Below are 144,179 nucleotides of genomic sequence, written 5' to 3'. Positions count from 1 at the left end.
TTCTGCAGCATGAGCTTGCTGTGCCATTTGATATGATCATAGCTGATTGCATCTTAGCCTTACCTGCCCTTTCACCAAACTGAAGTACTGAATTCCACAGATTCGTGAACCTTTGAGAAGTAATTTCTCCCCATCAATGGGAGTAGGGCCTTATGGAGTGTAGTGGAACAAAGGGACCTTGGAGTTCAGATGCATGATTCTCCAGAAGTGGAGCGACAAGTAGACCAGGCAGTGAAGAAGGCTTTTGGCACACTGGCCTTCATCAGTCAGGGCACTGAATATCGAAGTTGGGAAGTTATGTTGTGATTGTACACGACGTTGGTGAGGCCGCACTTGGAGTATTGTGTTCAGTTTTGGTCACCTTGCTATAGGAAGGAGGTTATTAAACTGGAAAGAGTGCAGAAGAAATTTACCAGGATGTTGCCAGGATTCAACATTCTAAGTTATCGGGAGAAGTTGGACACGCTAGGACATTTTTCTTTAAAATGTAGGAAACTGAGGGAGGACCTTTATAGAAGTGTATAGGATCATGAGAGGCATGGATTGGATGAATCCACTCTTTTTCCAAGGATTGGGGAATTGAGTACTTGAGGGCATCAGTTTAAGGTTAGAGGGGAAAGAGTAAAAGGAAACCTGAGGGGCAGCTTTTTTATACAGAGTGTGATACACATATGGAATGAGCTGCCAGCAGAAGTGGTTGAGACAGGTACATTAACAACAGTTAAAAGGTATTTGGGTAAGGACACGGACAGGGACGGATTAGAAGGATATGGGCCAAGCACAGGGAAATGGGGTTAGTGATGATGGACATTTTGGTCAGCATGGACCAGTTTGGGCCAAAGGGCCTGTCTCCGTGCTGTGGGACTCTATGATTGTTTTAAATCTGACCTTCTATTCTAGATTGCCCTGTAAGAGAAAATATCCTTTCAGTCTACTTTGTCAATTCCCTTTAGCATCTTATCTCCCTCAATGAGATCTCCTCTCATCTTGTAAAATCCAGAGAGTATAAGCCTAAACTGCTCAATCTCACTTCATAAAACAAGTCTATCATCTCTGGAATCAATCCAATGAACATCCTCTGAACTACCTTCACAATAACTACATCCTTCCTCAGGTGAGGTGACCCATACACTTCGCAATACTCCAGGTATGGGCTCACCAATGTTTTGTACATTTGGAGGAACAATTCCTTACTTGTATATTCTGTTACTTTCACAATAAATGCTAAAATTCCATTTGCCTTCCTTTTACCTGCTGGACCTGCAAACTGGTTTGCTGTGATTCATTTACCAGGACACCCATATCCCTCTGCAGTAAAGCACTCTGAAGTTTCTCTCCATTTAGATAATAAGTTGCCTTTTTTTTGCTCTTATTAAAATGAATAACCTCACATATATCCGTGTTAAACTTCATCTGCCCAATTTTGGCCCATTCCCTGTAACCGATCCACATCCATTTTGTAAATTTCTGATTTCTGCATTGTGACTTACTTTGCCACCTATTTTAGTGCCATCTGCAAAATTACCTATAGTATACTCTATCCCCGTAACTATGTCGTTAATATAGATTCTAAATAGTTGGGGGTGAAAAATGTGTTGCTGGAAAAGCACAGCAGGTCAGGCAGCATCCAAGGAGCAGGAGAATCGACGTTTCGGGCATAAGACCTGCTTCAGGCTTATGCCCGAAACGTCGATTCTCCTGCTCCTTGAATGTTGCCTGACCTGCTGCGCTTTTCCAGCAACACATTTTTCAGCTCTGATCTCCAGCATCTGCAGTCCTCACTTTCTCCTAGTCTAAATAGTTGGGGTTCAAGGACCAAACCCTGTGACACCCCACTAGTTACAATTTGTCAATCAGAGGAAAATCCATTTATCCTGACTCTCTGCTTTCTGATGGTTAGCTAATCCTCTGTCCAAGCTAATAAATTGCCCTAAACCCATGTGATTTTACATCCGTTGACTTTTGTGCGGCACCTTATCAAATACCTTATGGAATTCCAGGCATACAATATCTATAGGATCCCCATTATCCACCTTGCTTGTTACATCTTCAAAGAACTCTAACAAAATAATCAATTATTCTTCACATAACTAAGTTGACTTTGGATTACATTTGGACTTTCCAAATGTCCTATTATTACTTCCTTAATAATGGATTCTAACAATGCCTGTTCTTTGAGAAGGTGACCAAACAGGTAGATGAGAGTAAGGCGGTTGATGTGGTGTGTATGGATTTCAACAAGGCGTTGTTAAATGGAAGAGGGCGGCCTATGTAAAGATGAGGCGTGAAGGTTCAATTGGGGCGATTGAGAGTTATAAGGCAGCCAGAAAGGATTTAAAGAGAGAGCTAAGAGCAGCAAGGAGGGGACATGAAAAGTCCTTAGTTGGTAGGATTAGGGAAAACCCAAAGGCTTTCTATAGGTATGTCAGGAATAAAAGAATGACTAGGGTAGGAATAGGTCCAGTCAAGGATAGTAGTGGGAAGTTGCATGTGGAGGCTAAAGAGATTGGGGAGACACTGAATGAATACTTTTCGTCAGTATTCACTGAGGAACAGGACATTGTTGCCGATGTGAATATTGAGTCACAATTAATTAGAATGGACGGCTTTGAGGTATGTAGGGAAGAGGTGTTGGAAATTCTGGAAAGGGTGAAAATAGATAAGTCCCCTGGGCCTGATGGCATTTATCCTAGGATTCTCTGGGAAGCAAGGGAGGAGATTGCAGAGCCATTGGCCTTGATTTTTATGTCCTCGTTGTCTACAGGAATAGTGCCAGTAGACTGGAGGATAGCAAATGTGGTTCCCTTGTTCAAGAAGGGGAGTAGGGATAACCCTAGTAACTATAGGCCGGTGAGTCTCACTTCTGTTGTGGGCAAAGCCTTAGAGAGAATTGTAAGGGATAGGATTTATGAACATCTGGATAGGAATAATGTGATGAAGGATAGTCAGCATGGTTTTGTGAAGGGCAGGTCGTGCCTCACAAACCTTATTGAATTCTTTGAGAAGGTGACTAAGGAGGTAGACGAGGGTAAAGTGGTAGAAGTGGTGTATCTGGATTTTAGTAAGGCATTTGATAAGTTTCCCCATGGTAGGCTACTGCAAAAAATACGGAGGTATGGCATTGAGGGTGAGTTGGAGGTTTGGATTAGGAATTGGCTGGCTGGAAGAAGACAGAGGGTAGTAGTTGATGGTAAAGGTTCATATTGGAGTGCAGTTACGAGCGGTGTTCCGCAAGGATCTGTTTTGGGACCATTGCTGTTTGTCATTTTTATAAATGACCTGGAGGAGGGGCTAGAAGGTTGGGTGAGCAAGTTTGCGGATGATACGAAAGTCGGTGGAGTTGTTGACAGTGAGGAAGGATGTGTCAGGTTACAGCGGGATATAGATAAGCTGCAGAGCTGGGCAGAAAGGTGGCAAATGGAGTTCAATGTAGGTATGTGTGAGGTGATTCACTTTGGTATGAGTAACAAAAAGATGGGGTACTGGGCTAATGGTTGGATACTTGGTAGTGTGGATGAGCAGAGGGATCTTGGTGTCCATGTACACAGATCTCTGAAAGTTGCCACCCTGGTAAATAGTGCGGTGAAGAAGGCATATGGCGTACTGGCTTTTATTGGTAGAGGAATTGAGTTCCGGAGCCCTGAGGTCATGTTGCAGTTGTATAAGACTCTGGTGCGGCTGCATCTGGAGTATTGTGTGCAGTTTTGGTCGCCATACTATAGGAAGGATGTGGAGGCACTGGAACGGGTGCAGAGGAGGTTTACCAGGATGTTGCCTGGTATGGTAGGAAGATCGTATGAGGAAAGGCTGAGGCACTTGGGGTTGTTTTCATTAGAGAAAAGAAGGTTTAGGGGTGACTTGATAGAGGTGTACAAGATGATTAGGGGTTTAGATAGGGTTGACTATGAGAACCTTTTTCCACATATGGAGTCAGCTATTACGAGGGGGCATAGCTTTAAATTAAGGGGGGGTAGGTATAGGACAGATGTTAGGGGTAGGTTCTTTACTCAGCGAGTCGTGAGTTCATGGAATGCCCTGCCAGTAGCAGTGGTGGACTCTCCCTCTTTATGGGCATTTAAGCGGGCATTGGATAGGCATATGGAGGATAGTGGGCTAGTGTAGGTTAGGTGGGCTTGGATTGGCGCAACATCGAGGGCCAAAGGGCCTGTACTAGGCTGTTTTTTTCTATGATCTATGACGTGAGGCTGCTTTCGTTGGAGAGAAGAAGGTTGAGAGGTGACTTAATAGAGACATATAAGATAATCAGAGGGTTAAATAGGGTGGACAGGGAGAGCCTTTTTCCAAGTATGATGACGGCGAGCACGAGGGGGCATAGCTTTAAATTGAGGGGTGATAGACTTAGGACAGATGTTAGAGGTAGTTTCTTTACTCTGAGAGTAGTAAGGGTATGCAATGCTTTGCCTGCAATGATAGTAGATTTGCCAACTTTAAGTACATTTAAGTTGTCATTGGACAAGCATATGGACGTACGTGGAATAGTGTAGGTTAGATGGGCTTCAAATTGGTATGACAGGTTGGCACAACATTGAGGGCCGAAGGGCCTGTACTGCACTCTAATGTTCTATGTTCTATATGCATGTTAAACTAACTGGTTTGTAGTTTCCTACTTGCTGGCTTCCTTTTTTAATACTGGTGTTATATTAGTATTTTTCAATCCTCTTGGATCCTGAAATCAGGAAGTTTTGGAATATTCTAATCAATGGATCAACTATCTCTGCTACTTAAGATCTTAGGAAATAGGCCATCACACCATGCAATCTCGTCGGCCTTCAGTTATTTGCTCAATATATTTCCATAGTGGTATTGATTGTTCTAGGGTCCTTCTTTCCATAACCTTTGTATGACTTGTTACTACTGAGATGGTACTGGTTGTCTCCACCATGAAAATTCAGGCAAAATGTTGATTTAGTGACTCTGCCCTTCTTGTATTCCCTGTAATTAACTGCCAAACCTCATCCTCTATCAGACCGACATTCACTTTAGCTACTCTCTTCCCTTTTACATACTTAAAGAAGCTTTTGCTATCTGTTTTTATATTTTGCACTAGTTTTCTTTCATAATTTACCTTTGCTCTCCATATTTTTTTAGTCACCCTTTGCTGATCTTTAAAAGTTTCTCAATCTCCCAGCTGCCATTCACCTTTGCAATGTAGAACATAGAACAATAGAGCACAGAACAGGCCCTTTGGCCCTCAATACTGCGCCAACCTGTGAACTAATCTAAGCCCATCTCCCTGCACTATCCCATCATCTCTGTGTTTATCCCTTAACTCCTGTCTTTAGAGAGAGTATACATAGTATGCCTTAACTTATTTTTAACTTCATTGCCATGCATGTTTTTCACCCCTCTTACAAGCTTTCTTCTTTTGTGGACTATTTTAGTTGGGAGCAATTGAGTATCCCCTTAATATCTGCCATTGCTCATCAACTGTCCTACCTTTCAGCCTTTGTGTCCAGTCCACCAGGGCCAGATAAGGATGATATAGGAAGCAGGTTAACACGTGAGGCTTTATGTGTTGAGTTTAGGATTTATAAGGGGCAGTCACCCTACGAAACATATACTATACACACCCAAATAATAAGGGAGATAGAATGTAAATGTAAACAAATTTCTGGCTGTAGGATTAAGAGGGCAAGAATAGTAGGGGACTTTATCCTACTATCAACTGGGTTACAAACAATATAAGGGGTATTAAGGGTGAAACATTCAAGTCCTGTGTCCTCGAAATTTTTTAAACAATATGTGACAATGAGAGGAGGTGCAATTCTAGATTTACAGTATAGAGTCATGGAACTGTACAGCATGGAAACAGACCCTTTAATCCATCCTGTCCATGCTGACCAGGTCTCCCAAACTAAACAGGTCCCATTTGTCTGCATTTGGCCCATATCCCCCTGAACCTTTCCTACTCATGTACCTGTCCAAATATCTTTTAAACATTGTAAATATACCTGCATTTACCACTTCCTCTAGTAGATCATTCCGCACACAAACCACTCTGTGTATAAAAAAAAGTTGCCCCTTATGTCCTTTTTAAAACTTTCTCCCCTCACCTTAAAAATATGCTGCCTAATGTTCAACAGTGGGTGACCATATCGGGGAATAAGTGGGACCACAATTTAGTTAGGTTTAGTATTATTATGGAAAAGGACAGAGATAAATCAGGAGGCACAGTTTTACACTGGCAAGGACATTTTCCAAAACTGAGGAGTGATTTGGCTGAAGTGAACGGGGCAGGATTAGAACGGATAACTCCGTGTTAAACCAGTGGGAGGCGCTAAACAGTGAGATCCTCACAACACAAAACAGACACGACTCTCAAAATAAGAATGGTGCTGGAGCCCAGTGGTTGGCGAGAAAAATACAGGGGGTGAAAGCACAGGAAAAGAAAGTTTATGGTAGTCACAAAAAGCTCAACCCTGCAGGTAACATGGAGGAATATAGAAAGTACAGGGATCCACTGAGAAAAGAAATAGGGAAATCAAAGAGAGGGCATGTAAAAGTATTAACAAGCAAGATAAAGGAACCCCCAAACATGTTTTACCAGTATATAAAGAGCAAAAAGATAATTAAGAAAAAAGTGGGAGCTATGAGAGATGAAGGAGGGAACTTGTGTGAAGATGCAGAGGATATGGGAAAAGTTTTAATTATTTTTTAATCTCTGTATCCACAAAGGAAAGGGATGATGTGGATACAGTACTCCAAGAGGAGCAGTATGAAATATCAGACAAAATAATTAAAATGAGAGAGGAAGGGTAAGGAGTTAGAATCCTTGAAAGTGGATAAGTCACCAGGGCTGGATGGATTGTTCCTTCAGATGTTGGAGGAGGTCAGGAGGAAATAGCAGATGCGCTGAGGATTACTTTCCAATCTTCAGTAGACACAGGTGAGGTGCCAGAGGACTGGAGCAATGCAAATGTGGTTCCCTTATTTAAAAAGGAAATGCCCAACAATTATGGGCCAGTTAGTCTTACTTCAGTGGTGGGCTGTTTGTTCAAATCAATCCTGAGAGATTGGACAAATTGTTCCTTAGAAAGGCATGGACTGGTCAGGGATAGTCAGCATAGCTTTGTGAGGGCAGGTCAGGGATAGTCAGCATAGCTTTGTGAGGGCAGGCCAGGGATAGTCAGCATAGCTTTGTGAGGGCAGGCCAGGGATAGTCAGCATAGCTTTGTGAGGGCAGGCCAGGGATAGTCAGCATAGCTTTGTGAGGGCAGGTCTGGGATAGTCAGCATAGCTTTGTGAGGGCAGGTCAGGGATAGTCAGCATAGCTTTGTGAGGGCAGGCCATACCTTATGGATTTTGACTGAATTCTTTGAGGAACTGACGAGGAGGATCGATGAGGGTTGTGCAGTGGATGTTGTCTACATGGATTGTAGTAAGGCATTTGACAAGATCCCACATGGTACACGGGTCAAAAAGGTAAAAGCCCATGGGATACAGGGTAATGTGTCAAATTGGGTCCAAATTTGGATTAATAAAGGGAAGCAAAGGGTAATGGGCAATGGCTGCCCCTGAGAATGGAAAGCTGTTTGAAGTGGTGTTCCACAGGGGCTGGGTGTTGGGACCCTACTGTTTGTTTTAGACATGAACGATCTGGACCTGAACGTGAGGAGTGGGAGGGGGTCCACAATTGGGAAATTTGCAGGTGACCCAACAATTGGCCGTGTAGCGGGTCGTGTAGAGGAAAGCTGTAAGCTCCACAATGCTATCGATGGGTTGGTGGGGTAGGCAGGAAGGTGGCAGATGGAGTTCAACTCTGATAAGCGTGAGGTAATACACTTAGGGAGGTCAGACAGTAAAGGGGAATACACAATAAACAGGAATATACCCAGAGGGGGAGATGGAGTGAGAGATCTTGGTGTGCAAGTGTACAGCTCCCCTAAAGGTAGCCATCCAGGTAGATAATGTTATAAAGAAGGTAAATAGAATGCTCTCCTACATTGGCAGAGATACAGAATACAGAAGTAGGGATATAAAGATGACACTGTATAAGACACTAGGGAGGCCACAACTGGAGTATTGTGTGTGGGTCTGGTCACCACATTACAGGAAGGATGGAATTACTCTGGAGATTTACTGGAATGTTGCCAGGGCTGGAGAATTGTAGCTACAGGGAGAGAATGGAGAGGTTGGAGTTGTTTACCTTGGAACAGAGGAAGCTGAGGGGTGACATGATTGAGGGATACAACATTGTGAGGGGTAGAGGGACAGGAGCAGCGTGTTTCCTTCTGCAAAGACCAGAGTTAATTGATTCAAGCTAAGTGGGGGCAAGTTTATAGGGGATGTGAGGGAAACCTTGTTTACACACAGGGTGGTGGGTCTCCGGAATTCACTGCTTGTGTTGGTGATAAACTCTTTTTTTTCTTTTTTTTAAAAGAAAAGTCCCTGGATCTATGCCTTAAGTGTAATAAGCTGAAGGGATATGGGATTAGAAAGGTCTTCTGGGTGTCTTTGGGTTGGCAAGGACAGGATGGGCCAAATGGCCTCCTCCTGTGCTGTATCATTTCTATGGTTCTGTGTCTTTCTGAGTATGTAATTACCTTTGTTTAACTCCAGAATATCAATGTGAACCTCCCAGTTTCCCAGCCTCCATGGGAGAATCTTGGACCAGAAGACATAGTTTCAGAATAAAGGGGGTCTGATTTGAAGTGTGATGAGGAGGAATTTTTTTCTCGGAGTTCAGAGTCTTTGGACTCCTTGCCGCAGAGAGCTATGGGGTCGGTCCTTCTGTATATTTAAGGCTGAGATAGATTCTCAAGCATAGGGGAACCATGGGTTATGAGGAGAAGGCAGGAAACTTGATGTGAGGATCAACCATGACCCTACTGAATGACGGAGCAGGCTTCAACAGCATACTACTGTTCCCTTTTCATGTGTTCATATTGAACAGACTGTCTCGATGTTTAACTGGCAGAATAAAAAACATTGGGTTTCCAAACGGAAGAGATATTCATATCAAGAGCTGTGTTTGAGTTCCTGGGATGGAATCAAGCGAGCACTCAATCCAAGAGCTTGATCTGCAGGTGAGCCCTGTCTTAGCTGCTGACCCTTACAGTACATCCTGAAACTAACTTTGACCCTGTCCCCAACATAGATTGCCTGTGAGAAGACAGTCTCTGCTCTTCAACACATTGTGACCCGGACGATCTCGAATGCAAAAGGTAGGCAAAGGCTAAGCTTGCTGTTCCTACGCACAGATTCTGGAGATACTGAGCTCCAAGGTGGGGGGTGTTGGTCAGTCTCAATTAGGTGGGATTAAAGAATACATGTGGGGGTGACATCTGTGCTTACATGACCAAGAACCATTCCTGTTCCTCATATTGATGTGAAGTTGCTCCTCAAAACCCTTACTTCTACAGTTTCAGGGCAGAAACTATGGTAATCTCCATTATCCCTGTACTGTCTGACCTCAGTGTTTGGGCAAGTGTAGGGGAATTTCACAATTTACTTGCAGTTTAAAAGAGTTGAGAAGGCTTTACTCTGTATCAAACTCCATGCTGTCCCTGTCCTGGGAATGCCCCATGCTATACGTGTCCTGGGAGTGTTTAATGGAGACAGGCCAGAGGTAACATTACATTCATTTGCAAAGGGAAGAGAAACTTTACATGCTGTTTAAAAGAGTAGAAGGAACATTATTTTTTTTTATATTTACATCTGTAAAGGTATTGGTGGAACCTCCTGACACCAAATATGAACATCAAACCTTCCTTCCTGGATGCATCAGCTATTGGGCATTCCTTTCCTCTGGGCCACCAATGAGCTAATACTACCTCGATGCCATATGGGGAGATAATGCATGGCAATACCAGATTTCACTTGGGATCATAGTGTGCCAGCACCTTCGAGGATGAGAGCTGTTGCTTCACTTCTTTAAGAGCAATGGCTTGGCTACATGATAGTTTCCAAGGCTGACCCTTCTTTAAAAGTTTAGAGGGAACTTTATTCTGTACCTAATCTCATGCTGCACCTCACCTGTATATGTTTGATTAGGACAGTGCAGGAGGATCTTTACTTTCAGACTAAAAGCATTAAGGGAGCTTTAGTCTGTATCTAACCCCATGCTGTTTCTGTCCTGGGAATGCTTGATGGGAACAGTGTTGAGGTAGCTTTCGTCAGTATCTAACCTTGTCCTGGGAGTGCTTGATGGGGTCAGTGTGTGTGGAGTTTTACTCAATGTAGCCCCTGACATGGTCTCCCTCACTAGCCTTCTTTTTCTTTTGTTGCAGCTTTGGCTGGACCAGGTAAGAAGCCAAGTGCAGCACAGTTGGAGCTGCGAGTGGTGCAGAGCAAGCGACAGATCGAAAACCCTGAGATAATAATCCATGCAACTACCATATAACCGTCTCAGCTGCTTAGCGCTGCTCCTGTGTAGCCATGCCAAGTACACCTGGGTATGGCACCTGTTGGAAAGGTTTGTCCCCAAGTCTGAAAGGGATCATGGATCAGAGAGCTCTCTGTATTGCTTGATCCTGCTGTGCGGGGATAACTCTTTCTGGTGGGAATGCTTGAGACAGACAGGTAGAGATTGGATGTAATCATCCTCCCTTAGACTGCTGTCCATCTCTCCCTGCAGCTATGTTACACGGGAGCTAGGTATTTGCAGTTGTCTACTTGTTTTGGAACATCTGCCCATCTGATGTGTGCCCAGTTTGTCAATGTATGTGGAGTGACTCTGTGTACACGATGTGGAATGAGAGGTCAGAGTGAGGACATCCTTGGCAGGGATGGGTATGCTACTGTTAGTTGGGAATGTGTAGTGGATGGATGTACAATTAATAGGCACAACTGCAGGAAATGTTGCAGCAAAGTGAATAATGTCAATATTTTGATGGTGAATCACAGAGGGAGTCCCTGGGCTGTGTTTCTATCAGATCCAGTACTGCTGATCCACACTAGCCCCTGATGCTGATTGAGTGACCATGGGATCAGGTCAATGGCCCTTTACCCTATAATACTGTCCAGTAACTCCCTCTCATTTGTTTGTTAAATAATTTGAAGTCGATTGGCTGTTTGTGAAAGTTTGCACCTCCTCCTCTACTTCCACACCCAAACCTACCACCATAAGCCGTTATTCCTTTCTTCTGTAGGAGTTTGGCTTCCCTGTGAATGTATTTACACTCATTACTTCAAACACTCCCTCTGGCAGGAAACCTGACATTCTCACCCATTGTCCTAGTAAAGAAATATCATCTGTTTGTCTGGGGGTGTTTGAGGGGGGCATTGTAGAGGGAGCTTTAGTGTGTATCTGACCCTGTGCTGTCCCTGTCCTGGGAATGTTTGGGGACAGTGTAGAGTAAGCTTCACTTTGTACCTTATGTGTATTAGAGAGATCCTCCCACCCCTCGTCCTTATGTTGTGATAACTGAAAGAATAGAATAGACCATCTGCAAGGCAGAGTAAAGCTGCACTGTCCCTAGTTTCCGGTCCATGTACCATTCTCCTGCCCCCCCCCACTATATATTTGAAGTTGATTAGATTAAGCTGTCAATTCCACGTTGAGTGAAGGTTCTGCATGTGCTCAGTCTGCCAGGGCTCTGAGGCACAACTCAGCCAATGCCCAGGTTCTGAGAGCTAGGGAATGGGAAATGCTCTGGTTGAAGTGGTCTCCAGTGGCTGGAGGACTTTGATATGAGATGGGTCAGAGGGTGGAAACCAACCAGAGCGAATCATCAAACATTGCTCTGTGACCCCTTGGTATCTCTTTCCCAGATTCTGGGAGTGGGCATTTGGTGGTGGTGGTGTCTGTCTGGGTTCCATGGTAATAAGAGGATGAAGGTAACCACTCTGTGTGCTGTTGATCTTGGGAAGTCAGGGCCATAACGACTAACCTGTTCACCTCTGCCTGTTTGCTCTGTGCTATCAATTGACAAACCTGTCGTTTTCCACCCCTCTTCTTTCTCCGCCCCCCCCTCCCCAAACACCCTCAAGCTTCAGGTTCTGTGTTAGTTGTCTTGGATTGTATTCTTAAAGCCACTTGTCTAACTGTCTGGTTTAGTTAGACAGAGCTTAGGATCACTCCCCTCTGGTCTCCCAGGGTGGACAAGAGGCTGGACTCCAATCTCCTACCTCATTCTCAATGGTCTCAGTTCACACAGTTGATGCTGAGACTGTTTGCCCCTGGTTAGGGAATCTAGAACACAGGGATACGTGCTCAGAATAAGGGACCAATCACTTAGGACTAAGTTGAGAAATTTCTTCACTAGGATGCTGAATCTCTGGAATTCTCTACACCAGGGCTTTGTGGATGCTCCATCAGCCAGTATATTTAAGGCTAGAGGAGACTGATCTTGGCTCTCTCAGGGAATCACAAGAAATAGGAGTGGTTAGGACAGTGGAGGTTAAGCTGGTGATCAGCCAAGATCATATTAGATAGAGGAGCAGGTTTGAGGAATGTTATGCTGTTCTCCTGCTTCTGTTACCCGTGCTCCTGTGATTGGGACAGGGAGACAATGAGGATTAAGGGTTCTCAGTGATTCTGCTTCATGGAGAGGAAATGGCAGCTTTGGTTCCTGCCTCTGACCCTGCCTCCTATCAGTGTCCCTGCAGTTTGCAAGTTGGAGTGAGTGGTAATGCTTTTTGGCATAACATTCATTGTCAAATATTCCAGTTATGCAAAAGTAATGTTCTGAAGCTGCTGGAAATCTGAAATGCAAACAAACCCTGGAAATATTCAACAGGCTAATTAGCGTTTGTGCAGAGACAGGTTTTATTTTCTTGCATAAAACATCACATCAAGGTTAACTTGCTGCCCATTCCTAACTAGTCTTGACAAGCTTGTTGAACTGCTGCATTGAATCACTACAGTCAGTTGGATGAAAGGTCCCAGACCTGAAACTCTAACCCTTTTCTTCACTCCACAGGCACTGTCTGACCTCCTGAGTATTTCTGACAATTTCTGTTTATTATCTTAGCAATGCACGCTGTTCATAAATCACATGGCACGGTGGCACAGTGGTTAGCACTGTTGCCTCACAACGCCAGAGACCCGGGTTCAATTCCCGCCTCAGGCGACTGACTGTGTGGAGTTTGCATGTTCTCCCCGTGTCTGCGTGGGTTTCCTCCGGGTGCTCCGGTTTCCTCCCACAGTCCAAAGATGTGCAGGTCAGGTGAATTGGCCATGCTAAATTGCCCGTAGTGTTAGGTAAGGGGTAAATGTAGGGGTATGGGTCGGTTGCGCTTCGGCGGGTCGGTGTGGACTTGTTGGGCCGAAGGGCCTGTTTCCACACTAATCTAATCTAATCTAATCTAATGCTCTCAACACACAATGGACCCATCCCCCAGAAAGATAGACGGTATGCATGTGGGATCCCATCCCCCTGGGCAGAGACAGTGCCCTCTTTTAAAAAGATGAAGAGACAGCTTTAAGTACACTAATTTTACAGTTTAATTCTCAGTAAACCTGGAACTTTAATTGTAGATCACAGCACTAAAATTGATTGAAATCTGTGTTCTAACCTCCTGAGATACCAGCTGTCTAAGTATTCTTAGGAGATGTAGAACAGTTTTATATTAAAAATGACCTTGACTCCAACAAACACAAACTCCTCTTGTTGGATGTCCCTTTGTGCTGGGAACTGCTTGCTGCTCAATGAATGTTTGGTTTTCTCTGCTGGGGTCTTGTGTATAAGTGAGAAATGGAACTAGTTTGAGATATTTGTTTGATGGATCTTTATGCTCCTGCATTGGCTGCGCAGTAAAAGACAGCTGAACTCACGTTGATAAAGTCACTGCTCATACAACGCACCTTAATAAAGCCGTCCTTCCTACCTGAGTTGTTACCTGCAGAAACCCATCTGTCTGTCATCAACAGTGTTGAGGCTGGTCCAATCTGTGGGTCATCTCTGGCTGGGAATAGTTCAGGATACTAAAGAGGCAAAACAAAATAGTGAGTAAACCTTGTGAATGTGAGTGTGTGCATCTGTGCGTCAATATATATCCTGGGTAGGTGACTTAGTCTGTAATTGTTTGTCTGTGTGTCTCGCTTTCTTAGATCCTGGCCAGGTGAGCTCCACTGACCTGCCCCCTCACTGCTCTGTTGCTGGGCACATAGTGATGCCACGTCTGTCCCGCTTTGGTCAGGAAGACTGCTCTTCCTCCTGGTTCAGCTCCCTCACCACTTGGGAAGATAGCAGTTTCCCTCAGCCAAACACAGATCAGGAAATCACAGGGTCCCAGATGGTCAGTGTTCAGAAGCTTTGACCTGTGCCTGTTGTGGTAATGTAGGACTGATCCTGTAAGCTGTCAAGCTTGCAGTATCTGGGAGAATTTCTCTAGATTGTTGGTAGATTTTGTTGAGTCCTGCTTCCGACATTCAAACTCTGTGCTACATATGTTCCTGTACCGTCCAGTGTGTGCAGTATTAATATATCAAACTAATGAACTAAAATCAATCTTTTCAAATTAATTTACATATAAATATCTAAAGATTTATCTTTGACTGGAAATAAATCATTTATTTAATAAGATGTTGGATCTGTTGCATTTTCTTTTGAATACTCCTGGGACTTTGACGTTGTAGCCATTTCGGAGATATGGACAGAGCAGGGACAGAAATGGATGTTGCAGGTTCCAGGATTTAGAACGTTCATTAATATCGGGGGAGGTGTGGCTTTGTTAGTCAAGAACAGTATAATGGTGGCTGAAAGAACTTTTGACAAGGACACATCCACTGAGATGGGATGGGCTGAGGTTAGAAACAGGAGAGGAGAGGTCACCTTGCTGGGAGTTTTTTAGGCCTCTCCAGAGTTCCAGGGATGTGGAGGAGAGGATTGGCAAAACGATCCTGGATAGGAACAATAGGAACAGGGTGGTCATTATGGGGTCTTTAACTTCCCCAACATTGACTGGAAATGCTATAACTAGTATGTTGGATGGATCAGTTTTTGTCCAATGCGTGCAGGAGGGTTTCCTGACACAGTATGTCGAAGGGCTGATGAGAGGGGAGGCCACACTGGATCTGGTGCTTGGTAATGAACCAGGCCAGGTGTTTGATTTAGTGAAAGGTGAGCATTTTGGAGAGAGTGACCATACTTTGGTCACGCTTAGATTAGCGATAGAAAGGATAGGTACATGCCACAGGGCAAGAGTTATAGATGGGGGAAGGGCAATTATAATGTAAATAGGCAAGACTTAGGAGGCATAGAGCGGGGTAGCAAAATGTAGGGGATGGGGACATTGGAAATGTGGAGCTGGTTTAAGGAACAGATATTACGTGTCCTTCATATGTATGTCCTGTTAGGCAGGAGGAAGTGATAAGGTAAGGGAACTGTGGTTTACTAAAGAAATTGTAACTCTTGTTAAGCGGAAGAGGGAGGCTTCTGTGACAATGAGATGAGATGGTTCAGATGAGGCGATGGAGAGTTACAGATCAGCTCGGAAGGATTTAAAGAGAGAGTTAAGAAGAGCAAGGAGGGGACATGAGCAGTCTTTAGCCGGTAGAATAAAGGACAACCCTAAAACTTTCTATAGGTATGTGAGGAATAAAAGGATGACTAGGGTAGGAATAGGGCCAGTCAAAGACAGAAGTGGGAAGTTGTGTGTGATTAGATTAGATTCCCTACAGTGTGGAAACAGGTCCTTCAGCCCAACAGGTCCACACCGACCCTCCGAAGAGTAACCCACCCAGACTCATTTCCCTACATTTACCCCCGACTAATACACCTAACTCTATGGACAATTTAGCACGGCCAATTCACCAAACCTGCACATTTTTGGATCGTGGGAGGAAACTGGAGCACCCTGAAGAAACCCACGCAGACAGGGGGAGAACGTGCAAACTCGACACGCAGTCACCCTGAGGCTGGAATTGAACCTGCGTCCCTGGTACTGTGAAGCAGCAGTGCTAACCACTGAGCCACTGTGCTGCCCGTGTGGACCCTGTTGAGATTGGAGAAGTGCTAAACGAATATTTCTCATGTTTTCACTCAGGAAAAGGAGAATATTGCTGAGGAGAAGACTGAGATATGGGCTATTAGACTAGAAAGGATCGAGGTTAGTAAGGAGGAGATGTTATCAATTCTAGAAGGTGTGAAATTAGATAAGTCCCCTGGGCCGGATGGAATTTTTCTGAGAATTCTCTGGGAAGCTAGGAAGGAGATGGCCGAGCCTTTGGCCTTGATCTTTTGAGTTGTCATTGTCTACAGGTCTAGTAACAGAGGACTGGAGGATTGCAAATGTTGTGCTCTTGTTCAAGAAGGGCTGTAGAGATGACCCAGGTAATTATAGACCAGTGAGCCTTACGTCTGTTGTAGGAAAAGTTTTAGAAAGGATTATAAGAGATAAGATTTATAATCATCTAGCAAGCAACAATTTGATTGGAAAGAGTCAACATGGATTTGTCAAGGCCAAGTTGTGTCTCACAAACCTCATTGAGTCTTTTGAGAAGGTGACCAAGCATGTGGATGAGGGTAGGGCAGTTGACGTGGTATACATGGACTTCAGTAAAGCCTCTGATAAAGTTCCACATGGTAGGCTATTGGAGAAAATGCAGAGGCATGGGATTGAGGGTGATTTAGCAGTTTGGATTAGAAACTGGCTTTCTGAAAGAAGGTGTGGACAGTGTGGAAGAATGTTGCAGGTTGCAAGGGGACTTGGATAAACTGCAGAATTGGGCTGAAAGATGAATGTGAGGTGATGCACTTTGGGAAGAATAACAGGAAGGCAGAACACTGGGTCAATGGAAAGATTCTTAGTAGTGTGGATGTGCAGAGGGATCTTGGAGTCACACGTACATAGATCCCTGAAAGTTGCCACCCAGGTTGATAGTGCTGTTAAGAAGGCATACGGTGTGTTAGGTTTCATTGGTAGAAGGATTGAGTTCTGGAGCCATGATGTCATGTTCCATGTCATGTACAAAACGCTAGTGCAGCCACACTTGGAGTATTGTGTGCAGTTCTGGTCACCCCATTACAGGAAAGATGTGGAAGCATTGGAAAAGCTGCAGAGAAGATTTACCAGGATGTTGCCTGGTCTGGAGCAAAGGTGTTATGAGGAAAGGCTGAGAGACTTTGGTCTGTTCTCATTGGAGAGAAGAAGGCTAAGAGGGGATTTGGTAGAGACATACAAGATCATCAAAGGATTAGATAGGGTGGACAGTGAGTCTTTTTCCTATGATTAAAACATCTGCTTGTACAAGGGGGCATAGCTGAAAGTTGAGGGGTGATAGATTTAAGACAGATGCCCGAGGCAGGTTCTTTACTCCGAGAGTGGTAAGGGCGTGGAATGCCCTGCCTGCCAATGTAGTTAACTCAGCCACATCAGGGAGATTTAAACGGTCCTTGGCTAACACGAGGGGCCATAGCTTTAAATTGAGGGGGGATAGATTTAGGACAGATGTCAGAGGTAGGTTCTTTACTCAGAGAGTAGTAGCGGCATGAAATGGCCTGCCTGCAACAGTAGTAGACCCGCTGATGTTAAGAGCATTTAAATGGGCATTGGACATACATATGGATAATAATGGAATGGTGTAGGTTAGATGGGCATCGATGAATTTCACAGATCAGCACAACATAGAGGGCTGAAGGGCCTGTACTGCGCTGATTATCTGATATGTCTTGATTAAGTCACCTCTCAACCTTCTTCTCTCCAACGAAAACAGCCTTAGTTCCCTCAGCCTTTCCTCGTAAGACCTTCCTTCCATACCAGGCAACATCCTAATAAATCCCCTCTGAACCCTTTTCAAAGCTTTCACATCCTTCCTGTAATGCGGTGACCAGAACTGCAAGCAATACTCCAGGAAAGCTGTCTTGTACAGCTGAAGCATGACCTTGTGGCTCCAAAACGCAATCCCCCTACCAATAAACGCCAACACACCATATACCTTATCAACCTGGGTGGCAACTTTCAACGATTTATGCACCTGGACATGGAGATCTCTCTGTACATCTACAGTGCCAAGAATTTTACCATTAGCCCAGTATTCTGCATTTTTGTTACTACTTCTGAAGTGAACTACCTCACACGTTTCCGCATTAAACTCCATTTGCCACTTCTCAGCCCAGCTCTGCATCTTATCTATGTCCCTCTGTAACCCACAACATGCTTTGGCACTATCCACAACTCTGCCTACCTTAGTGTCATCCACAAATTTACTAACCCATCCTTCTACACCCACCTACAGGTCATTTATAAAAAAGACAAACAGCAGTGGCCCCAAAACAGATCCTTGCGGCACACCACTGGCTTCATTGTCTTGTTATGACCCATTGGTAAAGAGCGCTGATTGTTGAGCATCCCTGGTGGGATCACCACAGAAGTTAATGATTTAATCAAAGCACACCATTTTGATTTATCTGTCTGATGGAATGAGGTTCACTGAAAACATGTTAGGTTCCAATACTTAAAGTATTACTGTTTATGACTAATAAGTAAATTCTAATCCCCAACTACCAATTCTCAACATTCAGCTCTACTGAGTAGAGTCATAGAAAAATTGTAACCCTCTTTAACATCCCTACACCCACTTATAGTCAGGCACAGACAACAAAAACAAGTTTTTCTGGGTGGAGGGAGACAAGCTGAGAAACCGTCCATTGGCACCAGTCCACAGGGTTTGCTGAGATGATCCTTTGGCCTTGCCAGAGCTTTGCTCTTCAGTTTCTTTTCTGCAGCTACCCTAACCAAAGTGGTCCAGAAGGGACAGTGTATAAACACAGAAGAACATCAAATAGAGTCAAAGTGTCTTTACTTAGATACATAACATTTACAGCAAAATAAATGGATTACTGGCACCAAGAGACAGTAAAAGAAATGCTGTTATAGCCATTTCATAGACAGAAGATCAAAGCGGGTTTATTTTATTCATTTGTGGGATGTCTGCATTGCTGGCTGGGACAGTATTTATTGCCCATTCCTAGTTGTCCCTTGAGCAGGTGATGATGAGATGTCGTCTTGAACTGCAGCAGTCTGTGGTGAATGTTGACCCACAATGCCCTTGGGAAGGGAATTCCAGGATTTTGATCCAGGGAGAGTCAAGGAATGGAGAGATATTTTCCAAGTCAGGATGGCACAAGCTGCTTAGAGGGGAACTTGCCGTGTTCCCATGTATCTGCTGTCCTTGTCCTTCTCGATAGAAGTGGTCATATATTTGAAAGGTGCAATCTGAGGATCTTTGGTGTATTTCTGCAGTGCGTCTTGTAGATGGTACACACTGCTGCTATGAGTGTCGGTGATCGAGGTAATTATTGTTTGTGGATGTGCCAATGAAGCAGGCTGCTTTGTCCTGGATGGTGTCAAGCTTCTTGAGTGTTGTTGGAGTTTCATCCATCCAGGCCAATGGAGAGAATTCCATCACACTCCTGATTTGTGCCTTGTGAGTGGTGAACAGACTTTGGTGAGTCACGTGGATGAGTTACTTGTGGCAGTATTCCCAGCCTGCTCTTGTAGCCACTGTGGCGAAAGTGAGGACGACAGATGCTGGAAATCAGAGTCTAGATTAGTGTGGTGCAGGAAAAGCACAGCAGGTCAGGCAGCATCCAGGGAGCAGGAAAATCGACGTTTGGGCAAAAGCCCTTCATCAAGAACATCGATTTTCCTGCTCCTTGGATGCTGCCTGACCTGCTGTGCTTTTCAGCACCACTCTAATCTAGACCCTTGTAGGCACTGTGTTTATGTGGTGAGTCCAGTTGAGTTTCTGGTCAATGATAATCCCCAAGATGTTGACAGTGGGGGATTCATTGATGAGCTGAAAAATGTGTTGCTTGAAAAGCACAGCAGGTCAGGCAGCATCCAAGGAGCAGGAGAATCGATGTTTCAGGCATAAGCCCTTCTTCAGGAAGATCGATTTTCCTGCTCCTTGGATGCTGCCTGACCTGCTGCGCTTTTCCAGCAACACATTTTCAGCTCTGATCTCCAGCATCTGCAGACCTCACTTTCTCCTCGGGGATTCATTGATGGTAACTCAATTGAATGCTAAGGGGTGGTGGTTCATTGATGGTAACTCAATTGAATGCTAAAGGGTGGTGGTTACAATGTCTCATTGGTGACACTCTTAGCCTGTGATGTAAATGTTAGTTGTCACTTGTCAGCTGGATATTGTTCAGATTTAATTGCATTTGAACATTGACTGCTTCAGTATCTGAGGAGTGGTGAATGGTGCTGAACATTGTGCAATCATCAACGAACATCCCCACTTCTGACCTCCTGATGGAGGGAAGGTCATTGATGAAGCAGCTGAAGATGGTTGGGCCTAGGACACTATCCTGAGGAACTTCTGCAGAGATGTCCTGGAGATGAGATAACTGACCTCGAACAACCATTATCATCTTCCTATGTGCCAGGTATGACTCCAACCAGCAGAGAGTTTGCCCTCAATACCTATTGATTCCAGTTTTGCCAGGGCTCCTTGATGCCACACACAGTCAAATGCAGCATTGGTGTCAAGGGTCATCACTCACCCCTCCCCTCTGGAATTCAGCTCTTTTGTCCATGTTCGAACCAAGGCTGGAATGAGGTCAGGAGCTGAGTGGCCCTGGGGGAACCCAAACTGGGGGTCACTGAGTAGGTTATTGCTGAGCAGGTGCTGCTTGATAGCCCTGTTGATGACACCTTCCATCACTTTACTGATGATCAAGAGTAGACAGATGGAATGGTAATTGGCCGCGTTGGATTTGTCTTGCTTTTTATGTACAGAATATACCTGGGCAATTTTCCACATTGTTGGGTAGATGTCAGTGTTGTTACTGTACTAGAACAGCTTGCTTGGCTAGGGGAGGGGCAAGTTCTGGAGCACAAGTCTTCAGTACAATTGCTGGAATGTCGACAGGGCCTATAGCCTTGGCAATATCTAGTGTCTCCAAACATTTCTTGATAACATGGAGTGAATTGAAATGGCTGAGACTGGTATCTGTGATGCTGGGAACCGTTGGAGAAGCCAGAAATGGATCATCCACTCAGCACTTCGGGCTGAAGATTGCTGTGAAAGCTGGTCTAGGTTTTAGGCTGGCCACCATTATCCCTGACAAACCCACTTACTCCCACAGTTAACCTCAACTGTACATCCTTGCACCCTGCTTCCTGTAAAGACACTATACCATTTCAACAGTTTCTCCATCTCTGTCCTGATGTTGCCAACTTTAACAAGAAGGCTGCCAAGATGTCCCACCACCACCTTCAACTGAAGATTCCACTGCAGTTGACAGGGCCCTCGGCCGTGTCTGACCCATCTCCCACACTTCTGCCCTCATCCCTTCTCTTGCTCCCGCAGCAGCGATAGGGGTTCCCTTTTCCTTACCCACTATCTCACCAGCATCTACATCCAGAAGATCATCAGCCGCCATTTCCATCACCTCCAGCAGGATACCACCACCAGACACATATTCCCCTCCCCTCCTTTGTCAGCCTTCTGCAGTGACTGTTTCACTCCTCCTTCACTCCCAACATTTCCCCACAGCCTCATGGCACCTTCCCCTGCAATCTCAGAAGGTATAATATCTGTCTGTTTACTTCCTCTGTCCTCACTATCCAAGGCCCCAACCACCCTTCGGGTGAAGCAGTGACTCAGAGAGTCATAGAGTTGTACAGCACGGAAACAGACCCTTTGGTCTAACTCCTCCATGCCGATCTGATATTTCCAATTAATCTAATCCCATTTAGAACATTTAACAGTACAGCACAGGAACAGTCCCTTCAGCCCATAATGTCATGATGCCAAATTAAACTAATCTCTTCTGCCTGCCCTTGGTCCATATCCCTCCATTCCGTGCATATTAATGTGCTTATCTAAAAGTTCCTTAAAAGGCCCTTTCGTATCTGCCTCCAACACCACCCCTGGCAATGCATTCCAGATTTCTACCTCTCTCTGTGTAAAAGAAAACCTGCCACTCTCAGCTCTTTTTTGAACTTTCCCCTCTCACCTTAAATGCATGCCCTCCTGTTTTAGATATTTCGACTCTGGGAAAAAGATTCTGACTGTTAACCCTCTATGCATCTCTTAATTTTATAGACTTCTGTCAAGTCTCCCCTCGGCCTCTGCTAAGAGAAAACAACCTGAGTTTTTTTTAGCCCCTTCTTATAGCTCATACCCTCTAATCCAGGCAGCATCCTGGTAAACCTCTTCTGTACTCTCTCCAAAGCCTCCACATCCTTCCTGTAATGTGGTGACCAGAATTGAACTCAATACTCTACGTATGGCCTAATCAAAGTCTTATAGAACTGCAACATAACATCCTGATTCTTATACTCAGTCCCTGACCAGTAAAGGTAAGCGTGTCACACACCTTCTTCCCTCTACTTGCATGGTCACTTTCAGGGAGCTATGGACTTGAACCCCAAGATCCCTCTGTACATCAATAGTGTTCGGGATTCTGCCATTAACTATATACTTTTCCCCAACATTTGATCTCCCAAAGTGCAGCATCTCACACTTACCCGGGTTAAACGCCATCTGCCACTTCTCCGCCCATATCTGCAACTGATCCATATCCCGCTGTATCCTTTAACACAGATCTTTGTGTCATCTGCAAACTTACTAACCCACCCATCTACATTTTTATCCAAGTCATTTATATATAGATCACAAGCAGAAGAGGTCCCAGTACGGACCCCTGTGGAACACCACGAGTCACGGAGCTCCAGCCTGAAAAACACCCTTCCACCATTACCCTCTGCCTTCTATGGGCAAGCCAATTCTGAATCCATGTGGTTAGGTCGCTGTGGATCCCATACATCTTAATCTTCGAGATGAGCCTATCCTGAGAAATCCTTGTCAAAAACCTTATTAAACTCCATGTAGACAACATCCACTGCTCTACCCACATTAGTCACCTTAATCACCTCAAAGTTCAATCCAGTTGGTAAGACATGACCTGCCCAACACACAGACATTTTGATTGTCCCTAATTAGGTCATGCTTTTCCAAATGCATGTAAATCCTATCCCTAAGAATTCTGTCCAATAGCTTCCCAACCACCGATGTGAAACTCACCAGTCTATAGTTTCCTGAATTATCCCTATTTCCCTTCTTGAACAGAGTGGCTTCTCACCAGTCTACTAGACCTCTCCATTGGCTAGTGAGGATACAAAGGTCAAGTTCCCAGCAATCTCTGTCTTGCCTTTCTCAATATCCTGAATTGATGCCAACAGGCCCTGGGGATTTATCCACCTGAATGCTTTTTAAGAGATTCAACACCACTTTTCGATCTCAAAATGCTGTAGCATATTATCATGCTCCATACAAATCTCACTATCCTCCATATCCTTAAAAATCACACAATACCAGGTTATAGTCCAACAGGTTTATTTGGAAGCACCAATTAAACCTGTTGGACTATAACCGGTGTTGTGTGATTTTTAACTTTGCACACCCCAGTCCAACACCGGCATCTCCAAATCATGACTCCATGTCCTTCTCCTGGGTAAATACCGATGCAAAGTACCCATTTAGGGTCTCACCCACAATCTCTGCCTCCAAGCACAAGTTCCCTCCTTTATCCTTGAATGGTGTTACCTTCTCCCTAGTTATCCTCTTTTCGTTATGCCAGTATTTGACCCATACCCTCCAAACCCTTCCTATTCATATACTCATCCAGATGCCTTTTTAAATGTTGTAATTGTAACAGCCTCCACCACTTCCTCTGGCAGCTCATTCCACACACACACCACCCTCTGTGTGAAAAAGTTGCCCCACAGGTCACTTTTACATCTTTCCTGTCTCACCTTAAACCTATGCCCTGTAGTTTTGGGACTCTCCCTTGACTACTCATCCTATCCATGTCCCTCAATATTTTACAAATCTCTATAAGGTCATCCCTCAGCCTCCGATGCTCCAGGGAAACAGTCCCCGCCTATTCAGTCTCTCCCTATAGCTCAAACCCTCCAACTCTGGCAACATCCTTGTAAATCTTTTCTGAACCCTTTCAAGTTTGACAATATCGTTCCTATATCATGGAGAGAAGAATTCCAAATGCAATATTCCAAATGTGGCCTAACCATAGAACATAGAACATAGAAGAATACAGCGCAGTACAGGCCCTTTGGCCCTCGATGTTGCGCCGATCCAAGCCCACCTAACCTATACTAACCCACTATCCTCCATATACCTATCCAATGCCCGCTTAAATGCCCATAAAGAGGGAGAGTCCACCACTGCTGCTGGCAGGGCATTCCATGAACTTACGACTCGCTGAGTGAAGAACCTACCCCTAACTTCAGTCCTATATCTACCCCCTATTGGTTCTGCAGCTATACAGAACCAATGTTCTGTATAGCTGCAACATGACCTCCCAATTCCTATTCTCAGTGAATTCACCAGCTCCAAATCTGCCTGTCCCCACCTCATTCCAGATCCAGCCCTCCCTCTCCACCCTGCCCCTTGACTGGATCTGACATAACCTGTCCATCTTCCTTCCTACCTATCTGCTCCATTCTTGCCACTGACCAATCACAATAACCCCCTCCTGCATCCACTTATCACCATCCCACATACCTTTCCTGCAGCCCCACCTCCCTCCCCCATTTATTTCTCAGCCCCCCCCAAGTCTTGATGAAGAGTCATGCCTGAAACGTCAACACTCCTGCTCCTTGAATACTGCCTGACCTGCTGTGCTTTTTCCAGCTCCACACTTTATCGACTCTGACTTTCCAGCATCTGCAGTCCTCACTATCCAAATCACTGGCCAATAAAGGCAAGCATACAAAATGCCTTCTTCACTACCCTGTCTGCCTGCGACTTCACTTTCAACTCCAAGGTCTCTTTGTTCAGCAACATTCCTCAGGATCCTACCACTAAGTGTATACGTCTTGCCTTGGTTTACCTTATCAAAATGTACCACCTCATATTTATCTAATTTAAACTCCATCTGCTGCTCCTCATCCCATTGGCCCTCTGATCAATTTAAGTGCTTATGCCCGAAACGTCGATTCTCCTGCTCCTTGGATGCTGCCTGACCTGCTGCGCTTTTCCAGCAACACATTTTTCAGCTCTGATCTCCAGCATCTGCAGTTCTCACTTTCTCCTTCTGATCAAGATCCCATTGTACACAGGTAATCTTCTTCCGTGTCCACTACATCACCAATTTTGATGTCATCTGCAAATTTACTAACCATTGCTTCTCATTCACATCCAAGCCATTTATATAAATGACAAAGAGCATCTATCCTTGCTGCGCACAGGCCCCCAGATAGAAAAACAATCCTCCACCACTCTCTGTCTCCTACCTTCAAGCCAATTTTGTATCCACATAGCTAGCTCTCCCTGGATTCCATGTGATCTAACATTGCTAACCAGTCTAATATACAGAACCTTGTTGAACGCATTGCTGAAGTCCATATAGACAATGTCCATTGCTCTGCCTTCATCAATCTTCTTTGTCACTTCTTCAAAAAAACTCAATCAAGTTCATGAAACATGATTTCCCACACACAAAGCCATGCTGACTGTTTCTAATCAGTCCTTGCCTTTCCAAAAACATGGAAATCCTGTCCCTCAGGATTCCCTCCAACAACATCATGTCAGGCTCTCCGGTCTATAGTTCCTTTGCTTTTCCTTACCATCTTTCTTAAATAGTGACACCATGTTAGCCAACCTTTAGTCTTCCAGCACCTCACCTGTGGTACTGAAGATACAAATATCTCAACAATATCTCAGCAATCACTTCCCTAGCTTCACACAGAGTTATAGGATACACCTGATCAGGTCCTGGGGATTTAAAACATCCAGAATCACCTCCTTTGTAATATGGACACTTTTATCACTGTTTATTTCTTCAGGTTCTCTAGTTTGCATATCCTTCTACACAGTAAATGCTGACTTACCTGCACTTCACTCAATCCAGTCTTATTGCATTTGTTGCTCAGAATATGGTCTCCTCTACATTGGGAAGACAAGCACAGACTGGGCGACTTCTTTGCGGAACACCTACAGTCTGTCCGCAAGAACGACCCTGAGCTTCCAGTTGCCTGCCACTTCAACACCTCACCCTGTTCCCTGGGCAACATCTCTGTCTCAGGCTTGCTGCAGTGCTCCAGCGAAGCTCAGCAGAGGCTGGAAGAACAACACCTCATGGATGTAGGTTTGCTCACTGAGCTGGAAGGTTCATTTCCAGACGTTTCGTCATCCTACTAGGTAACATCTTCAGTGGACCTCCGAGCGAAGCATGTTGATGATTCCTGCTTTCTATTTATATGTTTGGGTTTCTTTGGGTTGGTGATGTCATTTCCTGTGGTGATGTCATTTCCTTGGCGAAGTCTTTCCTGTTCTTCTCAGGGACTGGTAAATGGGATCCAAGTCAATGTGTTTGTTGATAGAGTTCCAGTTAGAATGCCATGCTCCTAGGAGAACATTATTTCATTCTCTTCAATCTTAGTGTCTTTGGTCTTCAGGAATTCTTGGGTGGAGTGGATGGAATGGTGTGAGTCTTCTACTAAATGTTTCAGTCTTTGGTGTAGCTCCTTGGCCAGTCTGTAAGTTGGGTGTTCCAGGCAGCGAGACTGTGGGAGTGATGGGGGCCAAACATAGAAGAGGATGAAATAATGGTCTCCTTTGATGTAACAGCCCTGTTTACATCAATCAACATTAACCTGGACCAAGGAAACACTGACAACACTATTAGAAGACCCAAAGACACATACACCAAACACCACTAACTTCATTAGCAAGGACAGTATCGTCAAGCTCGTGGACCTATGCCTTACCAAACACTTCATCTTCAACAACAAAACCTACAGACAAACCAACAGAACACCCATGGGATCTCCGATATCAGGGTTCTTAGCAGACACAGTAATGCAGAAACTCGAACAAACAGCTCTGCCAACCATCCCACCCCAACTGTTGGTCTGCTACGTGGATGACATATTTGTCATCACTAAACAAAACAAATTAGAGGAAACCTTCAAGACCATTCATAATACCCTTACTGACATAAAATTCACTGAAGAGGAGGAAAACAACAACAAACTGCCATTCCTAGATGTCACAGTAGAGCGAACAGCCAATGGGGAACTTCAAACCTGTGTCTACATAAAAACAACACAAACAGACCAAACACTGAACTACAGAAGCAATCATCCCAACACCCACAAGCGAAGCTGCATTAGAACATTATTTCAGTGAGCCAACACACACTGCAGCACAGAGGAACTACGCACAGCAGAGGAAAATCACCTATGCCGTGTATTCAAAAAGAACGGGTACCCAATGAACACAGTCCGCCGATTTCTCAGCAACAAACCCAAACAAGCTGACAAAACACGTCCAGAAACCCTAGCCACTCTCCCCTACATCAAAGACATCTTCGAAATGACTGGCAGACTACTCAGATCACTTGGCATCATGGTAGCCCACAAACCCACCAACCCACTAAAACAGCAACTAATGAACTTGAAAGACCCTACACAGACAACAAGCAAAACTAATGTAATTTACAAAATACCGTGCAAGAACTGTAACAAACACTACATTGGACAAACAGGCAGAAAACTAGCCACCAGGATACATGAACACCAACTAGCCCCACAAAACGACATGACCCACTCTCACTAGTATCCTCATACAGATGAGGAAGGACAACACTTCGACTGGGACAACACATCCATCCAAGGACAAGCCAAACAGAGACACGTGCAAGAATTCCTAGAAGCATGGCATTCCAACTAGAACTCTATCAACAAACACATTGACTTGGATCCCATTTACTAGCCCTTGAGAAAAAGAACAGGAAATGACATCACCACAGGAAATGAAATCACCAACTCATAGAAACCCAAACATATAAATAGAAAGCAGGAATCATCAACATGGCTTTGCCTGAGGCCCACTGAAGATGTTACCTAGTAGAGTGACGAAATGTCTGGAAATGAACCTTCCAGCTCAGTGAGCAAACCTACATCCAGAACCTCAACCTGAGCCACAAATCTTCTCAAAACTCGCCAACAGTACCTCATTTTCTGCTTGAGAACTCCACAGCCTTCTGGATTCAGTATCGAGTTTAACAATTTTAAAGTTTGAGCACCTTCTCCCATGTTGTTACCCCAACCTCCGCACACTGCGCCCTGTCTTCACATGGGCTGCTTTCACAGACAACCCGCTGTCAGCCACTAACGGTCCCCATGAGCAGCTATTCACTCCCCCAGACTGACCTTTACTCATTCCTTTGTCTGCCAAAGTCTTTCTCTCTCTCTCTCTGGGCTCCATTTATACCAGTGTTTACTTCCTCTCTCTCAACCCCTACCATGCTCCCCCCCCAGCATATATACACCAACCTTATCCCAGCCACAATCCGTTCTGAAGAAGGGTCGCTGGACACGAAACATTAACTCTGCTCTCTCTCCACAGATGCTGCCAGACCAGCTGAGTTTTTCCAGCAATTTCTGATTTTGTTTCTGATTTCCAACATCCACAGTTCTTCGGTTTTTTTTGTGTAGTGCCTTGTACAGTTTGAGCAAAATTTCTCTGCTTTTATACTCTGTTCCCTTTGAAATAAAGGCCAACATTTCATTTGCTTGGATATTAGTTTTTTTGTGATTCATGGGCAAGGAATCCAATATCCCTCTGTCTTGTAACTTTCCACAGTCTTTCTCTGTTTAAATAATATTCAGCTCCTCTATTTCTCCTGCCAAAATGCATAACCTTTTCCCACGTTATATTTCACCTGCCATCTTTTTAACCAGTCACTAAGCCAAATCATAACCCTCTCCAGACTCTTTGTATCACCTTCACAACTTGCCTCCCCGTCTATATTTGTTGTGATGTGGAGGTACCAGTGTTAGACCGGGGTGGACAAACTCAAAAATCACATGACCCTTTGAGCTTTTACTTCCAAGTTTTCCATCTGATGTATTCTCTCTCACTAGCTGCCTGAGGAAGGAGCGGGGGCTCCAAAAGCTTGCAGTTTCAAATAAACCTGTTGGACTATAACCTGCTGTCGTGTGATTTTTGACTCAATCTATTTTTATGGCATCCATAAACTCGGCAATAGTACATTGAGTTTCCTCCATCTCACTGCTTAGTGCTGCTGCCTCACAGTGCCTGGCATCCGGGTTTAATTCCAGCCTTGGGTGACTGTGTGGAGTTTGCAATCCTCCCCACGTCTGCGTGGGTTACCTCCAGGTTCCTCCCACAGTCCAAAGCTGTGCAGGTTATGGTGGATTGGCCATGGGAAATATAAGGTTATATGGTTGGGGTGAGGGGGCTGGCTCTACGTGAGATGCTATTCGGAAGGTCGGTGTGGACTTGATGGGATGAAAGGCCTGCTTCCATACTGTAAGGATTCTATGATTCTGTGAAATCATTAATAAATATTGTAAATAATTATAGCCTTAGCTCTGATCCTGAGGTGACTCCACTGGTTACAGTTTCCTTTCCTGAGAAAGCTCCCTTATTCCAACTCTCTGTCTTTTATTGGTTAGCCAATCCTCTATCCATGGTAATGTACCACCTCCAACACCATAGGCTCTTATATTTTTAAGTTACCTGATGTGTCGCCTTCTGAAAATCCAAATATCCACTGTTTCCCCTTTATCTATCCTGCTCACCACCTTCTCAAAGATTTCTAGTAAATTTGTCAGGCATGATTTTCCCTTCATGAAGTCACACTCACTCTGTTTATTCATATAACATATTTCTGAATGCTCTGCGATTACCTCCTTTATCACAGACTCTAACATTTTACCAATAACAGACTGGCCCATTGCTACCTGTTTGTCTCATCCCCTTTTTAAAGAAAGGTGTTACCTTGAGCGCTTTTCCAATCGAGGGTGTCGGTTTGCTCGCTGAGCTGTAGGTTTGATATTCAGACGTTTCATTACCTGGCTAGGTAACATCATCAGTGACAACAGCTTCGCTTCACTTGGAGGTCGCCACTGATGATGTTACCTAGCCAGGTAATGAAACGTCTGGATATCAAACCTACAGCTCAGCGAGCAAACCTACATCCTAAACCTCAACCTGAGCTACAAACCTTCACAAACCTTGCGACTTTTCCAATCCTCTGGGACTTTTCCAGAATCAAAGAATTCCTGGATGATTACTAGCAGTGCATCCACTGCCTCTGTAGCTACTTCCTTTAATATCTTAAGATATATCCCAACACATCCAAGGATCTTAACAATCGTTAATCCCATTAGTCTCCTGAACACTTCTCCAGCAGTTGTTAATCTATTTATTTCCTCACTACCTTTGCCCCTTGAATGTTTGGTATTTTTGAAATGTGATTAGTTCTTTTGCTGTGAAGTGGAGGTCCCAGTGTTAGACTGGGGTGGACAAGGTTAAAAATCGCACAACACCAGTTGAGAAATTGAATAAACGCTTCATGTTAATCTTCACAGAAAGCTAAAAATCATACAACACCAGGTTATAGTCCAACAGGTTTATTTGGAAGCACTAGAGCAGCGCTCCGAAAGCTAGTACTTCCAAATAAACCTGTTGGACTATAACATGGTGTTGTATGATTTTTAGCTTTCTGTGAAGATTAACATGAAGCGTTTATTCAATTTCTCAACTGTTTCTTTTGTTTCCTATTATTGTTTCCCCAGCCTTGTTCACTTTGGCTTCTCTCTTTTTCATATATTTAATGAAGCTCTTGCTGTCCATCCTGATATTGCTTACACGTTTACCTTCAATGTTTATTTTTTCCCCTTTTTTGTCTTTTCCAATCCTCTGCCTTACCAATACTCTTTGCCACATTGTATGTTTTTTTCTTTCAAGTCTGATGCTGTTCTTAATTTCCCCAGTGAACCGTGAGAGTTGTACGTTAGCCAATAAAAGATCTAAAGAGAGGGCTAAGAAGAACCAGGAGGGGACATGAGCAGTTGTTGGCGGATAGGATCAAGGAAAACCCTAAGGCCTTCTATAGGTATGTCAGGAATGAAAGAATGACTAGAGTAAGATTAGGGCCAATCAAAGATAGTAGTGGGAAGTTGTGTGTGGAATTTGAGGACATAGGGGAAGTGCTTAATGAATACTTTTCGTCAGTATTCACATTTGAAAAGGGCAATGTTAGTGAGAATACAGAGATACAGGCTACAAGATTAGATGGGATTGAGGTTGACAAAGAGGAGGTTTTAGCAATTTTGGAAGATCTGAAAATAGATAAGACACCTGGGTCGGATGGGATTTATCCTAGGATTCTCTGGGAAGCCAGCGAGGAGATTGCAAAGCCTTTGGCTTTGATCTTTATGTCATCATTGATGACAGGAGTAATGCCAGAAGATTGAAGGATAGCAAATGTTGTTCCCTTATTTAAGAAGGGGAGTCGGGACAGCCCTAATAATGATAGGCCAGGGAGCCTTACCTTGGTTGTGGGTAAGATGTTGGAAAAAGTTGTAAGAGATAGGATCTATAATCATCTGGAAATGAATAATTTGATTAGAGATAGTCAACACGGCTTTGTGAAGGGTAGGTCATGCCTAACTCACCTTATTGAGTTCTTTGAGAAGGTGACAAAATAGGTGGATGAAGGTAAGGCGGTTGGTATGGTGTATATGGACTTCAGGAAGGCATTTGATAAGATTCCACATGGTAGGCTATTGCATAAAATATGGAGTTTCGGGATTGAAGGTGATTTAGTGGTTTGGATCAGAAATTGGCAAGCTGAAAGAAGACAGAAATTGATGGTTGAAGGGAAATGTTCATCCTGGAGTTCAGTTACTAGTGGTGTACTGTTTTGGGGCCACTGCTGTTTGTCACTTTTATAAATGATCTGGAGGTGGGTGTAGAAGGATAGGTTAGTAAATTTGCAGATGACACTAAGATAGGCAGAGTTGTGGATAGTGCCGAAGGATATTGTAGGTTACAGAGGGACGTAGATAAGATGCAGAGCTGGGCTGAGAAGTGGCAAATAGAGTTTTATGCGGAAAAGTGTGAGGTAGTTCAGAAGAAGTAACAGGAATGCAGAGTACTGGGATAATGGTAAAGGTCTTGGCAGTGCAGATGAACAGAGAAATCTCAGTGTCCAGGCACATAAATCCTTGAAAGTTGCCCACCCAGATTGATAGGGTTGGTCAGAAAGCATATGATGTGTTGGCGTTTATTGGTAGGGGGATTATGTTTCAGAGCCACGAGGTCATGCTTCAGCTGTACAAGACACTGGTAAGGCCGCACCTGGAGTATTGTGTGCAGTCTGGTCACCGCATTATAGGAAGGATGTGGGAGCTTTGGAAAGGATGTTGCTTGGTATAGAAGGAAGTTCTTATGAGGAAAGGCTGAGGGAACTGAGGCTATTTTAGTTTGAGAGAAAAATGTTGAGAAGTGACTTAATTGAGATGTATCAGACAATCAGAGGGTTAGATAGGTTGGACAGTCAGAGTCTTTTTCCTCGGGTGGCGATGGCTAGCACGATGGACAAAGCTTTAAATTGAGGGGTGATAGATTTAGGAGAGATATCAGGGTAGTTTATTTATTCAGAGAGTAGTAGGGGCATGGAATGGCCTGCCTGCAACAGTGGTAGACTCGCCAACGTTAAAGGCATTTAAATGGGCATTAGACATACATATGGGTAATAATGGAATGATGTAGGTTAGCTGGGCATCAGATTAATTTCACAGGTTGGCGTAACATGGAGGGTTGAAGGGCCTGTACTGTGTTGTAACGTTCTATGTTCTATGGTTGGTTATCCCCTTCTAGAATCCATCTTGCTCACTGGGATCTATCTTTGTTGTGAATTATGAAGTATTTTCTTAAATGTGTGCCTTTGTTCCTCAGCTAGCCTTGCTGCTAATGTTTTCTCCAGTCTACTCCAGTCAACTTTGCCTTCATTTCCTTGGAATGCCCCTTATTTAAGCTTAGCACAGCTCTTTCTGATGTAAGTTCCTCACTCTAAAACTGAACGCTAAATTCTATCATATCATGGCCACAATTTCCTTGGGGATCCCTTACTCTGAGATCATTTATTAAACCACCCTCATTACACATCACTAGATCCAAAACAGCCTGATCTCTGATAGGGTTCACCACATATGGTTCTAGGAAACTGTCCCAAATACACTCTATGTATTCTTCCTCTGCCGATCTGACTACTCCAATGTACGTGAAGATTAAAGTCACCCATGGTTAATGTACTGTCTTTGTTATGTGCCCTCATCTCTTGAGTTATATTCTGCCCCAATGTATAGCTACTGTTAAGGAGCCTGTATAGGTTTCCTACCAGTGTCTACTTCCCTTTTATTTCTTATCCTCACCTATGTGGATTCTACATCTTATAATTCAAGATAATTCCTTGCTCTCGTACTTATTCCATCCCATACCAATAATGCTACTCCACCATTCCCTCCTCCCTGCCCTTTTGAAAAAGTCACATAGGGAGAGGAAATGGCCTCATGGTATTATCACTGGAATGTTAATCCAGAGACCCAGGTCATGTCCTGGAGACCCAGGTTCAAATCCCAGCATGGCAGATGGTGGAATTTGAATTCAATAAATATCTAGAATTAAAGAATCTAATGATGACTATGTTGATTGTCAGAAAAACCCATCTGGTTCATTAATGTCCTTTAGGGAAGAAAAGTGCCATTCTTACCTGGTCTGGCCTACATGTGACTCCAGATCCACAGCAACGTGGTTAACTCTTAACTGTCCAATTCAGTTTCAGATTGATATTGGGGATTCAGTGATCATAATGCCATTGAATGTCAAGGGGCGATGGTTAGATTGTCTCTTATTGGAGGTGGTCATTACATGACATTTGTGAGGCATGAATGTTATTTGGCAGAGATGTCCTAAAGATTGGGATAAGGAAATCCCTGTGTTACTTTTAGCCATTAAGGACGGCACTAATGAGTTTTTAGTTTTAACAGAATTCGGTTATTTTGAACCAATATATGGACGTAAGGTGACGGGACCACTCAAATTGATTAAAGTCATATTAATAAACCAAAGATCAGAGCCTTCCAACCCAATTTTAAATTTCCGAGAGAAATTGATCCAAAACTTGAGAGTTGGCCAAAACATCTTTGAAGGATGCTCAGCGAACAAGGAAAACAAGCCAAATAAAAAGGCCAAAGTTCAAACTTCTTCTGCTGAAGACTCTGTATTGGTGTTGTTACCTGTCTCCAGAGAAACTATCAAACTCAAGGTTCATGGACCTTTTCAAATCAAAAAGAAATTTAAATATTTAAATTATGTAGTGAGTCTTCCAGACAAGAAAAAAAAATCAGTGACTGTGTTGTGTTAATCTCTCAGAGATATTATTATAGGGGTGATAGGAGAAAAGTGATAGTGAAAGAAAGAGGGATTTTTTTTTTACCTGTTCATGGGATGTGGGCATTGTTGGTTTGATCAGTATTTATTTTCCATTGCTAACTGCCCAGAAGGTAATTAAGTATCCTCCACATTGTGGGTCTGTAGGTGTGTGTAATCCAGACCAGGTAAGGATGTCAGATTTCCTTCCTGAAAGAACATTAGTGAACAAGATGGGTTTTTAAAATCATCAACAGTTACACAGTCATCAGTAAGCAAGCTTTTTAAGTCCACATTTTAAAAATTGAATTCAAATTTCACCATTTACCATGGTGAGATTCAAACCCATATGTCCAAAACATGAACCTGAGGTTTAGAATTGCTAGTATCGTCATCAGCAATCACTCACTAATGAGCCTGATTACCCACCGGGGAACTTCCGTGTCATTTGTCCTGGGCTCTGTGGGTCTTGTGTAGCTGATAGGCCCAATGCTCCAACCACACCTTGGGCAGGTGTTTCCGGGAGGTGGAGTTGGTCTTTGGCCTTGAGATCCCTGGCATTCCTTTCTCTGAATCCTTTTCTGTATTTCCGTTTGCTGCTGGGTGTTTTCAAAGAATTAGGTGCTTTTGGATAGGAGCTTCCTCCAAGTCGGTTTCTTCTGAGCAAGGCTCTCCCATGCATTGACATCCAAGGTAGATTTCTACAGGGAGCCTTCAGGAAGACTTTGCAATGCTTCCTCTGTCCTTCTGTTATCCAAGTACCTACCCTGAGCTGGGTCAAGATGGCTTGCTTTGGCAGTAGGAACTCCGGTGTCCTACACACGAGGCCGGCCCAGCAGAGTTGGTTTCAGATGATCATAGACTTGATGCTGGTGCTGTTAGCTGCTTCAAGGACCCTGATGTTAGTACAGCGATCCTCCCAGCTGATGCAGAGGATCTCTGTCAACAACATTGATGGGACCTCTCCAGGACCTTGAGGTAGAATCTATTCACAGTCCAGGTTTCTGAGCCATGTCGAAGAGTTGGAAGGATGACTGCCTTATACATTTGGATCTCGGTATCAGCACGGGCTGCCAAAGATGTCAAAGCCTCTCACCCTTAGGCATCTGTACGCAACTCTCACACATTGGATGTGATGTTGAATCTCCATATTGATGTCAGCCTCAGCTGAGAGGTAGCTTCTCAGGTAAGTCACCGTTGACCTTAAAGGGGGAATTAAACAAAATGTGCTCTGGGACAGGTAAAGGATTTGAGTCCTCCCCAGGTTGAGGCTGAGGCCAATTCTTTGCTATGTTTCCGTGAAGGTATTCAGTGAGGTTTGAAGGTTTCCTTCTGAGAGAGCAGAGATAACATTGTCACCACATATTGATGTTCCACAAGTGAGGTCAGTGTTTGGTTCTTGTTAGGGTTTAACCATCCATCCTGTGGACAATGTCCACACCACTTGGAACCGTGTTCTTGACAAGATGAAGAATGGTGGTGATGAAGATTGAGAAAAGGATCAGGGCACTGACACATCCCTGCTCAACTCCATCTTGACCTTGAAGGATTCTGCCATATTACCGTCTGTGAGGATCATTGCTGATATCTTGGAGTGGAGGAGGTGGAGAAAGTTGCTGAATTTCACTCAAGTGCCTTTGATAGCACTTCCGAGTGACTGAGTCAAAAGCCTTGGTCAGGTCATTAAAGACCATATAGATTGACTGGTGTTGTTCCTGGTATTTCTCTTGGAGTTGCTGAGCAATGAAAATCATGTCCATAATTCCATAATTCGGTTGGAGGTCATACTGACTTTCAGGAAGGATTTCCTCTGAGACTGGGAAACGGTGCCTAGTGAGGATTTGGGTGATGATCACCCCGGTGATGGAGACTAGAGAGATTTCTCAATAGTTCCCACAGTCCACTTTGTTTCCTTTCTTGAAGACGGTGGTGGTGGCAGGGAATTCTTTTTTGTCCCAGGTTTTCTGGACCAGTTGATGGAGATAACGGTAAGATCTGTTCCACCAAGTTTGAGCATCTTTGCTGGAATCCTATCAACTCCTGCTGCTTTTCCATTCTTCATGTGTCGAATGGAACTCTTGTACTCAGGTACATATGACAATAAAATCTAATCTAATCCTCACTCTGCACTGGTTTAAGGCCAAGGGTGTGTTGCTCTGATGGTACTGAAGAAACCCAGGTGTCGGACTTGCCCGTCAGGGAGTTGTCGTTCCTTAGCTTTCTCAGTCCACCAATGGCTCTTGGTTTCCCTAATTTGTCTTTGTAATTCCACCTTTACTGTTTGATGAGTTCTCCTCTGTGCCTCGCTGGTGATGTTGTTTGCCAAGCATGGAGAGCTTTCCGCTTATTGTCAATGACGTCTTGGAGGATGTGGTCATTCTCATCGAACCAATCTTGGTGTTTCCTGCTTTTTTCACAGCATGAGTGGATGGCTGTCTTCAGCTCTTTCCAGTTTCCTCCACTTCATTAAAAGGAACTCTTTGAAGATTATGATAAAGACATTGCTGGACGGTCACTACTCTGCTCGGCTTTTGAAGTTGCTCAACATTGAGCTTTTTTCTGAACGGTTTCTTCATCTGCAGCCATTTCTGGTGGCATTTGATGGACATTGAGGATGAGCTGGTGATATGTCCAGCAGCCGTCTGCACTGTTTTGGTAATGAGGACATCGTTTAGGTCTTAGGATCGAAGATGTAGTTGATCGTGTGCCAATGCTTTGATTGTGGATGCAGCAATGTGGCAATTCTTGGAAAGGAATTATCACTACACCACTGCAATAGAAATATCAGAACAATTGGAGAATGAACCAGAAATTAAAAATTTTATAGTTGACCTTCTAGTGGCCATGTTGGATAACGTGGATGTGCTGACAAAATTAGATAGCATCATGTTTTAGCTTCCAGAAAACCACTAAAGCGACTCACGGAAACTATTACAGAATCACATCTATTTGCATGGTTTGGCCAGGAAAATGTCTTGGAATGTCTATGATGTTAATTATGTGGTGAGTTCCCAAAAAAACATCCTTACAGACTCAATCCAGTCAGGACTGAGAAGGAAGAGAAGGAAGAGATTATGTTCTGGATGGACAATTACATTATTGAACGATTCAAAAGTAGTTCAAGCTCACCTATCATGATGCTGGTGAAATGCGTTTGGTCACAGAGATTCTGTATTCATTATTGCAAAGTCAACATGGTAACAAAAGTGGACTCATATCCTATGCCAGACTGGAGGATTGCTTTACATGAAGTAGACTTGGATAATATGTCACAAAATTGACTTTACTCTCTGAGTAAGAAACTACCTCTGACGTCTGTCCTTTATGTATCACCTCTCAATTTAAAGCTATGTCCCCTCATGCAAGCCATCACCATCCGGGGAAAAAGGCTCTCACTCCACCCTATCTAACCCTCTGATTATCTTATGTCTCAATTAAGTCACCTCTCAACCTTCTAACGAAAACAGCCTCAAGTCCCTCAGCCTTTCCTCATAAGACCTTTCCTAAGGTCTTATGAGGAAAGGCAACATCCTAATAAATCTCCTCTGAACCCTTTCCAAAGCTTCCACATCCTTCCTATATTGCGGTGACCAGAACTGTACGCAACATTCCAAGTGCGGCTGCACCAGAGTTTTGTACAGCTGCAGCATGACCACATGGCTCCAAAACTCAATCCCTCTACCAATAAAAGCTAACACACCGTATGCCTTCTAAACAACCCTATCAACCTACAAGGCAACTTTCAGGGATCTATGTACATGGACAGCGAGATCTCCCTGTTCATAAATCCTATCTCTTATAATCCTTTCCAACACTTTACAACCAAAGTAAAGCTCACTGGTCTATAATGACCAGGGTTGTCTCTACTCCCCTTCTTGAACAAGGGAACAACATTTTCTATCCTCCAGTCTTCTGGCACTATTCCTGTAGATAATGATGACATAAAGATCAAAGCCAAAGGCTCTGCAATCTCCTCCCTGGCTTCCCAGAAAATCCAAGGATAAATCCCATCCAGCCCAGGGGACTTATCTATTTTCACACTTTCCAGAATTGCTAACACCTCCTCCTTGTGAAACTCAAACCCATCTAAGTGAAATTGAGTACTGCAGATGCTAGAGATTAGAGTCAAGAGAGTGATTTTGGAAAAGCACAGCCGGTCAGGCAGCATCCATGGAGCAGGAAAATCGACGTCAATTTTCCTGCTCTTCGGATGCTGCTTGACCTGCTGTGCTTTTCCAGCACCACACTCTTGACTCAATCCCATCTAGTCTAGTAGCCAGTATCTCAGTATTCTTCTCGACAACATTGGCTTTTTCCATTATGAATACTGATGAAAAATATTCACTTAGCGCTTCCCCATCTCCTCTGACTCCACGCACAACTTTCCACTACCATACTTGATTGGCCATAATCTTACTTTCGTCATTCTTTTATTCCTGAAATTGCGAAAGAAAGCCCTAGGGATTTCCTTGATCTATCCACCAACGACTGCTCATGTCCCCTCCTGGCTCATCTTAGCTCTCAAATGCCCTAATTGAGCCTTCACATCTCATCCTAACATAAGCCTTCTCCTTCCTCTTAACAAGAGATTCAACTTCCTTAATAAACCATGGCTCCCGTGCTTGACAACGTCCTCCCTACCTGACTGATATATACTTACCAAGGATCCGCAGTAGCTGTCCCTTGAATAAGTTCTATATTTTTATTGTGCCCATCCCCTGCCGTTTCCTTACGCATCCAAAATCTTGCCTAATCGCATCATAATTGCCTTTCCCCCAGCAATAACTCTTACCCTGCGCTATATACCTATCCCTTTCCATCACTAAAGTAAACATAACTGAATTGTGGTCACTATTACCAAAGTGCTCACCTACCTCCAAATCTAACACCTGGCCGGGATCGTTACCCAGTACCAAATCCAATGTGGCTTCGCCCCTTGATGGCCTGTCTACATACTGTGTCAGGAAACCCTCCTGCACACATTGGACAAAACCTGACCCATCTAAAGTACTTGAACTATAGTATTTCCAGTCAATATTTGGAAAGTTCAAATCCCCCATAACAATCACCCTGTCACTCTCGCTCCTATCGAGAATCATCTTTGCTATCCTTTCCTCTACATCTCTGAAACTATTCGGAGGCTGACAGAAAACTTCCAACAGGGTGACCTGTCCTTTCCTGCTTCTAATCTCAGCCCATATTATTTCAGTAGACAAGTCCCCAAATGTCCTTTCTGCCACTGTAATACTGTCCTTGACTATCAATGCTACACCTCCTCCTCTTTTACCATCTTCTCTGTTCTTACTGAAACATCTAAATCCTGGATTCTGGATCAGTGGTGCTGGAAGAGCACAGCAATTCAGGCAGCATCCAAGGAGCAGCGAAATTGACATTTCGGCCAAAAGCCCTTCATCAGGAATAAAGGCAGAGAGCCTGAAGCGTGGAGAGAGAAGCTAGAGGAGGGTGGGGGTGGGGAGAAAGTGGCATAGAGTACAATAGATGAGTGGGGGAGGGGATGAAGGTGATAGGTCAGGGAGGAAAGGGTGGAGTGGATAGGATAGGTGGAAAAGGAGATAGGCAGGTAGGACAAGTCCGGACAAGTCATGGGGACAGTGCTGAGCTGGAAGTTTGGAACTAGGGTGAGGTGGGGGAAGGGGAAAAGGGGGAACTGTTGAAGTCCACATTGATGCCCTGGGGTTGAAGTGTTCCGAGGCGGAAGATGAGGCATTCTTCCTCCCGGCGTCTGGTGGTGAGGGAGCGGCGGTGAAGGAGGCCCAGGACCTCCATGTCCTTGGCAGAGTGGGAGGGGGAGTTGAAATGTTGGGCCATGGGGCGGTGTGGTTGATTGGTGCGGGTGTCCCGGAGATGTTCCCTAAAGCGCTCTGCTAGGAGGTGTCCAGTCTCCCCAATGTAGAGGAGACCGCATCGGGAGCAACGGATACAATAAATGATATTAGTGGATGTGCAGGTAAAACTTTGATGGATGTGGAAGGCTCCTTTAGGGCCTTGGATAGAGATGAGGGAGGAGGTGTGGGCGCAGGTTTTACAATTCCTGCGGTGGCAGGGGAAAGTGCCAGGATGGGAGGGTGGGTTGTAGGGGGGCGTGGACCTGACCAGGTAGTCACGGAGGGAACGGTCTTTGCGGAAGGCAGAAAGGGGTTGGGAGGGAAATATATCCCTGGTGGTGGGGTCTTTTTGGAGGTGGCGGAAATGTCAGCGGATGATTTGGTTTATGCGAAGGTTGGTAGGGTGGAAGGTGAGCACCAGCGGCGTTCTGTCCTTGTTACGGTTGGAGGGGTGGGGTCTGAGGGCGGAGGTGCAGGATGTGGACGAGATGCGTTGGAGGGCATCTTTAACACGTGGGAAGGGAAATTGCGGTCTCTAAAGAAGGAGGGCATCTGGTGTGTTCTGTGGTGGAACTGGTCCTCCTGGGAGCAGATACGGCGGAGGCGGTGGAATTGGGAATACGGGATGGCATTTTTGCAAGAGGTAGGGTGGGAAGAGGTATAATCCAGGTAGCTGTGGGAGTCGGTGGGTTTGTAAAAAATGTCAGTGTCAAATCGGTCGTCATTAATGGAGATTGAGAGGTCCAGGAAGGAGAGGGAGGTGTCAGAGATGGTCCAGGTAAATTTAAGGTCAGGGTGGAATGTGTTGGTGAAGTTGATGAATTGCTCAACCTCCTCGCAGGAGCACGAGGTGGCGCCAATGCAGTCATCAATGTAGTGGAGGAAGAGGTGGGGAGTGGTGCCGGTGTAATTACGGAAGATCAACTATTCTACGTAGCCAACAAAGAGACAGGCATAGCTGGGGCCCGTACGTGTGCCCATGGCTACCCCTTTGGTCTGGAGTAGGTGGGAGGATTTGAAGGAGAAATTGTTAAGGGTGAGGACCAGTTTGGCCCAATGAATGAGAGTGTTGGTGGAAGGGTACTGTTGGGGACGTCTGGAGAGGAAAAAACGGAGGGCTTGGAAGCCCTGGTCATGGCGGATGGAGGTGCAGAGTGATTGGATATCCATGGTGAAGATGAGGCGTTGGGGGCCGGGGAAACGGAAGTCTTGGAGGAGGTGGAGGGCGTGGGTGGTGTCTCAAACGTATGTGGGGAGTTCCTGGACTAGGGGGGATAGGACAGTGTCGAGGTAGGTAGAGATGAGTTCAGTGGGCCAGGAGCATGCTGAGACAATGGGTTGGCCAGGGTGGTCAGGCTTGTGGATGTAGGGAAGGAGGTAGAACCGGGCAGTGCGGGGTTCCCGGACTATGAGGTTGGAAGCTGTGGGTGGGAGATCTCCTGAGGTGATGAGGTTTTGTATGGTCTGGGAGATGATGGTTTGGTGATGGGGGGTGGGGTCATGGTCGAGGGGGCAGTAGGAAGAGGTGTCCTCAAGTTGGCGTTTGGCTTCAGCGGTGTAGAGGTCAGTGCGCCAGACTACCACTGCGCCCCCTTTATCCGCTGGCTTGATGGTGAGGTCGGGATTGGAGCAGAGGGATTGGAGGGCTGCGCGTTGTGAGGGTGAGAGGTTGGAGTGGGGGAGGGGGGTAGTCAGGTTGAGGCGGTTAATGTCCCGGCGGCAGTTGGAAGTGAAGAGGTCAAGGGCAGGTAATAGGCCAGCGCGGGGTGTCCAGGTGGATGCAGTGTGTTGGAGGTGGGCGAAGGGGTCCTCGGAAGGTGGGCGGGGGTCCTGATTGTGAAAGTAAGCTCGAAGGCGGAGGCGACGGTAGAAGTGTTCGACGTCATGGCGTGTATTAAATTCATTGATGCGTGGGCGGAGGGGGATGAAGGTGAGACATTTGCTGAGGACTGATCATTCGTCCTCAATGAGGGGGAGGTCTGGAGGGATGGTGAAAACTTGGCAGGGCTGGGAGCTGGAATCTGGTGTGGGTGTGGAGCTGGGAGTGGGCTCCTGGAACCTACAACAACCATTCCTGTCCCTGCTCTATCCATGTCTCCGAAATGGCCACAACATCGAAGTCCCAGGTACCAACCCTGCTGCAAGTTCATCCACCTTATTCCGGATGCTCCTGGTGTTGAAGTAGACACACTTCAAACCACCTTCCTGCTTGCCAGTGCACTCTTGCGACCTTGATACCTAATTTCTGATCTCACTAGTAGCTGTATACGGGAACTACAATTTAGGTTCCCATCCCCCTGCTGAATTAGTTTAAACCCTCCCAAGAACGTAAGCAAATTTCCCCTCAAGGATATTGGTACCCCTCTGGTTCAGGTGAAGACCATCCTGTTTATAGAGGTCCCACCTACCCCAGAATCAGCCTCAATTATCCAGGTATCCAAAACCCTCCCTCCTGCACCACCCCTATAGGCACGTGTTGAACTCCTCTCTCTCTCCATATTCCTCGCCTTGCTAGCACGTGGCACGGGCAACAAACCAAAGATAACAACTCTGTTTGTTCCAGCTCTAAGCTTCCATCCTAGCTCCCTGAATTTCTGCCTTAGATCCTCACCTTTCTTTCTACCTATGTTATTGGTTCCTATGTGGACCACGACTTGGGACTGTTCCCCCTCTCCCTCAAGGATCCCAAAATCACGATCAGAGACATCACAAACCCTCGCACTGGGAGGCAACACACCAACCGTGAGTCTCTCCCGTCCCCACAGAACCTCCTGTCTGTCCCCCTAATTATGGAGTCCCCAATGACTAACACTCTGCTCCTCTCCCCTCTTCTGAGCAATAGGGACAGACTCTGTGCCAGAGACCTGTGCTCCATTGCTTTCCCGTGGTAAGGTCCCCCACAACAGTATCCAAAACGGTATACTTGTTATTGAGGAGAACAGTGAAAGGGATCCCTGCACTGTCTGCTTGTTTCCTTTCCATCCCCTGACCGTAACCCACCTACATTCTTCTTGTACCTAAGGTTTAACTATCTCCTGTAACTCCTCTCTATAACCCCCTCCGCCTCCCGAATGATCTGAAGTTCATCCAGCTCCAGTTCCCTAATGAGGTTTTCGAAGAGCTGGAGTTGGCCTACTCCTGCTTCTATTTTCGATGTTTCTATGTCTATAAATTGCTAAGCCATAAAAACAAATCTTCAATGTTGGAATATGTGTTAATTGTTATAAAACAATTAACAGGTAGTCTTGCTCAGGAACATTTAAGAACAGGATGAAAGCATGGGCAGATAAACATGGGAAAACCAGAGAGTTTAAAGCAGGAGATCAAAATTCAGTGGACTCTGCAAAGTAAGTAAAAGGGTTAGTCAGGCGAGAAATTTAATTGATACTCCTGATCATAGGAAAAATAATTGATTGTGTCATGTGAGCGTGTTAAACCAGTGCTATCACAGAGATGATGAGAACATTCACGTGTCAAGTGGCAGGTGTACTCGAGGAGGATATGAAGAAAAAAGGATGGTAGCCAAAGAGAAGTGGACAATGCCCAAAGAAAACTTCTTACTATTAGGTTAACAAATTTGACATATTAGAGAATTCAGACACTGACCTAGAGAAAGATAACAGAGAGATATAGTGAGATTGCTCAGGAAGTACAAAGTAATTTGCAAAGATGTACCACATTAACTGTCGGTAATTCAAACCTGATAAAACAAAACCCGTATCAGTTAAACCCAGGGAAAGAAGCCAAAGTCACAAAGGAAATTGAATATGTGTCAGAGAATCCATTGATTGAACCAAGTCAGAGTAGTTGGAGATCTCCAGTAACATTGCTTTCTCAAAGACACAGTTCAATTGGGTTACGTAAGACTATAGGAAAGTTAATGCAATCACAAAGGTGGATTCATACCCTTTTCCCAGATTAGGGTTTGTAGTGTATCATTCACATCCATTTGTTAAAAGGATATTGGCAAAAACCACAGCATTTGTCCCGCCTAATGTTGAGTTATGCCATTTGGATTTAAGAATACCCCAGCCCCATTTCAAAGATGGAAAAGGAAGCAATAGTTTTGTTAACAGCTCTTCAGGTTTGTATTAGGAGGTTTATTTTCAAAATGGACACTTTGAAACTGTCATTTTTACAGACCATAATCCCAAGGTTGTTGATAAATTTAAAGCTGAGGCTCCAAGGTTGTTTAGATTGAATTTAGTTCTGTAGCTGTTTAATATAAAAATTGTACATATTTCCAAGAAAATAATGTAATTGCTCATGACTTATCCCAAATGTAAACTGTTGTAAATTTAAGAAAGTAACCAGGTAAGTTGAATAGCATGAATAAGAATCTGCTTGGAGGCAGAAAGAATGGCTGTGAGTTGTGTGTGTTACTTGTCGTTTAAATGTTACCAATCTTGTCATGAAATTCATTTTTTATAAATAGTAGTCTGTCATGTTTTTAAGGGTGGAGCATGTTAGAACACTCGCAGATTTTACGTTAGTTTTATTTTTATTCTTTTATTGGTTTTAGTTTGGAGCTGAAAATGACTTGTGGACTTTGTGAAAAACCTTGTGGTGAAAAGAACATAATAGATAAAATAAGATTTTGTTTGTTTGTGAGGTCAGGCATGGGGGTTAACTGTTGGCTGGTTTTTGATTCAAAGAGTTCTTACAGACACAGAAACCCCAGGAGGAACATTATGTTTAAATAGGAAGTTGAAATTGGCTATTAATGAGGAAAGTACATAGGAATTGGTTGTGGCAAGTCTGAAAGAGAGCCTTTGTTCAAACAGAGGACAGATTTGAATAGTAATTGAGACCTCGGGAAGTGACAGTTGGTCGCTGAGGGTAGAGCCAGAGTTGAAGTTTGTTTGAGCTATTTTCTTCAGGGGAGATGACACTGGTTGCTGGCAATACAGCATGAAGATTTGAAAACTCCCTGCCCACTCAGCCTCACCAGCTTCCGGAAGCTCACATAGAAGAAAGCTGAGCTAGAAGGTAGTAATACTTCGACATGAGGGAATCCAAAAGATGAGCTTGATCACAATTTCCAGAGAAGTAACCAAGGAGTCCGCATCTATGCCTGTGAAACAATGCATCAGGAAAACATTTGAAGTAACCTGGCTAGTTTTATTCTTTTTTTAATCCCTTAACTGTGTTGTTTGATTGTCTGTCTTTTGTGTGAATGCTGTCTAAAAATGAATGTTTAAGATTTAAAGCACAGACATTCACCAGTTTATCTTACAGCTGACTTTTTTGTCTGCTAATGTTATTGCATATCTAATAAATAGTTAAGTCTTTTGTTTGAAATGCAAAACCAGTGTCTGGAATTAATCATTCACAAAGTCTGGGACTGGTTATTTAAAACTCTAGATAGGAACCATTGGAGTAACTATTGGAGGTCTCTGAAGGTTTTAATTTTACTGTGCTGTGAATACAGAGGTAGAACGGTTGATTCAGTTTGACTGTCTGTTTCCATGTCATCACAGCTTGCTGTACATCATTTTGAAATAAACATCACCAACAATGTGACTGTTACATCAATTATACAGACCATAATCCTGTCACTTTCTTGGAAACATCTTGAGACAAGAACTTGTGCCCTGCTTTATCCCCATACTGTTGCACATGATTTTTTTTATCCAAATAAACATCAAGTGTCCCCTTGTACTTGCTCCTTTTATGAGTTGGGAACTTCTCCTTATCATCTCTGAGCCTTTCTCTCATAGCCCCATTTTCTTCAATCTATCCCCATCACTGAAGTTTCCCCTTCCTGGAACCATTCTTGTCAATACTTTTGCACTCTCTCCAGTGCATTCACATTTTTCCGTTAATGTAGCACCCACAACTGTACACAATACTCCAGCTGAGGTCTAACATGTGTCCTGTACAAATTCAACATCACCCCACCTTGCTCTCTACGCTATGTCCCCCTAATAAAGCTGAGAATACTGTATGCAGTTTGCTGCTGACCATCTCGAGACCTGAATAATCCATCCCACCCTCAATGACCATGTCCCACTAAACTGACCAATACACAAAAAGACAGTGCAGAAAACTAACTTGCAATTACTCCTCCCACATAACTGTAACTCATTCATAGTCAGGCTAAAAATTGGTTTCAGATTAGAATTTAAATAAAATGTAGATTAAATAAAATTCTGTGATACAGTCCATTTAAGATTAAAGGAGCAGTAATCTGCTTACTTCACCTTATTTCAAGACTTTCATCTCAACTCCAATCAAGAATTGAATTCCAAAGGGGAGGTGAGAGGGATTGTCCATAACATCACAGAATTGTTACAGTATAGAAGGAGCCCATTCAGCCCATTGTGCCTGTCCCACCTCTTCAAATGAGCATCATTTTCTCCTGTTTATCCCCGTACTCTTGGACACTATTTCCATCCAAATAATCATCTAATGCTCACCTGAATAACGTCAAGTGACTAAACATGGCAAAAAGGAGTCCGAACAAAACTGTAATCAACTGGAATTGGGGCAAACTCTACACTGGCTGGAGTCATACCCGGCACAAAGTTTTCTCAGTTCCAGGATGTCTCTGCAGGAGTTCCTCAGGATAGAGTCCTAGGCCCAACCATCTTCAGCTGCCTAATCAATGACCATCCCTCCATCATAAGGTCAGAAGTGGGGATGTTTACCAATGTTTGCACAATGTTCAGCACCATTCGCAACTCCTCAGATACTGAAGTGTTACAGCCACATAAATGATAGACCATGACACTGGATTCCAACTCTATTCAGGAACACTAGCATCAGAGTTTGTGAGAAGATTTGTAGCTCGGGTGCTCGTTGTTGTGGTTCTGTTCGCCGAGCTGGGAATTTGTGTTGCAAACGTTTCGTCCCCTGTCTAGGTGACATCCTCAGTGCTTGGGAGCCTCCTGTGAAGCGCTTCTGTGATCTTTCCTCCGGCATTTGTAGTGGTTTGAATCTGCCGCTTCCGGTTGTCAGTTCCAGCTGTCCGTTGCAGTGGTCGGTATATTGGGTCCAGGTCGATGTGCTTATTGATTGAATCTGTGGATGAGTGCCATGCCTCTAGGAATTCCCTGGCTGTTCTCTGTTTGGCTTGTTCTATAATAGTAGTGTTGTCCCAGTCAAATTCATGTTGCTTGTCATCTGCATGTGTGGCTACTAAGGATAGCTGGTCGTGTCGTTTCGTGGCTAGTTGGTGTTCATGGAGAACACACACCGGATCATCAACGCTACCCTCACAGGAATCCGATTCACTTGAGAGGAAGAAAAGGACAACCACTCCCATTCCTAGACGTGATGGTACAGAGAACACCTAAAGGAGAATTCACCACAAAGGTATACAGGAAAGCCACACACACAGACCAAGTCCTGAACTATGAAAGCAACCACCCCAACACACACAAACGGAGTTGCATCAAGACACTGTTCAAAAGGGCCACAACACACTGCAGCACACCAGAACTGCAAAAAGAGGAAGAAGAACACCTATACAATGTATTCGCCAAAAACGGATACCCGCGCAATTTCATCAACAGATGCCTAAGGGAAAGACTACGGAACGAGGACATGACGCAACCCAAAGGACTAGCCACACTACCATACATCAGGAGCATTTCCGAACTAACAGCCAGACTACTGCGACCACTAGGACTCATAACAGCACACAAACCAACAGCCACCCTCAGACAACAACTCACCAGGACGAAGGACCTGATACCCAGCATGAGCAAAACCAATGTAGTGTACAAAATCCCATGCAAGGACTGCACAAAATACTACATAAGACAAACAGGAAGACAGCTAACGATCCGCATCCATGAACACCAACTAGCCACGAAACGCCACGACCAGCTATCCTTAGTAGCCACACACTCCGATGACAAGCAACATGAATTCGACTGGGACAACACTACTGTTATAGGACAAGCCAAACAGAGAACAGCCAGGGAATTCCTAGAGGCATGGCACTCATCCACAGATTCAATCAATAAGCACATCGACCTGGACCCAATATACCGACCACTGCAACGGACAGCTGGAACTGACAACTGGAAGAGGCAGATTCAAACCACTACAAATGGCAGAGGAAAGATCACAGAAGTGCTTCATAAGAGGCTCCCAAGCACTGAGGATGTCACCTAGACAGGAGACAAAACGTCTGCAACACAAATTCCCAGCTCGGCGAACAGAACCACAACAACACTAGCATCAGGACTCATGGACCTGCTGGAGTTGGGGGATTGGCAGGGGAGAAGATTAATGTCAGATACTCTAGCTAGAGTATCTCACCAGCATTCCTCAATACTGACTCCCTCCTATGGCCAATTGTTTAATGGGGTCTGTGCTTAGCTGGCTACTCTCAGCTGATTAATTGTGGTTTCCTCAATGGACCATGTACCCACAGAACCTGACATTAATCTTCTCCCCTGCCAATCCCCCAACTCCAGCAGGTCCATGAGTCACCCTCCAAGCTTTCTCTGTTGCCCACCAAATACACCATCATCAAAGTCCAACCATTTCCCCCAGGCTGACCAAATGACACATGAGAACTATAGATAGGGTGAATAGCCAAAGTCTTCTCCCCAGGAAAGGAAAGTTCAAAACTAAAAGACATAGGTTTAAGATGAGAAGAAAAAGATTTAAAGTGGACCTGAGGGGCAACGTTTTCACGCACAGAGTAGTGTGTGTATGGAATGAACTTGCAGAGGAAGTGGTAGAGGCAAGTACAATTCCAGCATTTAAAACAAAAATTTGGACAGATACATGAAAGGGAAAGATTTAGAAGGATATGGGCCAAATGTAGGAAAATGGGAATGGTCCAGTTTGGGAAACCTGGTTGGCATGGAAAAGTTAGACCAGAGGGTCTGTTTCCACACTCTATGACTATGACCCGTTTTTTAAGAGACTGTTATTCTTGACTGTCCCATGTCCCCAGGAAATGTGTGTGTCTACCCTACCTTGATAGTCAGTGTGAGCCTGGTCCTGGAAACCTGCTGAGTGACATCGAGTGACTTGAACATATGAACAAGGAGAAAGAGTAGGGACCACTCAGCCCTTCCAGCCCACTTCCCCCATTCAAAAAGATCACAGCTGATCAGATTTTACCTTTCACTCCACAATCCTGCAGAGCCCCAATAATCTTTTAACCCCTTGGGAATCATGGAATCTCCCTTGGCCTTAAAAATACTTTGAAAGATTCTGCATCCACTACCTTTGTGAGGAAGGGAATTCCAAAGATTCACAACCCTCTGAGAGAATAAAATGTTTCCTCATTTCTGTTTTAAATGGGTGTGCATTTTGTTTTAAACTATGACCCCTAGTTCGAGATTCTCCCACAAAACATCCTTTCCACATCCACCCGGTCAAATCCCCTCAGGATCTTCGCTGTGTCAATGAAGCCACCTCTGACTGCTCTAAACCCCAGAGGGCACAGGCTGGGCCCTCCTGACCTTTCCTCATGAAGCAGTGTGAGGGAGTCAGGGAGGTCACTTTAAAATACACCCCCACCCCCACAAACACTCACAGGGTGATCTCCTGGACCCACAACCAGACTCTCCTTTGTGTTATTTCATGAAGGTGACCCCTGATTGTCCCCATTGGCCCTCATTGCCCAACCCCTATCCTTACCCTTACCCCTACCCCTCAGATATGCCCCAATGTTGTACTGAGCTGGGATTCTTATTGCCCCTGCAGCATTTCAGAGTCTGGTGAAAACCCCTGGCTGATGGAGGGTTAACGTTGCCATGGGAACAGGGCGGCCCCGCCTGAGCCCGGAACTGAACGTTGCTGCTGGGTGTTCCGGCCGAGTGTTTGAGGCGGCGGACCGGAAGGCGGTGTGGAGCCGGGACCCGGTGTGTGGTGATACAGGCTCCGGGTTTAACGCAGTCCTGACCGGCTCTCGGCTCCAAGCCCCGGGCGTCGCCGACCCGCCATCCCACCTCAGCCCCCACAGACAGAGCCTCCGGCCTGCAGCAGAGACGGAGCCAGGACAGAGCCTGAGGCCCAGCCTCCCGGTGAGGTGAGGGGAACGGCGCCACACAAATGCATGGTCGCTACCAGGTCATGCGTTTGGGAAGTGCATTACTCTAGCGCCTGTCACATCCCAAGGGTGACTTGGTTAGGTCACGATTGTAATGTAAGAGACCTGGTAAACTATCTGTGCATAGCAAGATCCCATAATAAGCTAGATGGCTTTTAATTTAGGATGGAATCACAGTCAGTACCGACACGATTGGCCGAAGGGGCTGTTCACATGTTGTATCATCCACAGCACTCCCTCAGTACTGACCCTCTGACAGTGCGGCACTCCCTCAGTACTGACCCTCTGACAGTGCAGCACTCCCTCAGCACTGACACTCTGACAGTGCAGCACTCCCTCAGTACTGACCCTCTGACAGTGCAGCACTCCCTCAGCACTGACACTCTGACAGTGCAGCACTCCCTCAGTACTGACACTCTGACAGTGCAGCACTCCCTCAGTACTGACCCTCTGACAGTGCGGCACTCCCTCAGTACTGACCCTCTGACAGTGCAGCACTCCCTCAGTACTGACCCTCCGACAGTGCGGCACTCCCTCAGTACTGACCCTCTGACAGTGCAGCACTCCCTCAGCACTGACACTCTGACAGTGCAGCACTCCCTCAGTACTGACCCTCCGACAGTGCAGCACTCCCTCAATACTGACCCTCCGACAGTGCGGCGCTCCCTCAGTACTGACCCTCTGACAGTGCAGCACTCCCTCAGTACTGACCCTCTGACAGTGCAGCACTCCCTCAGTACTGACCCTCCGACAGTGCGGCACTCCCTCAGTACTGACCCTCTGACAGTGCAGCACTCCCTCAGTACTGACCCTCTGACAGTGCAGCACTCCCTCAGTACTGACCCACCGACAGTGCGGCGCTCCCTCAGTACTGACCCTCTGACAGTGCAGCACTCCCTCAGTACTGAGCCACCGACAGTGCGGCGCTCCCTCAGCACTGACCCTCTGACAGTGCAGCACTCCCTCAGCACTGACCCTCTGACAGTGCAGCACTCCCTCAGCACTGACCCTCCGACAGTGCGGCACTCCGTCAGTACTGACCCTCCGACAGTGCGGCACTCCCTCAGCACTGACTCTCCGACAGTGGGGCACTCCCTCAGCACTGACCCTCCGACAGTGGGGCACTCCCTCAGCACTGACCCTCCGACAGTGCGGCGCTCCCTCAGTACTGACCCTCCGACAGTGCGGCGCTCCCTCAGTACTGACCCTCCGACAGTGCGGCGCTCCCTCAGTACTGACCCTCCGACAGTGCGGCGCTCCCTCAGTACTGACCCTCCGACAGTGCGGCGCTCCCTCAGTACTGACCCTCCGACAGTGCGGCGCTCCCTCAGTACTGACCCTCCGACAGTGCGGCGCTCCCTCAGTACTGACCCTCCGACAGTGCGGCGCTCCCTCAGTACTGACCCTCCGACAGTGCGGCGCTCCCTCAGTACTGACCCTCCGACAGTGCGGCGCTCCCTCAGTACTGACCCTCCGACAGTGCGGCGCTCCCTCAGTACTGACCCTCCGACAGTGCGGCGCTCCCTCAGTACTGCCCCTCCGACAGTGCGGCGCTCCCTCGCTACTGACCCTCCGACAGTGCGGCGCTCCCTCAGTACTGCCCCTCCGACAGTGCGGCGCTCCCTCAGTACTGACCCTCCGACAGTGCGGCGCTCCCTCAGTACTGACTCTCTGACAGCACTGCGCTCCGTCAGCACTAACCTTTTGACTGTCCAAAAGTATGTGTGGTTATTCTGATAGTGAGATGAAGTAGCATCGGGGAAATTCATGTGTGGTGTGTAAAGACCAGCACAGAGAAATTGAACCGACTGCGCTGTTTGTGCTATAAATTCTTTACTAGATGTTATTTCTTTTTAATTGTCTGCGGTCACAGACTATTTGTTTCGCGAGTATGGTGTTGGAAAGACACAGCAGGTCAGGCGGCATCCGAGGAGCAGGACAATTGACGTTTCTGGCACAAGCCTTTCATCAGGAATTCTACTGCTCCTTGGCTGCTGACTGAACTGCTCTGCCTTTCCAGCACCTCACGCTCATATCTGGTCTCCAGCATCTGCCGTCTCCCTTTCTACCACAGACTGTTTGTGGCTGTTCAACCTTACAAAGCAGGTGGCTGTGGTGCTGGGGTTTGGGTTTCGTTGCAGGTGTGATTGAGTTTCGGAAACTTTGGCTGACATACCAGATCATGCGTCAAGATTTGCGAAAATGTTTTGTGCAGATTAATGGGCACTTTGAATTGTGGTGCATTTGTAAAATGAGAGCAGTCAAAATGTAAGCTGTGCTAAGAACAGGAGTAGATCGTTCAGTCCCTTGAGCTGTTTATTGTCACAGGCAGTGAGAGTTGTGCTCCCTTGGCATGTGCCATAGGGAGGTTGTGAAGGCCTCCTGAGTTGAATTGGGAGACTTGACCGCGTCAGGCCACGTTGGTTGGGCTGCTTGGAGCCCTCTATCTGTGCCATGGTACAGAGTGAGCAGTGACAACTTTATTCTTGCCTTCAAACTTTGAGAGCTGCTGGAAGTGAAAATGCATTATCATCACAACGGTATCTGACTGCAATCATCATATCACAGTGTATCGGAATGAATAATGTAGAGTGTGTGGGAGCTTCTCTTCAGCACCAAAGATGTTTCTGAAGCCAAAATGATCAGTACTGGGAACCTGAGGAGGAGTGTGTGTGTGTAACATGAGCACTTCACTCTCGTAATCAGTCTCATTTATAATACAGTAAAAAGTAGAATTGAAACATTGTGCTGCAATGTAACAGCTAAAAATGGAAGGAGATTATTGGGTGTCACTGAGTTCTCCTTATTAACTGATGTATGTCAGTATGCTAACGAGAGGAAGGCTCATTCTGGGTTTGGGGAGGTGATAAGAAGTTAGACAGGGTTATCTGGTCATGAGTGAAGATTCAGTTTGACCCCCAGGGCTCCCATATCTCCTCAAAAATCTCTGAATAAATTCTCAATAACTTAAAAATGAGATTGGAGGACTAAAGAAACAGATTGAACTTTTAAACTGACACAAGACTGGAGTTTCTTATTCAAACTTGAGTATATTAACCATTTAATTATTTCTAATTGAAGGATAGGAGGTATTGGCGATGCTTCTTTAATAACTGCTCAGCGTTAGACTCAGATATATAAAATATGATGACAAAGTTCTTTGTGCTATCTTGAGCAAAATGTAAAGTGGGTTTGTGTGATGTGGTTTGGTGTTCCTGGACACAGAAGAAACTGCCCTCAAAATGGATTTCTAATCATCATATGACAGCTGTGCTTGCATGCTGTAGTTGTTGCTTTTATTTTTTTGAAAATGTCTCAGACTCATTCCGCACTCCCTTAAACTAAAAGTAAATTTCACTTATGATTGTACTACCGAGGGGCATCTTTACTATGAAACACAAATCAATCTGATCTTGTTATATAGTACTAGGTCCAGTATAGCATGCACTTCAGAACGTGCTGTTCTAAAAAATGATCCCAAAGAACATTCTATGACCTCCTCATCAAATGCAACCTTTACTCATCTGATGTCTCGAGGAAGATTAAAATCTCTTAGGGTTATTGTCATGCCTTTCTGATAAGTTCCTTTTTTTTTCCCTGTTTGCTGGATCCTACTTTGTAGTTACTGTTACACATACACCTCTCCCACAAGTGACTTTTTGCCTTTATCATTTCTCAACTCCACCTAACGGTTTGGGTCATTCCTCTCAATTCTGCTAATATCATCATTAACTAACAGAGCTAGCCCTCCACCTTTTTCAAGATTCCTGATCTTTCTAAATGTCCTGTCCTGTTCCAATCCATGTTATCCTGCAGTTATGTCTCCGATGGCTGCTAGATTGTACAACTTTATTTGCACTCTCAGTTCACCTGTTTGTTTTGAATGCCATGTGCATTCAGCTACAGAACCTTCCGTTTTATTGGTGCATTCTTTATGTAACCTCTAACCTTTTCTGTTGATCTGCACTTAGAGTGTTCAAATCTATCTATAATTTCCTGTATGAATATTATTTTCTTTAGCCTTGTTTCTACTCTTCGATTTACCATGTCTTTCTAAATTTGATCATTGTTCGCACTACTTAATTTAATGTCCTCCCTACTTCCCTATTTTGCAATTTACGAGAACACGAGATTGTTCTTGTATACTCTTGATTGAACACTCCCCATTGTTTGAGTGCAGACCCTCTGACTGGCACAGATCTGACTTTCTCCAGTGCAAGTGCCACACAAACTGCGACCCATTTGTCCTACAGCAGTGTTTGAGTCACACATTAAGCTTGTTATATCAGTCACATTTTGGAAGATGAAATGCTGCCTGTGGAGTATTCAGCTTGGGAAAGAAAAAAGGCACTAAACTTAGGAATATATAGGTTGAGTGTGGAAAAAAATTGATAACCAAATGTGAATCTCTCATCCTCATGGTCAATGTCAGGTGAGAAAAAGCAATTTAGGGTATCAACTATTCACTGGGAACTCAAGTTCTAAAAAGTTTACTGTCGTAGAATACAAATTCATAACCTTAGGTTTAAAATGCAACACCTGCAATCCAAGTGATAATATCATTGGACTGTCAATCCCCAGATTCAGGTCATGTTCTGGGGACTTTGGTTTGAATCCCACCAAGATACATGATAGAATTTGAATTCAGTAAAAGTCTTGAATTAAGAGTTTAATGAAACCACAAAACAATTGTGAATTGTTGAGGGGGTAAGAACCCATCTGTTTCACTACTTCTTACCATCCTTACGTGGTCTGAGCTACATGTGACTCCAGACCCACAGCAATCTGGTTGACTTGTAACTGTCCTCTGGGCAATTAGCTTGAGGCAATAAATGCTGGCCTAGTCAGTGACATCCTCATCCTATGTGTGAATTTTTTAAAAGTCCTGCCCAGTTCCATGAACTTTAAAATGATTAGATTAGATTAGATTAGATTAGATTAGATTAGATTACTTACAGTGTGGAAACAGGCCCTTCGGCCCAACAAGTCCACACCGCCCCGCCAAAGCGCAACCCATCCATACCCCTACATTTACCCCTTACCTAACACTACGGGCAATTTAGCATGGCCAATACACCTGACCTTGCTTTTATTATTTTGTTGAGATATATTTCTGATCAACCTGTTCAGAAATATTATTACATAACTCTGGGGCAGGTGGGACTTGAACTTGGTAAAAACAATGACTACAGATGCTGAAACCAGAGTTTGGATTAGAAAAGCACAGCAGTTCAGGCAGCATCCGAGGAGCAGGAAAAAACATTTCCGGCAAAAGCCCTTCAACTTGGGCCATACCACAGGACCACAAGAACGCTTTTGTGCCTGCCTCGACAGTCATCTTCCCCAACACACTGTTTAAGCTTATGGCCACAGGAAGTCTGCTCTGCTGGTCTGGACATAGCATCTGCAGTACAAATAATCAGCTCCTTAATCATCCCTTCACAATGTAAGGAGGGAGTGTAATCTTGAGGACAGAAATACCCTTTCAAGGGTTTTACAAAGGTTTCATCGAAAGGGAACAAGTTGGTATCGATACTTGGGAGGATCATGCTGCAAACTGTTCCAACTCCTGATGGGAGCTGCTCCAACAAACCTCCGTCCAGTTGATGTCAGACTTTTTTTTAAGATTAGATTAGATTACAGTGTGGAAACAGGCCCTTCGGCCCAACAAGTCCACACCGACCCGCCGAAGCGAAACCCACCCATACCCCTACATTTACCCCTTACCTAACACTACAGGCAATTTAGCATGGCCAGTTCACCTGACCCTGCACATCTTTGGATGGTGGGAGGAAACCGGAGCACCCGGAGGAAACCCACGCAGACACGGGGAGAACGTGCAAACTCCACACAGTCAGTCGCCTGAGGCGGGAATTGAACCCGGGTCTCTGGCGCTGTGAGGCAGCAGTGCTAACCACTGTGCCACCGTGCCGCCCATCAACTTGATAAACTCTCTTGTAGAAGAGCAATGAAAAAGGAAGCAGAAGGAGCCAAAGGCCTGACTCGGGGACCTTCCTGGCACCACCCCACCAGCATCTTCAGTGGTGTTCCTGTTCTCTCTGTCCAGGATTAGCTGGCCTCTTGGGCGGTGGTGGGGGGGAAGGAACACATAGAGTCATAAAGATGTACAGCATGAAAACAGACCCTTCGGTCTAAGCCGACCAGATATCCCAACCCAATCTAGTCCCACCTGCCAGCACCCAGCCCATATCCCTCCAAACCCTTCCTATTGATATTCCCATCCAAATGCCTCTTAAATGTTGCAATTGTACCAGCCACCACCACTTCCTCTGCCAGCTCATTCCATACCCATACCACCCTCTGCGTGAAGAAGTTGCCCCTTAGGTCTCTTTTATATCTTTCCGCTCTCACCCTAAACCTATGCCCTCTCGTTCTGGGCTCCCCGACCCCAGGGAAAAGACTTTGCCTATTTACCCTATCCATGCCCCTCATAATTTTGTAAACCTGTATAAGGTCACCCCTCAGCCTCCGACGCTCCAGGAAAACCAGCCCCAGCCTGTTCAGCCTCTCCCTGTAGCTCAGATCTTCCAACCCTGGCAACATCCTTGTAAATCTTTTCGGAACCCTTTCAAGTTTCACAACATCTTTCCAATAGGAAGGAGACCAGAATTGCACGCAATATAACAACAGTGTCCTGTACAGCCGCAACATGACTTCCTAACTCCTGTACTCAATACTCTGACCAATAAAAGAAAGCATACCAAATGCCGCCTTCATTATCCTATCTACCTGCGAATCCACTTTCAAGGAGCTATGAACCTGCACTCCAAGCTCTTTTTGTTCAGCAACACTCCCTAGGACCTTACCATTAAGTATATAAGTCCTGCTAAGATTTGCTTTCCCAAAATGCAGCACCTCGCATTTATCTGAATTAAACTCCATCTGCCACTTCTGAGCCCATAGGCCCATCTGGTCCAGATCCTGTTGTAATCTGAGGAAACCCTCTTCGCCGTCCACTACACCTGCAATTTTGGTGTCATCTGCAAGTTACTAACAGTGCCTCTTATGCTCGCATCCAAATCATTTATGTAAATGACAAAAAGTAGAGGACCCAGCACCGATCCTTGTGGCACTCCACTGGTCACAGGCCTCCAGTCTGGAAAAAAACTCTCCACCACCACCCTCTGTCTTCTACCTTTGAGCCAGTTCTGTATCCAAATGGCTAGTTCTCCCTGTATTTCCAGGAGATTTAATCTTGCTAATCAGTCTCCCTTGGGGAACCTTGTCGAATGCCTTACTGAAGTTCATATAGATCACGTCCACCACACTGCCCTCATCAATCCTCTTTGTTACTTCCTCAAAAAACTCAAACAAGTTTGTGAGACATGATTTCTCACACACAAAGCCATGTTGACTATCCCTAATCAGTCCTTGCCTTTCCAAATACATGTACATCCTGTCCCTCCGGATTCCTTCCCACAATTTGCCCACCACCGAGTTCTTGAACCCTTGTAGCGAGAGACTGATGGTGAGAACTTCTTATTGTCTGCAGCCTTTCACGTTGTTGTCCATTGCAAGTGATTATCTGAGCTAAGAGTGGGACTGGATGGGAGCAGCCCCAGCCAGTTGGCTGATGGTGAAGGTGTGTTGGAGGAGGATGGTGTGGTTGCTTTGTCAAAGGCTAAAGATATTTTGAAAAAGATGGGGAGTGACCATTTGCCCTGTCACACTCGCAGAATGTCATTGATGACTTCATAAAGAACAGTAAAGCATAGAAACAGGCCCTTCAGCCCTCTAAGCCTGCGCTGACACATTTTGCCATTTCATATTAAAACTGTCTTCACTAACAGGATCCATATCCCTCTGTTCCCTTCCTATTCATGTATTCATCCAAGTGTTTCTTGAATGCTGCTATTGTATCTGTTTCCACCACCTCCTCTGGCAATGTGTTCCAGGCACTCGCCACCCTTTGTGTGAAAAATCTGCCTCGCACATCTTTTTTAAACACCCCCCTCAGCTAAAATTCCTCATACCAGGCAACATCCTGGTATACCTTTTACTATACCCCCTCCAAAGCATCCACATCCTTCTGGTAATGTGTTTACCATAACTGTACAATATTCCAAGTGTGGCCCAACTAAAGTTCTATAAAGTTGCAGCATTACTTGTTTATCTTTATACTCCAATGAAGGCAAGCATGATATGGGCCCTTTTTCCTAACTTAGCGACTTACACTGCCACCCAGATCCCTTTGCATGTCAATACTGCTCAGGATTCTGACTTCGCTAAGAGCTATTTCAGAACTGAGGCAAGATGGAGTCCTGATTGGAGAAACTCAAACAGGAAGTTCTAGGAAAAATGGGAATTGATTTAAGAAACAACAAGGCATGGGATACAGGGAAACGTGCCTATCTGGATACAGAATTGGCTGGCCCATAGAAGACAGAGCGTGTTAGTAGATGGAGAGTATTCAGCCTGGAGCTTGGTGACCAGTGGTGGTATGCAGGGATCTGTTCTGGAATCTCTGCTGTTTCTGAGTTTTATAAATGACTTGGATGAGGAGGTGGAAGGGTGGGCTAGTAAGTTTGCCGATGACACGAAGGTTGGTGGAGTTGTGGATAGTGTTGTAGGTTGCAACAGGACATTGACAAGATGCAGAACGGGGCTGATAAGTGGCAGATGGAGTTCAACCTGGAAAAGTGTGAAGTGATTCATTTTGGAATGTCAAATTTGAATACAAATTACAGGGTTCTTGGCAGTGTAGAGGAACAGAGGGATCTTGGGGTCCATGTCCATTGATCCCTCAAAGTTGCCACCCAAGTTGATGGAGTTGTTAAGAAGGCATACAGTTTGTTGGGTTTCATTAGCAAGGGGATAGAGTTTAAGAGCTGCAAGGTTATGCTGCAGCTTTATAGAGCCCTGGTTAGACCACACTTTCGGTTCTGGTTGCCTCATTATAGGAAGCTTCAGAGAGGGTGCAAAGGAGATTTGCCAGGATGCTGCCTGGACTTGGGGGCATGTGAAATGAAGAAAGGCTGAGGCTTTTCTCATTGGAGTGAAGAAGGATGAGAGGTAACTTGATAGAGGTGTACCACATGTTGAGAGACATAGATAGAATGGATAGCCAGAGACTTTTTCCCAGGGGAGACATGGCTATCATTTTAAGGTGATGAGAGGGAGGTTTCAAGGAGATGTCAAAGATGACACGAAGATTGGTGGAGTAGCAGAAAGCGTAAGGGACTGTAAAAGAATATAGGAGGATGTAGATAGACTGAAGAGTTGGGCGGAGAAGTGACAGATGGTTTTCAATCCAGACAAATGTGAGGTGATGCATTTAGGCAAGACTAATTCTAGAGCAAATTATATAATGAACGGAAGAGCCTTGGGAAAAGTTGATGTACAGAGAGATCTGGGAATGCAGGTCCATTGTACCCTGAAGGTTGCTGCACAGGTGGATAGAGTGGTCAAGAAGGCATATAGCATGCTTGCTTCGTTGGATGGGGTATTGAGTATAAGAGCTGGTAAGTCATGTTAACGTTGTACCAGACATTGGTTCGACTGCATTTAGAATACGATGTACAGTTCTGGTCGCCACATTATCAAAAGGATGTGGACGCTTTGGAGAGGGTGCAGAGAAGGTTTACGAGGATGTTGCCTGGTATGGAAGGTGCTAGCTATGAAGAGAGGTTGAGTAGGTTCAGTTTATTTTCATTAGAAAAAAGGAGATTGAGGGGGGACCTGATTGAGGTTTACAAAATCAGGAAGGGTATAGACAGGGTGGATAGAGACAAGCTTTTTCCCAGGGTGAAGGATTCAATAACGAGAGGTCACACTTTCAAAGTGAGAGGTGGAAAGTTTAAGGGGGATACATGCGGCAAGTACTTCACACAGAGGGTGGTAGGTGTTTGGAACGCGTTGCCAGCAGAGGTGGTACAGGCAGGCACGGTAGATTCATTTAAGATGCGTCTGGATAAATGCATGAATAGGTGGGGAGCAGAGGGATACAGATGCTTAGGAATTGGGCGATAGGTTTATACAGTGGATTTTGATCGGATCAGGCTTGGAGGGCCGAAGGGCCTGTTCCTGGGCTGTAAATTTTCTTTGTTCTTTCTTCATAACTTATTTGCACAGAGAGTGGTGGGTGTGTGGAATGCACTGCCGGCAGCAGTAGTAGAGCCAGATACATTCGGGACATTTTAGTGACTCTTGGATAGACGCATGGTAAAATAAAGGGTATGTCGGTTAGTTGATCTTAGAGTAGGATAACAGGTCAGCACAGCATCAAGGGCCTGTACTGTGCTGTACTGTTGTATGTTCTATGCTCTGAGACGGTCAAGGACTTTGGACAGCAACAGAAGTTTGGAGATGGCATTATGGTTTGCAAAGACTTGCAAAGGCCAAAACTGCTATGATTTTAGAAGAGTCATTCTGTGTGACAATGAGGGACCCTGATTCAGGATGACACTGAGTGGAAATGGTACTGAGCCTAACAGAGCAGCATATGTTATTTTGCTGACCTCAGTCAGTGCTACCACCATTACCCATGCCCTCCGCATTCCAGAAAGAAGCCAGGAGAGAGGAATTTGGCAAGGAGTTTGGAGAAGCCAGTGTGGCAGTGTTGAGGGGATATGGTGTAGGAGTCAAAATAATTTTTCTTTAAGGGGTCCTATTAGTATTTTCTTGCAAGCTGTTTCTTTGTTTCGGCAACATCCTTTTCTCATTTGCATCGACTCATTAGGTGAGGCCCTCACACAGTCACTATTCGTTCTGTATTTATCGTAGTCATGGAGTGGCATGGTAGCACAGTGGTTAGCACTGCTGCTTCACAGCACGAGGGATCTGGGTTCGATTCCAGCCTCGGGTGACTGTGTGGAGTTTGCACATTCGCTTCGTGTCTGCGTGGGTTTCCTCTGGGTGCTCTGGTTTCCCCCACAGTCCAAAGATCTACAGGTCGGATGAATTCGCCATGCTAAATTGCCCTAAGTGCATTAGTGAGAGGGGAATGGGTCGGTGTGGACTTGTTTCCGCACTAGTTTCCACACTAGAGAATTAATCTAATATCTAAGCTGTGCATGACAGAACAGACCCTTCGGGCAAACTCATTCAAGCTGACCAGATATCCTAAATTAATCTGATTGTCAGCATTTGACACACATCTCTCTCAACCCTTCCTATTCATGTACCCATCCAGATGCCTTTCAAATGCTACAATTGTACCATTCTTCACCACTTCCCCTTGCAGCTCATTCCATGCATGCAACCACCCTCTGCATGAAAAAGTTGTCCTTCAATGTTGTAGTTCTGTTCGCCGAGCTGGAAATTTTTGTTGCAAACGTTTCATCCCCTGTCTAGGTGACATCCCCACTGCTTGGGAGCCTCCTGTGAAGCGCTTCTGTGGTGTTTCCTCCGGCATTTATAGTGGCCTGTCCCTGCCGCTTCCGGTTGTCAGTTTCAGCTGTCCGCTGCAGTGGCCGTTATATTGGGTCCAGGTCGATGTGTTTGTTGATGGAGTTTGTGGATGAGTGCCATGCCTCTAGGAATTCCCTGGCTGTTCTTTGTTTGGATTGCCGTATAATGGTAGTGTTGTCCCAGTCGAATTCATGTTGCTTGTCGTCTGCGTGTGTGGCTACTAGGGATAGCTGGTCGTGTCGTTTCGTGGCTAGTTGATGTTCATGGAAGCGGATCGTTAGCTGTCTTCCTGTTTGTCCTATATAGTGTTTTGTGCAGCCCTTGCATGGTATTTTGTACACTACATTAGTTTTGCTCATGCTGGGTATCGGGTCCTTCGACACCTTTGTAATCGTTAAAAACACAGAAATAGAGAAAACACACCGGATCACCAACACCACACTCACAGGAATCCGATTCACGAGAGAGAAATAAAAGGATAACCAACTCCCATTCCTAGACGTGATAGTACAGAGAACACCAAAGGGAAAATTCACTACTAAGGTATACAGGAAAGCCACACACACAGACCAAGTCCTAAACTATGAAAGCAACCACCCTAACACACACAAACGGAGTTGCATCAAGACACTGTTCAAAAGGGCCACAACACACTGCAGTACACCAGAACTGCAAAAAGAGGAAGAGGAACACCTATACAAGGTATTCGCCAAAAACGGATACCCCCGCAATTTCATCAACAGATGCCTAAGGGAAAGACTACGGAACGAGGACATGACGCAACCCAAAGGACTAGCCACACTACCATACATCAGGAGCATTTCCGAACTGACAGCCAGACTACTGCGACCACTAGGACTCATAACAGCACACAAACCAACAGCCACTCTCAGACAACAACTCACCAGAACGAAGGACCTGATACCCAACATGAGCAAAACCAATGTAGTGTACAAAATCCCATGCAAGGACTGCACAAAACACTATATAGGACAAACAGGAAGACAGCTAATGATCCGCATCCATGAACATCAACTAGCCACGAAACGCCACGACCAGCTATCCTTAGTAGCCACACACGCAGACGACAAGCAACATGAATTCGACTGGGACAACACTACCATTATAGGGCAAGCCAAACAAAGAACAGCCAGGGAATTCCTAGAAGCATGGCACTCATCCACAAACTCCATCAACAAACACATCGACCTGGACCCAATATACCGGCCACTGCAGCGGACAGCTGAAACTGACAACCAGAAGCGGCACGGACAGGCCACTATAAATGCCGGAGGAAACACCACAGAAGCGCTTCACAGGAGGCTCCCAAGCAGTGAGGATGTCACCTAGACAGGGGACGAAACGTTTGCAACAAAAATTTCCAGCTCGGTGAACAGAACCACAACAACGAGCACCCGAGCTACAAATCTTCACCCAAACTTTGAAGTTGCCCCTCAAGTCCCTTTTAAACCTTTCCCCTCTCAACCTAAACCTGTCTCCTCTCGTTTTGGAGTCTCCCACCCTGGGGTAAAGACCTTTGCTATGCACCCTATCCATGCCCCTCATGATTTTGTAAACGTTTATTAGGTCAACCCTCACCCTCAGGCGCTTCAGGGAAAATTGCCCCAGCTCCACCCTTGTAAATCTTTTCTAAACCCTTTCAAGTTTCACAACATCCTTCCAATAACGAGGAGACTGGAACTGCGCACAATATTCCAACAGTGGCCTAACCAATGTCCTGTACAATTGCAACATGACCTCCCAACTCCTGTACTCAATACCCTGACCAATAAAGGAAAGCATATCAAAAGCCGTCTTCACTATCCTATCTACCTGCAACTCCACTTTCAAGGAACGATGAACCTGCACTCCAAGGTCTCTTTGTTCAGCAACACTCTCTCAGGCCTTACCATGGAGTGTATAAGTCCTGCTCTGATTTGCCTTTCTAAAATGCAGCATCTCACATTTATCTAAATTAAACTCCATCTGCCACTGTAGCCCATCTGATCAAGGTCCCATTGTACTCTGAGATAACCTCCTCTACCACCTATTTTAGTGTAATTGCAAACTAACTAACCATTACACCTCTTTTTCACATCCAGATCATTTATATAAATGACAAAAAGCAGTGCACTCAGCAGCGATCCTTGCAACACACCACTGATTTATTTTGTGATTGCATCTGGGGTAGAGGGGAAAACATTGTGCAGACTGGGTGTGCAGGGATGGGCTGTGAGGATTGCTGTTCCAACAATGGGTTGATGTAAATACACTGAGACTGATCCAGGGCATTTGGACATGGTAAAATTTAAGCTGGTTAAGGGATTATGAAGCAAGCAGTGTGCACACATTCCCACATGACTTTCTTTGTGGAGAAAGAATTCCTGAATCTTTCCTTTCTGTCAAGCAGTGAGGTATTTGTGAGGTTTAATCTTGGTATTAATTTTGGAATAGTGAGAGTAGTGTTCCAGTGAAGGAGGAGGTCTCCCAATACTTCTGATCCCTGACTTGCTGAGGAAGTGGTTTCTGGGAGCTGTTGCTGTGCTGTCGGATTTACCCAGACTAGTTGGGTCATAATCTGCTTTGGATTTACACAGTTGGCTCGCAGACTCAGCTGCTGCTCTGTTTGGCAACGGCCGTACTCTTGACGATGACGGCGACACAAGCTGCCTACTTGCTGTTCTTGGGGCTTTGCCTCACTCTTCTATTCTTTGCCTTGGCATACTACACCTACTGGTAAGCACCAGTACACTACTGGTGGGGACAGGTCTGTCACTGTGTAACATGGGGTGCAATACTGGTGGGGGCAGGTCTGTCTCTGTATAACACTGGGGTACAGTTCTGGTGGGGGGCAGGTCTGTCTCTGTATAACACTGGGGTACAGTACTGGTGGGGACAGGTCTGTCACTGTATAACACTGGGGTACAGTACTGGTGGGAACAGGTCTGTCTCTGTATAACAATGGGGTACAGTGGTGGTAAGGGGCAGGTCTGTCCCTGTATAACACTGGGGTACAGTACTGGTGGGGACAGGTCTGTCTCTGTATAACACTGGGGTACAGTACTGGTGGGGACAGGTCTGTCCCTCTAACACTGGGGTACAGTACTGGTGGGACAGGTCTGTCACTGTGTAACATGGGGTACAATACTGGTGGGGACAGGCCTGTCCCTGTATAACACTGGGGTACAGTACTGGTGGGGACAGGTCTGTCTCTGTATAACACTGGGGTACAGTACTGGTGGGAACAGGTCTGTCTCTGTATAACAATGGGGTACAGTGCTGGTAGGGGGCAGGTCTGTCCCTGTATAACACTGGGGTACAGTACTGGTAGGGGACAGGTCTGTCTCTCTATAACACTGGGGTACAGTACTGGTGGGAACAGGTCTGTCTCTGTATAACAATGGGGTACAGTGCTGGTAGGGGGCAGGTCTGTCCCTGTATAACACTGGGGTACAGTACTGGTAGGGGACAGGTCTGTCTCTCTATAACACTGGGGTACAGTACTGGTGGGGGCAGGTCTGTCCCTGTATAACACTGGGGTACAGTACTGGTAGGGGACAGGTCTGTCTCTCTATAACACTGGGGTACAGTACTGTTGGGAACAGGTCTGTCTCTGTATAACAATGGGGTATAGTGCTGGTGGGAACAGGTCTGCCTCTGTATAACAATGGGGTACAGTGCTGGTAGGGGACAGGTCTGTCTCTCTATAACACTGGGGTACAGTACTGGTGGGGACAGGTCTGTCCCTGTATAACACTGGGGTACAGTACTGGTGGGGACAGGTCTGTCCCTGTATAACACTGGGGTACAGTACTGGTGGGGACAGGTCTGTCCCTGTATAACACTTTGGTACAGTACTGGTGGGGATAGGTCTGTCTCTGTATAACACTGGGGTACAGTACTGGTGGGGACAGGTCTGTCCCTGTATAACACTGGGGTACAGTAAGCTTCGCACAGTCAGGAAAGAATGATTCCATCCAGAGTGACACATGGCCCGAATGAGTATTAAGTTGGGGGAAATTCAAAAGTAAGTTGTTTTGAACAGGATAATTGAAGCCCACGATCTGCAACTAGAAGGAAAAAAAGACATCACAGGTAAACCATAAGTTCATTGTTCGGTGATAGCTACTAAGTTAATGATATATTGTTGGTTACTTTCAAATTGAAGATAAACAGGGGAAATACAAAGGTTGCAAACTAAAATACTTGTGCAAAATTTTTTTGAAAATCAAAGTAAGAGCTAGGTAAAGGTGCTTGTGCCAGGCGCTGTGTTGTAACTGCAAGATGTGGGAGCTGGTGGTTGTAACATCTGTAACAAATGGTCGTTGCTTGAGGAGCTCGGCTCAGAGTTGATGAGCTGGAGTCCGAATCTCAAACACCAGTACTGTACCCCAGTGTTGCACAGTGACAGACCTGTCCCCACCAGTTGTATCCCAGTGTTACACTGTGACACATCAGAGAGGGTGAGAATTACTTGGACGCTGTGTTTCAGAAAACAGACACACTCCTTCGATTAATTACCTACAGTGGCCGGGGACAAGAGGATGTGACCATGTGCGAGGTAGGTCGAGGTATCCAGGATGTGGTGCTGAAGGAGCTTCTGCCCTTGAGCTTGTCTAACAGTTTTGAGATTCCTGGTCCCTGTGTGAATGAGGGTACTGTAGGGAGACTGAGCAAACTGACCATAGCACTGTGCTACAGGGAGCCGTTTGAAAGGGTGAGAAAAGAGAAATGTAGTTCTAATCAGCGGGAATAGTATAGTCAGGGAAATAGACACTGTTCTCTGGCTAGGATCAAGAGTCCCAGTGGCTGTGTTGTCTGCCTGGTGTCCAGGTTCAGGATATCTCATCTGGGCTGCAGAGGGACTTGGAGTGGGAGGGTAATGATTCAGTTGTTGTGGTCCATGTATATGTAGAAAGAAGAAGGAGATTCTGCTAGAGATTCTCCCTTGGGGCTAAATTAAAAAGCAGAACTACAAAAGTAATCATCTGTAGATTACTACCTGAGTCATGGGCAAATTAGCACAAGTTAATCAGGTAAAACATGTGGCTGAAAGATTGGTGTGGGAGAAACAGTTTTGAATTCATGGGACATTGGCACTAATACAGTGGAAGGAGGGAACTGTTCTGATGGGACAGGGTCCATCTGAGTCATGCTGGAACCATAGTCCTGCTAAATCGCATAACTAGGACAGTGGATAGGGCTTTAAACTAAATAGTGGGGTTGGGCGTTCAGTTGAGAAGTGTGGTGCTGGAAAAACACAGCATCCAAGAAGCAGGAGAATCGATGTTTCGGACATAAGCTCTCCTTCAGGAATTCCTGAAGAAGGGCTTATGCCCAAAACGTCGATTCTCCTCCTTGGATGCTGCCTGGCCTGCTGTGTTTTTTCAGCACCACACTTCTCAACTCTGGTCTCCAGCATCTGCAGTCCTCACTTTCTCCTCCTTGGGCGTTCAATTACATGGAAGATTATGGGAAAAGTTAAAACGGGAGGTCTCAGCACAGTTTAAAGTTTCCAGAACAAATGACAGGAAAGAGTGTGTGGAAAGGTTCAGGAATCTAACTTCAGGCACAGCAAGTAAGGGGGCTAATCCATGCAAAACTGAGGGCGTTGTACTTACACAATGCATACAAAATCATGGAAATGAGCTTGTAGCACAGATTGAAACTGTCAGGTACGATGTTGTGGGGATCACAGAGACATGGCTGGACACTAAATATCCAAGATACGTATTCTCTCAAAAGGACAGGCTGATGGGAAGAGGGGTGCGGTTGCCTTGTTAGTACGAAATGAAATTAAGCCAATAGTAAGAAGTGATGTAAGGTCTAAAGGTGTGGTGTCTGTGCGGATAGAGAGGAGGAACCACAAAGGGAAAAAAACTCTAATGGGATGTGAGTTTGCTTGCTAAGCTGGAAGGTTCAGTTTCAGACATTTTGTCACCACACTAGGTAACATCATCAGTGAGTCTCTGGATGAAGCACTGGTGCTATGTCCCGCTTTCTATTTATGTGTTTAGGTTTCTTTGGGTTGGTGATATCATTTCTGGTTCTTTTTCTCAGAGGATGGTAGATGGGGTCCAAATTGATGTGTTTGTTGTTACCAACCCAAAGAAACCTAGACGTATAAATAGAAAGCAGGTCACTAACACCAGCGCTTCACCGGAGGCTCACTGATGATGTTATTCACTAAGGTGATGATACATCTGAAAACAAGCCTTCCAGCTCAGCGAGCAAACTCGCATCCAGAACCTCAATCTGATCTACAAATCTTCTCAAAACTTGCTGACCCTAATGGGAGTTGTGTACAGGCCTCTTAGCAGTAGACAGGTTATGGGGAAGAAAATAAATCAGGAGATAAAAAAGGCATTTAAGAAAGGCATATTACAATAATCGTGGGGGACTTCAATATGCAAGTGAGCTGGGCAAATCAGGTTGGTGGTGGATCCCAAGAAAAGGAATTCATGAAATGTCTGAGATAGTGTGCTCCACCACCAGCTAGTTCAAGAAACTAAGAAACAGGCTATTCTGGATTTGGTGATGTGCAATGTGGCAGACTTGGTTAGGGAGCTGGAAGTGAAGGAGCCCCTAGGGAGCAGTGACCATAATATGATAGGGAGAGGTTGAGAGGGAGAAGCTAGAATCAGATATAACAGTATTACAATTGAGTCAAGGTAACTACAAAGACATGAGGGAGGAGTTGGCCAGAGTTGATTGGAAGGGGACAGTAGCAGGGAAGATGGTGGAGCAGCAGTGGCAGGAGTTTCTGGGGGTGATTCAGGAGGCACAGCAGAACGTCATCCCAAGGAAGAGGAAACATCTTAAGGCAACCATGGCTTACAAGGGAAGTCAGGGACGGCATAATAGCAAAAGAAAAAGCGTGTCATAGAGTCATAGAGATGTATGGCATGAAAACAGATGCTTCGGTCCAATTTGTCTATGCCGACCAGATATCCTAAATTAATCTAGTCCCATTTGGCCCATATCCCTCCAAACCCTTCCTATTCATATACCCATCCAGGTGTCTTTTAAATGTTGTAATTGTACCAACCTCCACTACTTCCTCTGGCAGCTCGTTCCATACACACACCACCCTCTGTGTGAAAAAGTTGCCCCTCAGATCCCTTTTATGTCTTTCCCCTGTCACCATAAACCTATTCCCTCGAGTTCTGGATTCCCCCACCCCAGGGAAAAGACCTTATCTAAACAGAGGATTGGTGAAACTTTAAAGACCAGAGGATAGCTTGAAAAAAATTGGAGTTGGTGGGGAGAAGATTAAATGAATGTAAACTAGCTAGCAATATAAAAGCAGATTGTAAGGGTTTTTCTTCGATATATAAAACTTCAGTGTGGCAAGAGTGAGTGTTTGACTGCTGGAAAATGAGGCTGGAGAAGTAGTAATGAGGACCAAAACGTGGCGGAGGAACTGACAGGTATTTTGCATCAATTTCAATGGAAAACACCAGCAACTTACCAGAACTTCAAGAGAGTCAGGGCAGAGGTGTAATTGTATTGCAGCTAACACTCGTTTTAAAAGTTTGTGCTTTTAAAAACAGTGAGCCAATTTGTCAATTGTGTTATAGTGAATTCACGTTAATGCAGAACAAACCTGTACTTGGAAATGCATGTTAAAATAGGGCTGAGTCAGCGCAGCTTCATCAAGGGCAGGTGATGCCTGACAAATCTATTAGAATTAGTTGGGGTAACAAGCAAGTTAGACAAAAGGGAGGAAGTGGCTGTGATGTATTTGGATTTCCAAAAGGTCTTTGACAAGGTGTTGCACAGGAGCTGCTAACTAAGTCAAAAGCCCATGGTGTTCGGGGTAAGGTACTGGGATGGATAGAGGATTGGCTGACTGGCAGAAGGCAGCGTAGGGATAAAGGGGTCAGTTTCAGGATGGCAGCCAGTAACTATTGGAATTCTGTAGGGGTCCATGATAGGACCGCATGTGCAGGATACAATGCTGCCAAGTAGGTGGAGAGAGAGAGAGAGAGAGAGATCAACATTAGTACTTGAGAGGCCCCAGTGGAGAAGTCTGATAACAGCGAGGGCGAAGCATTTCTTGAACCTTTTCAAACTTTTATATCTTCTGCTTGATGGAAGAAGGTGGGAGGGGTCTTTGATTATGTTGGTTGTTTTCCTGAGGCAGTGGGAAGTATATGGAGTCAATGGATGGAACGCTGGTTGACAAATGACTGAGCTGTGTTCACAATTCTCTAGTTTTTGTGGTCTTGGAAGAGCAGTTGCCAAACCCTGCTGTCATGCATCCAGATTGGATGCTTTTTATAGAGCATTTATAAAAATTTAAGAATCTTTATGGACCCACCAAACTTCGTTAACCTCCTGAGGAAGTAGCGACATTGTTGTGCTTTCTTGACTCATATTGACGTGGGTGGACCAGGATGGATTGTTGGTGATCATCACTCCCAGGAACCTGATGCTCTCGGCCATCTCTACCTCAGCCCCATTGATACAGACAGGGATATACCCTCCACTCCACTTCCTGAAGTCAATGCCCAGCTCCTTTAGTTTTGTTGATGGTGATGGAGAGATTGTTGTCTTTACACCATGCTGCTAAGCACTCAATCTCTTTCCTGTATTCTGTCTTGATGTGGAGACAGCGCTGTTGGACTGGGGTGTACAAAGTTAAAAATCCCACAACATCAGATTATAGTCCAACAGGTTTAATTGGAAGCACTAGCTTTCAGAGTGCTGCTCCTTCATCAGGAAGAATAAGATTGTAAGACACACAATTTATAGCAAAAGTTTACACTGTGATGGAACTGAAATTATATATTGAAAAGGACCTGGATCGTTAAGTGTCTCATCTTTTAGAATAACCATGTTGAAGCCGAGAAACTACGCCATGTTCTTCGCAGCCTGCAACACATTATCAATGAGGATGAGTATCTCGCCAAAACCTTCCCCACACCTCCACTGCTCACCTTTAAACAACTGCCAAACCTCAAACTGGTCATTGTTCATAGCAATGTGCCTGGCTTTCCGGACAACTCCGTACAACCCTGTCACGGTAGATGCTGCAAGACATGTCAGAGTGTGGACATGGATACCACTATTACACATGAGGACACCTCCTGCCATATATGTGGCAGGTACTGAGGTGACTCAGCCAACGTTGTCTATCTCATACACTGCAGGCAAGAGTGATCTGAGGTGTGGTACATTGGCGAGACCAAACAGAGGCTATGGCAACGGATGAATGGACATTGCAGAATAAACAACAGACGGGAGTGTTCCCTCCCAGTCAGAGAACATTTAGCAGTCCAGGACATTGATCTCGGACCTTTGGGATACCATCCTCCAAGGTGGACTTCGGAACAGGCAACAATGCAAAGGGACAGAACAGAGGCTGAGAGCCAAGTTCGGTACCCATAGGGATGGCCTCAACTGGGACCTTGGGCTTATGTCACACTACAGGTGACCACCATTGCACTATGGACACACACACACATCCCTCTCATACACCCTCTCACAGATTCACACCCCTTTACACTCACACTCATACACGCACCCTCTCACAGACATCATTAAACCCCCCCACGCGCGCGCGCGCGCGCACACACACACACACACACGTTTGTGGGGTGCATTTGTACTTGCAGAATTACATTTTACTTTGCTCAAAAACTACATGAATCCATGTAAGATTCTGTAAATCCATTTTTTAGATTAGAGTCAGTCTGACAATTGTGGCACAGACAGCCTCACAGGGAATTAACACCTTCAAAACCTTATCTGGGCCGACATGACACCAATTGTTAAAGTGCACTTGAAAATGTACCTTTTAAAAAAAGTTCTGGGATTTACATATGAAAGAACTGAAACCAACTTGGTCATTCTAAAAGATGAGATTCTTAACAAACAACCCAGGTCCTTTTCAATATATAATTTCAGTTACATCACAGTGTAAACTTTTGCTATAAATTCTGTGTCTTACAATCTTATTCTTCACAATCAGCTGATGAAGGAGCAGAGCTCGAAAGCTAGTGCTTCTGTATAGACCTGTTGGACGATAACCTGATGTTGTGTGATTTTTAACTTGTGTATTCTGTCTTGTCATTGTTTGAGATCTGACCTACAACAGTGGTATCGACAGTGAAGTTAGAAATGGAGTTGGGGCTGAAGTTGGTCACACAGTCATGGGTGTATAAGAAGTATTGCAGGGGGCTGAGTATGTAGCCTTGTGGGTCATCATGTTGAGGATTACTGTGGAGGCAGTGCTGTTGTCTGTTCTCACTGACTGAGGTGTGTGGGTCAGGAAATCGAGGATCCAGTTACATAGAGGGGAGGAGATACCACCGTGGCCAGCACGATGGCACAGTGGTTAGCACTGCTGCCTCACAGCGTCGTAGACCCGGGTTCAATTCCTGCCTCAGGCGACTGACTGTGTGGAGTTTGCACGTTCTCCCCGTGTCTGCGTGGGTTTCCTCCGGGTGCTCCGGTTTCCTCCCACAATCCAAAGATGTGCAGGTCAGGTGAATTGGCCATGCTAAATTGTTAGGTAAGGGGTAAATGTAGGGGTATGGGTGGGTTGTGCTTCGGCGGGGCGGTGTGGACTTGTTGGGCCGAAGGGCCTGTTTCCACACTGTAATGTAATGTAATCTAATCCAACCTCAGTCTTGGAGTTTAGAGATGGGTTTGTTTGGCGTTATGGTGTTGAAGGCTAAGCTGTAGCCAATAAATAAGGGTGACGTAGATATCCTTGGAATCCAGATGTTCCAGGGTTGAGTGTCGGGCCAGGGAGATAGTGTATGATTTGGACCTGTTGTGCCGATAGGCGAATTGCAAAGGATCAAGGCAGGCTATGAGGCTGGAGTTTATATGAGCCATTGCCAACCTCTCAAAGCACTTCATAATTATGGATCTCAGAGCCACTGGGTGGTAGACATTAAAGCATGCTGCATGATTTTACTTTGACTCTGGGATGATGGTGGGCTTCTTGAAACAGATGACGACTCAAGCTCTTAGTAAAGAGAGGCTGAAGATGTTTGTGAATGTTCTCACCAGCTGTTCCACACAGAATCTGAGTGTACAATCAGGGATTCCATGCAGGCCAGTTGCTTTCTGTGGATTCACCCTTAAGGCTGATCCAGTGTCTGATCTGGATGAAGGAGCTGAGGGCATTATTGCTAAGTTTGCAGATGACACAAAGGTAGGTGAGACAGATGGAATACGATGAGGGAAAGTGAGAGGTTATATTCTCTGGGAGGAAGAATAGAGGGGTAGACTATTTTCTAAATGGGGAAAGAATTCGGCAGTCTAAAACAGAAAGGGATTGAGAGTCTAGTTCAGGATTCTCTGAAGATTAACATACAGGTTCACTTGTGGTTAGGAAGGCAAATGCAATGTTAGTATTCATTTCAAGAGGGGTAGAATACAAGAGCAGAGATGTAGTACAGTTCATACAGCGTAGAAAGGGCCCTTTGACCCACTGATTCTGCACCAACATAACTGCTATTAAAAATGTGCTAATTCCAATTTCCTGTACTTGTTCCATATCCTTGAATGTTATGATAATTGACATGCTCATTCAAATATTTTTTAAAAGTAAGATTTCTGGCCTCCCGTAGCATCCCAGACAGTGCATTCCAGATATCCCTCCCCCTCCTCACTGAGTGAGGGAGGTTTTTCCCACAACCCCTCCGAATCTCCTGCCCTTTACTACAAAACAATGCCGTCGCGTGATTGACCCCTCAACCAAGTAAAATGGCTGCTCTCTATTCACTCTGTCCACATCCCTCATAATTGTATACAATTGGTCAGACCACAGCTGAAATATTGTGAGCAGTTTTGGGCCCTGAATCGAAGAGAAATCAGAGTTAACGTTTCGGGTCTGGTGACCCTTTCTCAGTTCATAGGAAAGGTCACAGGACCCGAAAAATTAACTCTGATTTCTCTTCATAGATGTTGCCAGAGCTGCTGAGTTTTTCCAGCAATATTTGAGTTTGTTTACAAGAATGATACAAGAAAAAATGAGCTTGTCATTGGAGTAGTCGAGGACTCTGGGTCTGCTGTTGATGGAGTTTAGAAGGATGAGGAAATCTAATTGAAACTTAGAGTACTGAAAGGACACAGAGAAGATGTTGCCACTAGTAACAGAGAGTAGGACCCGAAGGCATAGCCTCTGAGCAAAAAGACGACCATTTTAGAACTTAAATAAAGAATTTCTTCAGCCAGAAAGTGGTGAATATGGGCATTTGCCTTAGAGGGCTGTGGAGGCTAAGTCATTGAGTGTGTTCAAGACCAAAATAGATAAGTTCTTGATTGGGAAGAGTATCAAGGGTTGGAGAGAAGGCAGGAGAATGGGATTGAGACACACAAGAAGTGTGATGAAATGGTGGAGCAGACTTGATGGACTGAATGGCCTGGTTCTACTCCTATAACTTAAAGTCTTATGGGACAGTTCTGTTGCTGTGTAACACTGGGCACAGTACTGGTGGGGACAGGTCTGTCTCTATTACACTGGGGTACAGTATTGATGGGGACAGGTCTGTCTCTATTACACTGGGGTACAGTACCGGCGAGGACAGTTCTGTCATTGTATAACACTGGGGTACAGTACTGGTGGGGACAGGTCTGTCACTGTATAACATTGGGGTACAGTACCGGCAAGGACAGTTCTGTCACTATATTACACTGGTACAGTTCTGATGGGGACAGGTCTGTCACTGTATTACACTGGGGTACAGTTCTGATGGGGACAGGTCTGTCACTGTATAACACTGGGGTACAGTACTGGTGGGGACAGGTCTGTCCCTGAAAAATACTGGAGTACAGTACTGGTGGGGACAGGTCTGTCACTGTATAACACTGGTGTACAGTACTGGTGGGGACAGGTCTGTCCCTGAAAAATACTGGAGTACAGTACTGGTGGGAACAGGTCTGTCACTGTATAACACTGGTGTACAGTACTGGTGGGGACAGGTCTGTCACTGTATAACACTGGGGTACAGTACTGGTGGGGACAGGTCTGTCACTGTATAACACTGGGGTACAGTACCGGCGAGGGCAGTTCTGTCACTGTATTACACTGGGGTACAGTTCTGGTGGGGACAGGTCTGTCACTGTATAACACTGGGGTACAGTACTGGAGGGGGGCAGATCTGTCACTATAACACTGGGGTACAGTACTGGTGGGGACGCGTCTGTCTCTGTATAACACTGGAGTACAGTGCTGGTGGGGGGCAGATCTGTCACTATAACACTGGGGTACAGTACTGGTGGGGGGCAGATCTGTCACTATCACACTGGGGTACAGTACTGGTGGGAGGCAGATCTGTCACTGTATAACACTGGTGTACAGTACTGGTGGGGACAGGTCTGTTACTGTATTACACTGGGGTACAGTTCTGATGGGGACAGGTCTGTCTCTGTATAACACTGGTGTACAGTACTGGTGGGGGGCAGATCTGTCACTGTATTACACTGGGGTACAGTACTGGTGGGGACAGGTCTGTCACTATAACACTGGGGTACAGTACTGGTGGGGACGCGTCTGTCTCTGTATAACACTGGGGTACAGTGCTGGTGGGGGGCAGATCTGTCACTATAACACTGGGGTACAGTACTGGTGGGGGGCAGATCTGTCACTATAACACTGGGGTACAGTACTGGTGGGAGGCAGATCTGTCACTGTATAACACTGGTGTACAGTACTGGTGGGGACAGGTCTGTCACTGTATAACACTGGGGTACAGTTCTGATGGAGACGGGTCTGTCACTGTATTACACTGGGGTACAGTACTGGTGGGGACGGGTCTGTCTCTGTATAACACTGGGGTACAGTACTGGTGGGGACAGGTCTGTCACTGTATAACACTGGGGTACAGTTCTGATGGAGACGGGTCTGTCACTGTATTACCCTGGGGTACAGTACTGGTGGGGACGGGTCTGTCTCTGTATAACACTGGGGTACAGTACTGGTGGGGACAGGTCTGTCACTGTATAACGCTGGGGTACAGTACCGGCGAGGACAGTTCTGTCACTGTATTACACTGGGGTACAGTTCTGATGGGGACAGGTCTGTCACTGTATAACACTGGGGTACAGTACTGGTGGGGACAGGTCTGTCACTGTATAACACTGGGGTACAGTACTGGTGGGTGGCAGATCTGTCACTATAACACTGGGGTACAGTACTGGTGGGGACGCGTCTGTCTCTGTATAACACTGGGGTACAGTACTGGTGGGGACAGGTCTGTCACTGTATAACACTGGGGTACAGTACTGGTGGGGACAGGTCTGTCACTGTATAACACTGGGGTACAGTACTGGTGGGGACAATTCTGTCGCTGAATAACACTGGGGTACAGTACTGGTGGGGACAGTTCTGTCACTGTGTAATACTGCGATACAGTATTGATGGGGACAGGTCTGTCTCTATTACACTGGGGTACAGTACTGGCGAGGACAGTTCTGTCACTGTATAACACTGGGGTACAGTACTGGTGGGGTCAGGTCTGTCACTGTATTACACTGGGGTACAGTTCTGATGGGGACAGCTCTGTCACTGTATAACACTGGTGTACAGTACTGGTGGAGACAGTTCTGTCTCTGTATAACACTGGTGTACAGTACTGGTGGGGACCGGTCTGTCACTGTATTACACTGGGGTACAGTTCTGATGGGGACAGGTCTGTCACTGTATAACACTGGTGTACAGTACTGGTGGGGGGCAGATCTGTCACTGTATAACACTGGGGTACAGTGCTGGTGGGGGCAGATCTGTCACTATAACACTGGGTTACAGTACTGGTGGGGGGCAGATCTGTCACTATAACACTGGGGTACAGTACTGGTGGGAGGCAGATCTGTCACTGTATAACACTGGTGTACAGTACTGGTGGGGACAGGTCTGTCACTGTATTACACTGGGGTACAGTACTGGTGGGGACAGGTCTGTCACTGTATAACACTGGGGTACAGTACTGGTGGGGACAGGTCTGTCACTGTATTACACTGGGGTACAGTTCTGATGGGGACAGGTCTGTCACTGTATAACACTGGGGTACAGTACTGGTGGGGACAGGTCTGTCACTGTATAACACTGGGGTACAGTACTGGTGGGGACAGGTCTGTCACTGTATAACACTGGGGTACAGTACTGGTGGGGACAGGTCTGTCACTGTATTACCCTGGGGTACAGTACTGGTGGGGACGGGTCTGTCTCTGTATAACACTGGGGTACAGTACTGGTGGGGACAGGTCTGTCACTGTATAACACTGGGGTACAGTACTGGAGGGGGGCAGATCTGTCACTATAACACTGGGGTACAGTACTGGTGGGGACGCGTCTGTCTCTGTATAACACTGGGGTACAGTTCTGATGGGGACAGGTCTGTCACTGTATAACACTGGTGTACAGTACTGGTGGGGGGCAGATCTGTCACTGTATAACACTGGGGTGCAGTGCTGGTGGGGGCAGATCTGTCACTATAACACTGGGTTACAGTACTGGTGGGGGGCAGATCTGTCACTATAACACTGGGGTACAGTACTGGTGGGAGGCAGATCTGTCACTGTATAACACTGGTGTACAGTACTGGTGGGGACAGGTCTGTCACTGTATTACACTGGGGTACAGTACTGGTGGGGACAGGTCTGTCACTGTATAACACTGGGGTACAGTACTGGTGGGGACAGGTCTGTCACTGTATTACACTGGGGTACAGTTCTGATGGGGACAGGTCTGTCACTGTATAACACTGGGGTACAGTACCGGCGAGGGCAGTTCTGTCACTGTATTACACTGGGGTACAGTACTGGTGGGGACGCGTCTGTCTCTGTATAACACTGGGGTACAGTACTGGTGGGGACAGGTCTGTCACTGTATAACACTGGGGTACAGTACTGGTGGGGACAATTTTGTCGCTGAATAACACTGGGGTACAGTACTGGTGGGGACAGTTCTGTCACTGTGTAATACTGCGATACAGTATTGATGGGGACAGGTCTGTCTCTATTACACTGGGGTACAGTACTGGCGAGGACAGTTCTGTCACTGTATAACACTGGGGTACAGTACTGGTGGGGACAGGTCTGTCACTGTATTACACTGGGGTACAGTTCTGATGGGGACAGCTCTGTCACTGTATAACACTGGTGTACAGTACTGGTGGAGACAGTTCTGTCTCTGTATAACACTGGTGTACAGTACTGGTGGGGACCGGTCTGTCACTGTATTACACTGGGGTACAGTTCTGATGGGGACAGGTCTGTCACTGTATAACACTGGTGTACAGTACTGGTGGGGGGCAGATCTGTCACTGTATAACACTGGGGTACAGTGCTGGTGGGGGCAGATCTGTCACTATAACACTGGGTTACAGTACTGGTGGGGGGCAGATCTGTCACTGTATAACACTGGGGTACAGTACTGGTGGGGACAGGTCTGTCACTGTATTACACTGGGGTACAGTTCTGATGGGGACAGGTCTGTCACTGTATAACACTGGGGTACAGTACTGGTGGGGACAGGTCTGTCACTGTATAACACTGGGGTACAGTACCGGCGAGGGCAGTTCTGTCACTGTATTACACTGGGGTACAGTTCTGATGGGGACAGGTCTGTCACTGTATAACACTGGGGTACAGTACTGGTGGGTGGCAGATCTGTCACTATAACACTGGGGTACAGTACTGGTGGGGACAGGTCTGTCACTGTATAACACTGGGGTACAGTACTGGTGGGTGGCAGATCTGTCACTGTATAACACTGGTGTACAGTACTGGTGGGGACAGGTCTGTCACTGTATTACACTGGGGTACAGTACTGGTGGGGACAGGTCTGTCACTGTATTACACTGGGGTACAGTTCTGATTGGGACGGGTCTGTCTCTGTATAACACTGGTGTACAGTACTGGTGGGGAAAGGTCTGTCTCTGTAAAACACTGGGGTACAGTACTGGTGGGGACAGGTCTGTCTCTATAACACTGGGGTACAGTGCTGGTGGGGGGCAGATCTGTCACTATAACACTGGGGTACAGTACTGGTGGGGGGCAGATCTGTCACTGTCACACTGGGGTACAGTACTGGTGGGAGGCAGATCTGTCACTGTATAACACTGGTGTACAGTACTGGTGGGGACAGGTCTGTTACTGTATTACACTGGGGTACAGTTCTGATGGGGACAGGTCTGTCTCTGTATAACACTGGTGTACAGTACTGGTGGGGGGCAGATCTGTCACTGTATTACACTGGGGTACAGTACTGGTGGGGACAGGTCTGTCACTATAACACTGGGGTACAGTACTGGTGGGGACGCGTCTGTCTCTGTATAACACTGGGGTACAGTGCTGGTGGGGGGCAGATCTGTCACTATAACACTGGGGTACAGTACTGGTGGGGGGCAGATCTGTCACTATAACACTGGGGTACAGTACTGGTGGGAGGCAGATCTGTCACTGTATAACACTGGTGTACAGTACTGGTGGGGACAGGTCTGTCACTGTATAACACTGGGGTACAGTTCTGATGGAGACGGGTCTGTCACTGTATAACGCTGGGGTACAGTACTGGTGGGGACGGGTCTGTCTCTGTACAACACTGAGGTACAGTACTGGTGGGGACATGTCTGTCGCTGAATAACACTGGGGTACAGTACAGGTGGGGACAGGTCTGTCACTGTATAACACTGGGGTACAGTATCGGCGAGGACAGTTCTGTCACTGTATAACACTGGTGTACAGTACTGGTGGGGACAGGTCTGTCACTATTACGCTGGGGTACAGTTCTGATGGGGACAGGTCTGTCACTGTATAACACTGGTGTACAGTACTGGTGGGGGGAGATCTGTCACTGTATTACACTGGGGTACAGTACTGGTGGGGCGATGTCTGTCACTATAACACTGGGGTACAGTACTGGTGGGGACGCGTCTGTCTCTGTATAACACTGGAGTACAGTGCTGGTGGGGGGCAGATCTGTCACTATAACACTGGGGTACAGTACTGGTGGGGGGCAGATCTGTCACTATAACACTGGGGTACAGTACTGGTGGGAGGCAGATCTGTCACTGTATAACACTGGTGTACAGTACTGGTGGGGACAGGTCTGTTACTGTATTACACTGGGGTACAGTTCTGATGGGGACAGGTCTGTCTCTGTATAACACTGGTGTACAGTACTGGTGGGGGGCAGATCTGTCACTGTATTACACTGGGGTACAGTACTGGTGGGGACAGGTCTGTCACTATAACACTGGGGTACAGTACTGGTGGGGACGCGTCTGTCTCTGTATAACACTGGGGTACAGTGCTGGTGGGGGGCAGATCTGTCACTATAACACTGGGGTACAGTACTGGTGGGAGGCAGATCTGTCACTGTATAACACTGGTGTACAGTACTGGTGGGGACAGGTCTGTCACTGTATAACACTGGGGTACAGTTCTGATGGAGACGGGTCAGTCACTGTATTACACTGGGGTACAGTACTGGTGGGGACGGGTCTGTCTCTGTATAACACTGGGGTACAGTACTGGTGGGGACAGGTCTGTCACTGTATAACACTGGGGTACAGTTCTGATGGAGACGGGTCTGTCACTGTATTACACTGGGGTACAGTACTGGTGGGGACGGGTCTGTCTCTGTATAACACTGGGGTACAGTACCGGCGAGGACAGTTCTGTCACTGTATTACACTGGGGTACAGTACCGGCGAGGGCAATTCTGTCACTGTATTACACTGGGGTACAGTTCTGATGGGGACAGGTCTGTCACTGTATAACACTGGGGTACAGTACTGGTGGGTGGCAGATCTGTCACTATAACACTGGGGTACAGTACTGGTGGGGACGCGTCTGTCTCTGTATAACACTGGGGTACAGTACTGGTGGGGACAGGTCTGTCACTGTATAACACTGGGGTACAGTACTGGTGGGGACAATTCTGTTGCTGAATAACACTGGGGTACAGTACTGGTGGGGACAGTTCGGTCACTGTGTAATACTGCGATACAGTATTCTGTCGCTGTATAACACTGGAGTACGGTACTGGTGGGGACAATTCTGTCGCTGTATAACACTGGAGTACGGTACTGGGAAACATGTCTGTCATTTTGTAGCGGCACCTGGGGACAGTACTGGTTGTGAACAAGTCTCACACTGGTAGTATCCTTAGCCAAGGTATCACACTTTCATCGGATGCTCGTGGATCCAGGAGCTACTGTCGATAAAATTCTGCAAGCTGTGGTCTCTGAAAAATGCTTACCTTTTTTTCAAAGAAACAGTTCTGTTGGTTGCTCATGGGACTGAGAGCAGCAGCAACTGCTGAGCTTTAGTTTGGGATTTATTTGAAGTGGTGTACATATGCGGTGGTGTGTCAGTTTTACCATGACTCATGTACTCTCCCTGTGCCCTTCATCCTCATCAACTGATCAGGTGATGGATGAAAGTCCAGAGGTTGACTGTCGAATGATACCAACGCGTCTATGCTTTGTCCAAAGGCCAGTGTTAACGTGGCGCTCTGTGAGTGAGCTCGGTGACTGATGTTGTCAGATGGCCTTTTCAAATTACTTTGGAGAAAATAAAACTGTTATATAATCGATACTGTCACTGTGTGAATGCACAGCTTCTCGTGTGATATGTTCAGTGTCTGCTCAAATGTCCTTTAGTTAATGAAGATTGCTGTTGCTCATATCCCTCATCTTACCTTGTCCTGACATCAGAATGACTTCATGCCTCCTGATTCACACGTCAATATTTGTCCTTGGCTAATGTCTCTCTCTCTCTCCATTGTGGCCACACGATAATCTGGCAAGGCTAAAAATTGGCACAGTGCTGAACAAGGGCATAGCATGGTTCATCGTCATCTGGTCAATTGCAGTCCCTGTCTAATAAAACCAAAATATTGTGGATACTGGAAGTCTTAAAATAAAAACAAAGTCCTGGAGAAACTCAGCAGGTCTGGCTATGGCAGTGGAGAGAGTGACAATTAACATTTTGAGTCTGGAATGACCTTCTACCTACCCTGCCATTTCCACACACCACCTTTCTGTTGTGCTCCGATTTCTGTCCTCAGTCTGCTGCAGAATCCCAGCCAAGTCCCAATGTTTTGATTAAATCTCCTCACAGCTCCACCGCTCAGTATCTCGTTTGCGTGTCTTTGCTATCAGGAGAGCTGATCTCTTTTCTGCTGTTAACACTTAGCATTAACACTTGTTTTAGATCTTTATTTTCCACTGTTACCAAGAACACTTCCTTTGCCTTTTGGTCAGTTTCCGGTTCCCGTCAGTTCTGAAGAAGAATCATACTGGATTCAGAATGTGACCTCAGTTTCTCTTCCCACAGATGCTGCCAGACCCACTGAGTTTCTCCAGCATTCTCTGCCTTTATTGCTGTCTACCTCTGCTGGACTTGGCTCAATCAGTTGAGGGGGACAGCTGGAACCGCAGCAGTGGCAAAAAGAAGAATAGGAGCAGATAGTTCCAATCCATTGAGCCTGCTGTACACTCAAATGATCATGGCTGAACCTCTGTCTCAATACCCTCCTCTTCACCCCCTCACTCACATACCCCTTTAAGCCTCTAGAATTCTATTTGTACCTTATTCAGTGGCTTCCCTCCTCAGTTGAGAATTCCACAGGTTCACCACCTTCTGTGGTCAAATGCATATCTTGAGAGTGAGAGCGCCTTGCCAGGGAAACATTATCCCCGTCTGTCCACCAGTCTCAGAATGTTATGTTTCAGTGAGATCCCCTCTCATTTTTTTCAATAAGTGCTCAGTTGACCCAATCTGTCCCCACATGATACAGCTGCCATCCCTGAAATCAGTCTGATGAACTTTTTCTGTGCTCCCTTAATGGTAAATTATTCTTCTCTTGGGTAAGGTGACCCAAACTGCATAGTATTCAAGGTGACCTCACCAAAGCCCTGCCTGGATGTTGTAAGGCTTCATTACTGCTGAACTCAAGTCCTCTTGCAATGAAGTCCACCATATTATTTGCCTTCCTGACAGTTTGCTGCACCTGCCTATTTGCTTTCAGTGACCAGTTTACAAGGAGACCCAGGTCCCTTTATGCATCAGCCTTTGCCGATCTATCATCATTTCAGATCAAAGGTCTTTTTAAAGATCAAAAAGCCGTGTGTGCGCACACACCTGTTTATACCCAGTGCAGCTAATACCTCCTGTCTCTGTATAGGAGGGTGTGCAGGCTGTCTGAACAGCCTCACTATTTGGTATCCTTGTTGCTTGGTGATGTGAGTGACAACGGGGATATTATTTTTACAGATACCTTGAGCTGTTTAGGTAAGCTCCCCCTCCCTCAGAGTTCTGTTTATGCATTGGCCTTTATCTAGTCCTTGTACCGTGAGCACATACATACTGTAGTGGGACAGGACAACTGACTGGGTGCACTCAGTCAGAATCATAGAATCCCTACAGTGTGGAAGCAGACCATTTGGCCCATTGAGTCCTTACTGACCCTGAGAGTATCCCACCCAGACCTATCCCCTATGTTATATCTGTAACCCCACATTTCCCATGGCTAACCCACCTAACCTACACATCCCTGGACACTGGGAAGTTTAACATGTACAAGTTACGTGGATTAGCCATCTCTGGACTGTGGGAGCAAACCAGAGCACCAGAGGAAACTCAGACTTGGGGAGAATGTGCAAACTCCACACAGACACCCAAGGCTGGAATTGAATCTTGGCTCCTGGTGCTGTGAAGCAGCAGTGCTATCCACTGAGCCACCGTGTTTGTGTAGGGGTTATGCACTCACTTGCAAGTGGGACTTTGGACTCAGTGCATATATTAAAATTAGATTGCCCACTTGCCACAAGAGAACACGTGCTTTTCAAATATGCGTAAGTGTACATTGATGCTAGAGGTCAGCTATATCAGCACTGTCATTCTCAGGCAGCTCTCACTTTATTTCCTGCAGTTGTGGGTTTTATTGTGCTCTCGGTGTAAACTTTCGGTTATCACACAGTACGTTAGTGTTTGTTCAGAAGTCTCTGTGGGAGTGGGTGTACTGCCTTTCCTGGTCTGAGTTCAGTGGCTTGTGTGATTTTCCTCTGGTTGTTTAACTAGCCTAATGCACTGTTCCTGATACAAGAGGAGGCAGTTTAGCCTCTCTAAGCTGCTGTGCTGTTCTTTGAGATCAGTGTGGATCAGCAATTGCAAACATTCACAGAGCTTTCTGTAAGTATGACCTCTGAGGGTGTAATGTTCATCTTGTGTCTCCCTGAGGTGCAGTCATGTTTTGTTTGATTGCATCCTTCCACAGTCCTGTCACTCTGGAGTGCAATGTTGCTTGGTAACCAGCTCACCATCAGCATTGCTGGTTTCTTGAGCTGATTGTGTGTGTGTTTGCATGTTTTACAGCTGATGTGCCCAGTCTGGCTCCCAGTTGATTGGTGTTTGGAATGAAATGAGTTGGCAAATGAAAATCAGCACTGATTTTGTTAAAGGCAAAAGTTATTTGAATAACTTTTCCGAATTCTTAATGTAACAGACAGACTCGATGACTTGTAATATATCGTCTTCAGCCTGAAATGTTAACTCTGTAGAGTGGTTGGTGGTAAGCAGTTGTCTTTGGAAGTAGTCCTGGCTCTGATTTCTGGAATGTTTCTCCTTTTGACTTGCATTGTCAACTTCAGATTGATAATGTAGGGTAAAACGTTCAAAATCTGCAAATGATAGAAAGCTCAGAAATGCAGTAAATAATGAAAGTGTTTCAGAAGGCGTAGCTACGCTGGTGAAATGGGCAGAGATGTAACAGATTCCTTTCCCTCAGAGCAGTGTGGAGCATTAGCAGCAGCATAGACTGTGCTGAAAGCTGAACAACTGAAGGAGAGGCAAAACGAAAGGTACAATTGGAAAGAGGGCCCAGAGTGTGTCAGGACAAGTTGAGAAAGTACTTAAAGAAAAATGTACAGGATTGTTAACTTATTCAAAAGATGAATTGCTGCAAATGCAATGTTGTTGTGGTAAATACTACAAAATAATAGGGAGACTGGAGAAGCTGGGATTGTTTTCACTATAGCACGAAAAGGATAAGAGGGGTTTGGGTAAGACTTAGGAAATGTAGACCAGTCAGCTTAATGTCAGTGATAGGAACAATTTTGTAACCTGTACTGAGAGGGGAGAAAGACACATAATATCATTTAAAATATCAGGATTCTCAAAAGCTCGGTTCTGCTTAATAACCTTATAGAAATGTTCACAAAATGAACAAAAGTGGATGTCATTAAGTCCTCAATAATGTAGCACACAAAGTTGTTAGGAGAGGTACTGAATTGATAGCAAATTGGCTAAACTCCAAAAAGAGCAGTGATTGAAGAAAACAGGGCAGTAGCAAAGTGGCATTGCCACTGGACTCGTCATCCAGAGATGCAAGATAATGCTGTGGGCACATGGGTCAATTTAAATTCATTTAACAAATCTGGAATTCAAAGCTAGTCTTTGTAGTGGTGGGCAATGACTAAACTATCATTGACTGTTGTAAAAATCCATGGGGTTCACAAATGTGCTTCAGGAAACTTAACTGAAATGGTCAACCAAGGTACTCTGTCCAAGGGCAGTTCGAGATTGGTAATAAATGCTGGCCCAGTCAGTGACATTGACGTCCTAGAGAGAATGCAAAATAAACTCTTCCATAAGGATCTGTGTTGAACCAACTGGTTTACATCATTTAAATTAACAAAATCTGTTTTATAAATCTAACTAAGTATAAAGTTGAGCAATTGATACCAATTTGGGGAGCATAGCTAACATAGAAGAACACAAAATACAAAGAGAAAACTTGGAGACTGGGTGATTCAGTAGCAAATGAAGTTTAGTGTAGATAAAGAAGTAATATAGAAACAGTGGAATACTGTGAATGGCAGGACACAAGGAAGCTCAGAGGAACAGTGGGATCTTGAGGTGTTTAAAGAACAAAGAACAGTACAGCAGAGGAACAGGCCCTTCGGCCCTCCAAGCCTGCACTGACACATTTTCCTCTTCCATACTAAAACTGCCTTCCCTTACAGGATCCGTATCCCTCTATTCCCTTCCTATTCATGTATCCATCCAGGTGCTTCATGAATGCTGCTATTGTGTCTGCTTCCACCACCACCACCTCTGGAACACATTCCAGGCACTCATCACCCTTTGTGTGAAAAACGCACCTCATACATTTCTTTTAAACTTTCTTCCTGAACGTTGAATCCATGTCTCCTTGTAATTGATCCCTGCGCTTTGGGAAGAGATCTCTATTCATGGTCATTCACAATCTTATAAACTGCTATTAGATTGCCCTTCAACCTCCTGTCTTCCAGTGAAAACAAACCCAATTTATCCAACTTTACTTCATAACTAAAATCCTCCATGCCAGGCAACATCCTGGTGAACCTTTTCTGTACCCTGTCCAAGACATCCACATTCTTCTGCCAGTGTGGTGTCCAGAGCAATATTCCAAGTGTGGCCGAGCTAAAGTTCTGTAAAGCTACAACAAACTTGTCAATCCTTACACTTGGTGCCCCTTCTAACAAAGGCAAGAATGCCCGCCTTTTTTTACGATCTTACCTACCTGTGCTGCCAACTTCAGTGATCTGTCGATGAAGGGACTGGGGGCATTCTGGCGAAATTCACCGATGATACGAAGTTAGACCGACAGACAGGTAGTACTGAGGGGGTGGGGAGGCTGCAGTAAGATTTAGACAGTTTAGGAGAGTGGTCCAGGAAATGGCTGACGAAACTCAATGTGAGCAAATGCAAAGTCTTGCACTTTGGAAAAAAGAATACGTTGTGGAAGAGAGCTCCAAACCCCTCTAACCCTTTGTGTGTGGAAGTAATTCCTAACATCCCTCCTGAATGGTCTGGCCTGACTACTGCAGCTATGCCCCTAGTTCTAGAATCCCCAACCAGAGGAAATACTTTATCTTTCTCTACCCTGTTTTATTCCTGTTAATATCTTGAAGACTTTGATCAGATCACTCCTGTACCTTCTAAGTTTGAGAGAAAACAGACCTAATTTATATAATCTCTCCTCATAACCTAACCCCTGAAGTCCAGTTATTATTCTGGTAAACCTACCTTCAAGGCCAGTCTATCCTTCCTAAAGTGTGGTGCCCAGATCTACCCTCTGTTCCCAGTGGGGTCTAACCTGGGTTTTGTATAGCTGCAGCATAACTTCCGCATCCTTGTACTCCAGTCTTCTGGATATAAAGGGCAGCATTCCATTAGCTTCATCGATTATTATCTGTACCTGTTTGTGACATTTCAAAGATCTATGCTCCTGAGCCCCCAGGTCTCTTTGGGCAGCCACTATATTTAACTTCATATCATCCAGAAAGTACGTATAGTGAATGTAATGAGATCAGCCAGGTGGATTTCATAATGTATGAGTTCCCTGATTGGGTCAGACTAACAGCCCCAATCAGGGAGCCCTGGCTGACAGATATAAACAGACATGTCAGACATCTTGTTCAGTCTAAGAACAGGCTGTGAGGGAGCTGGATCAGTGTCAAGGGCTCTCCAGGTGTAAATTGAGGATGTTTTGTTGAGGGGTTACTGGCCTCTGTGACAAGAGTGGGGTTAATGATGTAGCCATGCAAAAGTGCCTCCTAGCTGAAGCCCAGCTGGATTTTAACAGGCACTACAACTGGCTTTATCACTGGAAAGTGTGGCAAGTGGAGCAGATGAGGTACAGGGTGTTCTGATGGAAGTGGACCCCCTCACCAGTCTGATTGAGCTTGGGGAACACCACTTGAGTGAAGGTAATTACACAGCCTCACTCAGGACATATCCTGAACAGAGGGACTCTCGGTCAGCCCACAGCAAAACCCTAAAACAAAGCCAAGCCTCAGCCAAACGGTTAACACTTTCTCCAGGATCCAGGACTGTAAGCCATTATTGTTGCTATCCATATGCAGACACAAGACAGCAAAATAGTTCCACTCTGGACTCCAACCCTTGAGTTTGAGCAAGATCTTGTCTAGACTGAGAACCTGTACTGGGGAACCTTTACATATTAAGGATACAACTTTGGTTCCAGTCTCTTATGAGAAACAGCTAGTTCAGTTCCCACTGACTGTAGTAAAAGGCTTGGGCCCAAGCCTGATGGGGTGAAATTGGTTCAGAAAGGTTCACCACGATTGGCTCAACATTTTTAGTTAGAAAATGGCTGCCTGAGTGAAGTTCTAACCAATACCCTGAAGATTTTCAGGAAGGTCTAGGGACTATCAAAGGGGCCAGGACCATCTTGCATGTTGACCAGGAAGCAATCCCATGATTCTGCAAGGCCCAACCAGTGCCATTTGCCTTACAGGCAAAAGTAGAGACAGAAATCAGAAAGCTGGAAAGCGATGGAATCATCAAACCAATCCAGTTTAGGGAATGGGCTGCGCTGGTCATACTGACTGTGAAGCCTGATGGGTCGGTTAGCCTTTGTGGGGATTTTAAACAAATAATAAACTACTTTTTGCCGCTGGATAAATACCCAATCCTTCTCATTGAGGATTTATAGGTAAAGCTGACAAGGGGGCTGTCCTTCACAAAGCTGGCCATGAGCCATGCTACAGTTAATACCCATAAGGGTTTGTACTAATACACTAATGCCACATGGGGTATCGTCAGCCTGTGCAATTTTTCAGGAGAATATTTTGCAAGGTCCATGCCAGGTACCCATTTATCTAGATGGCTTGCTAATAACAAGGAAGACCAATAAGGAGCACTTGGACATAGTCTTTCAACGTTTCTCCCAGGTTAGTGTCCACCTTGGAAGGAAATAAATTTGTGTTCCAGGCGTTCCAAGTGATCTCCTTGAGCTACAGAGTGGACAAGACTGGGTTACATCTGTTGGAAAATAAAGTGAGAGCGATCAAAGCTGTCCTGGCCCACAGCTCTGTATTGGAGTTTAGGCCATTCCTTGGGTTGGTAAATTATTACAGAAAGTTCATAATTAACTCCATCCTGGCACTTTTGCGTCAACCCTTAAGAAAGAGTCAGCCTTGGAAATGTTTGCACAGCCGCACCACAACTTTCAGGAAGTGAAGAAACAGTTATTATCCTGTGCAATGTTGGCACACTGTGCGCCCAGGCCAGATCTGGTAATGACATTCAATGCCTCCCCATTTGGCATCGGGGTAGTATTATCTCAGAAGTAGCCCAGTAGAGGGGAATGCCCAATGGCGTATGTATACAGGACTTTGGCTAATACAGAACGTAAATACTCCCAGATAGAAAAGGAAGGCTTCACAGTCAGATTTCAAGTTAGATTGTTCCTCCTATACCTTTACAGACTTAAACTTATCATAATAATGGACCACAAACCTCTTGTTAGGTCTACAGTGCTGCCCATAGAGCCCATTGCTGAATTTGGCCTGAAACTAATGCTGAGTGATTACAAATCGGAGCACTGTCCAGGAGGCCAAATGGCAAATGCGGATGTATTGAACCGCCTTGTGCATGCAGATACACCACCAGCAGTGCCAGCACCGTAATGGTTTTAAATTGTTTGGACACACTTTCAGTTACAGCTGATAATATCAGACTTTGAATGCTGAAAGATCCAGTCCTGGCAAAACTGAAACAGCTGGTGGTGATGGGGAGGGGATCCACAGAACCGTCTCAAATAGAATTAAAACCTTTTGGACCCAGAGAGACCAGATCACTGTTGGGGTTGGCATATTATTATGGGGAGCAAGAGTGATTTTCTTGAGCAAAAGTGGTCACCAGGTACTGGCTGAAATCCACCAGGGTCATCGATGGGTTTCCAAAATAAAGATGTTAAAGTGTTCAGCACATTTGCCTTCATTGCTCAGGACTTTCAGTATAGCAGTTGGGATGTCATATTGAAGTTTTACAGGATGTTGGTGAGGAGTACTCTTCTGGAGTACTGTGAGCAGTTCTGGTCATCCTGTTACAGGAAGGATATTGTCAAACTGGAGAAAGTTCGGAAAGATTTACCAAAATATTGCTAAGAATGGACGGGGTTTGAGACATAAAAATTTGCTGGATAATCTCAGACTTTTTTTTCACTGGAATATGGGAGGTTGAGGGATGTCCTGAGAGAGGTTTATAAAATTATGAGGGATATAGTTAAGGTGAATAGCAAAGGTCATTTCCCTAGGATGGGAGCATTCAAAACAGTGGAGCATAAATAAATAGCACATGAATAGGAAAGGTTGGGAGGATATAGTTTAGTTTGGGGACCAAGGTTGGTATAAACTGATTGGTCTGAAGGGTCTGTTTCCATTCTGTATGACTAAGTTATGTCTGATGGCCAAGATTGGATGCAGACATTGCTGAGTTGGTGAGGGAGTGCTCAGAGTGCCAAAAGTAGAAAAATATAGCCAGCAACTTCCCCACGTTTGTGGGAATGGCTGGGTAAACCCTGAACTCAGTTACACATCAACTGTGTAGGTCCTTTCATGGGCTTAATGTTCTTAGCCATTGTGGAAGCCCACTCAAAGTGGCTGGAGGTGCAAGGAAACAGTGATGGTAAAAAATATATGCATCTTTTGCAGTGCAAGTGTTAAATTCTTTTTTCCTGAGGTTCTTATGCACTTGATGCAACTGCAACACACCAACTTCTGTGAACAAGCAACATTTTATTAAGCACAGTACAATGCAAGCACTGTAGAAACCATGTATGTGAGGCGTGTCCAGGGAAGCGCTCTCTGAACAAAGAAAACAGTCCTTCCTTAATACAAAATCTTTACATCACAGTCAGTAATGCTCACAAGACAACCCCCAGTCACTCCCTCACAGTCACATGTCACTCAGGACACGATGCAGTGACCACATCATCTCCAGAAACAATGTAATGCGAATCCTCTTTTAATGGCCAGGTCTGGTGTGCATTGTATGTTTTTTTAACTGCAGGGAGTAGTGAAATTCCAACTGTAATGTTCTTATTAATTTCTGAATAGGGAATGACCATGTAAATAGGCTTTTGAATGGCAAAGAGATGGTCTTGTAAATGGCTCTGAATAATAGGAGAGGATAATGTAAATTTCTTACCACCTATCTGTATGTCAGAGGCAATCCACCCTAGCCTTGGGACCTCCAATTTCCTACAGGTCAGCAGATCAAGTTAACTCTTTAATATCACACAAGAACCCCCCGGAAATGTTTACAAGCTAGGATGTTGACTATTTCCTAAAGTCGAATGGTATTGGACATATAAGGACATCTCCATACCATCCAGTCCAAACTTTGAAGACAGGCTTAAACAAACAGCCCACAGCTCACTAGATACTACACTGTTCCAGTTCCTATTTGATTATAGGACCACCAGAGAAAAGACTCTGCACCAGTTTAAATCTGACCTTCCAAATCTGAGGAGGAGGTTGGAACACCTCCTCCAGAACACCAGTGCTGGACACAAGACTCTGCTAAGTGAGAGCGACAGTTGTCAGGGGGATGGAAAAGGGAGAGATAAGTGTGGTATTCATATCTTAGCACTGTCTGTTTGCTCCCAGTCACTCGTTCCCGTGCTGTATTGATTTTCATCTTGTATATGAACGTACATGCAAACATGGAGTGGGCCATTCAGCCCTTCGAGCCTATTCTGCTATTCAATAAGATCATGGCTGCTCTGTTACCACAGCTAACCTTACACTCCATTTGCTTATTAAGAACCACTCAAAAATATTCCAGGGCTCCCTTTCCACCACCACCTCAGGAAGAGAGTTCCAAAGACACTCAACTCCGAGGAAGCAAAGAAATCACCTAATCTCTGTTTCAGGTGTGCAGTCCCAGTTTGTAAACAATACCCCTATCTACACTGTCGAGACTCCGCATGATCTTGTACAGTTCAAACAAATTGCCTCCTGCTCTTATAAACATCAGTGGAAATGAGCCAGGCCTGTACAGTCTTTCCTCACAGGGCAACCCCCTCAGTCCAGACATTGGTCTGGTCAACCCTTTCCTGACTGCTTCCACTGCATCTACATCCTTACATTTTTTTAAAATATTAATTCACAGAATGTGTGTGTTCCTGGCTGGGCCAGCAATTATTAGCCATCCCAAACTTCCCCCTTGAGAAGGTGATGGTGAGCTGCTGCCTTGAACCTCTGCGGTCCATCTCATATGGATGGATCTACGGTGCCCTTAAGGAGGGAATTCCAGGACTTTGACTTGGCGACACTGAAGAAAAGGTGATGCAGTCGGTTCTGAGATAACACGACAGTTCCTTTCTCACGCAGTCTCCTGTTATAAGAAAGTCACACAATAACTGCGCCATTTAACTGAATGGGTCCGGAATAGTATTATCATCAATCCAGGGAGGAAAGTTCGGATTCTGCAAATAACAGTCTAAGTTTTTCAATCGCGTTAAGGCAATTTGTGTTGAAGAAACGCACATTATAGTAGAACCAACTGTATATTTCCAAGTCAGGATGGTGAGTGGCTTGGAGGGAAACTCGCAGGGGTTGGTGTTCCCAGCAATATACTGCTCTTGCCCTGATAGATGGAAGTGGTCATGGGTTTGGAAGGTGCTGTCTGAGGATCTTTGGTGAACAAAGAACATTACAGTGCAGAAACAGGATCTTCGGCCCACTAAGTCTGCGCCGATCCAGATCCTCTGTCTAAACCTGCCGCCTATTTTCTCAGGATCTGTGTCCCTCTGCTCCGTGCCCTTTTATGTATCTGTCTAGATACACCTTAAATGATGTTACCGTGCCCGCGCCTATCACCTCCGCTGGCAATGCGTTCCTGGCACCCGCCACCCTCTACGTGAAGAGCTTTCCACATATATCTCCCCTAAACCTTTTCCCTCTGACTTTGAACTCCTGACCCTTAGTAATTCCTCTGCTCTGTGAAAATGTTTCTTGCTATTCACCCTATCTACACCTCTTGTGATTTTGTAGGCCCTCAACCTCCTCCTTTCTAATGAAAATAATCCTAATCTACTGAACCTCTCCTCATAACTAGCATCGTCCTTACCAGGAAACATCCTGGTGAACCTCCTCTGCACCCTCTCCAAAGCATTCACATCCTTCTGGTAATGTGGCAACTAGAACTGTACGCAGTATGACAAATGAGGCCGAACCAAAGTCCTATACAACTGTAACATGACCTGCCAACTCTTGTACTCAGTACCCCATCCGATGAAGGAAAGCATGCCGTATGCCTCCTTGACCACCTTCAGGGAACAATGGACCTGAACATCCAGATCTCTCTGTACATTAACTTTCCCCAAGGCTTTTCCATTTACGGAATAGTTTGCTCTTGAATACATCTTCCAAAATGCATTATATATTAATGATTTGGATGAGGGAACCGGGGGCATTCTAGCGAAGTTTGCCGATGATACGAAGTTAGGTGGACAGGCAGGTAGTACTGAGGAAGTGGGGAGGCTACAGAAGGATCTCGACAGGTTGGGAGAGTGGTCCAGGAAATGGCTGATGGAATTTAACGTGAGCAAGTGCGAGGTCTTGCACTTTGGCAAAAAGAATAAAAGCATAGACTACTTTCTAAATGGTGAGAAAATTAATAAAGCCAAAGCACAAAGGGATCTGGGAGTGCTAGTCGAGGATTCTCTAAAGGTAAACATGCAGGTTGAGTCCGTGATTAAGAAAGCGAATGCAATGTTGTCTCTTATCTCAAGAGGGTTGGAATATAAAAGCAGAGATGTACTACTAAGACTTTATAAAGCTCTGGTTAGGCCCCAATTGGAGTACTGTGTCCAGTTTTGGTCCCCACACCTCAGGAAGGACATACTGGCACTGGAACGTGTCCAGCGGAGATTCACACGGATGATCCCTGGAATGACAGGTCTAACATATGAGGAACGGCTGAGGATACTGGGATTGTATTCGTTGGAGTTTAGAAGATTAAGGGGAGACTTAATAGAGACGTACAAAATAATACATGGCTTGGAAAAGGTGGATGCTAGGAAATTGTTTCAGTTAAACGAGGAGACTAGGATATCTGTTAAAGCCCCAGCTATTTCCTCTCTTGTGTCCCTTAGTAACCTGGGATAGATCCCATCTGGTCCTGAGGACTTGTCCACCTTAATGCCTTTTAGAATACCTAACACTTCCTCCCTCCTTGTGCTGACTTGACCTAGAGTAATCAAAGATCTACCCCTAACCACAACATCCGCCATATCCATCTCCTTGGTGAATACCAATGCAAAATATTCATTAGGAATCTCACCCATTTTCTCTGACTTCATGCATATCTTTCCTCCTATACCCTTGATTGGGCCAACCCTTTCCCTAGTTACCCTCTTGTTCCTTTTCCTTAACCCTTTTAGCTAAAGATATCTCATGACCTCTTTTAGCCCTCTTCATTCCTCGTTTCAGATTGGTTGTACATTCCCTATATTCTTCCAAAGCTTTGTGAATTTCTGCAGTGCATCTAATGGAGAGTACACACTGCTGCTACTGAGTGTTGATGGTGGAGGGAGCGGATGCTTGTGGATGTGGTGCCACTCATTCGGGCTGCTTTGTTCTGGATGGTGTCAAGCTTCTAGAATTTTGCTGGAGTGGACCCATCCAGGCAAGTGGGAGTATTCCATCACACTCCTGATGCATACCTTGTGGACATGCTTGGGGAGTCAGGAGGTGAGTTACGAGCCTCTGACCTGCTCTTGTAGCTAGAAATAGTTTCACTTTTGAAACAGGGGAAATTTCTGAGCAATAGAATATGGAACTAACTACCGTAGGAAGTGGTTAAAGACAACAGAATTGAAACTTCCTAGCTGCAATGGTCGGAATTCAAGTTAGCTCTGGGTTGTTCACCTAAGCCTCTGGATTAGGCAACTTTCTTGCTACTGTACAAAGCCAAAAAGAGACCAAAGTGACTATAGGTGAGAAAAAGGAATAGAAATAGTTAGAGTTATAGTGTCATACAACATGGAAACAGACCCTTCAGTCCTACTGATACACATTGGCTATAATCCCAAACTCAACTAATCCACCTGCCTGCACTTGGCCCATGTCCCTCCAAACATTTCTTCTTCTTGTCCTTATCCAAATGTCTTTTCAATGTTGTAACTGTAACTGCCTTTTATATGGTTAGCTCCAGGATATTAATTGTGATGTAGTCAGTGCTGTTGGTGCCATTAGTTCTAAACTGCTTGGAGCTGATCACTGCCTGGCACTTGTGCAAACATCTCTTATTGAAACAATTCAAGGTGTACAGTAGCATAAAGGTTGCCTAATCCAGAGGCTTAGATGAACAACCTGGAGCTAGCTTTAAATCCCACCATTGCAGCTGGAAAGTTTAAATTCTGCTAGTTAAATACAAGCTAGGATTAGTCATGGTGGTGATCACAAGAATCCTGGACTGTTCTACAACCCCATGTGCATACCTCATGGCCTTAAATGAATGAACAGGTTGAAGGGAGCGTGCTACATATTCCTGTTCCTCCTTCTCATTATCAAAAATCGCACGACACAAGGTTATAGTCCAACAGGTTTATTTGAAATCACAAGCTTTCAGAGCCTCACTACTTCTTCAGGTGCTAGTGCTTTTCTTATTATGATGTTATCTGTCTTGCTGTTTTCTAATTTATTCCCTAGTCTCATTGTTGTGTACTCCTTGGTGTTGGGAATGGTGGGTGTGACTGGCTGATATTCTATGGGCTTTTGAAGAATTTGAAATGGCTTGACAGTGCGTTAAGATCAGCCTGACCTTGTTGAATGCAAGAGGAGCCTCGTTGGATTTCTGTTTTGTTCTGTAGTGTGTGGGTCAAGGTACTAACATGGATTGAAAGTTGGTTGGCTGATAGGAAACAAAGAGTAGTGATAAACGGCTCCATTTCGGAAAGGCAGGCAGTGACCAGTGGGGTACCGCAGGGATCAGTGCTGGGACCACAGCTTTTTACAATATATGTTAATGATATAGAAGATGGTATTAGTAATAACATTAGCAAATTTGCTGATGATACTAAGCTGGGTGGCAGGGTGAAATGTGAGGAGGATGTTAGGAGATTACAGGGTGATCTGGACAGGTTAGGTGAGTGGTCAGATGCATGGCAGATGCAGTTTAATGTGGATAAATGTATGGTGGCAGGAACAGGAAGGCAGATTACTACCTAAATGGAGTCAAGTTAGGTAAAGGGGCAGTACAGAGAGATCTGGGTGTTCTTGTACACCAGTCAATGAAGGTAAGCATGCAGGTACAGCAGGTAGTGAAGAAGGCTAATAGCATGCTGGCCTTCATAATAAGAGGGATTGAGTATAGAAGCAAAGAGGTTCTTCTGCAGCTGTACAGGGCCCTGGTGAGACCACACCTGGAGAACTGTGTGCAGTTCTGGTCTCCAAATTTGAGGAAAGACATTCTGGCTATTGAGGGAGTGCAGCGTAGGTTCACGAGGTCAATTCCTGGAATGGCGGGATTACCTTATGCGGAAAGACTGAAGCGACTGGGCTTATATACCTTTGAGTTTAGAAGACTGAGAGGGGGTCTGATTGAGACATAGAAGATTCAAAGTTTGGGAGAAGATTTGTAGCTCGGGTGCTCGTTGTTGTGGTTCTGTTCGCCGAGCTGGGAATTTGTCTTGCAAACGTTTCGTCCCCTGTCTAGGCGACGTCCTCAGTGCTTGGGAGCCTCCTGTGAAGTGCTTCTGTGGTGTTTCCTCCGGTGTTTATAGTGGCCTGTCCCTGCCGCTTCCGGTTGTCAGTTTCAGCTGTCCGCTGTAGTGGCCAGCTGTATTGGGTCCAGGTCGATGTGTTTGTTGATAGTCTGTGGATGAGTGCCATGCCTCTAGGCTGTTCTCTGTTTGGCTTGCCTATAATGGTAATGGTAGACACTATTCAAAAGGGCCACAACACACTACAGCACACCAGAACTGCAAAAAGAGGAAGAGGAACACCTATACAAGGTATTCGCCAAAAACGGATACCCCCGCCATTTCATCAACAGATGCCTAAGGGAGAGACAACGGAACGAGGACATGCCGCAACCCAAAGGACTAGCCACACTACCATACATCAGGAGTATTTCCGAACTGACAGCCAGACTACTGCGACCACTAGGACTCAAAACAGCACACAAGCCAACAGCCACCTTCAGACAACAACCCACCAGAACGAAGGACCCGATACCCAACATGAGCAAAACTAATGTAGTGTACAAAATCCCATGCAAGGACTGCACAAAACACTACATAGGACAAATAGGAAGACAGCTAACGATCCGTATCCATGAACACCAACTAGCCACGAAACGCCACGACCAGCTATCCTTTGTAGCCACACACGCAGATGATAAGCAACATGAATTCGACTGGGACAACACTACCATTATAGGACAAGCCAAACAGAGAACAGCCAGGGAATTCCTAGAGGCATGGCACTCATCCACAGACTCTATCAACAAATACATCGACCTGGACCCAATATACCGGCCACTGCAGCGGACAGCTGAAACTGACAACCAGAAGCGGCAGGGACAGGCCACTATAAATGCCGGAGGAAACACCACAGAAGCGCTTCACAGGAGGCTCCCAAGCACTGAGGATGTCACCTAGACAGGGGACGAAACGTTTGCAAGACAAATTCCCAGCTCGGCGAACAGAACCACAACAACGAGCACCCGAGCTACAAATCTTCTCCCAAACTTTGAACACCTACGGGCGAGAGACGCTAAGACAAGCCAGGAAATGGGAATCCTGCGCTAACCGACTAAGAGCCACATACGAACAACTCCGGTTCCTGCATGAATGCCGAAAGAATCAAATCCTTCCACAATGTGTCAGATACAGACCACCAGTCAACAACCCACAGGCCAGGGACACAGCCTGACAGAACGGATTCAGGATGATCCAGGTAATGATTACAGACGCTCACAACAGACTTCACAAATACAGACAAGAAATTGTGCGCCAAAATTCGTTAATTTCAAAAACCACCAATCGTGAATGGACCTGGACCATAGAACAGGCCGTCACCACAGGACAGAACAGGACAACACACCGCAAAAATACAGCACTAAAAGAAAAAATGGCCAAACTAACACACAACAGAGAGGACACCACAACACACACCTGGGTTAAAAACCTCTCCCACAGACAGCTCACAGACACAGAAAGAACAATACTGGCCAAGGGACTCAACTACAACCACAGGGACGCCATGACAGTAGACTTCCTAGCAGCACTAGAATGCACGCTCAGGAACAATAGAGTGACGGAAGAGACACAACAAACAGTGAGACAAAGTATCATACCTCTGATAACAAGGAAAAGACAAAACACATAACCTCAACACCAAGGAGAGGGAAGCACTAAAATCACTAAGAAACGATAAGAACATAATCATACTACCAGCAGACAAAGGCAGAATGACGGTCATCCTGGACAAAGCAGAGTACACCCAAAAAGCACAACAACTACTTGCAGATACCAACACCTACCAAAAGAGGGAGTTTGACCCCACCCCACAGCTCACCAATAGGATAAACAACACACTGAGGAATCTACAAAAAAACGGACAGATAACCAGGTCTGACCGACAAAGAATGAAACCTGAAAGCAACAACACCACCAGATTCTATGGATTACCTAAAGTACACAAACCAGACATCCCACTCAGACCCATAGTATCACTACCAGGAACGCCATCACACAAACTAGCTAAAGAACTACAGCAGAAACTGAAACACCTGATCAGCGGATCCAGACAATCTATACAATCAACACAGGAATTCTTGGACATCATCAGAAATATACACATAGACAAGGAAGAAACTATGGTCTCATTCGATGTAATGGCACTGTTCACCTCTATCGACCAAACCCTAGCCAGAGAAACAATAGCCAACCTGCTGGACATACAGAACAGACAACTGGACAGTGAACCTATCAACAAAGACGGCATACTTAAACTACTGGACCTGTGCCTCACAACACACTTCACATTCAACAACCAGATATACGAACAAATCAACGGAACACCCATGGGCTCACCCATCCCTGGACTCATAGCAGAAGCAGTTATGCAAAGGTTAGAACAAACAGTCCTACCGCAAATTCAATCCAAACTCTGGGTCAGATATGTGGATGACACCTTTGTAATCATTAAAAACACAGAAATAGAGAAAACACACCGGATCATCAACGCCACACTCCCAGGAATCCGATTCACTCGAGAGGAAGAAAAGGATAACCAACTCCCATTCCTAGACGTGATAGTACAGAGAACACCGAACGGAGAATTCACTACTAAGGTACACAGGAATGCCACACACACAGACCAAGTCCTGAACTATGAAAGCAACCACCCCAACACACACAAACGAAGTTGCATCAAGACACTGTTCAAAAGAGCCACAACACACTGCAGCACACCAGAACTGCAAAAAGAGGAAGAGGAACACCTATACAAGGTATTCGCCAAAAACTGATACCCCCGCAACTTCATCAACAGATGCTTAAGGGAAAGACAACGGAACGAGGACATGCCGCAACCCAAAGGACTAGCCACACTACCATACATCAGGAGCATTTCCGAACTGACAGCCAGACTACTGCGACCACTAGGACTTATAACAGCACACAAACCAACAGCCACCCTCAGACAACAACTCACCAGGACGAAGGACCCGATACCCAACATGAGCAAAACCAATGTAGTGTACAAAATCCCATGCAAGGACTGCACAAAACACTACATAGGACAAACAGGAAGACAGCTAACGATCCGTATCCATGAACACCAACTAGCCACGAAACGCCACGACCAGCTATCCTTTGTAACCACACACGCAGACGACAAGCAACATGAATTCGACTGGGACAACACTACCATTATAGGACAAGCCAAACAGAGAACAGCCAGGGAATTCCTAGAGGCATGGTACTCATCCACAGACTCTATCAACAAACACACTGACCTCGACCCCATATACCGGCCACTACAGCGGACAGCTGAAACTGACAACCGGAAGCGGCAGGGACAGGCCACTATAAATGCCGGAGGAAACACCACAGAAGCGCTTCACAGGGGGCTCCCAGGCACTGAGGATGTCACCTAGACAGGGGACGAAACGTTTGCAAGACAAATTCCCAGCTCGGCGAACAGAACCACAACAACATATAAGATTAGTAAAGGATTGGACATTCTGAAGGCAGGAAACATGTTTCCACTGATGGGTGAGTGCCGAACCAGAGGACACAGCTTAAAAATACGGGGTGGACCATTTAGGACAGAACTCGGGAGAAACTTCTTCACCCAGAGAGTGGTGGCTGTGTGGAATGCTCTGCCCCAGAGGGCAATGGAGGCCCACTCTCTGGATTCATTTAAGAAAGAGTTGGATAGAGCTCTCAAGGATAGAGGAATCAAGGGTTATGGAGATAAGGCAGGAACAGGATACTGATTAAGGATGATCAGCCATGATCATATTGAATGGTGGTGCAGGCTCGAAGGACAGAATGGCCTACTCCTGCACCTATTGTCTATTGTCCGTGCTTGGAAATGGGAATGGGTTCTGGGCTGGTCAGGTGAATGGTGAGGAATGCTGAGAACTTGAGATTAAGGACATTGTCAGCAGCAGAGCAGTAGCCTTAGAGTCTCTCTGACTGTGAAATGTTGGCAGTGAGGGGAAGTGGCTCATGAATACAGTATTTCTGATAATGTTCTCAATAGATTCTGTGCAAGTCAAGCTAGAAGGAACTTGCATTTCCTATCTCCCTTACATGGACTCAGGATATCCTAAACATAGTTGTGACTAAGACTGCTTTTTGAAGAGTGGTTGCTTTTTTGGTGCTGGAAGTGCAGTGGTCACATTGCAGACAGTATAATCCCACAAATAGAGTTGTGATATTGAGGTATTGAAAATGGACAGTTAAATTTTCAACAATTTTAAAGTTTTCTGGCTTAATTTCACATTCTCAGACTGGTCACTGCTCAGGTGGAGTTTCTCCATAGTTCTCTCTGTGCTTGCTCTCTGAAAACCATCTCACCTCCTCCTGAGCCCTGTGCATTTTTCCTCTTTGGATAATGATCCATTTCTTCTTGAAATCCTTAAGTAGGCCTGGCTCCCCCTACACTCTAGCAGTACATTCCAGACCCAGCCGGAGTCCCCTGGCTGTGCAGTTAGATCCTGTGCTGACCAGCTGTGGGAGTTTTTGCTGAGATCTTCAACCTCTCCTTGCTACAATCTGAAGTCCCCACCTACTTCAAGAAGACCACCATCATCCCAGTACCAAAGAAAGCACATGCAATGTGCTTCAATGACTACCCCCAGTGACTCTGACCTCTATGATCATGAAGTGCTTTGAGAGGCTGGTCATGGCCCACATCAACTGCAGCCTCCCAGCCTGTCTCAATCCCCTGCAGTTTGCCGACCAACATAACAGATCCACAGTAGATGCAATTTCCGTGGCCCTGCATTTATCCCTGGAGCATCTGGATACTAAAGACACCTACATCAGGCTCCTACTCATCAACTACAGCTCTGTCTTCAATATCATATCCCTTCCAGATCAAACTCAAAACTCTGCTACCTCGGGCTCGGCTCTGCCCTCTGTAACTGGATCCTCAGCTTCCTGACCCACTGACTGCAATCAGTGAAGATATACAACAGCACCTCCTCCACGATAATTGTCAACACAGGCACCCTGCGAGGATGTACTGAATTCTCTGTAGACCCACGACTGTGTAGCCAAATCCCAAACGAACACCACCTACAAGTTTGCTGATGACATTACCACCGTAGGTTAGATGTCAAAGAATGATGAGTCAGAATACAGGAAGGAGACAGAGTGCTTGGTGATGTGGTGCCAACATAACAATCTCTCTCAGTATCAGCAAAGCTAAAAAGCTAATCATTGACTTCAGGAAGAAAGGAGGACATGTCCCTATCTACCTCAATGGAGCTGAAGTGGAGAGGGTCAACAGTGTCAAGTTTCTAGGAGTGACGATCACCACCAATACCGCCTGGATTTTCCATGTAGATGCAACAGTGAAGAAGGCACAACCACACCTCTTCCTCAGGAGCCTTAGGAAATTCGGCATGTCCATAAGGACCCTCCCCAACTTTTACAGATGCACCATAGAGAGCATTCTATCCGGGTGCATAACGGCCTGGTACAGCAACTGCTCTACCCAGGACCATAAGGAACTACAGAAGGTGGTGTGCACAGCCCAGACTGTCACGGCAGCCAACCTCCCATCCATGGGCTCCATTGTTGTGAATGGCAGCCGACATCATCAAAGACTCCTCCCACCCCGGTTATAATCTCTTCCAAACTCTTCCATCAGGCAGAAGATACAGAAACTTGAACACACGCACCAACAGATTTGAGAACAGCTTCTTCCCTGCTGTTGACTGTTGAATGGACCTCTTTAACTTCAAATCTAACATTGATTTCATTTGTGCACCTCCTGTGCAGTGTAACCTTGTATGTCTTGCCCTGTCTAAGCACCCTATGATCTGTATTTCCTTGTTCTTTATGATCTGACTGTACTGCTGGCAAAACAAAACTTTTCACTGTACTTAGGTACATGTAACAACAGTAAATCAAATCAAAAGACCCTAACTGTTGGAGTGAGCCTACCTCCACCACACTCTCAGACAGTACATTCCAATTTCTCCAATCTGTACTGATAACTGAAGTTCCTTATCTGTGGAACCATTCTTTTAAACCACTTCTGCACTCACTCTAATCCTTTTCCATTCTTCCTGAAATGTATAAAATACTCCAGCTAAGGCTTAACGTATTTTATACAGGCTTAACATAACCCTGTTTTGATACTTTATTCATTATTATTATATCCTCAGAACTCTGTGCTTTGTTAACTGTGCTCTCCACTGTCCTGCTACCTTTAATAACACTTGCCCATGTGCACCCATTTTGCTGTGTTCTACCCCATTTATAGTTGCACCTTTTCTCATACTCTACGGGGCAGCACGGTGGCTCAGTGGGACCCGGGTTCGATTCTACCTTTGGGCGACTGTCTGTATGGAGTTTGCACATTCTCCCCGTGTCTGTGTGGGTTTCTTCCGGGTGCTTCAGTTTCGTCCCACAGTCCAAATACGTGCAGGTCAGGTGAATTGGCCATGCTAAATTGCCCACAATGTTAGGTACATTAGCCAAAGGGAAATGGGTCTGGGTGGGTTACTCTTTGGCGGGTCGGTGTGGACTTGTTGGACCAAAGGGCCTGTTTCACTGTAGGGAATCTAGTCTAATCTAATCTCTCTGTATCCATGCCGCAAACATCTCACCTCATACTTCTCTGCCTTGAACTTTGTTCATCACTAATTTCACCAAACCACATGACCATCACCAGCATGTCCATTTGAAAATCTAAGTTTTGTGTTTTGTTTTTGTGATGTTTGTGGTAGTGTAGATATTGATCTAGTGCAGTCGGGACAGTGCCCCAATTCTTCTCCAAGTAAATCTCCTGACAGGACAGACTAGGCATTGGGTAAAAATCCAAAAGTCTGAGCACCCAAAGGTCAGCACTCCTTCAGCTGTGTCCTTTGGATAGTGTGGCACTCCCTTACGGTATCCTCTTGAACTGTTTACCATTCAGTGCTGACCTCTCTGGACTGAAGCTTGAACACTCCATGATACCCTCCAAGTCATGAGCTCCAGTACTGAGTCGGAAAGAGTGATGAATCCTTGTTGTGGTGCAGCTGATAGTGGCTGATTATCCAGTACAATATCTCATTATGGAGCAATTCGCTGAAAATGTCTGTGACAATTCTTCAATTTAAGGAAATAATCTTCCTGTTGCTTACTAATGCACTCTGGCATTTTTGTTTGTTTTCTCTTGATCTTTACTTAAACCCTAAGGATGCAATGTGGGATGTGTTACTGCAGGTGGGGGATCACTAATTAAAACTTGTGGTTAGCCTTGAGCTCCGGGACACTGGTTTAGTCAAGACTGTCCAAATGCGACAAATTTGTATTCGGTCCCTCTCCCATGACAGGTTTACTAAGGAATTGGCTTGTGCAATTTCACATCAGTACAATGTAAACAACGTATCTCTCTCACTTCCTACTGGGGAGTACTGATTCATTGCAGTTCATTGCCCAACTTTATTTTTACTGATTTCCAAATCCTTTTTTATATACCCTCTGTTTCAGTTGTGACCCAGTATTTTGGATTATCAATCACGTGTCATAGTGAAGTCACTATAGTAGGCAGAATTATACACTGATCACCAATACTCAATGCTTGTAGGAGGGAGTACGTTCGTGATGGTTATTTTGCTTGTGAACATACACACTCTTGATTTAGATCATTCAGCCACTCGTGTCTGCTTCATCGATTGATGCAAAGTGATTATTGAGAATCTCACCCACTTTCTCAGGTTTGACGCACAACCTTCCTTTCTTATCCTTTAGTGAACATATCCTTTCTCTAGTTACCCTCTTGCTTCTTCTATATGAATAAAAGGTCTTGGAATTCTCCCTAATTCTGCTTGCTCAAGTTATTTCATGACCCCTTTTAGCCTGCTTAATTCCTCGTTTAAGATTGGTCCTACTCTTCTGATATTCCTCTATGGCCCGTTCTGTTCTAGCTGCCCGGACCTTATGTACGCTTTCCTTTTCCTCTTGGCAAGTTGCACGATTTCTCCTGTCATCCAAGGTTCATGAATCCTGCCCTTCCTATCCTTTGCCTTCAATGGGACATGCCTATCCTGCATTATCTTCAACCTATCTTCGAAAGCCTCCCACATACCAAATGTGGACTTCCCTTCAAATAGCTGCCCCCAATTCCCCAAAATTCCCAGCTCCTGCCGAATTTTTATATAATTAACCTTGGCCCAGTTTACTACTCTTCCCTTAGGACCACTCTCAGCTTTGTCGAAGAGTATTCTAAAACTTACAGAATTGTGGTCACTGTTCCCAAAGAAATCCTCCACCGAAACTTCTACCACCTGGCCTGGCTCGTTCCCCAGTACCAGGTCCAGTATGGCCCCTTCCCTCGTCGGGCTATGGACAAACTCCTCTAGAAAACTTTCCTGGATGCTCCTTACAAATTCTGCCCCATCCAGACCTCTGGCACTAAGTGTATTCCAGTCAATATTGGGATAATTAAAATCTCCCATCACCACTACCCTGTTGCCTCTACATCTTTCCATAATCTGTTTACCTGTTTGTTCTTCTACCTCACGCTCGCTGTTGGGAGGCCTGTAATACAGCCCCAACAGTGTAACTGCACCCTTCTTATTTCTCAGCTCCACCCATAATGCCTCACTACCTCCATAGTGTCCTCCTTTAGCGCAGCTGTGATATTATCCCTGACCAGCAATGCAACTCCACCCCCACCCCCCAACACCCTTTTTTACTTCCCTCCCTGTCCTGTCTGAAGCATCTATATCGTGGAACATTTAGTTGCCAATCATGCCCTTCCTTCAACCAAGTCTCTGTGATCGCAATAACATCATACTCCCAGGCACCAATCCAAGCCCTGAGTTCATCTGCCTTACCCACTATACTCCTTGTATTAAAGCATATGTACTTCAGACTGCTGGTTCTTTTGCGTTCATCTGTTCACGACCTACTCTTCCCCTTGGTAATGCAAACTTCATGATCCTTACAGTCTCTAGTTCCCACCTCACTGTTTACGAATATTCTCTTCTGGTTCCCAGCAGGAGTGGTCCGGACTGAGACTGTAGGCAGAAAATGTTTTGGCTGTGTCCCAGATGGAAACGGGATCAGTAGAAGAAGCCATAGTAGGATAAGGAAAACTTTTTTTATGCAGTGACTGGTTAGGATCTGAAATGTACCGCCTCTGTGATGGCAGCAGGTTCAACAAGGATTTCAAGATGAAAGAACAATAGGCCGGGCTGTGGGGAAGAGATAGACAACTGGCACAAACACAGTCTGCTTCTGGGCCAAAACAATTCAGTGAATCCCAACTAAAGAGTCTTTGCAGTCTGCAACAGCTGAGAAAATTCCACAATAATTATATTAAAACTACAATTAGAATGAATGGCCTGTTCCCTTCTCTCTCTGTGTGCTACACCGGGCTCTATTAAACAATGCTGTAACATGATGCTCACAGTTGATGTGAAGGAGTCATTTACAGTATTGAGTACCTGTTGCCCAGATCTCTTGGACAGTGCTTGATAAATATCAGCATTTTTTCAGAAGGTGCAAGTCTAGAAAGTATCTCTGGCCCTGGGAAAAGAAAGAGTTGCTGTCCTGGTTAGACACAGCAGTTTAGCTGACAGTGTTTCAGAATCAGCTCGAGCAACTGATGCCCCATCAGGACATGTGGAGTTAGCTGTGTGCCTTATCAGAGTGCCTACTGAGAGCCAGGGTTGCAGTCTCTCGGGTGATAGCTCTAGCTTGTAACTCTGGTCAGCAGAAAGGATAAAAGAAATGAGAGAAAGAGTGGCCTTTAGGCCTATCAAGCCCCTCTACCGTTTGAAAGATCGTGACTGGTTGCATTGTGGTCTTGACCCCACATTTTTGCTTGCTCCTCATAATCCTGGACTCCCTTGTCCATCAAACTTCTCATGCAGCCTAGAATATATTCAGTAACCTCGCCTCTATTCGATAACGTGTGACATAAAAGGTTAGTATGCAAGCTCCTGGTATTGGGGGTAATGTTTGAACATAGATTGAGAATTGGTTAGCACAGAAGACGCGTGTACCCTTGCCCCCAACAACGTGACCAGCTCTCAAACCTTCTCCTCACTTGAAACCGTTGCTGTTGAATTGTGAACCAGTGGGCGTGGTTTTGTGGTGATTGGCAAAATAACTAGAGGTGAGATTTAAGAGACCAGTTGGTGGGCCGAATGGCCTGAAGCTGTGCTGGAGATTACTGCACTGTCACAGTTATATTGATGATCTGTATTCTCTCCCTCTTTCACAGGACGGTTATTCTGAGTGAGGGGCCTTGTAAACGTTTCTGATTAAACCATGAGTTTCATCGCTTACCTGAAGACTCAGTTCATAGTTCACCTTTTACTTGGATTCGTGTTCGTTGTCAGTGGCTTCTGCATCAACTTTATCCAACTTTGCACTCTCCCCATTTGGCCCATCAACAAGCAACTGTATCGACATCTCAACTGTCGGCTTGCGTACTCACTGTGGAGCCGTGAGTATTCCCCACAGCCTTGCCTGACCTTCAGCTGTTTGTGAATGGGAGATGCCATTTGTTGACCAGGGTGGAAAGTCAGCCCAGACTGATATCCTCCACTGCGGCAAGCCTGTTATTAGAGTTTACTCAATTCTTGCCTTGACACCGATAGCATTCATACAGGGCACCATGCAAACCGGCTGCTCGCCAATAAGGAAAACTGTCCGAGTGGATCTCATTTAGGGCTAACAAATGTTTGATAGGGACACCATTACTTTCAGTTGAAAAGAGTAGAGGGCGCTTTTACTCTATCTAACCCCATGCATCCCTGAATGGGAGTATTTGGTGGGGATAGTGTAGAGGGGGCTTTGCTCTGTATCTTACCCCGTACTGTTCCTGTCCTGGGAATGTTTGACTCTGTATCTAACCCCATGCTGTCCCTGTCCTGGGAGTTTTGATGGGGGACAGTGTAGAGGGAGCTTTACTCTATATCTAGCCCCGTACTGTCACTGTCCTGGGAGTGTTTGATGGGGAACAGTGTAGAGGAAGCTTTACTCTGTATCTAACCCCATGCTGTCACTGTCCTGGGAGTTTTGATGGGGGACAGTGTAGAGGGAGCTTTACTCTATATCTAGCCCCGTACTGTCACTGTCCTGGGAATGTTTGATGGGGGACAGTGTAGAGGGAGCTGTACTCTGTATCTAACCCCATGCTGTCCCTGTCCTGGGAGTGTTTGATGGTGACAGTGTAGAGGGAGCTTTACTCTGTATCTAACCCCATGCTGTCCCTGTCCTGAGAGTGTTTGACGGTGACAGTGTAGAGGGAGCTTTACTCTGTATCTAACCCCGTGCTGTCCCTGTCCTGGGAGTGTTTGACGGTGACAGTGTAGAGGGAGCTTTACTCTGTATCTAACCCCGTGCTGTCCCTGTCCTGAGAGTGTTTGACGGTGACAGTGTAGAGGGAGCTTTACTCTGTATCTAACCCCGTGCTATCCCTGTCCTGGGAGTGTTTGACGGTGACAGTGTAGAGGGAGCTTTACTCTGTATCTAACCCCATGCTGTCCCTGTCCTGAGAGTGTTTGACGGTGACAGTGTAGAGAGAGCTTTACTCTGTATCTAACCCCGTGCTATCCCTGTCCTGGGAGTGTTTGACGGTGACAGTGTAGAGGGAGCTTTACTCTGTATCTAACCCCATGCTGTCCCTGTCCTGAGAGTGTTTGACGGTGACAGTGTAGAGGGAGCTTTACTCTGTATCTAACCCCATGCTGTCCCTGTCCTGAGAGTGTTCGACGGTGACAGTGTAGAGACACCTTTACTTCCTATTTGATAGTAGAGGAAGGTTTGCTTGGCCATTGAGCTGGAGCGATGTTTTTAAGTTAGCCCGAGGGGTTTCTGTTGGACATGTAACATTCTCTGCATTTTCCCTAACATAGTGCTCGGAGTGTTTTCTTGCCTGGTTTTTGGAATGTGTTCTAGTGCTCATGCTGTCCTGTGGCCAACTTGATGAGTTGAGGTCTTTGTCCGTTTCAGCTGCTATTGCTGTTGGTAATCTGGCCATCTTCCCTCTGTATCTCTAGAGCTGGTCTTGCTGCTGGAATGGTGGTCTGGCACGGAATGTACACTTTTCACTGACCAGGCCACGGTGGACCAATTTGGCAAGGAGCATGTTATTGTCATCTTAAATCACAATTTTGAGATTGACTTCCTCTGCGGTTGGGCCATGTGTGAAAGACACGGCGTTCTGGGGGTCAGTAACATTCCCATTTTATCTTTTTGTATTTTAAGTGTCTGTGTTGAAAACCCTGTGGGAACTGAGATTGTGGGGGTGGGGGGAGTAGTGGGCTGAAGGGGGAGGGAGGCTGGTGAAGGATGTGAAGCTGGTTTTCTGTAACTCCATTATTACTGTGGATTTATTCACTGCCCTGATGCCTACAGAGCTCCAAAGTGTTGGCGAAGAAGGAATTGCTTTATGTACCTCTGATCGGATGGACGTGGTATTTCCTGGAGATTGTTTTCTGTAAACGTCGTTGGGATGAGGACAGAGACACGGTTGTAAATGGACTGAAGGCATTGCAGGACTACCCAGAGTACATGTGGGTGAGTACACTGCCCAGTTCCAAAACTGCACGCATATCTGGGAGCAAGTGCAAGCCTCTCTAAGAGTCATTCCAGCACAGGAAGCCAACTCAGCCAAGCTCTGCCAACTCTCCTTGGATCAATTCAGTCAATCCATTCCCCTCCACTTATCCCAAAGACAACATTTATTCCCTTCAGTTTCCTTTTGATATCATTTAAATAAAACAAAGAACTGCTAATACTGGAAATATGAAAAAGAAACAGAAATTGTCGGAGAAACTCAGCAGATCTGGCAGCATCTGTGGAGGGAAAGCAGAGTTAACATTTCATATCTGATTTAGAATCATAGAATCCCTACAGCGTGGAAACAGATCATTTGATCCAACACGTCTACGCTGACCCACCAAAGAGTATAACCCATCTAGGCCCATTCCCCTACCCTATTACTCTATATTTAGCCCTGACTAATGCACCTAACCTACGCATCCCTGAACACTATGGGCAATTTAGCATGGCCAATCCACCTAACCTGCACATCTTTGGACTGTGGGAGGAAACCGGAGCATCTGGAGGAAACTCTCAGACATGGGGAGAATGTGCAAACTCCACACGGACAGTCATCCGGTCCCTGGGGCTGTAAGGCAGCTGCACTAGCCACCGTGCTGCTCTGGTGATCCTCCTTCAGAACTGCTGTGTTTCTCCAGCAATTTCAGTTTCTGTTCCTTTTGAAATCATTTGTTGATTTCTGTTTCCACCAACACCCTGTGGATGAGTTCTTGGTCATTGCTACTTGCTGTGTAAGAACATTCCTCCTCATTGTCCCTGCTGCAGCTCTTTCCCCCAAAATATGTGATTTCTGTGCCCGACTCCTTGTACTGTCAGCTAATGGGAAGAGTTACAATTTGTCTTAATCTTGTACATCTGTAACCCAGTGCAAGTCAATGTGTGTGGGTCAGTACCCAGTCAATGAGTGCGGGACGCCCGTCCCCCCAGTGAGGGTCGGGGTGTGTGTATGTGTGTGTGTGTGTGTGCGGGACCATGACCCCCCCCTCCATATGAGGTCCCATGCCTTGATTCTGGGTTGGTTGTTAAAAGACCTTTTATCTGTCTCACTCTCTATTTCAGTTTCTGTTATACTGTGAAGGCACACGTTTTACAGAGAAGAAACATCGTATTAGTATGGAGGTTGCTGAATCTAAGGGTCTACCGAAGCTGAAATATCACCTGTTACCAAGGACCAAAGGTTTTACCACCACTGTTAAATACCTCAGGGGAACGGGTGAGTTGGCTGTGTTCCGCCCTGACCTCTCAATACATTCGTTCTTGTATATCTGGATTCAAAATATTAACTCTGCTTTCTATCCACAGATCTTGCCAGACCTGCTGAGTTTCTCCAACAGTTTTTTTTTGTTTCTGACCTCCAACATTTGCGGTTTTGTTTTATTATATTTGTGTTGCTGGATTTGAGACCCCTCTGAGCCTCTGCTACCCTGCTCTCTCGCCTTCAGCGCAATTAACTCCTTTCTGTTCCTTGTTTTGCCTCCTAACACCTTGGAACAGATCCCAGGGAACAAATCCTCCAATCCCATTAGGAAATGTCCCTCAAATCCACCCTCTCAGGCACAAGCTTCTCACACTGGTCACAAGGTTGGCCTCTGAAAACAGCCTATGTTAGCTTCCTTGTGGGAAAGTCAGGCACCTCTCTTGGTTTGAAGTTGAAGTGGATTTGGTTCTGTTTCAGATTTGGGTTCTACTGTGTATGCAGTGACTGTGGCTTGTTTTTATTTTAGACTTTTGACATCGGGTGTGAAAACTCACTGAGCGGCTACCTGCTTGTGTTTCAGAGTCATGGATGTACAGCGTGGAAGCAGACCCTTCAGTCCACCTTGTCAATGCCAATCATATATACAAAATTGATCTCGTCCCATTTGCCAGCATCTGGCCTGTATCCCTCTAAATCCTTCCCATTCATTTACCCATTCAGATAGTTTTTAAATGTTATAATTGTACCAGCCTCCACCACTTGCTCTGGCTATCTTGAAGCAGTCCCATATTACAGCAGCCACATCAGCAACTCTCTTCAACGCTGCAGTCCGTAAAGCCCCTGTCAGCTTGTGAAGACTGATGAGACTTGGGGCCAATATGAGGGCCAGTGACATGTTTGCGAGCTGCTTCAGCCTGTACTCTGTGAGCCAGCCCTGTGAAATGTATTGCTGCAACATCATCTGGCTGCTTTCCATTTCAGTTACTGCTGTGTATGATGTGACGTTAAACTTCCGAGATAACAAGAACCCAACACTCTTGGGCATACTGCACGGCAAGCAGTACCATGCAGATATGTGTGTCAGGTAAGGAACAAGTGGTAAGTGATCAAACAAATATCTGTCAGTCTGACACACAAACCCTAAACTCACCAGGCAGCCTGGGAGAGCCAGGTAGGCAGGCAAGAGGCCCCAGAGTCTGTCGAGCTTGCTAATTGGTATTCCGATTTGGAAACTGGTGAGAATGATGGTGACTGTGAGAAGTGTAGCAGAGCCCAGCCCTTGGGACCACAGGAGATGGAGAGGAATGGGAGGGCAGTAATGATAGAGGATTCACAGTCAGAGTGATCAGACAGGCTTTTCTGCAGCATTAAATGTGACTCCAGAGTGATCAATACTTTCTGTGCAACCTGATTCAGAGATGTTACCTCTGGAGCAGGTGGGACCTGAACCCAAGTCTCCTGGCTTAAAGTTAGGGACACTGCCACTGTGCTGTGAGAGACCCATGGTGCCAGGGTGCAGGATGTCACACAGCAGCTATGAGATGTCATTCTGGGAGGGGGAGATTAGCCAGAGATTGTGGTGCATATTGCTAGAAGAGGGAGGAGAACTGCTGGATTGAACATGTGGCTGGAGAGCTGGTCTAGGAAGGAGAGGTTCCTGAGGAATTAGGATCCGTTCCAGAGCAAGTAAAACCTCAACAAGGGATACATTTTACCAGAACTGAAAGGGATGGTTTAATGGACATCTACTTGTGCTGTTGGGCTGGGTTTAATTGAGTTTGTCAGGGGATGGGAACCTGAGGGGCTAATTGAAATTGGAAGGAAGGAAAGTTGGTAACAGGTGGTTGGAAAGATGCCGGAGAGACAGGAAGGCAAGAGATAGCGAGCTGGGTAGGCCTTGAGTGAGACTGATATCAAAGAGACCAAGGGAAGGGCACTCTGTTTGATGCGCACAGGCCGATGGTCTGAAGGCAGACATCCAGATACACAGGAAAGAACAGATTGCCATTAGAGAAACATATCTGCATGGTGACCAGCATTGGGAACTGAATATTCCATAATATGTGACACTTAGGAAGGACAGACAAGAAGGAAAAGGAGAATTGGGTTATGATGATGAGATCCTGCCGACCAGATATCCTAAACTGATCTAGTCCCATTTGCCAGTATTTAGCCCATATCCCTTCCTATTCATATACCCATCCACATGCCTTTAAATGCTGTAATTGTACCAGCCTCCACCACTTTCTTTGGTAGCTCATTCCAAGCATGCACCATCCTCTGTGTGAAAAAGTTACCTCTCAGGTTCCTTTTAAATATTTCCCCTCTCACTTTAAGCCTGTGCCCTCTAGTTTTGGACTCACCTATCCAGGGAAAAGATCTTGTCTATTTGTCTTATCCATGCCCCTCATGATTTTATTAACCTCTATAAGCTTACCCCTCAGCCTCCGACGCTCCAGGGAAAACAGCCTCAGCCTATTCAACTTCTCCCTGTAGCTCAAATTCTCCAACCCTGGCAACATCCATATAAATCTTTTCTGAACCTTTTCATGTTTCTATAACAGGGAGACCAGAATTGAATGCAGTATTCTATAAGTGACCTATCCAGTGTCTTGTACAGACCCAACATAACCTCCCAACCCCTATCCCAGTGCACTGACCAAAAATAGCAAACATGTCAAACACCTTCTTCACTACCTTGTCAACTTGTGACTCCACATTCAAAAAACTGTGCACCTGTCTTTGTTCAGCAACACCCCGAGGCCTCACCGTTATGGGATAGGAGGTAGTGTCCTGTCATGGATTAACGATTGGTGAAGAGATAGAAAACAGTCGGTGTAAATGGGTCATTCTCACATTGGCAGGGTGTGACTGCCACAAAGAACAGTGCTTGGGGTTCCAGCTGTTCACAGTGAGAGTCTGTCCCTGTGGGTGGGGGCTAGGGGGGGTCTGCCTCTGTGTGGGTGGGGGCTGGAGGTGTCTGCCTCTGTGTGGGTGGGGGCTGGAGGTGTGTCTGCTTCTGTGTGGGTTGGGGCTGGGGGTATGTCTGCTGTGTGGGTGGGAGCTGGGGGATAGTCTGTTTCTGTGTGGGTGGGGGCTGGAGGTGTCTGCTTCTGTGTGGGTGGGGGCTGGAGGTGTCTGCCTCTGGGCGGGTGGGGGCTGGGGGTGTCTGCCTCTGGGCGGGTGAGGGCTGTGGGTGGGTCTATCTTTGTGTGGGTGGGGGCTGAGGTGTCTCTCTCTGGGTGGGTCTATCTTTGTGTGGGTGGGGGCTGGGGCGTCTCTCTCTGGGTGGGTCTATCTTTGTGTGGTTGGGGGCTGGGGTGTCTCTGTGTGGGTGGGTGCTGGGGGTGGGTCTATCTTTGTGTGGATGAATGTTTCAGCATCTTTGTGAGTAGGAATGGGTGTATGCACAAGTGTGTTTGAGATTACATTTTGTTTGCATACTTAATTATTTCGACCATGGACATATAGTGCCAAGTTCTAGGCAACTGTCAGACTGACATCTTTGTTTGATAGGAGGTTCCCTCTAGAAGATATTCCAGAAGATGAGAAGGAATGCGCAGCTTGGCTCCATAGACTGTACCAGGAAAAGGTAATGTCATCCCGAGGGTTTGGGTGAAATGTCAGTTATAAGGTATAACCAAGGCAAAATGTCAGCTGCAGTCCTTTTGCTCACTGGGATATGGGACCCACGCACACTGACGCTCACTGGTATGTGTTCAATGTTGTTTGGTTTGTATTAGATAATGAGTAAGTGGAATGAATGTCACTGGATAACTGGTGTCTGATGCCCCTTGTCAGGAATAGGGCTGGAACTGTGTCCTGTCAGTGCACAGCAACAAGTATCAACTGTTTTTTGGAATACCGCTTACTTCAGTCCCACCTGCTGCTGCTGGATGTGAATACTGCTCTCACTGAGTCTAAACCAGGCAGTGACACTCACCTTTCAACTTCAGTGTGTATTTCCCAGAGCTTTATTCTTAGTACAGCTCCTTATCTGAGTACGTAATTATTGCCAGAGTGTCATGGAGATCTACAGCAGGCTCACTGAGCAGTCAAAAACATCCACGTATTTATTTATTTTTAATTCCATTTCCCAGCATTTAGCCCATAGCGTTGTATGCTTTGGCATTACAATTGCACATCTAAATACTACTTCGATGTTATGAGGGTTTCTGCCTCTCCCTCCTTTACATGCAATGAGTTCCTGATTCCCCACTGCCCTCTGGGCAAAAACAGTTTTTCTCTCATTCCTTCAAACTGTCCTGACCCTTAGTTGAAATGTATTCCCTTGGTCATTGATCCCTACACGCAAGGAGAAATGTTCCTTCCTGTCTACTCTAATATCGTTGTGGACAAGGCCAGACCACTTAATACATTCTTACGCAGGCAGCCCAGACCATAACTTTGCAATTTGTTTTGGTAAGTACAGTGAAAATTACCCAGAGTAAGCTAGCAAGGTTGACTACTAGGTTTTAAAATAGACAAATTTATTCACAAAATTACACAATGAAACACAAAGAACAGAATAAAGAACCCCAAAGAACTCAGTCCATCCAAACTACGCTTAATTATGCTGTTTCGAATATGCACAACAGTCCCAAGAAGCAAACCCCTTTAAAAAAACAGTAAAAATGGAATAAATGCTTACAGGTTGAAGTTAGAAGGGCAGTAGGGGAGAGAGAGCGAGAGCCTGTTTCCACACAGCTGAACTCCTAACTGGTTCTGGACTGAACTGCCCAGCTAGAGAGCTGATCACTCCCCTTTCATTATGCAGGGCACTCTCAAACATGACCACTTTGGCCTGAAATCTCATCTGTTTACATATAAACAACAGGCCTCTCAATACTGTTTAATCTCTGAACCAAACCAGTCTAATCGGAACCGGAAGATGTTTACGACCCCTCTGAACACAGTATCCTTGAGAAAAGGGAAAGCCAGTCGGGAAGGTAAGTGATTATTATTTGAGTGGAGAAGGAACCCGAGACACTACACGTGTAGTGTCTCCCACCCTCCTTCCTTCTCTAACCTTAAAAAAAAAAGGTAAGCTACTTAGTGTTCTTGTTTTGGAGACTAAGTGTAGAGTTATGGCAGCGCAGGCAGTGGAATGTTCCTCCTGCAGGATGTTTGAGGTAGGGGTGACCACCCATGCTCCTGCCGACTTCATCTGCAGGAAGTGCAGCCAGATCCTGCTCCTCACAGAACGCGTTAGGGAACTGGAGCTGGAGTTGGATGAACTGAGAATTATTTGAGAGGGTGATAGATAGAAGTTACAGGGACATAGGCCAGCGAACAGAGGTAGCTGGGTAACAGTTAGAGGTGGGAAGGGGAGGAAGCAGGGAATGCAGGGATCCCCTGTGGTCGTTCCCCTAAACAATAAGTATACCGCTTTGGATACTGTTGGGGGGGACGGCCTAGCAGGGGTAAGCTGCAGTGACCAGGTCTCTGGCACGAGGTCCGGCTCTGAGGCTCAGAAGGGAAATGGGGGAGAGGAGGAGAGCGCTAGTTATAGGAGACTCTTTAGTTAGAGGGACGGACAGGCGATTCTGTGGACATGGGCGAGACTCTCGGATGATTTGTTGCCTCCCGGGTGCCAGGGTCTGAGACGTCTCAGACCGTTTCTTCAGAATCCTTAAGGGGGAGGGTATGCAGCCAGAAGTCGTGGTGCACATTGGCACCAACGACATAAGTAGAAAGAGGGGTGGGGAGGCCATTCAGGAGCTCAGGGAGTTAGGCTGGAAGCTAAAAGCTAGGACGGACAGAGTCATCATCTCTGGGTTGTTGCCGGTGCCACGTGACAGTGAGGCAAGGAATAGGGAGAGAGTGCAGTTGAACATGTGGCTGCAAGGATGGTGTAGGAGGGAGGGCTTCAGGTATTTGGACAATTGGACTGCATTCTGGGGAAGGTGGGACCTGTACAAGCAGGACGGGTTGCACCTGAACCAGAAGGGCACCAATATCCTGGGAGGTAGGTTTGCTAGCACTCTTCGGGGGGGTTTAAACTAATTTGGCAGGGGGATGGGATCCGGACTTGTAGTCCAGCAAGGAGGCTAGCTGTTTGTCAGGATGCCCAAGAATGTAGGGAGGCTGTGGAGAAGGTAGCACTGACAGGGAATACTTGCGGACACTGAAATGGGCTCAAGTGTGTATACTTCAACGCAAGGAGTATCAGAAATAAGGTGGGTGAACTTAAGGCATGGATCGGTACCTGGGACTACGATGTTGTGGCCATCACGGAAACATGGATAGAAGAGGGACAGGAATGGTTATTGGAGGTTCCTGGTTACAGATGTTTCAGTAAGATTAGGGAGGTTGGTAAAAATGGAGGGGGTGTGGCGTTGCTAATTAGAAATGGTATAAAGGCTGCAGAAAGGCAGTTCGAGGGGGATCTGCCTTTGGAGGTAGTATGGACTGAAGTCAGAAATAGGAAAGGAGCAGTCACCTTGTTGGGTGTTTACCAAAGGCCCCCCAATAGCAGCAGAGATGTGGAGAAACAGATTGGGAAACAGATTTTGGAAAGGTGCAGAAGCCACAGGGTAGTAGTCATGGGCGATTTCAACTTCCCAAATATTGATTGGAAGCTCTTTAGATCAAGTAGATTGGACGGGGCGGTGTTTGTGCAGTGTGTCCAGGAAGCTTTTCTAACGCAGTATGTAGATTGTCCGACCAGAGGGGAGGCCATATTGGATTTGGTACTTGGTAACGAACCGGGACTCGTGATGGGCTTGTTAGTGGGTGAGCATTTTGGTGATGGTGACCACAATTCTGTGACTTTCACCCTGGTTATGGAGAGAGATAGGTGCATGCAACAGGGTAGGTTTTACAATTGGGGGAAGGGTAAATACAATGCTGTAAGACAGGATCTGAGGAGCATAAGTTGGGAGCATAGGCTGTCAGGGAAGGATGTCATTGAAATGTGGAATTTTTTCAAGGAACAGATACGACGTGTCCTTGATATGTATGTACCTGTCAGGCAGGAAAGAGATGGTCGTGTGAGGGAACCTTGGTTGACGAGGGAGGTTAAATGTCTTGTAAAGAGGAAGAAGGAGGCTTACATAAGGTTGAGGAAACAAGGTTCAGACAGAGCGTGAGGGATACAGGATAGCCAGAAGGGAGCTGAAGAAAGGGATTAGGAGAGCTAAGAGAGGGCATGAAAAATCTTTGGCAGATAGGATCATGGATAACCCCAAGGCATTTTATGCGTATGTGAGAAACATGAGAATGACGAGAACTGGGGTAAGTCCGATCAAGGACAGTAGTGGGAGACTGTGTATTGAGTCAGAAGAGATAGGAGAGGTCTTGAATGAGTACTTTTCTTCAGTATTTACAAATGAGAAGGGACCGTATTGTTGAAGAGGAGAGTATGAAACAGACTGGTAAGCTAGAGGAGATACTTGTTAGGAAGGAAGATGTGTTGGGCATTTTGAAAAACTTGAGGATAGACAAGTCCCCCGGGCCTGACGGGATGTATCCTAGGATTATGTGGGAAGCAAGAGAGGAAATTGCAGAGCCGTTGGCAATGATCTTTTCATCTTCACTGTCAACGGGGGTGGTGCCAGGAGACTGGAGAGTGGCGAATGTTGTGCCCCTGTTCAAAAAAGGGAATAGGGATAACCCCGGGAATTACAAGCCAGTTAGTCTTACTTCTGTGGTAGGCAAAGTAATGAAAAGGGTACTGAGGGATAGGATTTATGAGTATCTGGAAAGACACTGCTAGAATAGGGACAGCCAGCACGGATTTGTGAGGGGTAGGTCTTGCCTTACAAGTCTGATTGAATTCTTTGAGGAGGTGACCAAGCATGTGGATGAGGGTAGAGCAGTGGATGTAATGTACATGGATTTTAGTAAGGCATTTGATAAGGTTCCCCATGGTAGGCTTATGCGGAAAGTCAGGAGGCATGGGATAGAGGGAAATTTGGCCAGTTAGATAGAGAACTGGCTAACCGGTCGAAGTCAGAGAGTGGTGGTAGATGGTAAATATTCAGCCTGGAGCCCAGTTACAAGTGGAGTTCCGCAGGGATCAGTTCTGGGTCCTCTGCTGTTTGTAATTTTTATTAATGACTTGGATGAGGGAGTCGAAGGGTGGGTCAGTAAATTTGCAGATGATACGAAGATTGGTGGAGTTGTGGATAGTGAGGGGGCTGTTGTCGGCTGCAAAGAGACTTAGATATGATGCAGAGCTGGGCTGAGGAGTGGCAGATGCAGTTCAACCCTGCCAAGTGTGAGGTTGTCCATTTTGGAAGGACAAATAAGAATGTGGAATACAGGGTTAATGATAGGGTTCTTAGTAAGGTGGAGGAGCAGAGGGATCTTGGGGTCTATGTTCATAGCTCTTTGAAAGTTGCCACTCAGGTGGATAGAGCTTGTAAGAAGGCCTATGGTGTATTAGCGTTCATTAGCAGAGGGATTGAATTCAAGAGTCGTGAGGTGATGTTGCAGCTGTACAGAACCTTGGTTAGGCCACATTTGGAGTACTGTGTGCAGTTCTAGTCGTCTCATTTTAGGAAAGATGTGGAAGCTTTGGAGAGGGTGCAGAGGAGATTTACCAGGATGTTGCCTGGAATGGAGAATAGGTCGTACGAGGATAGGTTGAGAGTGCTAGGCCTTTTCTCATTGGAACGGCGAAGGATGAGGGGTGACTTGATAGAGGTTTATAAGATGATCAGGAGAATAGATAGAGTAGACAATCAGAAACTTTTTCCCCGGGTACAACAGAGTGTTACAAGGGGACATAAATTTAAGGTGAAGGGTGGAAGGTATAAGGGGGATGTCAGGGGTAGGTTCTTTACCCAGAGAGTGGTGGGGGCATGGAATGTGCTGCCTGTGGGAGTGGCAGAGTCAGAATCATTGGTGACCTTTAAGCGGCAATTGGATAGGTACATGGATAGGTGCTTAAGCTAGGACAAATGTTCGGCACAACATCGTGGGCCGAAGGGCCTGTTCTGTGCTGTATTGTTCTATGTTCTAGCTTTTGGAAGAAAAGCGACCAGCTTTGCAACACAATGCCCTTCACAATTTTACATAGTAGTCACGTACACCCTCTGTCTCCTTTGTTATTCCAATCTCTTTTCACAGCTAAAACACTCCAGCCTGAGAAACCTCCTGGTAAACCTCCTCTCTCCCTCTCCTGTGCAATTACATCTCTCCTACAGTAAAAATTCCAAAACTGCACACTGTGCCTTAGCTGTGGAATGCCAACTTTTTATACTCTTCCAGGATAATCTCCTGAGCTCTTAAATTCTTTGACTTGGCTAATAAAGATGCCGCCTTAGTCATTTTATCTGCCTGTTCTGATAGCGAAAGGGACCATGGAAATGCACACCAAGGTCCCTCTGAACTTCAATGCTTCCCAGGTTCCTACTGTTCATCACCTATTCCTTGTTTGACCTGCTAAAGTGCATCACCTTTCACTTATTCGCTTGCATACCATTTGACTTGCTCCAGCCCAAATATATCTTCCTGAAATCTTAAGCTTTCCTTTTCACTACTTACCAACCCACCATTTTTCATCTCATCTGTCAACCCTTCTCCGTTCAACTCATTCACATAGATCACAAACATGATGGTCTCTAATACTTATCCCTGATGAGCCCCACTGGACACGGGCTCCCAGACACACCAACTCTCACCCCCTCAACCATCACACTCTGCTCCCAGACACACCAACTCTCACCCCCTCAACCATCACAATCTGCTCCCAGACACACCAACTCGCCCCCCCCCCCCTCAACCATCACACTCTGCTCCCAGACACACCAAACCTCCCCTCCTCAACCATCACACTCTGCTCCCAGACACACCAACCCTCCCCCCCCCTCAACCATCACACTCTGCTCCCAGACACACCAACCCTCCCCCCCTCAACCATTACACTCTGCTCCCAGACACACCAACCCCCCCTCAACCATCACACTCTGCTCCCAGACATATCAACCCTCCCCCCCCCCCCACCCCAACCATCACACTCTGCTGTCAGACACACCAACCCCCCTCACCAATCACACTCTGCTCCCACACACACCAAACCCCACCCCCCCACAACTATCACAGTCCCAGACACACCAAACCCCCCGCTCCCAAACATCACACGCTGCTCCGAGACACACCAACCCCCCCTCAACCATCACACTCTGCTCCGAGACACAGCAACCCCCCCTCAACCATCACACTCTGCTCCGAGACACAGCAACCCCCCCCCCCTCCCCAAACATCACACGCTGCTCCGAGACACACCACCCCCCCCCCCCCCCCAACTAGCACACTGTGCTCCCAGACACACCAAACCCCCCCAACTATCACACTCTGCTCCGAGACACACCAACCCTCCGTCAACCATCACAGTCTGCTCCCAGACACACCAACCCTCCGTCAACCATCACAGTCCGCTCCCAGACACACCAACCACCCTCCCTCACACAGTCACACTCTGCTCTGAGACACACCAACCCCCCCTCAACCATCACACTCTGCTCCGAGCCACACCAAACCCCCCCTCAACCATCACACTCTGCTCCCAAACATAGTAACCTCCCCACCCCCCAACCATCACAGTCCGCTCCCAGACACACCAACCACCCTCCCTCACACAGTCACACTCTGCTCTGAGACACACCAACCCCCCCTCAACCATCACACTCTGCTCCGAGCCACACCAAACCCCCCCCTCAACCATCACACTCTGCTCCCAAACATAGTAACCTCCCCACCCCCCAACCATCACAGTCCGCTCCCAGACACACCAATCCCCCTCAACTATCATACTCTGATCCCAGACACATCAACCCCCCCCTCAACTATCACACTCTGCTTCCTGCCACTCAACTAATTCTGTATCCAATTAGCCAGATTTTCTTGGCTATCATTGGCTTGTGCCTTCACCCTCAGTTTCCCATATGAGGCCTTATTAAAGCCCTTGCAGAAGTCCAGATAGACTACATCAAAATTATTGTGATTTTTGTGGACCAGACCAGACCCCCTCAAAATATATTAAGAAAGTAACCTAGACCCCAACCTTTTCTCATTTTAAAGGTAAATGTAAGGTGCTGTGTTCCAGATGCAATTCAATTTGTCAAACTAGAACATAGAAGAATACAGCGCAGTACAGGCCCTTTGGCCCTCGATATTGCGCCGATCCAAGCCCACCTAACCTACACTAGCCCACTATCCTCATATGCCTATCCAATGCCCGATTAAATGCCCATAAAGAGGGAGAGTCCAAAACTGCTACTGGCAGGGCATTCCATGAATTCACGACTCGCTGAGTAAAGAATCTACCCCTAACATCTGTCCTATACCTACCACCCCTTAATTTAAAGCTATGCCCCCTCGTAATAGCTGACTCCATACGTGGAAAAAGGTTCTCATAGTCAACCCTATCTAAACCCCTAATCATCTTGTACACCTCTATCAAGTCACCCCTAAACCTTCTTTTCTCCAATGAAAACAGCCCCAAGTGCCTCAGCCTTTCCTCATACGATCTTCCTACCATACCAGGCAACATCCTGGTAAACCTCTTCTGCACCCGTTCCAGTGCCTCCACATCCTTCCTATAGTATGGCGACCAAAACTGCACACAATACTCCAGATGCGGCCGCACCAGAGTCTTATACAACTGCAGCATGACCTCAGGACTCCGGAACTCAATTCCTCTATCAATAAAAGCCAGTACGCCATATGCCTCCTTCACCACACTATTTACCTGGGTGGCAACTTTCAGAGATCTGTGTACATGGACACCAAGATCCCTCTGCTCATCCATACTACCAAGTATCCGACCATTAGCCCAGTACCCCATCTTTTTGTTACTCAGACCACACACTTACCCACATTGAACTCCATTTGCCACCTTTCTGCCCAGTTCTGCAGCTTATCTATATCCCGCTGTAACCTGCCACATCCTTCCTCACTGTCTACAACTCCACCGACTTTCGTATCATCAAACTTGCTCACCCAACCTTCTAGCCCCTCCTCCAGGTCATTTATAAAAATGACAAACAACAATGGTCCCAAAACAGATCCTTGCGGAACACCGCTAGTAACGGCACTCCAAGATGAACCTTTACCATCAACTACTACCCTCTGTCGTCTTCCAGCCAGCCAACTCCTAATCCAAACCTCCAACTCACCCTCAATGCCATACCTCCGTATTTTTTTGCAGTAGCCTACCAAGGGGAACCTTATCAAACGCCTTACTAAAATCCATATACACCACATCTACCGCTTTACCCTCGTCCACCTCCTTAGTCACCTTCTCAAAGAATTCAATTGTGAGGCACGACCTGCCCTTCACAAAACCATGCTGACTATCCTTGATCACATTATTCCTATCCAGATGTTCATAAATCCTATCCCTTACAATTCTCTCTAAGACTTTGCCTACAACAGAAGTGAGACTCACCGACCTATAGTTGCTAGGGTTATCCCTACTCCCCTTCTTGAACAAGGGAACCACATTTGCTATCCTCCAGTCTACTGGCACCATATCCTGTAGACAACGAGGACATAAAAATCAAGGCCAATGGCTCTGCAATCTCCTCCCTTGCTTCCCAGAGAATCCTAGGATAAATGCCATCAGGCCCAGGGGACTTATCTATTTTCACCCTTTCCAGAATTTCCAACACCTCTTCCCTACATACCTCAAAGCCGTCCATTCTACTTAATTGTGACTCAGTATTCACATCGGCAACAATGTCCTGTTCCTGAGTGAATACCGATGAAAAGTATTCATTCAGTGTCTCCCCAATCTCTTCAGCCTCCACACGCAACTTCCCACTACTATCCTTGACTGGACCTATTCCTACCCTAGTCATTCTTTTATTCTTGACATACCTATAGAAAGCCTTTGAGTTTTCCCTAATTCTACCAACTAAGGACTTTTCATGTCCCCTCCTTGCTGCTCTTAGCTCTCTCTTCAGGTCCTTCCTGGCTACCTTATAACTCTCAATCGCCCCAATTGAACCTTCACGCCTCATCTTTACATCGGCCGTCCTCTTCCCTTTAACAAGGGATTCCAATTTCTTATTAAACCTCGGCTCCCTCACACGACCCTTTCCTCCCTGCCTGACAGGTACGTACTTATCAAGGACACTCAATAGTTGCTCCTTGAACAAGCTCCACATATCAATTACGCCCTTCCCTTGAAGCCTACTTTTCCAGGCCACACATCCTAAGCCATGCCTCACCGCATCATAATTTCCCTGTCCCCGCTATAACTCTTGCCCTGCAGTGCACACTTATCCCTCTCCATCACTAGAGTAAAAGTCACCGAATTGTGGTCACTGTCCCCAAAGTGCTCACCTTCCTCCAATTCTAACACCTGGCCTGGTTCGTTACCCAGAACCAAATCCAGTATGGCCTCACCTCTTGTTGGCCTGTCTACACATTGTGTCAGGAAACCCTCCTGCACACATTGGACAAACACCGACCCATCTAACGAACTCAAGCTATAGCTTTCCCAGTCAATATCAGGAAAGTTAAAGTCCCCCATAACAACCACCCTATTACTTTCACTCTTCTCCTGAATCATCCTCGCAATCCTTTCTTCTACGTCTCTAGGACTATTAGGAGGCCTGTAGAAAACTCCTAACAGGGTGACCTCACCTTTCCTATTCCTAACCTCAGCCCAAACTACCTCAGATGGCGAGTCTTCATCCATCGTCCTTTCCACAGCTGTAATACTATCTTTGACAAGCAATGCCACACCTCCCCCTCTTTTACCCCCACCTCTGACCCTACTAAAACATTTAAATCCTGGAACCTGCAACAGCCAATCCTGTCCCTGTTCTACCCATGTCTCTGTAATAGCCACAACATCGAAGTCCCAGGTACCAACCCACGCTGCAAGTTCACCTACCTTATTTCGTATACTTCTTGCATTGAAGTATACACACTTCAAGCACTTTCCTGTTTACAGGCACCCTCCTTTGAGATTGATGCCATGTTCCTAACCTCCCTACACTCCAGGTCCTGCACCCTAAAGCTACAGTCTGGGTTCCCATGCCCCTGCAGAGTTAGTTTAAACCCCCCCCAAGAACACTAGCAAACCTTCCCCCAAGGATACTGGTGCCCCTCAGGTTCAGGTGCAGACCATCCTGTTTGTAGAGGTCCCACCTTCCCCAGAAAGAACCCCAGTTATCCAAATACCGGAATCCCTCCCTCCTGCACCATTCTGCTTTGAGCAAAACACAATTTATTCAGACACTGTGGACTAGATTGAGTTGGGATAGCTGGTCGGCATGGGCGGGTTGGACCAAAGGATCTGTTTCCATGATGTACATCTCTATGACTCTATGATTATAGTTAAAATAGAACAAAAGAAACAATAAAGAAAACAACTGGCTTAGCTGTTCCTCTCTAGGAATGCTTTCCAAAATAATGGACGCAGTAACTTTAATAATAGACACAGTAACTTTAATAATAGACACAGTAACTTTAATAATAGACACAGTAACTTTAATAATGGATGCAGTAACTTTTACTAGTAAACTGTTCCATTATAGTATCATCCAATAAACACACCCTTCAGATGATTGCGAAAACAGATGCCACTCCAGCAGCCCAGGAGGAAAACATCAAGAGTACTCCGAGAGAGTGTAGCAGGGAGAGATGTACTGCAGCAACAGACTCCCAAACAACTGCTCCTACTGAAAACCTAAACCTAAACATCCTGGTTGTGTAGGGGGCTGACCACATCCATCAGGCTGCTTCTACTGTTCCAACTTTTGAAAGAAAAACACACCAAGGCATCACAAGCTGTTCACTTTAGGAGTTTTCCGTAGACATCTTGGTACGTCTGTCTTAAAACCTTTCTCATTATGAAAAAAAAGGACAAAATAAACCACTTAAAGCCATTATTTTGTCACCTCCTCATATAGGCACCCAGTTAGGTCTTTGAATTTTTCAATCATGAAGCTTAGACTGTCCTTAAACAAAAACGTGCTGACTGATTAATTCCAGTCTCTAAAAATGCAGATTTATTCTGTCTTTCAAAATATCCCCCCCCACCCCCATTGAGGTGACTGACCAGCCTCTAGTTTCCTGGTTTATCCCTTGCTGTCTTTTTGAGTAATTGGATCACATTAGCTGTCCTCCGGTCCTCCAGCATCTCTCCTCTTGCCTCACTCATCAGCCTGGAATCCATCTCACCCAGTCCTGGAGATTTATTCTACTTTTGATCCACTTAGACGTTTCTCTCTGTCTGATATGCTGAAAGAAATTAGACTATAGTCCTTCACCCTATATCTATATCTATATCTTCCCTCTGACTAGTGAACACCGACAAAGTGTTCATTGACATCAGGAGACAGAACAGAAGTGAGGTCTGGTTCCCCAGTTCGGTATTGATCATGCTCCTCCTCCCCACAGTGTCACCTCCTGTGAGCTCATCAGTGACCCTGTCTAACCCCACCCCCCTCACCTGCCCAACCACTATCTTCGCCCATCGAATGCACCTTGTCAGCTGTCAGTCAAACTGAAGAGTTAATGTCTCTGTAATTCCTCAGTCTCATTTCCAGTGCCTGTTGATCAGTCTGAGTGTGCTGTCCCAATGTTGATCCCACCTGGAACTTACTGAGAAAACAGTGACCTGTCTCCATTCCCACACATCCCACCAGGCACCTGGGGTATCTCTGCCTTCAGGGCTTGTCGCTGTTCCCTTTCTCATTGAGTCTTAAAGAGTCATCCAGCATAGAAGCAGGTCCTTCTGCCCACTATGACTATGCTGACCAACAAACATGAAACAACAATAATCCTGTAGTTACCTACACTTGGTCCGTGGCTTAGCCTGCCCTGGCATTTTAAGTAGGTGAAAGTGAGGACTGCAGATGCTGGAGATCAGAGTGGAGAGTGTGGCGCTGGAAAAGCACAGCAGGTCAGGCAGTATCTGAGGAGCAGGAGAGTCGACATTTCCTGATGAAGGGCTTTTGCCCGAAACATCGATTTTCCTGCTCCTCAGATGCTGCCTGACCTGCTGTGCTTTTCCAACACCACACACTCAACTGGCATTTTAAGTCCTCATCCAGATGCTATTGAAATGTTACGAGAGTTTCTACTTCCCCAAGCCTCTCAGACAGCACCTTCCATATTTCTACCATCCATTGGGTGAATGAACTTTTCTCGTTGCTATTTGTTACTCTGAGGTAGCGTAAGATGAATCTTCATCCTGAACTTGTTTTTTTCCTGCTTCGCATGTTTTCCTTTTGGTTATGTGATTTTCCTCTAAATTGTAGAATGACGGGAGGGGTCTTACCTAAACCTGAGCCCACCCCACTTGTCAAAGTAGGGACCAATTGAACGGGACTGTATCTTTCTGTTTACCAGGATGCACTTCAGGAGCAGTATGTGAAGGATGGTACCTTCCCTGGGCAGGCCATCCAGCCGAGACGTCGACCCTGGGCCTTCCTGAACTGGCTGTTCTGGGTGATCGTGCTCCTGACTCCACTCTTTAACTTTGTGTTTGGAGTATTTGTCAGCGGTTCCCCTATTGTCATCTGTTCGTTTCTGCTGTTCGTCGGAGCAGGTAACACTTCAGACAAATGATTGCTGGGAATGCCCGTCTGAGCACCAGTGGAGCGAGAAACAAAGTTAATGTCTCAAGTATTTCTGACATGGTTTTATTCCAGATTTTCAGCATCTGAGCAGAATAATGGGAGTGAGCAGTAGGAGTTAGGCCATTCAGTCCCTCAAATCTGCTTCACCTTTCAATATGGTCGCAGCTGATCTAGTTATGGTCTTGGATCTACAGAGTTTCCGGTCTGTCCCCTATAACCTATGACCCCTTGGTGATCATCATTCTAGCGAACACAGTCTTAAGTAAATGACCCAGCCTCCACTTCTCTGGGAAAAAGAATTCCACAGACTGATGACCCTCTGAGCAGGGAAAAACAAAATCTCCTCATTTCTACCTTAGAGAGGAAGAAACAACCTCTCAGATTTTATCCTGTCAGGTCCCCCCCCAAGGCCGGTTTATTTCTATACAATCACCTCTCACTCTTTGAAATTCCAGTGGACATAGGCCCAAACTGTCCAGTCTTTCCTAGTAAGTCTTTCATCCCAGGAATGAGTTGAATGAAGTTCCTCTGAATTTTTCTAATGCGCTCATACCATGTTCAATTAAGGGAATTAAACTGTATACTCTACCAGGATGTGTTGTCATTATGACCCTGTACACATGAACAAAGAACAGCACTGCACAGGTACGGGTCCTGCAGCCCACCAAGACTGAGCCGACACATAATGTTGAATCTAAATGCCTCTACGCAGTGCATATCCCTCTACCCCCTCTCTATGCACGTATCTGTCAAGATGCCTCTCAAACATTGCTATTGTATCTGTGGTCACCATGTCCTCTGGCAGCACATTCCAGGCATTCACCACCCTCTGTGTAAAAAAAAAAAAACCTGCCTCTCACATCTCCTTTAAGCTTATCCCCATTTACCTTAAACTTATGGGGAGAAAAACTCTGATTATTCATTCTATCCACGCCTCTTATAATTTTGGAAACTTCTGTCAGATGGCCCTTCATCCTTGATGTTCAAGTGAAAGCAAACTAAGTTTTTTCAATCTCTTCAAACCAGGCAACATCCTGGCAAACCGTTTCTGTACCCTAGGCAGAAGTGGGGACTGCAGATGCTGGAGATTAGAGTCCAGATTAGAGTGGTGCTGGAAAAGCACAGCAGGTCAGGCAGCATCCGAGGAGCAGGAAAATCGACGTTTCAGGCAAAAGCCCTTCATCGTTTCTGTACCCTGTCCAAAGCCTCCACATCTTTCTGTGTGACGACCAGGTCTGTACACAATGTTCCAAATGTGGCCTAACTGAAGTTCCATACAGCTGCTACATGAACTTGCCAACTTTTAATAATCTGTGCCCCGACCAATGAAGGCAAGTGTGCTATTTGCCTTCTTGACCATCTTATCTACCTATGTTGCCACATTCAGGAAGGTATGGATCTATGCACCTGGATCCCTCTGTATGGTGATCCAACTAAGGGTCCTGCCATTTACTGCATACTTTGCTCCTGCATTAGATCTTCCAAAATCCATCACTTCACATTTGTCCAGATTAAACTCCATCTGCCATTTCTCTGCCCAAGTCTCCAGCCTATCTATATCCTGCTGTATCCTCTAGCAATCCTCCTCACTGTCCACAGCTACCCCAGTCTTTGTGTTATCCACAAACCTACTGATCAGGTCACCTGCATAATCCTCCAAATCATTTATATATATTACAAACAACGGGTTCCAGTACTGATCCCTGTGGAACACCACTGTTCACAGATCTTCAGTGTCTCCTATGACCAAGCCAGTTCTATATCGATTTTATCAGCTCATTGTGAATTCCATGTGATTTCACCTTCTCTATCAGCCTGTCATGAGGGACCTTGTCAAAGGCTTTGCTAAAGCCCACATGGACAATACCCACCGCACTGACCTCATCAATCATCTTTGTCACTTCCTCAAAACTCTCAAATCAAGTTTGAGGGACATGACCTTCCCCACACAAAGCCATGCTGTCCATCACTAATAAGTCCATATTTTTCCAAATGTGAGTAAATCCAGTATCTGAGAATCCTCTCCGATAATTTCCCAATCACTGATGTAAATCTCACTAGCCTGTCATTCCTGGATTATCTGTGTTGCCCATTTTAAACATTGTCTACTCTCCAGTCCTCTGGGACCTCTCCTGTGTCTGAAGACAATGCAAAGATGATGTAGAAGGGCCCAACAATTTCCTCAGCAAACTGGCATAGATCACACTAGGACCTGTCTATCTTAATGCTTTGTAAAACACCCAAACCACCTTTTTCTTTTAAATATTGACGTGCCCCAGAATATCAACATACCCTTTCTCAACGGACAATCCAACATGTCCTTCCCCTTTGTGAATACCACTGCAAAGTATTCATTAAGGATCTCATTGACTTCCTCTGGTTCCACAGACACATTCCTTCTTTTCTCCTTGAATGAACCTGCCCTTTCCCTAGCTGCCCTCTTGCTCCATATGGAAGTTTAAAACGCCTCAGGATTTTCCTCAATCCTGTTTTTGCCCGTTTCGAGCCCTCCAAATTCCATAGTTGAGTTATTTCCTGCTTCCCTTGTATCCTTTGAGAGCTCTGTCAGTCTTCAGTTTCCTGAGCCTTGCATATGCTTCCTCCTCCTTTTTGACCTAATCAACTGGCCTTTAAAAGATTCAGATATGGATTTGCCTTCAAACATCCCTTGTGCCCTCCCCCCCCCCCCCCCCCCCCCCCCAACGCAATCTACTTTCCCCAGCTCCTGCCTTATATTGAGGCAGTTAGCCTTGCCCCAGTTTAATACTTCCATCTGGGGACTACTCTAATCCTTATTCCTAAGATTAGATTAAAACTCAACCATATATTCACCCAAAGTCTCTGCTCCGAGAGCTCTCTGCGAGGAGGAGTTACAAAGGCTCTTAACCCTCTGAGAGAAGAAATTCCTCCTCTTCTCTGTCTCAAATTGGTGCCCGTTTATTCTGACACTATGCCCTCTGGTTCCAGACTGCGGTAAGGGGAAACATGCTCTCAGCATTTACACGGTCAAGCCCCGAAAGAACCCTTTGTTTCAGTGAGATCACCTCTCCTTCATCTAAACCCCAGTGAAAAGAATCTCTTTACGTTTAGCCTTTGTTCATCAGATAATCCCCCCATCACAGAGATTATCCGAGTGAACCTTCTCGGAACTGCCTCCAGTGAAATGATATCCTTCCTTAAATAAGGGGATCAAAACAGAATCGGCTGGCCCATAGAAGGCAGAGGGTGGTGGTACATGGAAAGTATTCAGCCTGGAGCTCGGTGACCAGTGGTATTCCACAGGGATCGGTTCTGGGACCTCTGCCCTTTGTGATTTTTATAAATGACTTTGATGAGGAAGTGGAAGGGTGGTTAATAAGTTTGCCGATGACTTGAAGGTTGGTGTAGTTGTGGATAGTGTGGAGGGCTGTTGTAGGTTGTAATGGGACATTGACAGGATGCAGAGCTGGGCTGAGAAGTGGCAAATGGAGTTCAACCTGGAAAAGTGTGAAGTGATTTACTTTGGAAGGTTGAATTTGAATGCAGATTACAGGGTTAAAGACAGAATTCTTGGCAGTGTGGAGGAACAGAGAGATCTTGGGGTCCATGTCCATAGATCCCTCAAAGTTGCTACCCAAGTTGATAGGGTTGTTAAGAAGGTGTATAGTGTATTGGCTTTCATTAGCAGGGGATTGAGTTTAGCAGGGGTTATGCTGCAGCTCTATAAAGCCCTGGTCAAACAACACTTGGAATATTGTGTTCAGTTCTGGTCACCTCATTATAGGAAGGTTGTGGAAGCTTTAGAGAGGGTGCAGAGGAGTTTTACCAGATCGCTGCCTGGACTGGAGGGCATGTGAAATGAAGAAAGGTTGAGGGAGCTGAGGCTTTTCTCATTGGAGTCAAGAGTGTGGTGCTGGAAAAACACAACAGGTCAGGCAGCATCTGAGGAATAGGAGAATCAACATTTTGGGCATAAGCCCTTCATCAGCAGTTCTTTTCTCATTGGAGTGAAGAAGGATGAGAGGTGACTTGGTCGAGGTGTACAAGATGATGAGAGGCATAGATAAAATGGATAGCCCAGAGACTTTTTCCCAGGGCAGAAATGGCTATCATGAAGGGGTTTAATTTTAAGGTGATTGAAGGAAAGGAGATGTCAGAGGTCGGCTCTTTACACAGAGAGCAGTGGGTGTGTGGAATGCACCGCCAGCAGTGATTGTAGATTCAGATATATTAGGGACATTTAAGTGACTCTTGGATAGGCACATGGAAGATAGTACAATGCAGGGTATGTATCTTAAAGTTGGATAAAAGGCCGGCACAACATTGAGGGCTGAAGGGCCTGTATTGTGCCGTCCTGTTCTATGTTCAAAACTGCTCGCAGTACTCCAGATGTGGTCTCACCATCACCTTCTACACTTGCAGCTTGTGTTAGCTTTCTGTGTTTTGTGCATAAGTTACCCCAGGTCCCTTTGCGTTGCAGCTTTCTGCAGGTTTTCTCCATTTAAATAATATTCTGTCCTTTTGATCTCCCTTCCAAAATGAGCAACTTCACATATTCCGCACATTGTACTCCATGTGACAGCTCTTTACCCACTGAGCTAACCTATCAATATCTCTCTCTAAACTGTTTGTCCCTTACAGACTAGGATGTCTTTCTTCCACTCTGACTGAGTCAGTAGGTGACTGGACAGACTGATACAGCTACCACAAGTTGTGTTACACTTGGGGCAGGTGGTGGTCACAGGAATGGGGTGGGTAGCTCTTTTTGCTGTTTTCCCCTGGCTTCCGTTTTTATCCAATGGCAAGCCTCAAGATGCTCAACACATTCCCAGATGCTGCTCCTCCACTTTGGACGGTCCTGGCCCAGTGATGCCCAGGTGCCTGTAGGAATACTGCACTTCCCCAGTTAGGCCTTGAGTGTCTCAATTAACGTGTTTGTATGCCTCTCGCAGTTAACCTGGCCATCTATTTTTGTTCTGTTTGTAAACGTGGCTTCAGTATGTTTTGCTTCCTTCCTCCAAGTAATTAACATATTGTAAACTGTTGTGGTTACAGCAGTGTTTCCTGTGGAATCCCACTGGTCACGGGTCCCCAGCCTGAAAAGGAACCCTTTGCTATATCTTGCTTATGATCGAATTCTCCTTCCCTGCCAATATACTATCTCCAACACAATGCAGCTCTCATCTTATGACCTAACCTTTTGTGGGAACTTCATCAGAAGTGAGTGTAGCTGGCTAGGCCAACAATTATGACCCATCCCTAGTTGCCCCTTGAGAAGGTGAGGGTGAGCTGCATTCTTGAATCGCTGCAGTCCCTGTACTGTAGGTAGACTCACAGTGCCCTTAGGGAGGGAATTCCAGGATCCAGCAACTCTGAAGAGATGGCAATTTATTTCCAAGTCAGGATGGTGGGTGGTTTGGAGGGGAACTTGCAGGGGGTGGTGTTTGCAGAGAATCGTACATTACAGAAAAGGCCCTTCAGCCCATTGAATTTACACTGACTTAAAAATTACTCTAAATTTACAATAGCTCCACTTGCCAGCACTTGGTCCATAACCTAGAAGATTATGACACTTATTAAAGGCTGTGAAGTTTCCAACCTCAACTACACTCAAGTATATTCCAGAGCCCCACCACGCTCTGGGAGAAAAACCCTCTTCTAAATCTCCTTCCTTTCAGCTTACGTTTCTGCCTCCTTGGTATTCATCCTTCATCTAAGGGGAATAGATGCTTTCTGTCCACCCTGCCCATGCCCCTCAAAAGATTATACCCCTCTATCCAGTCCCCTCTCCGCCTCTGCTTCCCTTGCATCTGCTGCCTTTGTCCTTCGAGATGGTAGTGGTCATCGGTTTGGAAGGTACCCTGGTGAGTCATTGCATTGCATCTCCAGGTGGTACACAGTTTGTCCTGAACGGTGTCAAGCTTCTTGCGTGTTGTTGGAGGCAAGTGGGGAGTATTCCATCACCCTTCTGACTTGTGCCTTGGTGTTGTGGACAGACTTTGAGGGGAGAGAACATGACTTAACCTGTTGCAGGTTTCCTAGCTTCTGAGCTGCAACCACTATTTATATGGCTCATCCAGTAAAATTTCTGGTCAATGGTAACTCGCAGGATGTTGGTGGGGGATTCAGTGATCGTTTTGCCAATGAGGAGAGAGAGAGGGAGACCTCGTGTCCTTACTTGGTCTGACCTCCATGTGCATCCCAGCTGTGATTTGCAATGTCCTTGCCTAAATATTCAAGTGGATTCAGCCATAACGACTAAGAAAGAATTGGCCAACTATTTTTGCAATGCTATGGGCAAACACCAGGGGAGTTGTCTCTTCCTGTGCTCTTTCAGGGTCTTCTACATTGTGGGAGTCTCAAGACTTGTTGCGTTCTGTCTGGTTAATGTGTAGGTTAATCTCTAAATGTAACCACTTGTTAGTAAGTCCTGAGATTGTTGTGATTAATTTTGCTGTGGTGTTTTTCAGCATCGTGTCTCTGCTGTGATTTTAATGTATCCTTTCCCTGTTTTCACAGCATCCTTCTCTGTACGAAGGCTTATTGGAGTGACGGAGATTGGAAAAGGCTCTAGTTATGGAAATCAGGAGTTTAAGAAGAGGATGTAGAAATATTAATGGAAAGACTTCCAAGCTGCTTATTGAAAATAACTGAATTTTTTAGGAATGTTTTGCTCTCAACTGACAGCAACTAACAGTGGCCAGGAGTCAGGAATCAGCTGCTCCATGATCAGCTCCTGAATGGACAGCTGCACTAACCCCCTGGTCCACATTACTGACACCCACCCTGTCTCATGGACTATACTCAGACACAACTGTCCACTCTCAACATCCGCTGGCTTCACTCTCATCCCAGGTCAACTTGCTTTTTACCTCGCCTTTCACTCTTTCTTTCCCACTTGCTTGCTGTCTCTATCTCAAACATGCTGTATACCTCTCCCAGCCTCGCCATCTCATGCTCACCGTCTCCATGTCACACTCACATCTTTCCAATTGTTTTCATCCCCCACTGCCTCCACTTTAAGATTTTGAGATATATCAAAAGGTTGTGTTTTTCAGGAGAGACTGAGACTACAACCGTCTGCTCTCATTACCTTTGATGATGTATGCTGACTGATCATGTTCCATGCCCCACTTGATCCTACCATGCTGTCGTAGGTCACTACACTGACACTTCACTAATGGGTCAGTAACCAAGGACACTGAGTGTAGTCTGTTGCTGTTGACTGACATGACTGAATTTCTACTTCAGGGTGGGTTTCTCTCATCTACAATACACAATAGTAACTTTATGTCTCTCTGAGCGATACATCAATCTCTGTCTCCACACTCAATCCGCCCTCCTCCCATACATATTCGTCCATCTCTGGGCTAATGTTTCTTCCTCCAGCTTTTGAGCATCTTTTTTCATGCCCCTTATTTCTCTCTTCCCCTTGCCCCTTTCACTGCCATCGAAACCAAGACTCCACTCTCCATCCTTTTGCAGAGAATCCAATTCCCACTTTAATTTTGTCAAATCAATAACTGAGTGTTGGAGCATGAAGTGGAGAGATTATGAAGGTAATGTGAGTCACGGGTGAAAATGGATCTCTGACACACATCATCCAGTATCTCTCTGTCTCCATGTCCTTAAACTGACTGCACCCAGGATCAGACCCCAAAGATTTCTGAAGGAGCTGCAATTGATTCATTGCATCTGAATGGGGCAGAGTGCTCTGAGTATCCTCCTTTCCTAGTCTTGAGAGGTCTGTGTTAAGCTGAGAGACCGAACCATCTCCCCCCACCAAAAACAATTGGGTCCCAATATAGAACAGAGTCAGACCCTTTGATTTGTTCAGACTGAATGTTATTCACTGAATGGATTGATGGAGGTTGAAGGAAAGTTCTACCCCTTAATAAACATTCCAAGTTATCCAGTTTTGTTTGAGTCCTGGCAGCAATGTTACCTTCCTCCTGACATCCTGATCCCAGTGGACCAGATCTTTAGTCTCTCCCCTGGGACCTTCCTGCTGTTCACCAGAACTGGGATCAAGAGAAATGTTGTAGATCAGCAGATGATCCAAGTCAACATTTAGGAAAGCACCTTCTGCATTAACAGTGAGAAAGCAAAGCTTTCACGGTGGGGTCCATTGGGTACCAGGAGCCTGGGCATTGACTAGCAGGCTGCCAGGTATTCAGTGGAATTGAGTGAGCTGGGAACTAATTGCAGTTTTGCATGTATCTTTTTGCATGTATTTTTAATCCTTGACCAACTCCATTCTGGGGCTCTTTGTGCACCCTCTTGTTTTAATCTCTCACTAATACCTCCTTTACACTCTGAATATTCAATGTTAGAAACTTCTGACTGTGCTGAGTTTGGATCAGTCGAGTTCCATTTGTTAATCTCCTTAAAGGATTGAACAGTTCCATCCTTTAAGGTAACTCTGTCTCATAACAGAGAAGCTGCCCCTTTCTGGCTGCATTCTGTACACATCTCTGTTTCTGTGGCGTCTGCTTTTACTTACTCTGGGTGGTCTCTATTTTCAGATACTAACCCATACAGATTTCAAGCTCAGAGTCTAAGGGGATGAGCTGGAAAACAGTTGATCTATAATAAAATGAGAGTCTCCTATGATTATGTCTGTCATTTGCACCCTTCTCTGAAAGGGCTAGTGTTCACCTGAGAGTACTGTGAATCTGATCAGTTATTGCTGAGTTATATTTTGTTTTAAAGAAGACCTAGTTACAGTTACTGACCACTTTTGCAAATTTACCTGAATTTGACTGACCAAACAAACCTGTCACCTCGCTCCCTCTCCAGCCTGGGTGCAGGTTCATCCTAACCACCTTGTTGGCAGGAAAGTGAGTTGCCTGTCTGTGGGTTTGCTCACGTGATGATTGGGTGAAGCATGAGTCAAAATAAAAATAAAACCTACATGTTTTGGTGCGATGAATAAAAGTGCAAACACCAGAAATTCCTAAAAACAGAAGCCAAGGGTAGGCACGCAAATAATGGGGACATATGTTTGCTGTAACCCAACTTCAGCTGGATTGTAATTATCATAAACCAGCTTGATTGTGGGATTAAAATTGTTTACAATTGGGCTGGGAGGTGGCATATGCTGCAGGTGTAGGTAACCTGCGTACAGAAGTAAACACAAACTCCATTAATTCCTTTGAGGGAACTGTGGAACCATCCCTTTAATGTGTATGTCTGAATAGACTGTGGTTTGAGCCAGGGATATGACCAGTTTTCCTCATTGGGATTGCAAGCTGCTTGTAACAACTTGGACTTTGGTTGAGTTTTGTTTTCACAATTCCTTGCTTTGTAATAAAAGCAGCATGCAAGAATGTAATAAGGCAGGAGCGACATTTCAGGCTTTATAATGTCATACTGTAACTAAGAGGCAGCTGTGTGCTGGCCAGTCATTTTTGTCCTTCCTATGAACAGTCAATGCAGATTGTAGCTATACATCCCGTGCTGTCCCTGTTACAAGAGTGTTTGATGGGGACAGTGTAGAGGGAGCTTTATCTCTGTGTCCAACCCTGTGCTGTCCCTGTCCTGGGAGTGTTTGATGGGGGACAGTGTAGAGGGAGCTTTACTCTGTATCTACCCCGTGCTGTTCCTGTCCTGGGAGTGTTTGATGGGGGACAGAGTAGAGGGAGCTTTGCTCTACCTAAACCTGTGCTGTCCCTGTTCCAGGAATGTTTGATGGGATTGTGTAAAGGGAGCTTTACTCTCTCTCTAACCCCGTACAGTACATGTCCTAGGAGTGTTTGATCAGGACATTTGTAGAGAGGTTTTATTCTATCTAACCCTGTTTCTGTACTCCCAGTGTACCCGGGTTAAATACTGTACATGGGTCATGGAGCGTGGGCTTTTTATTGCCATTTTCTCCCAGAGTGTCTCAGTCCTTTAGCAGCTCTGGCTCTGAATGTTTGTTTGTTTTTCCCTCTGTTAAACCATCCTAACTGATGTTAGTGTGGCCTGGTGTACCTATTAGTGAAGTTTGACTGTACACTGGAGCCATGGGGTTGGTGTATATTGGGGTTTTGCATTGATGAATCTGTGTATGAACAGTTATTTAAATGGGACAGAATACTGATTCATCAATGCAATACAGTTTTCCTGTCGTTTGGCCTGTGGCCCTGAGCACCTGTTTCTCTCCATTTTGCATGTTTCTGCTGACTATATACAAGAACTTTCAGGGATTTAAAACATTGAACTGGATGAATCATGCACCAGCTTCCCAAAACTGGGCTGACAGCTGCGTTATAACCTTGCATTTCAGAATAAACAAATAAACCGTTCCACTCTGCCCGTCTTGCATTTGATGCTGTTGTTGTTCCTGACCCCTCCCCATCTCCTCCCAACCCTGTCCTTTCTCCCTCACTCCCTGCCTTCCTTCCCTCACTGTCTCTTCCCCTCTCTACTTCCTCCCTCCCCACACTCCTGGACTGGTGACCAGAGTTATCTCGAAATCTGTTTTAAAGATCGTTTTACATAGAGAGCAGGAACCGTTCAGCTGTTCAAGTTGCTTCAGCCATTCTGTATGAATATTGTTCTGACACAGATAGCAGTTCTATCCCTGTACACACAGTATTAAAACATTCAATGACCTTCAAAATTAACCCCAATGGTTCTTAACCAGACTTTATGAATAACCAAAATTCAATGCCAGGTTTATGGCTTAAGCAAAAGGTTTAGCATTTTATTACTCATACAGTAACTTTAGCAAAGTTAAGAAACAAGGTAATCTAATTATGATTTAACCTTCTTTGATTCTAGCCCGACACACAGATGCACCATTAACGAATAAATCACAAGAACAAATATGAATGAGATGTAACCGGCCAGTTCACATAAGCACTCTCCACGATCTCTAACATCATAGGCCTTTGGCATTCATTCTGCAGACACTGGTCATTGCAAGTAACTTCCAGTAGGCGCCAAGGAATATTCACATAATATTTAAAACTAAGATTCTATTCTCTGAACTTTCAATAATTTGATAATGGGAGGACAACTAGGGAACAATCAAATTTCCATCCTCCAGCTTTTGAAGCTATAAACCTTTTGCCTTAAATGCAGTTCAAAACTATTTCCAATGTTGGTTTCTCCTTGTTAGATTGGTATTCCTCCCTCGAGGTCCTAGTTGATATTCAAGCATTTGCTATCTGCCTAAGCATAAAGCACTTTGGGAACGGAAATGTCTAAAACATTCTTTGAACAAGAATCGACCTGCAATTTAACTTTCACGACTGGCCTCCTAAACATCAGTTTTTTTTAATTCTCTTGTCTAAAACAAGCTGCTACTCATAGTCCAAAGGTCACATTTAGCTCTCAAGTCTCAGTTCATAGCTCCAAACCAAGAATGATAGGAAAAGAAATAAAATAATGAAAATCTCAACACCATGGCTGATCATCCAATTCAGTACCTTGTTCCCACTTTCTCCCCATATTCCTTGATCCCCTTAGCCCCTTTATGGAGTCCCTTGTGATGCTGTGGTAATGCCCCTACCTTTGAGCCAGGAGGCCTGAGTTTAAGTCCAACCTGCTCCAGAGAAGGTTGATTAAAATACCTCGATGAAGGATTTGATGGGTCTGTCCCAGGGAATTAGGAAGTATGTGGGGACTATAGCTGTGTTCAAGTTTCTCCTCGAAGTCCATGTACGTCATATAACCACTTTCATCTGAACAGATTCTGAACATATCTGTGCTGGCTTCCTTTAGTTAATCCATGTCTTATTATTAAGTGTGTTTTTAAGTTTTTTCCATCATGGATGTGACAAGCTGGGGGAATGTTTATTGCCATGGAGAATGTGGTAATGACCTTGAACCACTGCCGCTATGTAGTCTCAGGACTCCTTGGCATTGTGCACATTGTGGATTTGCTGTAACTTCATATTTTTATTCATCATGATCTTCCAAATCACCCAAAGGTTCAAAGATTGAACTGGAAAGTTGACAATAGTACTGAAGGAGTGTAGAAAAGATAAATTAAGGAATTATACACGCCTAAGTCTGTCAGTTTTCTGGAGATGATTGGAATCTGTTCTGTATTTGAGAAAGTATGACCTCAGAGAGAGCCAGATGGGTTTGCAAAAGGGTAGGTTTTAGGTCGTGGCTTAAAACAGTTGCATTTATTAAGGAAGTTGTTGGTGTGAAAATGAAAGTATCAATGTGATATCAAGTTCCACTTAACCACAATGGGTATGTAATGAGGTGGAAGCTAACTAATGGTTTGAAGAAATGAGGAAGGAGACAGTAGGAATAATGGTGACATATTTCGACTGAAAATGTATTGCTGGAAAAGCGCAGCAGGTCAGGCAGCATCCAAGGAACAGGAGAATCAATGTTTCGGGCATAAGCCCTTCTTCAGGAATGAGGAAAGTGTGTTAGCAGGCTAAGATAAAAGGTAGGGAGCCTCGTTCCTGAAGAAGGGCTTATGCCCGAAACGTTGATTCTCCTACTCCTTTGAGGCTGCCTGACCTGCTGCGCTTTTCCAGCAACATAATTTCAGCTCTGATCTCCAGCATCTGCAGTCCTCACTTTCTCCTCGACATATTTCGACTGTCAGGATGGGATTAGTGGTGTCTGCAATGAGACCTTGAGCTTCTCGCAGTATTTCTCAGTAACTTGGATGAGGGTATAGTCAGGTTTGCTGGCAATGCTCAGTTAGACAATACAGTAGATTGAGGACAGAAGCACATGTTTACAATGGGACAGTTTAACAGTCTCTTCATGTTATCAGCATTCAGTATAGTATAAGTTAGTGAGAGCTCATTGACTTCAGACCCTAGAAAAAATCAATGGGAATGTTTTGTGAAGCTGGAATTGTGGAGGAACAAACAGGAATCACAAAAAAAAAACAAAATGAGAGATGCAAAACAAAATTAAAGACCAACATTCCATTAGCCTATTTATTTCAAGAAAACTGCAAGTTGCTTCAGTCAATATAAAACCGCTGGTGCCAGAGGCAGGGTGTCTGTGTTTATCTCAGCCCTGTCCATGTGGGCTGCTGTTGGGGAATGGTGTGCTGCTCCACTTGGAGGAGACTGGGCTCAGAGAAGGAAGTGGTCGATAGTTTTTAAGTTTGGACATGACACACCTCTGGAGTGGGTGACCACAGGCCTTCAGAGATAAGGATTTTACCACTGGGTTGTAAGAACTTTAAATAAGGGGACATGAGAAAACATGGCTGTGTTTGGGCAGCGGTTCAAGTGGAAAATAACTTGACAGATTTGGGAACAAGGATTGTTTTGTCAGGTAAGCTTGTACAGAGTTATTTTATATTTTCAGAACTGCAGATTAAGAGGAGTCTTAATTAAAGTCATTAAGAGGATTAAGGGATTTAATGAATGAGCAAAGAGGAATTATTTCATCCAGTTGGTAATTCCAGAACATCAGCATATCTCTTGTAGTTGAGCCACTGAACTCCTGGGTGATGCTGGAAAAACCTTCCTCACAAACAGGGATATGGAAATTCTGTCCAGAAATTAATTGAGGGGCTTAGATAGAATTAAGATCAACCGAGATTTCACAGAATGCTGAAAGAATCTCTTGGGAAGGAGAGATCTTTATGTGGGTGGAGCAGACTGTTCTGAAGTAAACAGCAGTTTCTGACTCCACAGTGTTCCATCCTCACTGAGAGGGGGATATTGTTAGGGAGTGCTTAGATTGTTGTCAGAAAACATCTTCACTAATATCCTTTAGGGAAGGAAACTGTGGTTATTATTTGGTCTGGGGATCTAGTCTATATATGACCCATAGGAATGTGGTTGTCTCTTAATTAATTTCTGAGCATTAAGAATGGGTAAGCGATGCCATCCCAGCTAGCAACACCCATTTTCTATGAATAAAGAACACAAGCCTGCTCTACACAAAGGATTAATAATGGAAGTGGAAATTTTTCTTCACAACATGGGAGTCGCTGGCTGCTCCAGCATTTATTGCCCATCCCCAGTTGTCCCTTGGGAAGGTGGGGGTGAGCTGCTTTCTTGAATCATTGCAGTCCCCCTGCTGTAGATTTGCTTTGGGAGGAATTTCCAGGATTTTGACCCAGTGACAGCGAAGGAATAGTGATATATTTCCCAGTCAGGATGGTGAGTGGTTTGGAGGGGAGCTTGCTGGTGGTGATGCTCCCATGTATCTGCTGCCCTGGTCCTCTCAGCGAGAAGTGGTTATGGATTTGGAAGGTGCTGATAGAGGAGTCATGGTGAGTTACTACAATGCGATAAAGGGCATGAACATTCCTAGAAGGTTACAGCACAAAACAGGTCCTTCGGTACTCAATGTTGCTGAAGCCTATTTAACCTACACTTTCATTCTCATCCATATGTCTATCCAATGACCATTTAAATGCCTGTAACATTGGCGATTCTACTACTGCTGCACGCCCCTACTACTCTGAGTAAAGAAACTACCTCTGACATCTGTCCTATATCTATCACCCCTCAATTTAAACCTATGTCCCCTTGTGCTAGTCATCTCCATCCAAGGAAAAAGGCTCCCACTGTCCACACTAACTAACCCTCTGATTATCTTTTATGTCTCAAGTCACCTCTCAACCTTCTTCTCTTAAACGATAACAGCCTCCAGCCCCTCAGCCTTTCCTCATAAGACCTTTCCTCCATACCAGGCAACATCATAGGAAATCTCCTCGGACCCCTTTCCAATGCTTCCACGTACTACTTATAATGCAGTGACCAGAACTGTACACAATACTCCCAAGCATGGCTGCACCAGAGTTTTGTACAGCTGTAGCATGACCTTGTGGCTCTGAAACTCAATCCCTCTACCAATAAAAGCTAACACACCATATGCCTTCTTAACAACCCTATCAACCTAGGTGGCAACTTTCAGGGAGCAATGCACCTGGACAGTGAGATCTCTCTCCTCATCTACACTGTGAAGAATCTTATCATTACCCCAGTACTCTGCATTCATGTTAATACTGTCAAAGTGAACCACCTCACACTTTTCCACATTAAACTCCATTTGCCACCTCTCAGCCTAGCTCTGTATCTTATCTATGTCCCTCTGTAACCTACATGTTTCGTCAACTTTCCACAACTCTACTGACCTTAGTATCATCTGCAAATTTACTAACCCATCCTTCTATGCCCTCATTCAGATCATTTATAAAAATGGCAAACAACAATGGACCCAAAACAGATCTTTGTGGTACCCCAATAGTAAACTGAACTCCAGGATAAACATTTTCCATCAATCACTACCCTCTGTCATCTTTCAGCTAGCTAATTTCTGATCAAAACTGCTAAATCACCCTCAATCCCATGCCTCCGTGTGGAACCTTATCAAACACCTTACTGAAATCCATATACACCACATCAACCGCTTTACCCTCATCCACCTGTTCTTTGAGAAGGTGACCAAACTAAATAAGGTTTATGAGGCATGATCTACCATTCACAAAACTGTGTTGACTCTCTCTAATCAACTTATTCCTCTTGAGATGATTATAAACCCTATCTCTTCTAATCCTTTCCAACACTTTACCCACATTTGAAGTAAGGCTCACTGGTCCATAATTACCAGGGTTGTCTCTACTCCCCTTCTTTCACAAAGGAACATTTGCTGTCCTCCAGTGCTCTGGCACTATTCCTGTAGACAATGATGACATAAAGATCAAAGCCAAAGGCTCAACAATCTCCTCCCTGGCTTCCCCGAGAATCCTAGGATAAATCCCATCCAGCCCAGGGGACTTATCTATTTTCACACTTTGCAGAATTGCTAACACCTCTTTGTGAACCTCAATCCCATCTACATATTCCTGAAGAAGGGCTTATGCCCAAAACGTCGATTCTCCTGTTCTCTGGATGCTGCCTGACCTGCTGCGCTTTTCCAGCAACACATTTCCAGCTCAATCCCATCTAGTCTAGTAGCCTGTATCTCAGTATTCTCCTTTTTCCAGTGTGAATACTAACAAAAAAAAATTCATTTAGCACTTCTCTTATCTCCTCTGACTCCACGCACAACTTGCCACTACAGTGCTTGACTGATCCTAATCTTAGTCATTCTTTTATTCCAGATGTACCTATAGAAAGGTTCAGGGTTTTCCTTCATCTATCTGCCAATAACTTCTCATGTCCCCTCCTGGCTCTTCTTTGCTTTCTCTTTAGGTCTCTCCTGACTAACGTGTAACTCTCAAGTGCCCTAACTGAGCCATCACATCTCACCCTAACATAAGCCGCCTTCTTCCTCTTGACAAGAGATTCAACTTCCTTAGTAACGCACAGATCCTGTGCTTGACAACTTCCTCTCTGCCTGACAGGTACGTTTTTATCAAGGATCTGCAGTTGCTGTTCCTTGAATAAGCTCCACATTTCAATTGTGCCCATCCCCTGGAGTTTTATTCCCTATCCTATACATCCTAAATCTTGCCTAATCACATCATAAGTACCTTTTCTCCAGCAATAGCTCTTGCCCTGTGGTATATACATATCCCTTTCCATCACTAAAGTAAACATAACCAAATTTTGGTCACTATCACCAAAGTGCTCACCTACCTCCAAATCTACCTGGCCGGGTTCATAACCCAGTACCAAATCCAATGTGGCCTCGCCTCTTGTTGGCCTGTCTACATACTGTTTCAGGAAACCCTCCTGCACACATTGGACCCATCTAAAATACTTGAACTACAGTTTACCCAATCAATATTTGGAAAGTTAAAAGTCCCCCATGACAAGTACGCTGTCACTCTCACTCCTATAGAGAATCATCTTTGCTATCCGATCCTCTACACCTCTGCAACTGTCCAGAGGCCTAGCAGAAACCCAACAGTGTAACCTCTCCTTTCTTGTTTCTAATATCAGCCCATACTACCTTAGCAGATGAATCCTCAAATGTCCTTTCTTCCACTGTAATACTGTCCTTGATTAACAATGCCACACCTCCCCCTATTTTACCACTATCCCTGTTCTTACTGAAACATCTAGATCCTGGAATCTGCAACAACTATTCTTGTCCCTGCTCTATTCACGTCTCTAAAATGGCCACGACATCGAAATCCCAAGTATTGAACCATGCTGCAAGTTCACCTACCTTATTCAGGATGCTCCTGGCGTTGAAGTTGACACACTTCAAACCAACTTCTTGTCTGCCGGAGCCTTCTTGCGATCTTGAAACCTTAGGTATGACCTCACTCCTCTCAACCTCCCACTATTCGATCTAAAATTCAGGTTTCCATCCCCCTGTTGAATTAGTTTAAACCCTCACAATGAGCATTAGCAAATCCCCCCCCCCCCCCCCCCCCACAGGATATTGGTACCCCTCTGGTTCAGGCGAAGTCCATCCTGCTTGTAGAGGTCCCACCTGCCCCAGAATCAGCCCCAATTATCCCTATAGCCACGTGTCCAACTCCTCTCTCTCCCTATTCCTCGCTTCACTAGCATGTGGCATGAGCAACAGACCAGAGATAACAACTCTGTTTGTCCTAGCACTAAGCTTCCACCCTGGCTCCCTGAATTTCTGCCTTAAATCCAATGATCCAAAGTTTCAGCTCAGTTCCCTAATGCGGTTTCCAAGAAACTGGAGTTGGGTGCACTTCCCACTGGTGAAGTCAGCAGGGACACTAGAGGTGGCCCTTTCCTCCCACATTCTGCAGGAAGAACATTCAACTGCCTTAACCTCTATTCCCAATGTTCTAAATATCCAACAAGACCACTGAAAAACTAAAAAAAAACTAGTCACCTTACCAATCTAGCACACAGAACTTTTTCTTTTTGGTGAGAGGAGGAGGAGGCGGCCGGCTGGGAGACACTACCCGAGGAGTGTTTTGGATAAAGCATCTTCCCAAATATAAAGCCTCACTTACCCAGCAGTCCCGTGTCCGCTCCTGCTCAGCGTGTGCTCTGCCTATACACATGGCAAGTTTTAAAATCTTTTACAATTTACCTTCCTGTCGGGCTTCAGGTCCTTGCTGTAACTCCTCCCACTCCCAATCCCACTCCAGTTCAGTTTCAGCTGGAACAATTTACGCAAAGTGAACTGTCCAGC

At 45.5% G+C, this 144,179-nt stretch overlaps 2 protein-coding genes across 5 annotated transcripts in view; both read left to right on the top strand.

Moving 5' to 3' along the window:
- Nucleotides 1-14,489, top strand: part of pdxka (pyridoxal (pyridoxine, vitamin B6) kinase a) — a 36,058-nt gene extending 21,569 nt beyond the window's left edge. The window contains exons 10-11 of the mRNA XM_087992430.1: nt 9,119-9,185; nt 10,251-14,489. Coding sequence (XP_087848556.1) covers nt 9,119-9,185; nt 10,251-10,363 — 180 coding nt within the window. The 3' untranslated portion in view covers nt 10,364-14,489. The remainder of the gene's footprint in view (nt 1-9,118; nt 9,186-10,250) is intronic.
- A 35,330-nt stretch (nt 14,490-49,819) lies between these two features.
- LOC122555437 (1-acyl-sn-glycerol-3-phosphate acyltransferase gamma) lies at nt 49,820-136,476 on the top strand. Of its 4 annotated transcripts, none has more exons than XM_043701434.2 (9): nt 49,820-49,978; nt 106,108-106,332; nt 107,891-108,060; nt 108,249-108,410; nt 109,515-109,668; nt 110,635-110,737; nt 113,170-113,245; nt 125,971-126,169; nt 132,699-136,476. In XM_043701434.2, the coding sequence occupies exons 2-9, from the start codon at nt 106,155-106,157 to the stop codon at nt 132,785-132,787; spliced, it is 1,131 nt and encodes a 376-aa protein (XP_043557369.2). In that variant the 5' UTR covers nt 49,820-49,978; nt 106,108-106,154; the 3' UTR covers nt 132,788-136,476. The 4 variants fall into 4 exon arrangements, with proteins under 4 accessions (XP_043557369.2, XP_043557372.2, XP_043557371.2 ...); XM_043701437.2 differs by having other exon boundaries at nt 49,822-50,095; XM_043701436.2 differs by lacking the exon at nt 49,820-49,978 and adding an exon at nt 63,979-64,105.
- Nucleotides 136,477-144,179: the final 7,703 nt, after the last annotated feature.

Source organism: Chiloscyllium plagiosum, unplaced genomic scaffold (assembly GCF_037043375.1).
Source record: "Chiloscyllium plagiosum isolate Xiang-an unplaced genomic scaffold, Cpla_swu_hap1 HiC_scaffold_12, whole genome shotgun sequence".
Classification (NCBI taxonomy): domain Eukaryota; kingdom Metazoa; phylum Chordata; class Chondrichthyes; order Orectolobiformes; family Hemiscylliidae; genus Chiloscyllium; species Chiloscyllium plagiosum.
The sequence above is the reverse complement of the archived record's forward strand: the minus strand, read 5'-3'. Positions and strand labels throughout refer to the sequence as shown.

What these genes read in the sequence shown, in the direction of transcription:
- LOC122555437 (XM_043701434.2), top strand. Translation starts at nt 106,155, where the DNA reads ATGAGTTTCATCGCTTACCTGAAGACTCAGTTCATAGTTCACCTTTTA. An exon ending in TGCGTACTCACTGTGGAGCC is followed by an intron (nt 106,333 to 107,890) that starts GTGAGTATTCCC and finishes CTGTATCTCTAG; the next exon opens with AGCTGGTCTTGCTGCTGGAA. An exon ending in TCTGCTGTTCGTCGGAGCAG is followed by an intron (nt 126,170 to 132,698) that starts GTAACACTTCAG and finishes CTGTTTTCACAG; the next exon opens with CATCCTTCTCTGTACGAAGG.